Below are 109899 nucleotides of genomic sequence, written 5' to 3'. Positions count from 1 at the left end.
GAAGGCAGCTTAGAAATATATAGCATTGCTGTTTCCAATCACCCCAATATCTGGTTCCCAGTGATAATCTGTTCCATTGTTATGGGAGATATTTTCTGTGTGGACAAGTCTCCCAATACGCAAGAACATTTGGGGGGGGGGGGGGGATTGCTAGCAAACAAAAGGCAAAACGGATTCCAATACTGATACAAAAATAGGTCTCCAGTGCCAGCTCGGAAAGATTGTGTTGCAAGGTTTTTAAGGTTCAGTGCATTTGCAAAGTGAATTACCCTTCTACATACACAAATGGGTTTACATTTCATATCATATTTCTGACACTAGAAATAGGCCATCGTGTTGCTTTTAAGTGTCCTTAGTGACTGACAGGCCCATGACATGACTTGTACTAGAGAGATGAAACCAAAAGCTTCAGCAGGCAGTAATTTTAGCTTGGAGAGGAGCCAATAGAGTTTCATGGAAGATGAAACAGGATTCTGCTAACTCCTCAAGTTCTAAAGTTACACCTCCAGTTTCCAGAATCTGAACAAGTGCTGCTGGGAGCCTAGGGTGAGTGAGACACCCATTTTTCCTGGAGCTGGAAAGAATTTCATTTTCCATTTTGGCTGAGACTCAAAGGGCATTCCTTCCCTTTGGATGGAGTTTCCTAGAGCTTGCAGGCAGAGAGATCCACTGTGTTGCTCTTCATGGGATGGGGCTGCTCTTCCCCAACTCCACAAAGCCAACCATGAGGTTAGGCTGAGCAGGTGCTGCTCAGAGTCTAATTCCTTCTGGCTTGTGTCTCTGTCCCCTTTATAGTTTCTTGTATTCAAAGAAAATAGGGTGAAGCAGTAAATACAGTGACATCCATTCATGATAATTGAAAATTTAAGGATATCAGGTGCTCTCTTAAAGGTTACAAATTCCTTATGCATTTGTTTAAACATCCGTGAACTCAATCAAGTCTTGCAATTCGCTCTCTAAGGCTTATCTTTTACACTCCACGCCTTGAAATCACTTCACATCCATTCTCTTCCATTCTATTTTTATCAGTCTTGTGAGGTAAGCTATTGTTTAAAGAGTTTAGCCATGGTTTAACAATTGATGCCATGATTTTGATAATATAGTTGAGGGAGACCACCAATATGCTTGATTTTTTAAAAATACACTGCTATCTCAAGTGAGAGTAAAAATATTGCAGACAAGAGCAAAAATATAATTACTGGTTTCAAATTGTAAATTATATTGGAAGTAATCTTTCACAAATCTTTTGCATGCATGTGTTGTTGGAATGCCTACCTTTAGAGATGAACTTGCAGAGTGGCTTGTTAAAGAACAGGGTGACACATGTCACTGACAATTATGTATTTGGACTGTTTTATACTTTGAGATAGTCTGAGTCTTTTAAACTGTTTAGTGTTTACAGTGGACTGTTGGTATTTACTGGGATTTGGTTTCAGGATCCGCTATGGATACCAAAATCCATGGACACTCAAGACTCTATATATAATGGCATATAATTTATTTATTTTTTGTCGTGTCAGGAGCGACCTGAGAAACTGCAAGTTGCTTCTGGTGTGAGAGAATTGGCCGTCTGCAAGGACGTTGCCCAGGAGACGCCCAGATGATTTGATGTTTTTATCATCCTTGTGGAAGGCTTCTCTCATGTCCCTGCATGAGGAGCTGGAGCTGACAGAGGGAACTCATCCGGCTCTCTCCGGATTCGAACCTGCGACCCGTCAGTCTTCAGTCCTGCTGGCTCAGGGGTTTAACCCTCTGCGCCACCGGGGGCTCCGGCATATAAAATGGCAAAATTAAAATCTGCTTTTAGGATTTTTTTGGAGGAAGACTATTTTCCAGCCATGAGTACAGAGGGCTGACTGTATAAATAAAAAAGAGATGGAAGCAAATTACAGAAACATAAAAAAAAAACACCAGGTACTCTTTCCTGAACAACTTTGATGAAATCAAATTATACCCTAAACATTGTAAGGCTGTAATGATAAATGATGAAAAAGCCAGATGTCAAAGTTGTACAGCTGGTCTGCCACCTCATATTTGATAACTACAGAACTAGTATCAGATACATAGATGAGCAGCCTCATCTATGTAACTATCACAGGAACCCAACGCAGACATACACACAATGAGCCTGCGGGACACTTCCTGTGCACTGTCATCTCATCCTCAAAAATAAGATTAAGCCCTATAACTGCACAAGATAAATGAGCAGTTATGCAGAGATTACTACAGATTATGTAATACTGGAATTTGAGAGTAAAAGAATAGTGCCAAAGACCCAACGCCACCATCTGCTACAGCTATTGAACCATTTCAGTAAATTTGCAGGGGACAGCATGAACATGCACAGGGAAGGGGGGGGGATGTGACTTGGACAAAAAAGTGGAAGTTCTTTGGGAACTATGTTTTTTAGACACTGGATGCCAATTGGCTGCAACTTATCTTGACAAATGAACAGCTCTGTATGTAGAGGTATGGCAGATGTTTGGAAACACAACATTGAAGGCAACTGCAACAATTGGAAAGGGAAGGAAGAACTGGAAGGGGAGCCGAGACTTTGAAATTGCTGCAGACATACATGACAAACATGTACATTTGATGCTAATTCACCTAACGTGTGTTTTCAGAATAAATTGGTCTACGTAGGTTATAATAAAAGTCCCTGCTTATTTAGCATTTTGTAACACATCAACAGGAAAATAAAAACACAAGCCTCTTATAACTAACATAATGAACACATTTCTAAATACAATATGTGTAACAGTTGAATTCTATGCATGTCTACTCAAGAGGTGCTGTAGGCTGTATTTCAGAATAAGAAGCTGCTGAGCATTCCTTGCCTAAGGAAAGCTTATAAAGGTTTATGAGGGTTCAATCTACAGACATCTTGAAAACACGTGCACACATTTCTCAAATAAATATTTCTAGGAATTCCACTCCCATATAAGGAGCTGAAATGTTACACCCCCTGCATGAGTTAAATTAAATTGAGATTTTAAATCCTAAAATGTCAATAGGACGGATACAAGAATGTTCATATTTTCAAGGACTTCAACAGCCCCCCACAGGTATCACAATTCTCACTCCTGGCCTAGTTTAGTCTCAGCCAAGAGTTATCCCAAGAGCCTGAGCTGGAAGAATACAGAAACATTCTAGTGCTTGGACTTCTGGATAGCAACAAACTCATAGCCATGATTGCTTCAACGCCAATAGGACTGTAATTCTACTCTAGGTTTTGGTCCAAAGATTAAGTGAGCTAACTTCCTATTCCTACTTGGGGGATATAATTTAACACCATGGATAAATCCTTCAGCTGGTTGAAAAGGTGCACTGCACCCATAAGCCCCCCCCCCCCCCCCCCCCAAGATTACTTGATGAGATTTCTTAAAGGGGGCGGGTTGCTTTGTGTTCCCAGTGCACCTTGCCTAAGGTCACCAAGTGGATTTTTATAGCTGAACAGGGATTTGAAGCATCTTATAATAATTACATAGCACGTCAACGACTTAAATCTAGGAATCGTTTTCTAAGATCTACAGAGACACTCGCTGGAACACCTCAGCAAGCAAGAGTCCAAAGGTGGCAGTTGAGCCAGAACCTCAATCAATGGCTGATACCAAATGAGAGACTCCCCCCTGGGCACACAGAGGACTGGGCGACTTGGAAGGCGCTGAACAGACTGCGCTCTGGCACCATGAGATGCAGAGCCAACCTTCAGAAATGGGGCTACAAAGTCGAATCCTCGACATGCAAGTGTGGAGAGGAGCAAACCACTGACCACCTGCTGCAATGCAGCCTGAGCCCTGCCACATGCACAATGGAGGACCTTCTTGCAGCAACACCAGAAGCACTCCAAGTAGCCAGATACTGGTCAAAGGACATTTAATCAACTACCATACTCACAAATTTTGTATTTTGTCTGTTTGTTTGCTTTGTTCTTGTTAGAAATGTAATATAATTGACTGGTTGCCCTGACACGACAAATAAATAAATAATAATTACATCATGCATGACATCCCCAAAAAGCTGGAATGTGTCCAGAGAAGGGAAACTAAAATTACCAAAGATCTGGAGAACATGCCCTATGAGGAGCAGCTTAAAGAACTGGGGATGTTTAGCTTGCAGAAGAGAAGGCTGAGAGGAAACATGATAGCTATTAGGGCTGGGCGGTTTCATTTCGTTAATTCGTAATTCGTTAAAAATTCGTTATTTTTTTTGTTAACGAAGCGATAACGAACCATTCTGGAGCAACCTAAAAACGAAACGAATTTTTCAATTCGTTTCGTAAATGCTTCGTATTTCGTTATGTATTTGTTTCGTTATTGGTTTGAGGTCGTTTCGTTATTATTTCCGCATGTCTGGGGCAAGTTTTATAGTTGTTTTTTGTTTAATTAGTGAAAAAAAACAGTCAACAACAGAGGGAGAGGGAAGCTTCAGAAGTTCCCCCTGTCCCATTTGGAGGTTTTTTAGCGTATTGCGCGGTCACGTCTGCCATTAACGAATCGATTCGTTATTGTTTCATTATTGTTTTGTAATTTTTTTACCATTTACGAAATTTCGTAAATATCGAACTTTTTTTTTAAAAAAATCGGAATTCTTTTAAATATCGAAACGCAAAAAAACCCAAAAAACGAATCGATTTTAGAAACAAATTTTTCCGTTGTTACCCAGGCCTAATAGCTATGTATAAAATATGTGAGGGGAAGTTACAGGGAGGAGGGAGCAAGTTTGTTTTCTGCTGCACTGGAGATGAGGACGCAGAATAATGGCTTCAAACTACAGGAAAGTAGTTTGAATTTTAGGAAGAATTTCCTAACTGTAAGAGCTGTTCGGCAGTGGAGCTTTTTGCCCCGGAGTGTGGTGGAGGCTCCTTCTTTGGAGGCTGTTAAAAAGATGGGATGGCCATGTCGGGGGTGCTTTGAATATGATTTTCCTGCTTCTTAGCAAGGGCTTGGACTGGATGGCCCATGGTGTCCCTTCCAACTCTATGATTCTATGCTGAGGGCATTGCATTCCTTGCTTTAAAAGGAGAAAGTGTCATTCAGATGTGGCCCACAGTCCTTTCAGCCCGAAAGAACTAATTTCAGAGAACAAGACTTTTAGATCTAACTGGCATTTGTTAGGCCTCAGCCTAAACAGCAGCAGACAACAGAGTTCAATACAGAATCTCCTTCCATTGTCAACACACAGATGCTAACAGTTTAATAACTCAATGTGGCTTCCTGTGGGAGCACGCCTCTTACGTTTTGCTGCAGTACTGGGAGCAGACCTGGTCCAATGCATGAGTTCACAGACTCCCCCCTCCCCCCATTCCTCTAGATTGTTTTACTCCATAGTATATATGTAGCAGCCAGTGCTCATCACTGGCATATAATTAAAGCCATTGATCTGATGCACATCAGGGCTATGGAACCAGTATCTCCTTGCCCAGGGATTTTCAGGATAGTACTCCACACTCTATTTTTAGTGCCAAAGAAATCCAAGGATTGGCATGCTATTCTAAATGTGAAGCAGGTCAATCAGTTTGTCAAAAAGTCAGTTTCCAATGGAAACTGCATGTGATCTTAAGGTGTACTGCGGAAGGGGTTTATCTGTATCTCTTTGGGAAGGATATTTACACATTCCAATACAAGCGAGCCATAGGAAATAACTTGCGTTTTCCTACCAAGACACACATTATCAACACTGAGCTTTCTCATTTGGTCTCTATGCTTTGCCTCCAATGTTCATTAAAAGTTGTGCTACTTGTGCATCTGAGTGACAGCACGGTTCATGTGTTTCCATACCTTGAGCCGCCTTGAGTCCCTTTCAGGGTTGAGGAAGGCGGGATATAAATATAGTAAATAAATAAATGAAGACCTGCATTTATTCAGGGGAAAGGATGAAGTTTGGGCCTCCATGAAATACTTGAAACAATTCCATGGGTTCGTGGTCAACAGGAAAAAAGTTTGACCTTATTTATTTATTTACTCTTATTTGTATCCCGTTTTTCTCTACCCCGAAGGGGACTCAAGGCAGCTTTACAAATGGCAACTATTCAATGCCTTTGAACAACAAACAGTTAAAATTCTCGCAAACAAACTAGTCAAATATGGGCGAGGCAATGCTACTATTAGGTGGATGTGCAATTGGTTAAGCGACCGAACCCAAAGGGTGCTCACCAATGGTTTCTCTTCATCCTGGAAAGAAGTGACAAGTGGGGTGCTGCAGAGTTTGGTCCTGGGCCTAGTACTGTTCAACATCTAATGACTTGGATGAAGGTTTAGAGGGCATGCTTATCAAGTTTGCAGATGACACCAAATTAGAAGGGATAGCAAATACTCCAGAGGACAGGATCAGAACTCAAAATAAATTTAATGGAATAGAGAGCTGTGCCAAAATTAACAAAATGAATGTCAACAAGGACAAATGTAAGATACTACACTTAGGCAAAAAAAAAATGAAATGCAAACATACAGATTTGGTGATGTCTGGGCTCAACAACAGTTCATGTGATAAAGATCTTGGAGTCTTATGGACAACAAGCTGAACATGAACCAATAGTGTGATGCAGCAACTGAAAAAGCCAATGGGATGCTGGGCTGCATCAAAAGGAGTACAATGTCTAGATCACGAGAAGTCATGGTGCACCTGGATTACTGTGTCCAATTGTGGGCATCATAGTTAAAAAGAGATATTGAGAAGCTGGAAGGTGTCCAGAGAATGGCAAAGGTATGGAGACAATGACCTATGGGGAGCGTCTTAAAGAGCTAGGACTTTTTAGCCTAAAGAAGAGAAGAAGACATGATAGCAATGTATAAATATGTGAAAGGATGTCATAAGGAAGAGGGAGAAAACTTGTTTTCTGCTGCCCTGGAAACTAGAACACGGACCAATGGGTTCAAATTACAAGAAAGGAGATTCTACCTGAACATTAGGAAGAACTTCAAGACTGTAAGACATGTTCAGCAGTGGAACTTTCTGCCTCGGAGCCCAGTGAAGGCCTTCCTTAGAGGCTTTTAAAAAGAGGCTGGATGGCCATCTTTTGGGAGTGCTTTGATTGTGCTTTTCCTACATGGCCGGGGGTTGGACTAGATGGCTCATGTGGTCCCTTCCAACTCTATTACTCGAGCATTCTATCATTCTAAGTTTTCAACACTTGGGGATCATCATAGATATTAGGGAGGGCACTGTTGAACCATGGGTTCAAGACAGACATGTTTGTCAGGATGAAAAACATCTCAGTAAAAGCTCTCATAAACCAAAAAGGATGGACTTGGTCTCGGTCCATAATGAGGAAGGCCACATTAGTTTTACCTGTAGGAAGTCTTACCTCAGTTCACCAAAGGCCAAATATCTACAGGGCCAATTTAACTTTAGGTGAAATGGCTGAGCAGAGAACAATCCAGGAGAATGGAGTCTCAATTCTGTTGTTTTTCACAAAGTGATTCAAAGATCTGGCATCTCTTGAATGGATCCAGTTGCTTCATCAGAGAAGAACAAGCTACAAGGTTTATGTCAAGGTTTTGAATAAGGGGAGCTCTGGCCTCCAATGCTCTGACTACAGTGGGCTCAGGGTATTATGCTATGCCTTCCCACTGATATCCCTACTTGAAAGGCATATATTAAAATCTCTTTGGGAGCAAAACATGGTGTGGAGAAAGTTATCTACTGTATTAAGAAAAAAAATACTATTTTCTGGTGCTTTCAGGATTTGTATTTCTCCTTTTTCCCCTAGAAAAGGCATCAGCAGAGAGGAATCAGTAGAGGACCAAATAAATAGAGAGGATAATATGAAACAGAATACAAGATAGGGCAATCCAAGTGATTCCAGATTCCCACACCAGTTAAACCATTACATTTGATATACCATTTATCTTCAAAACATAGCCTTAAAATACCGTTATGTAAACAAAACTTTTGGAAGTTAAGAATTCTATTTTTACTCTTTACAGAAGGTTTAGATACCAGCATTACAGAGTAAGAATTAGAAATATTGACTCTTTCTCACCCAATCATACAAAGTGTTTCACAGGTGCAATCTGAGGGACAATTCATTATGTCTAAAAATTAGACATGTTTGAAAAAAATCCTTCCTCTCAAAATGAATAAATGATTCACATGAAGAATCACTGCGAGGAAAAATTCAGTGAAATTCAATTGAGATTGCGGTCTTGTTATTCATTAGACCTCCACTGAGACCAAGACTGCCTGCAACCTATTATGTGCAGCAATACAGAGAAAATGGCTCTGTGAGCACACTATTTCCCAACACAATGTTACATAGGTAAGTGCTTCATTATTTCCTTCTTTTTCCTGTTACACTTGCATAATGGTTAAAATTGGGTTTTTAAACAAGGATATTATGGCAGACTCATGCATTCCAAATGTACACAATAGAATGGTAAGCTGGAATTTAATTTATTTTATTAAAATAAGATAATCGGAAGAACCTGGGTTTACAATAAATGCTTTCTCTTAAGAGCAATAAAAACAAAATTAAAACCCAAATCAGCATCAGGAAAACCTGTATATGCCAAATTTCTTTATAGTGCATCTCAGGAGGAAAAAAACAAACTTTTTTTTTCTCCTGAGGAAAAAAAAAGCAGCTAAAGGCTGCTTTTTGCAGAAATATATTGACAGTTATTTTCCTCTTTTTCTCACACAGGCGCCGGAAGAAACAAGTCCAAAGTACCCAACAAGCTTCTTATGTTACTCTTAAGATGATTGTAGCAGGATTGTGCTAGCTTCCTTTGCTGAGCAGTACTAGTCAGAATATAGTTCTCATTATAAAATGAGTGTTTTCTTCCTATGTGCAAAACTATCTGTGTTGGTTAAACTTAAAACACCAATGTTAAAAGTCATCTTGAGAAATGCTTAGTAGGAGAAAGTTTCCACAACTTGCATTACCCACTTCCCTTAAGTTCTCTTTACAGATGACCTCTAGCCTGGATGGCACAAATGTCTTAGGAGACCAGAGGAACAGCACCGTCTTGCATTTACTTCTCTCAAATGCGAAGCCATTATTGTTGCTATAGAAAAATAACAGTTCATTCAGCAGAAGGCAATAGAGTTGAAACCAGCCAAAGTAATAATCCTTTCTTTTTTGTTTCTTTCTTCTGGGATTATTTTTTGCATGTGGGGAAAAATAAGGCTCAAGTGCATCTATAAAAAATAGCAATAGAACTTCTTGCATACAGTCTGTTACCTCGTTCAGATTGATACACTGTAGAAAAAGGCAACATGGAGCTTTGTCCCTGTAGGATTCTTGTGGTAGAAATTCATAGCAGCTCATTCTTAAAACCGATATCTAGGTGAATCCCATGTTAGATTTATAATCCCGTTGCAGACCGGAGCATTCAAAGCTCAATTGCTGTAACTGTTCTTGGGGAGAGCAGTGGACAACACAGAAGGATCTCCTAAAAAATAGGCAGCTTGGTGGATGTCAATGTGCATGCATTGATGTCCTGTGTGTGGGTTGCACGGTGCAGAGAAGGTTCGGAAGCACTTCGGTTGATTTTGGGTAAAGAATGTTGCAGCAATTCTATGGAAGACAGTATCTGGTGGGATTGAGGAAGACAGGAGAGGAAGGGGAAAGTAATACCATTTTAATAATTCCAAATCCAGAACCACTTGCCATCTTAAATATAATCTATGTCAATACACAAGTATAATTAGCATGTTATGAAGCAACATCAAAGATTTTTGGCCTAAATCTGGGACAGGAAAAGATGGACAGCCATTCACTGATAGAAATTATTGCATCTTTGGACTGAGTGGTCAATGACCTCCTCTTCCCATTGCAGCCCTCTGTGTGCCCCCAAAAAACTTGATCCAGAAGTTAGGCACGCATTCAGGACCTCTTTTTAGGTCCATTGAAGCTGCAATGGGTAAAGGAAAAAAGTCTGTCACACTCATATTGTATCACTCATGTGTTGCTGGATTAAGATCATAGATCCTAAGGATCTTAAAATTTAAACAGGGACAAGGGGACGGGGAGGAATGGAATGTGTAAGTGTCACACACATAAATGTGAGCAAATAGAGCAGGAATGGGCAAACTTTGAGCGTCCAGGTTTTTTGACTTCAGCTCCCACAATTCATAACAGCCTGGCCTGTATTAGGAATTGTGGAAGTTAAAGTCCAAAACATCTGGAGGGCAAAAGTTTGCCCATGCCTGTGATAGAGACTTAGTTTTAGCCGGTGACAGATAATGCACCAGATGTGTTAGCAATTTCCTTCTACAGAAACATTTAAAGGCTGTACTAACATCACAGATCAAATATATCAAAATTATCACAAACACATTACATTATATTAAACCTCACCACATTATGAAAAGGCAAAGTGAAGGAAGAAAATGCTACCTTAGATCATTTATAATAAGTTTTAAAAAAAATAGTTTTAGATGTGGTCTTCTACTGTATGTTTGCTAATTGTGGCAATGAAAGAAATGCTTTATACTATACATTACAAAATACTGCCCTTCAAAGGCATCCTTTATTCTCATGTGTCTTGCATACTATTTCAAGAAACCAGACAAAGGTGAGGAAGTAGGAGTTTACAGCTGGGGTAGTATTTGTCTAAAGGCTTTAAAAATACTGAATTTACCTGTGGGAAAAGCGGCCTTTCTTCCCTAACTTTCTTCACACAATCTGCAACCAGTCTCTTCATAGCTTTGGGACAGTTCTTGTATAGTTTACTGAGGTCTGGTGATGCATACCCACGGCCAACCATGAAAATAATCTAGGAAACGGGGGGGGGGGGGGGGGAGAGAGAGCTTTAGTAAACTGAACAGCAATGCAATGGAAAACAATATCTGGAGGGAAGATAAGAGAGGAAGGAGGAAATCAAATACTATTTGAATATGCTAAAATGGCTTTGACATAAACCTATACACTATTCTCATTGAAATACATAGAACAGTTCCATGTTTGTTTGTTGTTGTATTTTTTCTGGGAAAGAACCATAGAAAAATTCCAGATTCAATCCCTGGTATTTCCAAATAGAGCACGTTCAGAAAGAGCTACCTTTCTCTAGGGTGAGAAAAATTATCTGATATTCTTGAGAGCTGCTATAGCATAAAAATTAGACCACTGACTTGGTAGAAGACAATTTCTTAAAGGCCATTTCTGTTACTGCCAAACAGCAAAGTAAGTTCCCAGATTCACCCTGGTTCAGGAAGGAAGATACGCACATGGAAGCAGCTTGGCAGATGGAAGTCTCCTGCAGACTGGGAATGGATCTGCATTGTGACAAATAGGCCATTTTTTATCTGGTTTAGTACAAATTAAATCATGTGCAATTGTATCCTGTCAACATAAACTGAAACTGAGCCTGTGCACCCAGGTGTTGCTTCCCAATAGTTTTTAGACCCAACCAGAATGTAACATTTAGGCAAGAAAGTAGATGCGAGTTATTGGACCTGTCTAAAGTTGGCCACTGCCAATTGAGACAGCTGGGTATTCTAAAACAGAAGGGAAAATATAGGAAACAATGTTTTCTATTTCTCAGATCATCCCCACAAATCAAAGAGAAAAACAAAACAAACAAAATGTTTGTCTAAACTGAACCAGTTCAGGAGTCAGTACATAATGTGATATAATCTGCTGAAGCCTCTTCCTCCTTTCAAAGAAAGCTGCCATTGATCTGGAGGCTGATCCCAACACTTAACAGTAAAAATGTATTAACTCCCTTTCTGGATAAGACTAAAATTTGGAGATCTGTAAGTTTTGATTTCTCTCCTTAGCCAAATCAAAAATAAGGGTTGCGGGCTTCATTTCTCCTAGCACTTTCACGGAGGCGAATGTTTCTCCTCAAAAGCAAAGCAAGTCACATTTCCTAACTTTCCCACAAAAAAAGCTGATAGGAAACATTTCAGGTGCAGTTGATTCACAGCAGAGGGACTCAAGAGCTCCATCACCAAGCAAGCCTTGAGAAAGCTCACCACCATTAAGGAGTGTTATTACAAAGAAACAGCCAAGAAGCTCCCACCACCATTTCTACTCCTATCAGGAGAAAGTGGAAAGCAAGATAGTTTGGCTGTCACTCTATCCTGTGCTTTCACTAACTTGTGAGATGAGAAAGGCACAGAACATGATGCCGTTACAAAGATAATCTATGCCCACAACCACATCAAGTTGGTGTGTAGCACGCTTATCAGAGGGAATTGCCATATTTGTCAGACAAGTATAACTGCTGCTGGCGCTAAGAGCCCTAGCTAATAGATTAGTTAAAATCTCTGCGTTTTACTTTAGCATGTCCTCATAATTTATGTGAATTTCATTTAAGCATGGCCCATTCATTTGATGTAACAAGGGCTTGTCCAGCATAAACTGCTCCTTGTCTCTGCTTAGATGAATTTTAAGACAGAATGATGACAGGAAAGGACTGAATTCATAAGCATTCTGGGAAGATATAGCTAGAAAGCTGTGGACCACCAAAAGGTAGCTCAAGATTTCAAAACCTAAAGCGCATCAGTATTTAAAGTTGTTCATCAAGGGTCTTTAAATCTGGAGAGAAATGAGAAGTGGCTAAGTCCACATTGTCCTATTATAATATTTTTGTGGAGTTATTTTATAAATATTTAAAATGACAACAACAACGATAATAACACCTGAACACAGAACCATGGTCTAATACTACTGATGATGTTCATTAATTAATGAAAAGGCAATTACGGCATTTCCCATACAAATCTGACAGTATCAGGTTTAATGTCTGAAACTTGTATTCTGAGTTCAGATTGTGATGACACCAGAGAATGATTTTTCCCCATAAATATGTTATGAAAAGCATCAACATTTTCACAGTTCACTTTGATAATTCTGGAAAAACTGCTTCTGAGGAAAGAAATTTGGAAGGGATTGTTCCTCAAATTGCAAATTTATAGCACCATCCATGGACATTTCTATGAGCTTGTCTTCCTCTTGTGCTGTGACCTCTGCCCCAGTTCATACACATTAATTGAAAATGGATCTCTAATCTAGTTTCTGCTTCTGCCAGATACAGAAAACTATGGAAACGACACTGCAAATCTTTCAAATCTTGTGCTATAAGTGCTATGTCATATTGAAGCACCTCTTTATTTGTGGAACCAAGAAAATTTGTGAAGTCTGGAAACCTCATAGTTTTTGTTCAATGTGCAATGATACCACAGTTCCACCTTTTTCAATAATTTTAATAATCCACAACTGTCATTCTGAAGTCCACCTCAATGTTCACTCACACTAATTCCAACTCTCTCTTCCTGCCAACATTATACATGAATTTCTTCAAGAACATTCTTGACAGTCACAGAAGACGTTTCAAGAATGTGGTGGCACAATGTGGACAACACTAAAGATTAGTGCATCTACGAAGACAACTTCTGACTGTATATATGGTATTAAGAAATGTCAGGCGTTTTCTTTCAGTCATTCAGCATCAGTTACTTCTATGTTCTCACTGGGTTCCAAAGGATGCAAGTGCTGAGCCCCTCCCCTTTTTTGGTATCAAAAAGGTATTTTCATAACTTTGTGATCGTTTCATCCCTTGTAATGAAGCTCTATATAAGTGATGTCTATCACTGGCAAAGATTTTTGCATTTTAAAACTTGAAACATTTCTTCAATTCTTTGTGGATCAACCACAGAACTACTGTCCTAGAAAATGCAAGCATTAACTATCTGGCTTGGGGGCCAAAATCTGGATTATGCTTAACTACATGGGGTTGAACTGCTATTTTAAAGCAGCCTGTTGCTAACAGATACTGCATCTACAAATATTTATTTATCATGTGCAAAAGCTTTAACTCAAGATGCATTGTCCATCAAGCACACACAATCTACTTCTAAGGTTTGTCATCTTCATCACAGGTAGAAAGAACTGGAATTCCATAGTTCTTATCTCAACTACACGGTTGAGGAAATTGTGAAATAATGACAATAAGTTTTATTTTTAAAAATACAATGTATTAACAACAGACATACATTTCTCACCTGGTCTCTATTGTTAATATGGGAATAGGGTAGCTCTCCTGTCATCAATTCATATAACACTATTCCATATGAGTAGACATCTGACTGGAAACTGAATGGATTGCTGTCCTGCATTCGGATAACTTCTGGTGCCTTAATAATAAAAAACAACAACAAAGAACAAATTGTGCATTCCATCTAGACCACAGAAATATATAACAGGGCTTCACAATGTGATCTGAAAAGAATGCGGTAACCAGCTCAGGCAAAGGGCGAGGAAAGATTGTTCTGTGGGACACATCCTCTCAAGATTTTTTTGAAATCTTCTCCAGAAGAAAATACAGACAAATGTGCCAGTTCTTCCTTTCTCCATCTTGAATTAACCAAAAGCATTGAATTGTCACTCGAAGAAGGTCAGTTACTTCCCAGCACTCCACCCCACCCCAAACTATATGAATACAATAGAAATCCAAACCAGAAGTGATCTTTATTGTGGTTGATTGAGTGTGTTGTAGATTTTGGGGGCAAAAATTGTCCTTATGTGCTTACAGCAGGTTCAACCCTTGAATCAAAAGGAAGTGACTCCCTACTGAATGGAAGAAGGGTCTCCATAAGTCAGTGGGCTTTCAAACCACAGGCCCACCAAAAAGGCAACTACAGATTAGGTAAAGGTGAACCAAAGAACATATGAACACCAGTGTAATGTGTATTTTAAAAAGTATACAGAACTAACAAATTGGGATGGGTATTAACTAAATGAGGTTAAGGTAACAAAAAGAAAGTCCCTTGTGATGCTGCTACTGTCATGATTACTGAAAGGAACTGTGAAACAGCCACACCTCCTTGTGCTTATGATAAGGGTGGGGAAGCCATCAAAATTCCAGCCCAACTCTAGAAAGTTCTTAAATCATGCATGGGCTGTTTCAGAATCCATGTGTAAGTAAACACCGAAGACGGCAGACGTTTGACTATGTTATTTCAGCTAATCAGTTAGATAAAATTTTCTGCATTTCAATGTGACAAGAATCTGTGGTTAGCTCAGAAGCAGAACCCTTTCCCCTGCCTCTTCTGACTGGAGTCAGAGATGCAGACCTAGAAGGCCATTCCTGTAGTTTGATTGCATTTGAGGGTCATTTTGCAGCTCACATCTATCCCAAGCCCAACTAGGACTTTTTCCTCAGGAATTGGCTAGTACTAACCCCCAAACTAAGGCCTGTGGGCCAGATGTGGCCCTCCAAGGTAATTTACCTGCCCTCTGTCCTAAATTTTAGATTTAGAGTTGCCCTAAGTCTGAAACAACTTAGAATCATAGAATAATAGAATTGGAAGAGACCCACATGGACTTGAAAGGACTTAACAACAACATTCCTAATTAACTTGGCTATCTCATCAGCCAAAAGCAGACCCACACGTCCCATTGAAATACTTGTAAATTTATGTTGGTTAAAATGTTCTTCATTTTAAACACTTCATGTTTTTTGCACTACAAATAAGATACGTGCAGTGCGCTTGGGAATTAATTTTTTTCCAAACTATAGTCCAGCTCCACAACAGTGTGAAGGACCATGAACTGGCCCTCTATTTAAAAAGTTTGAGGATCCCTGGGCTAGTAAGTGTCAGTCACTCCCTCCTTTAAAAACGTTTTCTAGATCGTTAAAAGGTTGGGGAAGGGGGGAGAAGTTTTTCAATTGCAGCAAAGTAACTAGCAGTGCCTCTGAAAAGGCTGAAAATTAGCATTGGCCATTTAAGGGCAAGAACACTCCTGCTCTCCAAAATTCGGGGAATTGTTACAGAACAGGATTCAAGCAGCACAAAGCCTGCATATTCCTCAGTTTTGCTTTATTAAATGTCCTGGTTCTTGGTGATTAAATGTGATAAAAAACAAGAAAACTATTTTAAACCAAGCTGCTTGTTAAAAATACTAACATCATCAATGTCAGATCACTGCCCTATTAATTTTACCTGTTTTAAACATCCATCCCAGCTATCTTTCTATTTGCACACATAAAACACCTTACCATCCAGAGAACAGATCCGGTAGGCTGTTCCACCTGCTGTGAACCACTCCATCTGGATTTGACTGTCGCTAAACCAAAATCCCCTATCTTCACTGTGCGGTCTTCATGAAGAAATATATCTATGAAGTTGTTAAGGAACACATGCTAGCCATTGTTGGAGTCAAGAAACACTATCCTCTTGACATTAAGCACAGAAGTTTGCCCATATTATTTATTATTTATGTGAATCAAGTATTTTATGTATTTTATAAAATATCCAGTATTTATGAGAAGAACATAACCTATAACTTTCATTTTTGTTACCCCTCCAAAGAGAATGGTATTATGAGTGCCTCCATTCTGTGAGACTTGCCATAAGGTAGTCTGCTTATTCTCATTGTTTTCTTCCTCTACTTATGATAGAGCTAAGCAACTATTTCCCTTGACTTAGAAGAGCTGAAGCCACACTACTGCCCCCTCACAATATTTTGATTTGGGGGGGGGGGGGGGGCTTGTGTCCTTTAGTGACTGCGGAGCCAATTTCCTGTTTTTAGTGGCCTCTTAATCCTTTTTAAGCACATTTCAGGACTTTTCTTCATTTTGGAAAAAAGAACTTTGCATGGCTAGTCTAGTTCCTCCCCTAAAGTGTGACAATTGCCTCACAGAGGGCAGAGAACACAACTGGGGAAAAAGTAGAGCTTTCAAAGGGACCATAAAGCCCCCACTTTCTTCATGGAGTTATCAACAAAAAGCCCAGCAGCCCTCTATCCATTCTCTTTCTGCTGCTGGTTCTTTTTGATTTAGATGGGGCATCTACTGTTGGATCCATTAATATGAACTGGTGAATTGATTATTTAACATGAGCCTAATATTGACCTTACTGATATCAGATATTGCTGATGGACTAATATGTTTTATACAATGTTTAAAAACATTTTACACAATTGTTAAATTTTCCAAATTATATTGGAATGCATGCAAGTTTATGTATTATGGTTATTGTGATGTTACTGTATTTACATTTCTATGAAAATGTGGATACACAGAGTCTGTCAGAAATAAACAAGAATATCAGTACAGACCAACAGCACAGATGACAGCTTTCAACAGTCCATACATTATGTGATTGTCATTGAAAGTTAAGTTGTATGCCTTAAATTTAGAGATCTTGAAAGTATCAGCAGTTTCCAAAACAAAATTATAACCAATACAGAGGTATTTGTGAATTGTTCTATAACTTGAAGTCTAAATTTCACATAATTTCCACATCAAAATTTAAATACCAAATTTCTTTTCAATACTAAACAATTGAACATTGGAAAATGAAATTCCACCAAATAAGGAAAGGATACTATTTGATTTCATGTCTCTGTGTATTATATTCTTCGCATGCAAGTAGCTGTAAAGAGAATTCAGTAACTGTAATTCTGAATGTGTTTGAAATACAAAAAAACAAGTTACAGAGGAACCTCTTTAGTCACACAAAAGCCTATTATAATTTTATAAATTATGCAAAATCATATTTCATGTTTAAATTAAATTAATGTTCTAGCAAGAGATGAAATATTTTAATCATACAGAAGCAGACAAGTCTGTTTGTATATCTATAGTTTCCAACTTTCTATGGAAATTTGCCCCAAATATTGCTGCTTCATGTTTGATAAGCAAAAAGTATTCCTGGACACAAATACAATCTAATTTCCTTTACAACGATTTCTCTAATTTGGAGCTCTCAACACCACTTTCACGGCTACATTTCCATCATTTTGGAAGCAGCAACTTCTGCTACTCACTCCATTCCTTGTGCCGTCTGCCTCGCAATATCAATACGCTGCAACATCTGAAACTTGGTCTCCTGGACATGCAGGTGTTTATATAGACTGCTTCCTTCACACCACTGAGTGACTATGGCCAGATTATCTTTCGTCATATAACCCATGAAGAGCAAAATATTAACATGCCGGGTTTTCCTAGTAGAAACAAAGAAGAATTAACATTTTGAATTGACTACCTAAAGACCTTTAAATCCATTGTTTTGGTAACTATGAACCAGGAAAATGATAGAAAATGAAGAACAATTGCAAAATAGCTAATTAACATGGAGGATTAACCAGTAGTGATTACACTATGTAGCACGATTTTTGTTCTTGGGTTATAAATGTCATTTCCTGATTGCTTCTATCATAAAAACATGGAAAACATTCATTAAACTGCAAAAACTTTGTTTTCCAGGACACCCTGCAGCACATTTTGCTATAGTTTTCAATTAATATCTCATTGAGTCTCAACCAATTCAACATAGTTTGTAGCAGCCACAAAAATGAAGTTTCTGGAGTATAACAGCTACTTTCAGAGTAAGTACCGCACAATTAAACAGGAATAACACTTTCAAACCAGGAACAGGAAAAAGATTGTTACATAGTGTTATAGACACAATTATCATCTAAGATGCAGTCAATTTTTGTCTTCCATAATCAGAACCATACAGATGTTTGAGTTTACTATCTTCACAATAGTAAGGAATGCCGCAACAAACACAAGTTTGGATGTCAAGCCTCCAAGGAATGGAAGGGCTTCTTCTAATAGCAGTGGTCTTTTGTTCTTTGGAACTGGGAGGCAACTCCCTCACACTCAGGTTCCAGAAAAATGGAGAGCCCTCTGAAACATTTGAGTTGACAGATGAGGCAGTGACCTTTTTTTTCTATCAGCAGGAGCATTCTTAGCATAATTCTATTGTGGATTCTCCCCCAGTGCAATAAAAATCACTGTATTTTAAATAAAATTACTAGATGTATACTGAAAGGCACAGGTTTGGTTTACCTTAAAACAGCCACTTCATTTCGGAAGGCTTGAAATTGTTCTGGAGTTGGATCTACAACCTTCAAGATCTTTACAGCTACATCTCCTGTAGGTATAATTAAGCATCAACCAAGATGGTGCCGATAATCTTGCAATATCCTCACATACAAAACACAAGTATGTGTGTACAAATGATGCAGAGTAAAGCACCACAGACTCAGTAATTCATATTACGTGGAGAATACATCTAGTCTTAGTCCTCGGTGTCTCAAGTAGATCTATAGACAAGACTTAGTTTAGAATACCTAGATGTATTCTGCATTATAGATTCCTCATGGATCCAGTTTTCTGATAATTATCAACAGTGCAGAGATTGGCCAACGTAAAAAAAATCTGCAAACTTTCGGAAGTATAGGCTCTGATGCTTATATACACAGGGTAGTAAAACTGGGGATAGAGGATTTGTTCCTCCTTTCTTCTCCTCCTCAGTGTTTGGAGCAACACCTATGAAAATAGTATACATAATCTCCCCATGGAAAAAAAGTTATTATCTGAAGCTTATGTACCTCTATGACACTAGGACAGAACCACTTTGGTGTTAAATAAACAGCAATCTTCACTCTATATCACACAACAAAGCTTTGATAAAACCCATTTTGTGCTATGACCCAGGAGACGTTTCTATGGAAAAAGTAAAACTTCCCATAGATAACGAAGTAAAAAAAAACCACATGGAGGCAGCTAAGTAGCTCTTTGAACTGTAGCCACTGTTTTAAACATAGTGTTCCTGGAAATATTTCCAGCCTTCAAAGGCTCAAATACCAAAATTCTTTCCAGTAAAGGACACTTTTCTGTTATTTGAATAATGCAAAATATATTTTGAATTCTAATTTGATGCAAAAATGGTAATGTAAACAGGCTTCAAAAACTTTATCTTTCAGTTCTGCTAAAGTGGCACCAGTTCTGGCAAGTGCAATGAGCAGCCAGTCTTCATTCTAGCTCAGAAGCTCCAAATGTCAGTGTAGAGATACTGCAACAGTATTATGGTGAGCCCAACCATCTCGTCAGCATCAAGGCTGGGAAGAAATGCAGATGTAATGTGGCAAGTGCAGCTTTAACGTGACTTCAAGACTCTTATGAAGCAATTCAACATTGAATAGTGAAACAACTGATTTGGAGAAAAACACTGAACAATTCTTTGGAAAATCATTTCTGTATATAGGATATAAAGCTGACACATGGACCTAAATTTTGTCACAGTAATATTCAAATAAATGCTAGCATTTTGGAACAATCATGGCAGAAATACTTGATACTTACCATGCCACTTGCCCTTGTAAACTGTTCCAAAAGAACCTGATCCTACCCTGGAAGAAAGCATAACTTCACTTGCTTCTATTTCCCAATAATAACTTGAATCTCTCTGCCCACGAGGTCTCTGAAAAGCAAGCAGGTGTTTATAATACAAACATAGCAGAAACTGAGTTTTTATAGGCTTATATTAAAGCCTGCATCTATCCAGATATGTCTGGTTTGGATACACTCAACCTAGATTGAATCTTCAATATATTGTTTGCTTGTTTACAGCATCTATACCCATCCTTTAACCAAAATGGTTCCCAGGAAAGCTTACAAATCATTAATTTGACAATCCTTTGCATTTAGGCTTACAATCTAAATGAAAAATGAGGAAAAGAAAATGGCAGCGTGGGAGGGAATTTGGAATGCTGGGCCAAGGCATAATGGAGCATCACCTGGCTGCTCTTCTTGTCCTCAAGGGCCACAAAAGAGAAAATGGAACATGGAGGGAGCAGGTCTCACAAACTGCCTTGGTTAAAGTTATAGTGTAGACCTAAGTTGAGTAGAAGGACTGAATCGCCATTTTAGAGCTGAAAAGTCTGTTGTATAGTTGGCTATAGTTGGCTAGTTCTGTGTCGAGGAATATTTTGCTTCATCATAATAGTCAGGTTCCTACATATTTCCATTTATATTTTATTTTATGTCCATTCCAAGTTAGAAAAGTGCTGATCCAGCTATATCTAAATAAAGTAAGAATCCAAATAAAGTAGGAATCTAAAAAAAAAAAATCACTGTTGTTTTTTATCAACCCAACCAACAGTTCTAGTCCTGAATATAGATTTTTGCACAGAATTCCAGCATATTACTTTTCTAACTCCAACTATGCTTATTTATACACCACCTATGCTTTTCATCCACCATGCTAAAGTATTTTCTGCACATTTTAGTCAATTACTTTTTAGCTATTTACTATCTTGTGTACATTTTATTTCCTCAACATGCTCTGTAAGCCTCCCAAATATACAAAAACTAAAGGGGAAGCACCTTTCTTCTTGCAACATCTCCCAGATGCAAAAACAATTATTTTTTTCCCATCCCTAGCAAAAAGTCAGAAAGCATGAGGTTGTTTCAGAGATTACGAAGAGAAGGTTACACAGATGCTGGGCCCCATATTGGAAGAAATTTGAGATATAAATAAGATTAAATGAATGAATTAAAAAACAATTCATTTTTAGATTCAGAATGCCAATCAAGCAAAGTAATAATGGTGGAAGTGCTTAGCTTATTACAGAAGTACACATTCTGCTTATCTATGGCAAAAATTCACTAAGTACAAGGAACAGAAACATGTTTCCAAACAGTAAACAAATCAGTCACATATCGAGTTAGAAGCACTGTTCATGCTAAAAGCCTACATTGTAGCTCCTTTCAAGTGATGGTTCAAAATAAATGTTTAGATGCTTACAATTTTTTTCTCTTGTGCATTAGATCCGGAGGCTCTCTCTCTTTGAGCAGGGACTGGTGTTTTAGACTGAGACCACCCTGTTGGACTTGTATTGTTGGGGCTACCAGATACAGCTGGTGGTGATGCTACATTTAATTAAGAAGAAAAGAAATAGATGCTTAGTAATATTATAAAGCTCTTGGACAAGTGGCACATACATGGGGTAAATGACATGAAACTTACATCCAGATGATAATAATAGTAATAATAATAATAACTACTACTACTCCTCCTCTTATATCCCACCACCTTCTCCCCAAAGGGCCTCAGGCCGGCTTACAGACAGCACAAAGTGCCTAAAAACAAAACATAAGCATGAGCACAAAATAAAATACAATAAAACACGTGCACATATAAAAACATCAATTCAGTAAGAAATGGTGTATCTAAATATTTCAGTATAACACTCACCAGATTCACTGTGACTACGTATGGCATCCTGAAACAAAGAAAAAGATTGTCAGTACTTTAGCAAATGGGCTATGACAAAGAGATGGACCAGAACATTTCTCTAATGAGAAACTGACTCAGCAGCTTTTGACTCTTCATACCAAACCATTTTGGGATAGGGTATGTTATTTAAACACATACAATCCCAGTGTTTGTTTACAGACTTAAAGTATGCTCAGCTTTCAAAGTTTTAAATATGAGGTCCAATTAAGTTTTTGAGAGTTTTAAAGCAGCATTAAAGCTGAAGTCCATAACACATTGCCATTATCACAATTATGATATCTATGTTGTCAAACCAACTATTAATAACATGTATCTTACATATCCTACATTTAGCAAATGAATTTTCAATTGGGAAGATTACTTTTTTAAACATAAGAAGAATCTGAATCTGTAGTAAGTTTCAAATGAGTGGAGATCCACATTGCTTGCATTATACTGCTGCTGCAAGCTGAGCTGGTTTCTTCTCTCACTTCATGCCACACATGCTACTCTATGTAAACATGCACAGCTCTGACAAAAAGCACATTTGTATGTTATCCTATCTGTTTAATACCATTCAGTCTGGATAACTGACAGAAAGACACATGTTCAACATGTAACATAGGCCAAGGTCAAAACAAGCCGAGAGGATGGCTTGAAGGCAAGTGATGCTGTTCTTCTATTGAAGTTAAAGAGGTCTAATCCTGGGAACTTTGGAGGAAAAGCGGAATATAAGTATGATCAGTACAATTGAAGTCAATGAGGGTTCAAACTGATCACACCACATAAAACATTTAGGAGGATGAGATACTGCAGAAGAACCAGATATAGAAGGATAGCACTATGACAATTACACATTCCCTTTTGTTCTAAGGAGATGCATTTGGAGAAGAAGAACTGACATCCGTTTCAGGAGTCCAAGAATGGTACCAGCAAAAATACTTTCACACATTAAAAAGAAGGTTATGATGACTGCATCTTTTGCTTGCTTATACTTGAACTATATAATATTCTGTGCATATAGGGATCTGTAACCTTTAAAATCAGCTTTATGAAGGAAACATGAGAAGAAATCTGGGAAACTACTGGTGTACACAATGTATTCAGCATGGCTGGACCCCCCCCCCCCCAAACTAATGTTACAGGGGAAAATGCATTCAGGTTGCTATACTTAAAATAAGGCAAATTACTGCTGTATACATCAAGAGTAAGCAACTGCCAGAGAGTTGAGGGCCGCACTAATTCCCCAGAAGACCTTCAGGGAACACTCTGCCCACCCCCCCCCCCAACAAATAATCCAAACTTGGGGGTGGTGCAGTGACATATGCACTACTCCCCTCCCCTCCCCCTTTTTAGGCTTGGGGAATGATTTTTGTTCACTTCATGTTTTACAAACAGAAAGAAATTAATCTCTGGGAAGCTTTGAGGGCCACAAAAACAACACTGAGCCACGTGTACCCTGGAGGTAGCATTTTGACCATCTTCCTTCTTTGATACACAGTTGGGAGGGAAGGTTCTTAACTGTACAGACTTTCTCTCTGTTGGCCAGCCTGGCTGGGGCTGCTGGAAGCTGAGGTCCGACAGATCAAGAGGACCAAGGTTTGAGACAAATGCTCTTGGAACCGAGGTATCAAACATGTAGCCCTCCAGATGTTTCAGGCTGCAAACTCCCAGAAGCCATAGCCAGCTTGTCCAATAGCCAGTCCAAAACACCTGGATGACCACAAGTTCAAGAGAGCACCACAATTCAAGAGAGATATTGACAAGCTGGAATGTGTCCAGAGGAGAGCGACTAAAATGATCAAGGGTCTGGAGAACAAGCCCTATGAGGAGCGGCTTAGGGAACTGGGCATGTTTAGCCTGAAGAAGAGAAGGCTGAGAGGAGATATGATAGCCATGTATAAATATGTGAGAGGAAGCCACAGGGAGGAGGGAGCAAGCTTGTTTTCTGCTTCCTTGGAGACTAGGACGCGGAACAATGGCTTCAAACTACAAGAGAGGAGATTCCATTTGAACATTAGGAAGAACTTCCTGACTGTGAGAGCCGTTCAGCAGTGGAACTCTCTGCCCCGGAGTGTGGTGGAGGCTCCTTCTTTGGAAGCTTTTAAGCAGAGGCTGGATGGCCATTTGTCAGGGGTGATTTGAATGCAATATTCCTGCTTCTTGGCAAGGGGTTGGACTGGATGGCCCATGAGGTCTCTTCCAACTCTTTGATTTTATGATTCTAAGTTTGACACCACTACTCTAGAATGTATGGATTTTACTCTGACATAGTCCAATTTGAGACTATGAGACTACTTGATATCACCAACTCCAGTTTTAGTATTAAGATCAAGCCGACATGCCACATTGTTATTTCTAAATGAAATTGTTAAGATATGGTTTGTGTTAACTTACACTAATCTCACCAACTGTTTTAGCAATCCTGTTAACTAAAGAAAGCAAAGGCATCCAGACAATACCTACTCTTCCCCTTAAACAGAACCGTCTGCACCAGGACCTGGGAGAAGCATTCAGGCTGTTATTCTAGTTCAAAGCAATGAGAAATAAGAAGAGAACAGAAGGAGTAGTAAAAATAGTTTCCAGCTGCTAGAATGAAAGTAGCAAAGAAGACAATTCGATAGAAAGAGTTAAGAGTTAACACATTAATTAAGGGTATGTTATCTAGGAGTTTTGTAATTGATGCAAGAATGCCCAACCATACAGAAGTAGGCAGGCAAACACTGCATCAATCATTAAACATTCTCCAAGCAAGGGTTTTTTATTTTTAAAAATCCCCTATGTTCCCAAGGCTGTAGAGTATTTAAATTCTACTATAAAATGTATTGGTAATTAATACAGATCTATGAGAAAAGATCTGTCTTGTATAACAATTTGAATCTTGGACTAAAACTGGGAGACTGTATTTAAATCTCCATTGAGCTATGGAAATCCACTAAGTAACCTTGAGCAAGACACACTCTGACTAAATCTTGCAAAGAAAACCCTAGGATAGGGCCACTGTAAGTTATGATTAACTTGAAGACCACACAAGGGGGAAAATCCTTCAAGATCTAGGAACAGGATTCTGAACACTAACCCCTATAAATATGAGACAAGAGAAGAATCTGGGGACAGTGTATCATCCTAGACTCATGTGCTAACAAGCTTTCGGAGGGAGAGAAAAACAGTTAACTTATTTTATCTGACCATAAAAGAAACCAAAACTGGGATTGGAAGGAGAAAGTAAATGATTACAGACTTAATATAAACAAAGCTATGTTTTCTCTAGTGCTAAAAAGAAAAATCAGAGTTCTATATCAAGTCTATCAAGTGTGATAGATCCTTCTATCCATGCTGGTCCCCAAGCCCTAGAAATCCTGCTACTCAACATGCCCAATTATTCATCTGCTGGATTGGGTTGCTGGGCAAGAAAATGACCCCTTAAATCTGGACGTGTGACTGTGTTCTTTAGTTTTAGTGTGCATGTCCTGACTCTATTTCAGGACTGATAGCAAGCCATAGACAGTTTTAAAACAGCAGCAATATTGTTTACTGTGATATTGTTTACTGTGTTTAACAAATTTGTTAAACACAGTAAACAATATCTCACCCTGTAATGCTCTATTTCTTTTAGTTCCCTAAAAGTCATTCTGTCTTCTTCCTCAAACCGAAATCCTGTCTCTACCAGCTCAAAACTTGAAACACTGCCTTTTGAAACAATGCCTCTGCCTTTTGATGCATCCTGTCCTCCTGCCCCTTTCCTTCCCAGCCATCCTGAGTGGCCATTGGCTTAGTGCCTCCTTCACACCAAGTTTTAAGAATTGTTTATTCCACACAACAATAAACTTGTTATTTTATCATAGAAATAAACTTGTATTACACAAATTTACATGTATTTGACATATTTTTACAATTTCTTCTGCTATCAATGGGAAAAAAACAAGAACTACACTAAGCCAGAAAATACGTCATTTGCTCAGCTCTTCACTCTTCTAAGTTGGTCTCAAACTTTCAAATGTACAACCACAATCAACTTGTTGAATTCTGTGCTGATAGCAAATGAGTCCTCCCTTTGTAAAAATTTCAGCTGCAAGAGATTTTGCGAAGTGAAGAAAGCTAGCCAGCTAAGTCAGGAAACTATAGCGAACATTATCGTCAAAAGGAATGGATCTTTTTTTTTTTTTTTTGAAATATATAAATTTTATTTTCTCCACACTTTGATGGCATACTAGTATTCTCAAGTAAGTGCAGCTTACAATCCTACAATTATCAGCATTTTTATTTCAAAACTCAGCCATAGTATCAAATTTCAAAACTCTGCAAGCCCTTTAAAACTTCACTGCTCTTACAAAGTGTGGAATCACCTTTGTATCATATTTGGTCTGCCTCTTTCTTTTTTAATCTACTGTACATTAATTACTAGTTCTCACACATCCTGATACCTCAAGGAAGGCCCACCAGTTTGTGAAAAAGAAAGCAGAAGTAGAAAAAGCATCTCCAGGCCTCCCACATTTCTAATGACACTGGAGAGATGGAGTGTTAGCCCAGAATGGCAAAGAGCTCAGTTCACATCTGAATGCCAAGTGATCCAAAATTAAGGCATTTGAGAGAAATCAATAAAAATGTTATGTGACTGAGCATAACCACCACTACATCCAATACATGTACTTCTACAAGCCTGAAGACTCTCTTTCTAATGAAGTGTAACCTTGACTTCTGGATATTTTACTTAATTTTAACTTTCACTTAATCTAATAAAATAGCTTTTAAGACTCATATTGGCCATGTATCACCTTGGTATCTGATACTGGCAATAATAGAAAACTAAAAGCATGATAAAAATAAAAGCCTTACATACATATCATCAACAGAAAAAAAAACTGCACATAAATTTAAACCTCTTGGATCATGAACATAAAAAGAAGAATGTATTCAGTATTACATAACTCGCTATAAAACTGTTTTTAGGACTTTTTTATTCACTCAGCTTTTGAAGGCAGTTGTAGTGCAGAACATTTTATTTTGAAGCCCACTTATAAGGAAATATTATTAATAAGTTTGTACAGATTGATAAGTCAAAAGAATGAGATGTCACTAAATTTGTCTCCAATAGCTGCCAGCACCTTGTTCTCCAGACTTCCAAAACAATACATCAGTAACAAACCGATGTGCCAATTTGGACAACAACCAAGAACTGTGATTTGGCAAATGGAAAAGTCAGACACCTAAGAGAACAAAAGAGCTAATTTCTGCTCCTCTAAATTAAGGTTTGGAGAAATTAAAAATGAAGAAACAACCATCACGACTTGCAAAAAGAACTGAAAGACATATTTCCAATTAAAATTCTCTTTTAAAAACCTGGCAAAACACTAAGGAGCAGGAATACCTCAATTATCCGATTATCCACTGGCATAGTAGTGCTGACCATATGGACATTTGGGGTTGATGTGGATCTCTGTCTCTGAGAAAGGGAGCATTCAGGAGAAGGATTTGACGGGCTGAATGTGAAGGCATGAGGTGTAGAATATCTGTGCTGAGAACTAAAGGACAGAAAACAAAGTTAGCAAATTTCTGTGTTTACATTAGGAAATTGCCATTTATCATTGCTAATTTGAAAAGATACCCCAGAATCTCTAAAGTAGAAACTAATCTAATAAACTATTCCATATCAGACTGAGAAAAAGACACATGTCGACGTGACCCATCTCTATTAGCTTTGAAAAGTTTCCTTGTTCTTGAGATAGTTTTCCAAGACATCCAAACAAGAAAACTAGGATTTAACAGTTGTCTCCAAACCAGAATATCAGTAAATCATACAAGCTACCTCCCAATTATTAGCATTATATCTGATTTCTATATTCATGATCAAAGCTACAGCAGAGGGCAAGCTGTCATTTATGGAATCAACCAGCCAAATGGGTAAACCAGATATTGCAAATGGGTCCAAACTGTTGGGTCAATGCATTCCTTCCTCCCTTCATTCTATCCAATTCTTGCTCTCACTTGCTGGTAAAAGCTATCCTACTCCTTCTTTCCAAAAGAACATTTACAAGCAGGGATTGAGATTTTTTTCTAGTTCTAGGGCAACTCTTCTTATTTTGACACCAGGGATTTCAATACAAATTTAGAGTATGACTTACTTAACAGGTATTCGGGACACAGATTCCCGCATTCGCCGTGTTGTCAAAGGAGGTAGGGCCGGCATACCACTCTCACCAACATTTGAGTGTGGGAATAATCTGAAACCAAAAGCATGCAGCTGAGCATTAAAAATGCAAACATTTTACTAAACACAAGATATCTTCTATCTGACTCCTGCACAGATTATGTTGGGAAAAGAGCTGTGTGTCCCCAAGAAGACAGCAATCAAAATCAGGGTAAGATAACAGCTCCCTTTCAACGAGTAGGAATGCAATACATTACAGTCAGTTCTCCATAATTATCAGTTTGTCCTGTTGCAAATTTGATTATTTACAGATTTAATCAAAATGACATCTTTAAGAATTTCCAAGTCTTCCCATGTGACTCTATTGGCAACTTCTACTAGTAATTAATCAGAATTATGCTGGAAAATCTAGAGTTTCTTAGAAAGCACACCTCTCTAAGAATCTCTAAGTTCTCCAGTGCAACTTTATAGTAAACTTTCAGCAGACATTGACCCCAATCCTGTGCTGAAGAACCTAGAAACTTTTAAAGAGGTGTTCTTTCAGTTTTTAAAAACAGCACTTTTTATTTGTAGCATTTTCCTTATACTGAGGTTTTTTATACCCTTACTCCCAGGAAATGTGGAGGACTGAATACAGTTGAAAACATTCATTCAGTATCTACACCCTCTAATTCAGGGGTCCTCAAACCTTTTAAACAGAGGGCCAGGTGACAGTCCCTCAAACTGTTGGAGGGCCGGATTATAATTTGGGGGAAAAAAATGAATGAATCCCTATGCACACTGCACATATCTTATTTGTAGTGCAAAAAACACTTAAGAACAATACAATAATTAAAATGAAGAACAATTTTAACAAATATAAACGTATTAGTATTTCAATGGGAAGTGTGGGCCTGCTTTTGGCTGATACGATAGGATTATTGTTGTTGTTGTGCGCTGTCAAGTTGTTTCAGACTTAGTTTGACCCTGAGCGAGGGCCGGGTAAATGACCTTGTGAGGGCCGTATCCGGCCCCCGGGCCTTAGTTTGAGGACCCCTGCTCTAATTCATGTCCTGCTTTATTAACCTGGATGCTACAGTTTTCACTGTAGTTATTCAGGCAAAATGACATACAGATATGCCAAGAACACCAATTTTACACATAATGCAGAAAGTGGTTATTGCATCTCGCATGCTTTACACTGCAACAAGATTTATGCGCAAAGGTTGGAAATATTAACATCTACTACCTATCATTCAATGGTTAGAAAATCTTTTCCCTTTTTCCTTTTTGTGCCTTTCCTTTGTTTTCAACTTTAAAAGAAAACTGTACTGATGGAAAAACCAATTACTCAAAAGCAGTGAAAAATGGAAGAAAAATTCCACTGGATGGGAGAAAAATGGGTACTAATGCAGAAAGAGTAGAAAGTTATTAGAAACTAAAGAACAAGTTCAGAAATTAATTTTGTTTCAAATTCGGGTGAGTCTTTGATTAATAAATGTGCATATATTGATAAAACCTCACACCTGTAGTCAAAGCAGTCAATAGAAGAAAACATTACATACAGGCAAGAAAGAGGCACCAATAACTTACAACTACAAGTACTTTCTCCTTTTTTGGATATTATTTGCTGAAATATTTACAATCAGTAGTCCACATTTGCTAAGGTTAGGGATTCAGGATCTCTGCAAAGATAGATTTGAATTTTAAAGCTATTTTTGCAGGAGAAAACAGCTCTAAGAATTGATTCCTCAGCTCTTTACTAGAAAAATTGCTCACAACAATGAGTCTGTAAAATTTACTAGTAAAACAGTTCATAACAATGAGTCTGTGATATAAAATGAGCAGGAAAATGCAGTTTAGCTGGCCAAAGTTTTTGCACATTACAAGATTAACAGTACTTCAACAGTAGAAGAATTACTCCCAGGTAATTAGTTATTTTTGTTATGATTTTTTAAAAACTCTTACAACAGTTGCCGGATGTTGCTCCAGTCCACACACATTGTCGGTACTTTTGTGCTGCAGTGTTCATGGAATTTATAGCCACATGTTTGACACCGAAATCCATTTAGCAAGAACTTCTGACAGATGTCACAGTATGCAAGCTTTAGAAATGTCTTTCGTGCCTGGAAAATAAGTTTAATAATTTTATTACCATGGCATTTGCCAGCTAAACTTCAATCTATATATTTGATTGAATTAACATAGTCAGATTAGAAAGTTCCATAAATTCAAGTCAATGTTTACATAACATAGGGAAAAATCACAATTTTACTATTGTAAGGATTTACTTATTACAAATAACTATTTTGAATTTTTAAACGCTCCAATGAGAACACAGAATGTTGTAAGTAACCACGAACAAAAGTTATTGCCACCAAGAAGATCACTTAAAATGATGCCAAGAGTCAAAAAGTGATCTTCACTAATGGGACAACACAATGGAAACAGCCCATAGAGGAATGCAATGAGGAGCAGATATGAAAGAAACTTTTTCTCCAGCTGGTTAGCAAGCCCAAACAGGAGATAAATAAGAAGATAATGACACTGGATTCACTGTGAGGGTTTAAAATGACAGACCTGAGTTCTTCAGATGAAGCAGGAAAAAAAGTCCTGCAATGAAAATGGAAAACTGGAATACAAAGAACAGGAAACACACACATTTGTAAGATTTATGTGTAGATGATGTCCCAGAACAGTGCTATATAAAGTGATGATCAGTCAATTAGTGCCAGTATGGAAACTATTGGCTACTGGTGTGTAGCAAGCTTCCAAGGAAAAAAGAAATACTTGTAGTCAATGAGTACAAATCCAGAGCTGCTTCCTGGCACATGGGGAGAGGGGGAGGGGGATACTAATCTCCTTCAGACATTACACAGCTTATGAAGCACTGTCCTAGAAGATTTCAAAACGTCTGAAATTTCAAGCTGGTAAAAAGTCAATCTCCAGAGTGACTACTGCTAGTCACCAAGGCTGGCATGCCTAGTTTTGCCCTTTTCCTAAATGGAGTTTGGAACCTTCAACACAGAGAAGAACCAAAAATTCAACAGAAGGAGAGGTATTGAAAACTAAGGTTGTTGATCCCTTAATGGATTGACAAGATCTGACTGATCTTCTGTGACCATGGTGATTTCCTGAGTTATGAGGTAAAATGAAGGAAAGATATAAAGAAGTTTTGTCAACACATGAAGAAATATACTGCTTGCCTCTTTCCTGATTGGGTATAAAATAGTGAACATTTACTCTTAAACAAGTGATGTAAAGACTTTTATGAGAGGAATTCTCTATCTTTTTTACAAAAAGGAAGAACACACAGTAAGTCAGACCATGCTACAAGATGCCAACTATTGATATAGAAGTAGTAAGGGTAGAATGACATGCCATGGATCTCAAAACAACAAATCACAACAGAGTCAGCCAAGTAGTACATATTAACTTCAAAATCAGCTGTATGCATAAAGTTTACACAAAGTACTTTAATTAGCATAACTAACTTAAATGAACAAGCCCAGAATTATTGCTGGTATGATAATGGATCCCTCTGTAAATCTTGCTGTTATTAAGGTGATGGAAGAAGCCCAGTGTAATTCCTTGTGACCGAACTCAAAGATGTTCCTACATTTGTTCCAAGCATTGCACGTAATTTAATTGCCAGTTGCCCACAGTTAAAGGCAACACCTTGAACTGGAATAAATTGTGTTCGAATGCATCTGCAATGTCTAGACCAAATATCAGAATATCTCTGAGGTATATCATAAGGAATTAGTTGCCTTGACAAAGTAATAGCATGTTTGAAGCCAGGGCAACTTCAGTGTTTGTTCTGCGTAGTTTTATCTTCTGTCCTTGGCATCTCTTTCCAAATGGCCAAAGGTGAAGCTGCCTGTTTCAGAGCACTTGTTTTATAAAGTCTTTCCAAACAGAACAGGCCTGGATCCTGCGGCCTGGTCTAAACAAAAAGGTATTTAGTTAGTACATGAGGACAATCATCCTGTAGCATGAACTGTTGAGTTTAAACATGGCCTTAGAATCCCCAAATGCTTTGGACTGAATCTATCATAGACATCATATTTCTGAATCTTGAAGACTAATTTAAAAAGTGTGATGGCAATCAGAAAAATAAAAATGAGGACCACTCCATACTAATGTGTAGGACAAAAATAAGAAAACATTCCTCTCTCTCTGCTGCCAGCATAGCAAAACTGAGGACAAAGTGCCAATGCCTATGCTATAACATTTGGGGAAGGGGCTTCACCAAATTCTACTTATGTCTGGAATGTTCTAATTGTAGCTCTGGACAATACCTGTGAGTCACAGAATCTACAAAGTAGTACATCTTTGCCAGAGGAATATTCCTCAAAACACTTCCACACAACTTGGAGTGAGGGAGAAACTTAATGACTTGCATGGGCAACGTAACCATAACACATCTCTTTTCTATAATAGGGATTTAGATATCAATTTTTATTTCACCAGTCCATCTATAAAGCATTTTCATATCTGCTTCATACAAAAATATACACATTGGAAAATCAACTTACAAAGTTGTGTGTTGTGAGTGGAACATGATCAAGGAAGTCTACTTGCAATTCTTCTCCAATCAAGGAGGCAGCATCTGTATTCCAATCCAGTCGTGCTTTCTTGCTGTAAGAGTGGGAGGGGAAATGTATAAATATACTACATACTCTTAATTCTATATCAGAATGTCTAGTGGATTTTAAATTATCTCAAGGGGCTACTTGTTCTGAACAGAAATGATCTAGGTACTACATTTTGTTCTCCCCACCTCAGGAAGTCACTTTGGATTTTAAACCACCTCTGAACCTAAATCGGTGTCAAAGAGAAGAATCAACCATTTTTGAGGGGGAAACGGGGAGGGGGGTGGAATTGGGAATCTAAGGGTACTCTGACCTCTATTGGCCCAATCTGGTTTAAAGTCTCTAGCAACAGAAGCACATAAAAAGGTATGCATGGTCATGCAGGCATTTATTATTATAGTTTATGGAATTCAAAAGAAACAAGTGCCCTATATAATAAAATTCTTCCTGCAAACTGCATGATATAGAAGCTATATGATGGACATGAGCCCAGACTTCATGGGCAGAAATGTGTTCTATATGTGTTCTATAACTGTGATTTATGCCTTGAAACTGTAAAATAAGTTACCCTTCTCCCTGAGCTTATTAAAGAACCATTTAGTATTTGACACAGCACACTTGGGTCTATAAAAAGCAGAGAATTATACTAAACTTGCTGATAGTATATAAATGTTTACTCTAAATCTAGAGAGAATATAAACAGTGAAATAAAAATACATAACATTACTATTTATGAAGTTAATAACATTAAATATATACATTTATATCACCTCCAATTTCAGAATAAGCAGATCAAATTGGTTTTTTACTCATGTATGCTCTTTGCCTATCCACCAATTTGAACAGAATCAGTTTATCATATGCTTAATTCAATGAGGTAGATAAATAAATGTGAAGACTGAACTGCTTAATTTTGTCTGATGGCTTTTCTCATTTTGTAATACTTGGCTGTTGAATACTGCAGTCAATGGTATTTGATTGACAAGGAATGTTTGAATTTAAAAAGCAGGAAATGAGATTGAGAGGAATTTGTTGAAACAATTTTGCACAATTTGATATTTTAATTCTTACCCTTTGTGTTCATTAAGCAATCTAAAAACAGCACAGCATTCTGGTTGCAGTCCTCTAACTTTCAGTGCTTTCATAAGGCAATCGTGCAGGGTCATTCCATTGCGCACATTCACCTGTTAAATAAAAAATCCAGCATATTCAATGTCAAAAACCATTTTGACACATCTTCATATTTCATCTTTGGAACTAATGTTTACAATATTTGTACTGAAAGGGTGGATGGTTACAACTGATTATACAATAATGATAGAAACCATTCATTGTAGAATTATTGTAACACTGACAATCTCAAAGGGATTGGGATTATCCTACTTTTCTACAGTAATTTATTGATTGCTTACTTAAAGATATAATCTCATTTACACCACCTCTGATATCAAAACGTTAGTTTAAAACAGTTAAAACATAATAACGACAAAAATATAGCACAACCCAATTAAAAGATCTACCACAAAAATTGTATAATTGTCAAAGGGTTTAGCAAGCTAAAGTATCTCTGCTTGCCAGCAGAAAGAAAGATGTGAACCCAGCATCTGGTGGAAGGAAATGCCTTAACTTGGTAGCAGTCACTGAGAAGCTTTCTCCTGTGTACCCATAAAATGCCCGGGATAGAAAAAAGGTTTGAGCAGTGGTGACGAACCTTTTAAGAGACCGAGTGCCCCAACCGAAACCCAAAACCCACTTTTTTATTGCAAAGTGCCAACACGGTAATTTAGCCTGGATATTATTATATCATTGTGTTGTTATGATGATTATTATATCATTTTATTATATGATCATTTTACGATCAATTCCTGACTCCCTTCAGTGCTCAGCCCAAGATAGGTTCACCACCACTGGTCTAGAGAAAGCCCTCTACGAAGGATCTTCAGATAAGCTCATACCAGGAGCTAGGGTCTTTCAGATAATCTGGATATTCTCCCAAATCACAGTGTGTTTGTTAGTTGCAAACTACAAGAAGTGGACTTTCTATAGTCTGCAAACCTGCCTCATATTTATGCACTTGCTTGGCAATTATGAACAAGAAGAAGCTGCTAGCAAATGCATGAAGTGGGTAGGCAGACTGGACAAAAGAATGAGACATCTTCCCCCATCTACACACAACACAAAAAGCAAGGAATAATGAAACAGGACTATGTCACCTCCTCCATTTACAGCACAAAATGGAGTGCAAAAAAGCAGTAACTTTTGTGTATTTACCAAGCTGCTATAAAAGAAGCTCAGCAGTGAAAAAAGAGAATCAAATGATGAAGTTATGAAACACTTATCAACAAAATCTATTCTAGACACATTTCAAAATCAGTGCAATTTGCACCGTATATCTTAACAACGTACATGTCAGCATTTTTATGCTGAAATAACTTTTCAAGCCTTTAGGATACACACATAAGTCACTTTCAGGAAAGAGGCAAAACACAAGATGGATTCTCTGGTTAACACTATCTTATTATCCAAAAAGCATCCATCAGCCAAGTCCATTCATAAGGGACAGGGCCACATATTCAGTGAAGTGATATTAGGCTAACTGCTTTCCTCAAAGCTATGCATGTGTATATTCAGTCAGTACACTGAACAAAACATCACTGTATCCACCTTGAAGTTTCTACATTTAAACATTATTAGACTACTGGGACACTGGAATGTTTATACACGGGGAAGGCAAGAGGGACAGCCCGTCTTTCATCTTGCACAAAACAAGAAACAGACTTACCACTGTGCGTTGCTTGTTTGGCAAAAAAACACGAATGGTATTACTTGTCTTGGAAGAATCTGAAAGTTTCCCATCATCAGACGCTCTGCGCTGATAGCCGAACTGCTGGACAATAGTAGGTGAAATACAGCTGGATCCATTGAAGACAGAATCCTTTAATCCAATTCCATCAGTAAGAGCCTTCCAAGCTCCATGAATGTGGTCCATTGAAGCAGTCTAAATAATCCAACCTTTTAAAAAAGACAAACATATTCTGAAAACAAGTACACTTAAGGGTAAAAATAAACAGTTTTTGATTGTTGTGTTACAAATAGAAAATATCTGCAAGAATGAGGTACAAAGTGGATAAATATAATTAATATCACTGAGACCAGAATAACTTAATAACAACAACAACAACAACAACAACAACAACAACAACTTTATTTTTGTATCCCACCACCGTCTCCTCAAAGGGACTCGGGGCAGCTTACAAAAGGCAACAGGTGCCTAAAACAAAACATGACATAAAACACAATATAAAATACAATTGAATAAAACAAACATCCAACAACAACATAAACCTCAGAATAAAACACTGCACATCCAACAATGGCTATAGCTAATGTAAACATGACCAGACTGTAAATAATAGGGCCAGGGAATGGGAAAAGTACAGAGCTGTAACAATGGAACAAGGGCATGGGATAAAGTGTGTGGCTGCATAAAAAATTATTGAATAACTAGGAAAATGGCATCCTCAAAAGTTTGCTTGAATAGCTAGGTCTTCAGGTCCCTATGAAAGGACGACAGTATGGGGGCTTGCCTAATCTCCCTGGGGAGGCCATTCCAGAGCCGGGGTTCACTACCGAGAAGACCCTCTCCTTCGTCCCCAACCACGCTTGTGACTTTGGCAGAACCACGAGGAGGGCCTTCCCCAGCAGATCTTACACCCCGTGCCAGTTCAAAGGGGGGAATGCAGTCACAAAAACAGACAGGATCCAAACTGTTTAGAAACCCATATTAGCTGTTTTTACAAATTCGTGGGTGTTTTACATACAGATGCACATGTATTTCTGCTGTTAGCTGGGAGCAAGAGATAGTTCTCTAGCCTGGCACAGCAGCAAACTGAAAAGATACAGTAGAGCCTCAGTTATCTGACCTCCACTTATCCAACATTCCGTATTATCAGACGCATGAGCGAGGGAGGGCAGGTGGCAAAGGCAGCGGTGGCGGCCGAAGCAAGAGCCTGCCCTTCCCTTCCTGCCTCCTTCATGTCCCGGCTCCCTACCTGTTTGTACCAGCAGCAAAGGCAGTGACAGCAGCCCTCCCTCGCTCGATCGCTCACTCACTGGGCCGAGTCTTGGTTTTGCTGCCAAGACCCAGGCCAGTGAGTGAGCGAGCAAGGGAGGGTGGCAGCGGACAGACAGGCTCCTGCTTCTGCAGCTGCCACCGCCTTTGCCACCCTTCTTGCTTACTCACCCCCTCTCGCTCACTGGTAGGAGTCCTGGTTCTGCTACCGGAACCCAGCCTGGTGAATGAGCAAGTATGGGAGGGCAGCAAGGGCAGCAGTGGTGGCAGAAGCAAGAGCCTGGCTGTCTCTTCTAGGCTCCTGCTTCTTCCACCTTCCCTCGCTTTTCACCAGGCCAAGTCCTGGTTCTGCTGCTGGGACTCAGCCTGGTGAGTAGTGTGCGAGAGAGGGTGAGTAAGTGTGTGAGCGAGCGAGGGACAGTGGGCGGCGAAGGTGGCAAAGGCAGCAGCGGTGGCGACAGAAGCAGGAGCCTGGAAGAGGCGGCCAAGCTCCTGCTTCTGCCGCCGCCGCCCTTGTTGCCCTCCCTCGCTCGCTCACTCACTCAGCTGTCCTCCCTCACTTGCTCACTCACCGGGCTGGATCACAGCAGCAGAACAAGGACTTGGCCCGGTGAGTAGCGTGCGGGGGGGGGGGGTTAGTGAGTGAGCGAGAAGGGTGGCAAAGGCGGCAGTAGCTGCAGAAGCAGGAGCCTGGCCGCCTCTTACAGTAGAGTCATTTTCGTTTATCCGACATTCTGCCAGCCCATTTATGTTGGATAACAGAGACTCCACTGTACCTAGAATTGTATACAGAGAATCCCATTAATGTATTTTGTTTTAACCAAATACAAAATTCCCCCCTCCAGAAATTGAAATTTAACATAATCTAAAAATGAAGAGATTCATTAACAGTGCAGTCATTAATTAATCCTAATGATAACCCTTGGTATGGGTTATTTGCACAAAGGGACACTCACATTAACCACAGACAGATTAATTGTACTGCTAGACCCGCCCTGAGGTTCTATTGTTTTTACTCAATTCCATTTCTGATAACTACGTGTTAGTCATGGGTGTCTGAAGAGAGAAAGGTATTGCACATGGACAGCCATACCTACCACATAGATGCATGGAAAGGAAAGCCCTCTGGGGCAGGGCTGCAGCTACACTGTTCCTTGGCTCTTTACATGAGTTTCATATGCAGAAGGTTTAATAATATATTCAAGGTTTTATTGCCCTCAATTTCTTTTAGACTAAACAAATTCACTATGAAACAACCCGCAGTGCATACAGCAGAAATTAATTCTGAGTAAACATGCATAGGATTGTTCTGCCAGTTAACAAAGAATCGTGTAATCATCTGACCAACTTAAATAAAGACTGGTGTATTAGGAACAAAGCTGAAAAACAGGTTTCCCATCTTTAGGGTCTAGGTGCTGCTCTTCCCATCCCAAAACATTATAGCAAAGCACACAATTTCCAAGGAACCAAAGTGGAAGTCAACAGAAGTCTAGGTTTTGCAAAAATAAAAAAACAACTAAAAACAATTTAAAAACCTGTGACTTTTTAAAATTGCTCTTTTTGTCACTTATTAATTACTAATTTTTGCAGGAAGAGGAAGCTCTATGAATAGGGAGAGCTGTAAAAAGAGGTTAGGCCATATGCAACCCATGGAACTTCTGTTGCCTACGCTAACACAGGGAGATCCATTCCTCTTCCACTAGGATGGCCTCTCATCAACAAGAAAGTCTATTTACTTGCCTTTAAATACTAGATAGCTGCTAAAAATTATAAAGACACTTTATTACAGTACAGAACTGTAATGAATGCTAAATTTCATTTAACTTTCTCACCCAAGACCACCAACTAAACCAGGCCGGCACAAGCTGTGGCCCTCCAGGTGTTTGGGACTTCAGCTCCCAGAAGTCCTAGCCAGTTTGTCCAATGGTCAGGAATTCTGGGAGCTGAAGTTCAAGACACCTGGATGGCAATAGGTTGTGCAGACCTGCATTAGACTGTATGATTGATCCAGGATCTGAAAGTGGATGCCTTAGGTCCAGAAAATAGTCTGTTCATTGCACTGTAACTGCTCTGTACCTGAAGTTTTAAATAAAAACAAAACATTAGCAATTTTGAACATTGAGCAACATTTCAACATTTATGAGTTTTGCAAACAAAATAGGTAATACAAATTAAAAGTATACTAAATTGAGAAAATTTAAACAATGACAATTATGCACAGACAGACATTAAACTAGGGACGAGAAATAAGGTACCAATATCACAGTGAAAAAGAAATGCCTTTTCCCATTGCTCAAAACGTTTGTTTGGTTCCTTCCTGCTTCCTGCATCTTTATGTATAAGCCATTTGGTACCCTGAATTTAATATACATTAATGACTTACATTTAATGTCTGTGGCCTATTAAGACACAATGAGCCACAAAGGGTAATCAGTGAAAAGCCTGACCAGACTGGCTTCTCCATGAGAGCAAGGCATATTCAGTAATATAGGCCATGACATTCTTGCCAAACTGAGAAAAAGGCAGAGATAAAGCAACTGTATATCAGCAAAGTATCTTTTTAAAAAAAGGAAAGTGTCAGTTTTCTGGGGAGGGAATGTTTGTAGAGAAAGCAGATGACAATAGCAATCTGGGAGCTGTTGGGCAATTACCACTGACTGTAGATTGTCACGTCCTATACATAAAATGTCAGTGACATGAATGCTGAGAAGTATCTGCTCAGACACTGCCATCATTTAATAATGTGGAACAAGATCATCCACTTTTTTTAATCCACATAAGATCCCAGAACTGAACTACCACAGATCCAGAGGCCCCACTGTATTTCTCTCAGACATTTAATCCATGAATGAAATGGCCTTGCCAGGCTGGAGCTCTGATTCAAGTACCATTAGCATTTCTAATATAAAAACTATTTTATCTGTACTTTCATTTTCTACTTCTAAATGAACTAATGTGTTTCACTTAAAGAAGAAACTAGATCCAGACAACGACTGAAGTCCTTTTTCAAAAACGGGGAATACTTGTTTGCAATTCTCAACAATTTAAGGGGCAGGCCAAAATTTAACCTGATGGCATCATATAACCTGATAAGAGCCTAAAATAAATGTCTGGAGCACCCTTCTCCCTCATTTCATCCTACGATTCAGGGGACTCTCTCATTTCCATGTCATTCACTCTTTTGCTCCCAAGAGAAGAACAGCATTGCTGTACCTTCTGCAAATCAGGTTGCAAAAACTTGAAATCATCAGTCCTTTTCAGTCTAAGTGTCATACTGTAGAGGCAAAGAAAAATAGAGAGCTAGAACTTTGATGACCAGTATGAAAAAGTAGCATGTAAACACTATATGAATGAGACATTCACAGTTGTAATTTTCTGCTGAAAATGATTATTTCTAAAACTATATCATTTTATTACACTAATCATAATGAATAAATACAACACAAGCCAGGACAGGGATTTTCAAAAACATCATTTGTTGAGGTGATCGTTCCTAAAAAGCATACATACATACATACCAAATACAAATGCAAAGTTAAAATATATCTAATGCAAATGGTAAAATAAAAATATGAATCATTTAATTCCTTCTTATGTTCATTATCTCTTAATCTCCCCATCAAGTATTAAATGTTTATGACTCTTCAAGAAAAATAAGCATACCGGTACAGTGTGTAAAATTAATATAACAGGCTTTTAAAGAGTTGGTACATGCTTACATGGGATTAGGTGCAACTGAACTCAAAGACTTAACTCTAAGCAAAAATACTTATGATTGGTTCAATAAAGTTGTAAACCTATGCTTACTTGTGTTGAAATAAGTCTCACTAAACTCACTTACTTCTGAGTAGAAGAAACATGATTGCATATAGCTGTACTAAGCATTCTACATCAAATTCCAATTGCTTTTCATTGGCAAGTTTCAGAAGAGAAAACGCATTCAAATTCAAGAAAATCCATATCACTACCTTGAATCTAAAAATTTCTGAAGAGTCACAATAGCATCATTTGACTATTAATAGCCATCCTGAATACTCATCCTTTGTAAAAACAACTCTCAGAAGTATTTACAGGCATTTTCTTCATGATGTATTAAATTATAAATTGCCTACTGCATTAAAAACCTGGTCAGTGCATGTGCACTCTCCCCCAGTGTCAATATTCATAAAGGTTAGTAAAGGCAACACTAAACAGCAGTACTTTGTGCAGTATATTCTGGCTATTTATCTTATCAGTAGTAGTAAGCAAAGGAGAATGTTAACAATACTCATATGTTGATGTTTGGATTGTAGAGTGTGTGAACAATTCCAGGCAACATGTCACCTTTATTTGCCTATTACTTTAGTCACTTATCTTATTTGCCTGGTACATTTATAAAGCACTTTTTTCCCAAGGAGCTGAAGGTAGTTCTCCCAATTTTATTTTCACAATCATAACTTTGGGGAGATTAGACAGAGACATTGGTTGTTTCAGAGTCACTCAGTGAACTTTAAGGCTGAGTAGGTATTTAAATCAAAATCTTTTTTACTTCTAAACTGACTCTCTAACAATAAATTGGATGTGAGCAAACTAAGGCTTCAGATGTTGGCACCGACAGTCATAGTCATCACTAGTGAGCAGTGCTGGATGTTGCAGTTCAATGCTTCGAGTGTCACATTTTGCCCAGCCCTTCTTTTAACCAGAGCAATTCAGTAAAATATGTAAATTGCAACAGCTCTGTGGGAGATTCAAATTTAAGAAAATACGGCGATGTTGTCTCCCTACTTCAGATACAAAAGTCATTACATTTAGCAACACTTTCTTGATGACATCGACTTTGAATCCTTGAAAAAAATGGAAGCCTGTACTTGGCAAAATGTAGAAAGAGAAATATCGCCATTTTGCATCTGCATACATATGCAGATGCACACCGATATAAATACAGAAAAAGAAGGAAGACAGGGATGGGTGGAAAAGGAATGTATCAGCATCTTTAGGACTAACTGGTTTAACACAAGCTTTCATGGATATACATCCATTTCTCCAAATGCAGTATGGAATATTAAAATCTCAAAAGTTTTCAAAGGACTGGATAAGGTGATACATTTGATACACTTAAAAATTTAGAATAGGGAGCATGATTTGCATTTTTCTGATTTCTATTACAGTATATCCCATCTGCAACAACTGTATATACAGTAGAGCCTTGCTTATCCAACATAAATGGGCTGGCAGAACATTGGATAAGCGAAAATGTTGGCCGGGAGGGCCTTTGCACAATGAAAACTGGTGCGCCAGCTGCAACCATACCTCGCGAAACCTGACTTGACCACGGTGATCCACGCCTTAGTTACCTCTAGATTGGACTATTGCAATGCACTCTACATAGGGCTTCCCTTGAAGATGGCCCGGAAACTTCCACTAGTCCAACGCTCGGCAGCCAGACTTCTAACCGGGGCGAATTACAGGGAGGTGTCAACCCCCGTTTAAGGAGCTACATTGGTTGCCGTTCATCTTCCGGTCCCAATTCAAGGTGCAGGTGATTACCTACAAAGCCCTGAACAGTGTGGGACCCACCTACCTTTGTGACCGCATCTCCTACCACAAACCTCCTTGATCTCTTCAATCCTCTGGAGAGGCCCTTCTCTCACCCCTTCCTCTATCACAGACTCGACTTGTGGGAACAAGGGAGACGCCCTTCTCTGCTGTGGCCCCCTGTTTTTGGAACTCGCTACCTACGGAGATCAGGCAAGCCCCTACCCTAGCTACCTTTAAGAAAGATTTAAAAACTTGGCTCTTCCGTTGTGCCTTCGGAGAGTGACCACTCAACCCATCTAGTTGTTTTCATCCACAGCTGCCCTCAGAATAAAGCACCTTCCCCTCTCCCCTACAAAGGCCAAATCTCATTGCTCCTCCCTGTTGGGCTCCTCTCTTATAAATGTACTTTTATCCCTATCTCGCCCAGGGTTTTAACTTTTTAACTTTTTACCTCATACATTTGGCCCACCCTCTGTGTCTTGATTTTATGTTATTTTATATTGATTTCATTTGTTATTTCATATTTGTGTTATGATGTATTTTTTGTTATTTTGTGTTTTAACTATGCTGTATTATTTTGGGCTTGGCCTCATGTTGGCTGCCCCAAGTCCCCTTTGGGGAGATGGTGGTGGGTTATAAATAAAGATTATTATTATTATTATTATTATTATTATTATTATTACTACTACTACTACTACTACTACTATTAAGAGGGATTAAGGAAAAGCCTATTAAACATCAAATGACACTATGACTTTACACATTAAGGACCAAAATATCATGTTTTACAACAAATTGACAGAAAAAAAAACAGTTCAATACACAGTAACGTTATGTAGTAATTCCTGTATTTACCAATTTAGCACCAAAACACTGCAATGTATTGAAACAGCTGTGGATCCGGGTGGAGGCACTGAACGTTGGATGAGCGAAGGCTGGATAAGCGAGACTCTACTGTAATAAACTAAGACAGAATTTGTACAAAGCAGGTTTTGTTTGTGTCCTCCTCTGAAGCTGAAAATGTCATCCAGTAGATTTCTATGGTTAAGTAAGGGATTCAAACCCTGGTTTTACAGTGTCCTAATCCAACACTCAGTTCAACAAATTGAAAAGGGTTTAAAATTTAGTTCACTCTTTTGAAAGGACAGAAGATTGAGTGGGGGAGGGTAAAGGATGGAGCTAGTTAAATGGCACTCAGTGGGGGGAAACCTCTGAGAGTGGAGTACCAACGTAGTTTTACTTTGTAAAGCGGTTTAATATGTGTTTTATCTGATTATACATTATTTTATATTATAAATTGCTTTACATTGTTGAAATTGATTCTATTTGTATGTTGCCTTGAAATTATATGCTAGTGTGCTATTAATCCTTTCAGTGGACATTGATTTATAGCAACCTTCTCTTAGGGTTTTCTTGAGTGAATCAAAGAAGCATGGCCACTCCTTTCCTCTAAGACTGAGAGAGTGTTACTTTCCTTAGGTCAGTGGTTCTCAACCTGGGGTCCCCAGATGTTTTTGGCCTACAACTCCCAAAAATTCCAGCCAGTTTACCACCTGTTAGGATTTCTGGGAGTTGAAGGCCAAAAACATCTGGGGACCCCAGGTTGAGAACCACTGCCTTAGGTCATCCAGTGGGTTTTTGTAGCTGAATGGTTTATTCCAAGCCTGGCCTCTTAGAATCTCTTAAACATTAAAAAGAAATTCTAGAGTTGTTTAGCAGTGAAATAAACTACCCCAAAAGATAAAAAGTTCCTTAGACCCTTTAAACAAGTTTGTTGGGCCTTATCTTAGAGAATGTTAACTGTGCCTTCCCACATGGAAGAAATAGATTAGATTAGATGACCCACAAAATCCCTTTCAACTCTAATTCTACAAGATTATAACTTGATCTTTCATACAGTAAAGGTATTTATTATTTTTGTTTGCTTTCCCCCCAATACGTATACCGGAGCCCATTAAAACACCTCCTATCGTTTCACCAACATGTAAAATAAACAGAAATTCAAACAAAATTTGGGGGAACTATGTAAATTGAGAAAAACATGACTTTGACTAAGCAGGAAAAACTACAAGCAACTCCCACAAGTGCAATAAAATACAGTATTGGCACCTTTGCATTTTTCTTCTATTGCTCCTTTACCATGCACAAAGGAGAAAATATTTTAACAATCTAGCTCTAGAACATGCCAAAATATATAGATACAGTAAAATGTATAAAGAGAAGCAGGTATAGGGGGTCACTGTATTAGATATTAAATACTACATACTATGTAAACAGAGAACAAACTGTACACATATGTATACAGTATGTATGACAATAGTTTACAGTCTGAAAAGCCTTCTCAATCATTACACTAGAAACCCCAAATCAGAAAACTACTAACAAAAAAGCTCATCATTCCCCCAAAAAGGGTGAAGGAGCTACCAATTCATGGTTGTATTCCATTTACAATATCATGCAATCTTTCATTTTTAGCTATTCCTGTAGTATCCACTAGATAAATTAAAAGGTTTTCAAACAGAATTTTTGTATGTTTCACTGAGATCACAAAAATCCCACAATTCTATACTTTAAAAAATAAGATAAATGTTTTCCAGATGGAAATCCTTTTATCAATGTTAGCTTCTTACAAATACTTTGAAGTTTTCAAATTGGAAGTAGTTAACCAACAAAATATTAAAACTAATAGGCTTGGATATGAATTATAACATAATGAAACTCTAGGATATTATTTTAGAATTTGGAATGTTTACATTCACAAAATACAAGTCAATATATGTATGCACACATACATATATTTTTCTTCAATGTAGAGACATAAAACACAGACTATAGTATAAACTGAGTATCCCTTATCCAGAAATCCAAAATGTTCCAAAATCTGAAATAGTCGACATGGGTGGCTGAGATAGTGACACCTTTGCTCTTTCATGTACAAAACTTGGTTTCATGCACAAAATAATTAGAAATTTTGTATATAAAATTACCTTCAGACTATTATATACAGTGTTAATGAAACATACATGAATTTCATGTTTAGACTTAGGTTCTATCCCCAAAACATCTCACTTAGAATATGCAATTGAAAAAATCCAAAAATATAATACTATTTTAGTCCCAAGCATGTCAGATAAGGGATACTCAACATGTATTTCTTTCATGGGCTGCCTCAAATGTTCCATAATTGATACAGCAAGGGCTGGAGTACACGTAACATTTTGCCATAAGGATGCTGCTATATTGGTCATAACGTACAGAAGTACTTACTGCGTGGAGCTCGCCGATCATGTTATGAAAATCCATACTCCTGTTTTCAACTGCATCGCCACCATGGCGAATGTAGTAATGTGCTCCAGCCCTAAGAATACCAAACGCAATATGTTCATCATAACTAGCTCACTCCAGATTCATTAAATTATACCATGTACTGTATAATCTACTCAAAATATACAACCTGGCCATGCTCTTCAACATATTATAATTTTCTGCTGCTCTTCTTGGCAGCCAATTTTCCTGCTGTGGAGCCATACTAAGACTAAACCCATCTCCTGACTAATCAGCAAGTTCATTTTTATACAGGTACGATCTGAAACTTCATTCATCTCACAAAGTGAAAATCGCCCAGTTCTCCACATTGAAACAATCCAGTTTCTAATTTTCAGGAAATTGGTTTTAATTTTAAGTCTTAGGCTTCAATAAGATTTTAGACCAAAAAGCTTGAGAAAAATCTGTTCAACTTTCTAGATGTAAGAAGTACATACTTTTACATCTACAAAAGAAAGCTAGCTGAAGTGATCCCTGAAAGTTCCAAAATTAAAAATTAGCTTTTTCTGCTTCACTCTCATGAGAAAATTTAAGGCCAATTGCATAATGTTGGACTTAATTCCTTTGGGCTGATTCAAAGTCACTGCTTATAGTTAAATGTTTGTTCCAGGAACTGTATCAGCCTTATATATCTTACCGTAACCCTTTGGGGAAAATTAGATTAACTTTATAACTGCTGACTGAAGTAGGGAAGGATACTAAAGGAGGAGTACTTTTTGTTAAGAATGTATCTGCTATCATCTGTACAAGTCCACTTATTTAACTTATTGACCACTGTGCACACAAAAACATACTTGAGAACAAAAACTACTCAAAAACAGCACTGAGGAAAAATTACCCACTCTCCATTGCCTCTAAATAGTAATCTTGACTTCTAAGAATGGAAGGAAAGAACCCTTCAGTTTGTGGGAAAGCCATTTAGGGTCTATGGTCCCATTTAAACTGACCATTTAATGCCTTTTGAAGTGTCGGCTACACAACAAATTCCCATAAAACCATACAGACTAAAGCTTTTAATGTGTATCAATGCTCTGTGGTTTGTGTAATCATCATCTGGGCCTGAAACTGGTTCCAGGGTTTTCTATGTATTCATCTAGAATAGACAATGAAAGCACTTTCTTTAATAACAGTCTGAAATTACATTAAATAGTCAGTGTAGATGGTGTCCAAGTCACAATATATTAGAACAGACACAAGTGGCAGCTTTTTATAGCAAATATCCTTTAAGTCAGGCATTCTCAAATTGCAACCCTCCAGCTGTTTAGGCCTCCAACTCCCAGAAGCCCTAACCAGCTTGTTCAATGCTCTGGAATTCTGGGAGTTGGAGGCCAAAACAGCTGGAAGGCTACAGTTTGAGGATGCCTGCTTTAAGTCATTGACAAGAGACAGTCTTAAAATTCTGATCATTACTTCTATGCAGTTTTAGCCACCTTAATTAGGGATGGTAACATATCGTTTCAATTTTAACAAATTTCTTATTCTACTAATAGCAAAAATAGCTAGGAGAAGGTACTCATTTCCTTAATCAGAAATTAGTTTGGACAAATCTCTCATTCTCCTATGCACTCATTTATAAATCATAGTGATGCCAAAAAAATGGATTTTGACATTATTTGCGGATAAATCAAGGGTCATTCTTCAGAGAGGGGAAAGCAACAATGACAGCTTGGGCATAACCACTATCATCTACCTTCCCAGGCTTTCAAAAAGGCCCAAAACAGTGCCAGAGGTTCAGTGCTTCTTTTAAGTTCTCAAAAGGTGAACTGCGCTCTTGTTTTTCATCACAAAAAATGGATGGTTCTTTTTTTGGAAAACATTAAGGTACAGTACTCACATTAACCTGTGGGGAAGTTAACACAGGTTTTTGGGTTGATTTTTACTAAAATTTCTACACTACATATGAGTATAAAGGGTAACTGTGTTTGCACCAATTTACCAATATGGCAAAATCTGTTCAAAAAGGATCAGAACAAAAACAACACACACATTTCAGTGCATTTATCCTAATATTATGGTAATAAAAGCATTTTCTAGAATTTCCTCCCTAATATAATGCACATTTGTATACAATTTACACATATATTTACATAAACAATCTATGGTTTAAAAAACCCCTGCAGATTTCTAAAAAGTGCAGATTTTGGCACACAGGTGAACTGCAATTCACTAACTGATTTGTATGAAAATTTGGACCCAATAATTTTTCCTGCATCACTAGTAACAGCCAACATTTACGAACGTCAGCATTAACATTTAGTCAGGCAAGCTTAGGCTTTTAGCTATTGAAAAACATCATCACTGCCAAAATAATGACAACAGATACATATGTTAATTTTGACACAATTTGTAGCCTTTCAAACCATTTAGAAAGATGCATAAATTACTTGCTCTAGGAGAAATCTGAAAGGCAGACACAAAAACCCTTTTCAATCACATTTTGGTTTCATACCAAGTACTATATAAAAAAATACAAACTCTATTTTTTCCCCTGGCAGCCATAATTTTGATCTGAGCAAACATATTTCAATATAATTCAGAAATATTATCACAGTAGAAAGGAATATTCTTAAAAGTACACTTTTAAGAATATTCCAACACTGTGCTGAACAGCCTAATATTATCAGATGTATTGCAACCGTAGAATATGCTACAAATTAGTAAACTATTAACACAGTTTTACTATATATGGTGTCCACTTCTGGACAATTGAAGGGAGATGTTGACAAGCTGGAATGTGTCCAGAGGAGGGGGACTAAAATGATCAAGAATCCAGAGAACAAGCCCTATGAGGAGTGGCTGAAAGAGCTGGGCATGTTTAGCCTGCATAAGCGAAGGCTGAGAGGAGACATGATGAGGGTCATGTAGAAATATGTGGGGGAAGTCATAAGGAGGAGGGAGAAAGCTTGTTTTCTGTTGGCCTAGAGACTAGGACACAATGGAGCAATGGTTCAAACCACAGGAACATTTGAAAGAATTTCCTAACTGTGAGAGCTGTTCAGTAGAGGAACTCTCTGCCCCAGAGTGTGGTGGAGGCTCCTTCTTTGGAGGCTTTTAAACAGAGGCTGGATGGCCATCTGTCAGGGGTGCTTTGAATGTGATTGTCCTGCTTCTTGGCAGAGGGTTCGGCTGGATGGCTCACAAAGTCCCTTCCAGCTCTATGATTCTATGATTCTATATCTGCAAAACAGAGATTTCAGTTTCATGGACCAAAACACCCTTTTTAAAGCAAGTCTCGCTGGCATTTAATAGGATGGGATTGCACTTATGGATAGATATGGACAAGAATAATATAAAGAAAGTCGATTTGGAATAGTCTCAGTCAGCATTGATGGAGAGACTATATAGTGGGGGGAACGTATTTAGGCAGATACCAATTGTACAAGTTCTCCCACTTAAAAAGATGAGAGAGGCCTGTAATTCACATCGTAAGTAGACCTCAGCTATGAGAGATAGCATGAGAAAACACATCCAGAAAAGCACCGGTTCAGGACCTGAACAGCCTCCTTAGTAGCAGGTGGAAAGGAGTAATAGAGCTAAACATCTGCATACATCCAACCTCAAAACTCTGATCTCTCCCAATGTCTTCATGTAGATGTTAAACAACATGGGGGACAATACTGAGCCCTGCGGGACTCCACAAGACAATGGCTGCAGGGCCGAGCAGGTGTCCCCTAACAACGCCTTCTAGGAATGGCCCTCCAGGAAGGAATGGAGCCACTGTAAACCTGTGCCCCCAAGGCACATTCCCACAAGGCATCCCAGAAGGATACCGTGGTTTATGGTATCAAGGCCACTGAGAGGTCAGGAGAACCAACAGGGACACACTCCTGCTATCAAGTTCCCTACATAGATCATCCACTAAGGCAACCAAAGTTGTTTCAGATCCATATCCTGACCTAAAGCCAGACTGTGTTGGATCCAGATAAGTAGCTTCCTCCAAGAACACCTTGAGTTGCGAAGCCACCACACATTTTCATGATTTTGCCCAAAAAGGGGAGATTGGAAACTGGCTGAAAGTTGTTCAATTGAGTGGGGTCCAGTGATGGTTTTTTCAACCATCACTGGACCCTACATTATATTCCAACCATATAATGCTTCTCCATCCCCTCTCCTGTTTAGTCTATTTCTCTGAAATACGTTATACCCCTCCATTGCTACATTCCAATTACAGAACTCACCCCACCAGGTTTCAGTTATGCAGAGTATATCATAACTGTTTTATCTTGCTAAGAGTTCCAGCTCATCTTGTTTGTTTCCTGTGTTCTGGGCATTAGTGTAAAGACATCTAAGCCCATGGGACATTCCCCTTAGCTCTTTGTTTGAGATTATTGTCCCCTCACTGCTTGGTACTTATTGAAGCATTTTAGCATTCAAGCACATCTCTCTAGATCAGAATGAAAGATTTATAAAATGAAAATGTGCAAATGCCCTGAATCTGTTTTTCCTCTGTCGTGCCTTAAAAGCATTATAAACATTATGATTGTATTTCATAAGAATCAGAAGTAATAACAATAAGCAGCAAAGCATTTAATTGTAAATAATTCATGGAATGATCTTTGCTGATTTGAAATAGACCCACATCTCTCAGATGACTGAAGAAAGTGGATTTCCCCTGACAATATTTCAATTAGAACCCTTCTTACTACCCAACCTATTACCAATACTTGTAAATGACAGAAATTAGAGTTTTAAACAGACAACCTTGAAAACACAATGAGCATTCCTCCACCGCCACAAGTAATTATTTCAATAATAATAAATAAGAGGTCTTAGAAATAGAGGTAATCTTGCCAACTGTAGTTCACTGCATTCTTAATTCGAGAGGCATAAGACCCCTGGTTCCCAACATGGGGCAGTTAAAGATCAGAATGTACACGGCAATCAGCTGGTGACAATGGAGAGGAGGAAAGCCTACTAATAGAGAGGAGTGCTGAAAACACAGAGTTAATTAGAGAGTGCATGAGTACAGAAAACTGTGGCAACTTCCATTCCAACACCTCACTCCTCTCAGTGTTCTTTTAACATTACAAGCTATACAAAATATATAAAATGTCGTTTTGTTCTGTATAGCAAGAAATCCTAACCAGAAAAAAAAATTCCGTTGGGACCACAGAAAAGGATGACTCTGGAGATTGGGAGCACAATGGAAAAAAAATAGAAGAAATAAATATATGAATTATACAGATTGTATTTTGTAATTAAATGGAATGGATACATAATAAAATTATTAAATTAAAAAAATAAATATGTGACTTTAAAAAGTTGATCACCCACAAGAAAATTAACATCAGGTGATAGGATATTCTGGCATAGTCTAATTACTTAAGAAGCATGAAATGTTTTCATTAGCAAAAACCAGTATTGCCAGATTCAAGGACTTCTCTCTCTCTCTCTTTGGAAAAAAAACACTTTGAATAGATAATAAGCATAGAAAGAACGTGCATCGACACATCATTAACCATCAACAAATTACATCAACCGTTATGTCAGAAAACCTGCAAGCTGATGTTTTGGACCTAGCTGTGAGCTGTCACAGAGAGGTGGGGGAAGGATTTTAGAGATGCTTAGGTGGGGCATGGTCAAAATAAGGTTGGGAACCACTGCATTAGGCTCTATGGATCTATTCCTAAAGCTCAAGAACATAACACATTTCACCGTGCTCAAACATTTCATTGTGCAAGCAAATGTTACACAAAACAGTCAATGGCTTAAGATTTGGTACTGCACTAATTTACTACATACAGAAATATGTCTCCCAATTTTCGTGTTTGTCACGAAAATCTAAATGAGAGGTGGGCAGTACACCTGGCATGGAAGCCATTTATCATGTCCACACAAGGTCACATCGAGCCTTTGTGAAGTAATTTTCTGTTCAACATAAAAGTGGATGTCTATTTTGTACTCTTTCACCAATGAGAAGGGGTAGTTTTTGCACAGCTATATAGAAAATAAACTGTTGATACCATTTTGTGGTGTCAAAAAAAAAAAAGCCTGAAAAAGAATTTGAGGATACAGAAGCTTTGGAAAAGACAGACCAAGTGGAGGGGAGTGGGGGGAGAATCTGAGAAGGCACACAAAAAAAACTCTGGGGTTCATTTGGCACACAGACCACACTGCTTCATTTTACAAATTTAGTTATGTGAGAAGCAATTTATTTCATTATATTGATAAGTCAAAAAGTGCTTTTTGTCTGCAAAATATAAAAGTTATCTTCCAAAGGTGTAAGAATTCATTACCGTAATTTTTCTCAACAAAGCACATGAAACTTAATAGTTCTGGGTTAGGTGTTCCATTTTAATTATATTTGAATACTGCCCTGCTATATGGCTGAGAGATGACTTTAAAATGCTTAAAATGCCAGCACCTTTTAGTTTACTACACAGCCATACAGAGTCTTTTCCAATCTGGAGCCCTTGCAAAGCAACTGGTAGAGTTGATGGAACCATCACTTCCAAGATGCTGCAAGGTATAATTATTATTATTTCTTTCTTAAGAGACCCAAAGAATTTAACAGTGCCAAAAACAATACAATACAATGTACAAATTAAATCCTAAAAAGTATGAACACTAAAACAGAATTAAACATAGGAATATTAAAAATAATAAGAAGGTTTGACCGATCACTGGAAAGGCAACAGGGAGGGGGTCATTCTGGCTTCCCTGGGCAGCCAGTTCCAGAATCGAAGGGAAGCTACTGAGAAGGCCCCCTCTCTCTCATTGCTTCCAACTGAGCTTGTGATGGTGCTGGCATCTAGAGAAGGGCCTCTTCTGAGGATCTCACAGCCCAGGCAGGTTTGTAGGGCTTTAAAGGTCATAACCAGCACTTTGAAAAGTGACTGGAAACAAACTAGCAGCCAGTGGAGCTGCTGCAACAGGAGGTGTTATCTGCTCCCTGTAGCCAATCCCTAGTTAGCAACCTGGATATAGCTCTTTAGACCAGCTGAAGTTTCCGAATACTTTTCAAAGGATGCCCCAGAGAGAGCACATTACAGTAATCCAAATGGGTTGTAACTATGGCATGTATCACCTTGGCCAGAGCCAGCATCTCAAGGAGTGGGTGCAAGTGGCACACACATTTTAATTGTGCAATGGCCCTCCTAGCCACTGCAGATACATGGAAGTCCAGGTGCAGGGCTGAGTCCAGTAAAACTCCAAAAATTCAGGACTATGTCTTCAGGGAGAGTGTATAACCCCATGTAACATGGGCTGGAAGTTTATTCCTGATCTGCCTTCCATCTGACCAGAAGCATCTTTTGACTGGATTACATTTGTCTGGCCTGGATTAATAGTTTCCCACAAGACAGGAGTAAAGCAGGAGAATTATTCTTTATCCCCTGGTATGGGAAGACAGATTTCTTCAAAGGCTAGGTACAAAATTGTAGTTCTATACTTCAATCAGCTGTTTTAATCTAAAAGGTATGAGAAAGCAATCCAGTTCAGGCTGATGCTGTAATCTATAAACACAGTAAATGAACAAAATCAGTACAAAAGCAGGATGCAGCAATCTAATGTTAGGAAATGTTGTGTGAAGACTATAAAATATATTAACCTAAACATAGATCATGCAATTATGCCCTACTATTTTACATAAGTTAATAAGTCCTGTTTGAATGGAATACTACCTGGAGAAAAAATAAATGCATCTGTTCTGTTTTGGAGGAAAATTGTATACTTGTGAAGTACAAGTTAACAAATTTAGATAAAGATTTCTTTAAGCAATAATTTGGCAAATTCAAAAGCAGTTTGTTCAAGAGGGTTTATGTTAAATGATTCCATGTGTGAATAACACAACTTAGGAGCAGGTGTTTTTCCCCTGAATTACAGTAGCTTTAACTGGCAGATTTTGAAGAATTGAAATCAATTTATACGTATTTTAAAACAAACACAGCTAAATAGCTTCTCTCTTTTTTTTTTAATACCGCAGGTTGTTTACTGACAGTACTGCAATATTTATATTGTACTTACAATAACCACACAATAAAGGCCTCTCATAATTTCCTATCCCAGAAAATTGAATTTGAACATCAGACTACCTATGTCCAAGGATCAATAAATAATCAACCTCTTCTTTTAAGAAGGCTAATTTTAAATTTATTTTAAAGTGCTAACCATAAAGGCACCTAGAATTCAATATAGGATTAAGATTTACAGAAGCAGAAAATACTGTATTTTCCGGTCATGCTATTTAATTCTTCTACTTAGTATGAACCTGGAAAGTGTCGAACAAAATCATCTAAGTCAACCATGTAAGTGACAGGTTATGTCTCTTTGGCCTAAAGCATAAAGCATAGCTCTCTCTTTTTCAGAACACAACAGAGCTCGAAAGATCAAAATATTGATTAAACATTTCCATTTCTCAGTACAATAGAATAGATTCAGCCAATAAAGGTTCATTCTGCTGAGAACTCCAGTTTTAATTCCCAAGGTACACAAATATCAAGGGGAACAAGGCAGGAATTTTATCAAAGCTGCACTACATACAAATAATAGAAAAAATGAAAGCAACAAATTATCAATTAACAAAAGACGAACCGTTGAGGTAATAGTCCAGGAATTCTTTCCTTAAAGTTATATTTTATAAGCCTAGTCTACCTTATTGCTATAAACCATGGGTGAAGATTGTTGAAGAAGTAGGTTTATCTACTAATAAAAAACATCATCATCCAATGTCAGTAGTCACAATATCACTCACATGTATTGATAAACAAGGAACACTAGCTTAATAAATTTCAATGTGAATGAGGTATAAAATGTCAAGAAGCCTAGTTTCAACCCATTAGGCCCACAAACAACATGGTAAATAGGTAAGGGCACTGGTAGATGTTGTCTATTTGCATCTACCTCTTCAGAACAAACCAGAACAGGGAAGCTTTATGAGCCAGCCAAATATTATAGTATAATGGTTAAAAGTACCCAAAGAAGCCAGCAACATTAAGCATACTTTAAAGCACATGTTGTTTTCAGTTTACAAGTCATGTTTGGGTGCATTCAACAATAAACCATTTAACAGACAAACAGAGCTACTCTGTCAATGCAGAACAGCCTCAAATGTCCAACCAGCCTGTTTCACCATTCACAAGAACCATATTGTCTGGTAGTTACTTATGAGTACAACATGAAAATTCTTTAACAAAATGAACAAAACCTCCTAAGTCCATAAAAAGATAGGTATCAACCAACTAGAGGTCCTAATATCCTAACGGCACCATATCCTGTCTGATCTTGGAAATTAACCAGTCAGCCTCTGGTGAATTCTTTGATGGTAAAGACTGTCAATTAATACCAGATTCTGTGGGCTATATTTAACATCAGAGTATTCCTTGTCTAAGAAAATTCCATAAAATGAATGTGGTCGCCATAAGTCTGGAGGCAATTTGAAAGCATGTGCACATACACATCAACCAACTATGGCAATCTATGAGACTCTGTAATGGAAGTTGGCCATCAACACTTATATGGTTTAATTGAGCTGTTTGAACGGCAACCTTCCTGCAGTTCTCACTTAAGAGTAGGGCTTAGTCAACAAAAACATCGAGCATATGCTTATACTTTGTAGATTTTTGGCTGTTCTACTCATATAGCAGCACACAATGTGAACATATGGGAAGAATGTTCATTTCCCTTTAGAGCCAAAGAGGATTTTCTTGGAACTGTTGGTCTTATTAGAGCTTCTGTAAGAGTCTAAAAAACAGGTATCTATCACTCAAGTAAATGCATAGCTCACACCAGATTATAATAAAACAGAGAACGATTCCAAATACTTATAGATATTATGTAGGAGCTTTCAATTTTTCTCTACACTATTTCATTTTTGGTGCCAACATGAAAATCTGGCAAGATACGTGATATGTACAATATCTCAAAGTATTTGAAGTTATGTGACATTGAGAAAATTATAAAACACTCAAGAATGTTTTCCTTTTTTGAGGAACACATGCCATGGCACTTGACTCAGCTACTCATTTGTATCCTGAGAACTATGGAGCTATGTATAGTATAAATATGGTTGAAATATGAATTCACATTTTACACAGAAAATTCAAGTTGATTTTGTATTCAAACATCAAAGATACCACATTTCAGTAAAAATGACTGGACAACGCCACCAAGTCTCAAGTTAGTATGAAATTACAGTAGTTCAAAGCTTAAGAAGAAAGTTTTCCACAACAGATAGCCCTACCATGCTAACAATCACATGCCACAAAACTGGTCTGAAATTGGTCTTTAGCGTCATAGCCTACATCTCTTACTACTTCTGCAAATGTCACGTTCTAGAGCCAATTTACATAACATACATTGAAATTCTCATGATTCTTGTCACATTTTTCCAATACCTGCAATATAGTCGCCAGATTCATGGATAAATATGTATATAACTGGAAACATTCACATACCTATAAAAGCGTGAACACTGATCTTTAATGGACGCACTAAATTATGGTTATAAGGACCATTAATAACTAACTACTAAAGAAACACTCTAAAGGAATTCCAGGAAGGTATTGTTGATATTCCCACATTTCTATGAAAACTTTTACCTGGCAAGAAGAACACAACTTGCATGTACAAAAACCCACACTGGAAAGAGGACATACGATATCTATACTCTAACCTCCATGAAACAATAAAAAAGAAAAGAGAGTAAGGACATTAAATGCAAAATCAGTTGGGCACAAATGTAACTGCCACCATTAACGTAACTTAAAGACAATCCGAATCCAAAACAATGCAAATGCAAAGATTTTCCCATGCGGAATTGCACTTTCACAGGCACTAATTAATGCCATCTTTTTATTCAATGGAGTGCACAATATAAAGTTCCTTGAGATCAACCCAATTGCTTTACTATCACAATAAGGTTAGGTGGTGAAATACAGTGGCTACAAGCATGAAACAGGAAGCCCAGATTCGAATCTCATATCTGTAGAATCGCCTTGGAAAAATCTATAATGATTGCTCCAATCTCAATGTCTCAGTTGTACCTCCACAACCAATATACATGGGCACACACACACATCTACAGTATGACTAATAATGCTCTCTCCATCACAGAAGTTGTAAAATTGAAATAGTGTATACAAAATACTTTAACAACTCTGAAGAAAATGTATATAATACTAAACAAATCTTATAATTATACTAAAAATGTTTCTATTAAAAGACAGATTTCAAGAGCAAACAGCAAAACAGGTTAACAGACAACTATACTTAAAAATGCAAGGGAAATGTTATGTACAATTTGTAATACTAATACTAAAATAATAAATAATTTAAAAAAAATAAATACTAATTAATATTTTAAATCATGTATTATTTTACTCTTGAATAATTCTCAGAAATATGAAAAAAGATTTGCAATATCCACATTTTCCCTTTATTTGGCTATAGGCTACAATACAAAATAAAACTAATTTCAGTTCTGTCTCTTAGCTTAAAATCACAAGGAGATATATACTAGAAATGTTTAAAATTAGCACTACTGAAGTTGAGGAGGGAGGCTTTCCACTATCTGGCCAGTGTCCTGGCATCACTTGCTTTCCTTTTATGCTATTTTGGCTACATATATACACACTGCAGCTAACACTACCAATGATGAAGTTTAAAAGACTAGGAAAAGGGACATCACTTCCTCACTTTGCTTTCTATATTTCCTTAGAATGCAGACCGTTTCTACAGGCATCTGTTTTTGCCATCTCAGCAAACAAATATTCATCTAAAACAGTACAACACTGGCTCTCCTGTTTTTTCTTCAATTGTGTGTGTGTTTCCAAGTCACCTGCAACTTAGGCATACAACAGTGAATATTTTTCCAGTTCTGAGGGTGAAAGTCCCTTGTCCATACACACAAACAAGTGCTGCACAAATTATAACCATTGTAACAAAATGCAATTCACCAGCTACACAATACATCTTCTAGATCTACTGCATTACAGTAACTACAATATTACAATTATGAACCAACTGGTAGGTATAATACAAGACTGTTGGAGTGAAATTTAGTTTGGTGAGTCATAGGTTGTAGGCACTAGAAAGAGAAACATCTTACTTATTCTCAAGCAAAAGAACAATATGAAGAATCGCAACTGAACGTTTGGCAAGAAATCTCAAACCTTCTCTGCACCTACTTCTTAAACAATGTTTCCTATGGGGACGTGGCGGGGTGTGTGTGTGTGTGTGTGTGTGAGGATTTCCCCCATCTAAATAAACACCTTTACATCAGGAAGAATCTGGATCATAACAAATCACATTTCTCAAGAGCTACTCAATCTACTAGGAGGACAGATTCACTTTCCTTAGTTACAAATACAATAATGAGGAGTTTCAACATTTAATGATTACAACATAGCAGAAAACCAAGATGGAATTAATAAGTTTAAGGTAAAAAAAAATCTGTCAAAAAAAAGCCATTGCTCTCCTACAGTCAATTGCCAAAGTCATTGCCAGGGCCAGGAATCAAAACAATTACACAAGCTAAATAAGCCATAGTAATTAAGCAGCTTCAACAGTTATGATTGCTGGCAAAGCTTGAACTCATTTACTACAATCCAATACTAGAGATAAAAACTTTATTTTAGGGGAATACGGATCATAAATCAGGAGTGTGCAGAAAGAGAGAGCCAGTTCAGGTTCCTTCTGACCCTGTGTAGGCTGCATGCATACCAATTTCCAAAACACAGATGTCACATTATGCCAATGTAAGATTATTTTAATAATCCAGATTTGCTAAGCAAATTTAAAGATGTTAGCTCTCTTCCCAAAATTATGAAGTAGAAAAACCACACTGTGGTCCCATCAGGTCTAAAATCTTACAAAAGTTAACATATTTTAATACAATACCCATTTAGCAAGTCAGTGAATTCATCTCAAATCAATTCACAAATTAAAAAGTATACAGATCTTTTATGTGATGCATGTAGAGAATAGAGTACACTGCTAACTGTTTATGTTTGGGCATTTTACTACCAGAATTAAACCAATTTTAGTTATACTAAAGCTGTATTGAAAAACATAGGGCAGTAAATGTCATACAGAAGGAGAATTTTAGCTGCACAAAAGTGTTTAACATGCATCATCAAATAGAACATTTTAAAATACTGAGATAAAATGGAAATGCTAAAAAGTCAAGAAGACAAACTTTAGTAACGAAAACCTGTCAATTCATTTTATTTTGATTATGTTGATTTTCCTTTTCTATATGTACAATAGTCAAGCTTCTCCTACAATAAAAACAAGGGGAAAACACAGCTCCACCTACAACCTTGGGAGTCTCTTTTATTACTGCCACAAATATTTCTAAGCCAAAACAATCAAAATAGTATTCAAGTTCTCCGCAATAGCTAAACACTGGCTACAGTTTTTAAGAAATACATGAGGCTAATATAAAATAGACCAGCAACCAGTTCGTTGAGTTGAAGAATAATTTACTATCAATCATCATCTAAAACCTACAACATTTTTAACAGTCAGAAAATCTGACTTCATGTAAAGTCATCCTAGGGATCATGCCAATCAAATGAGAAAATGATGTCCTTAATCTAACTGTTAGTACCAAACAAAATTATACCAACTGAATAACGGAAAATTTGATAAACATCCAATAATTACATCTATTTAAGAGTGATAACTGGACTGAAGTTACAGTGTTTGTTAATAGAGCCAGTACCTCTCTGGCTGAGCATTTTTAAGGCATTTCCGCTAAATTACAAGCCCCAGAATTCTGCAGGAGACAACCACAGGATTTCAGATGAGATACACACTCTTTGCCTATTCTTTCAGCTCTAGTGTGATGCCAGCAGAAGTCTGCTTTTCTTCAGAATAATCTTTCCCAAACCTTCACCCTCCAGCTATGTTAAGGCTACAGCTCTTATCATCCCCAGCCAGAAGATCAAGGATAAGCTAGTACTAGAAAGAATGTATCGTTACCTATGTCACATTATTTATTGTTAAGGTAACAGACAACAAAAACACAATAAAGCCAACTGAAACGAAAGAACAATTATGGAACACTTAAATCTCTTCATTAAAATTTCCAGGGGAGAATGGCAAGGTTAACTACCCAGAAAATACCTGTGCAAACAAATTCATTTTCAGTTGATAGTAGAAACACATGGGAATCTGTCAACATATAACAGAGATATAAGGCTCTCCTCTGTATGGCGATCAAATGAATGTCACTAGGCTGTGATAGACGAAGAGCCAACGCCCCCAGCAATAATGGAAAGACCAGGGTAATACATACAAAAGAAGGGAATCTTTCAAACAACCTGCCGCTAAACCAAAGCCAATACCTTAAAAACGGCACATGAATTATGTATATTCAACAGCAGCACTCTGCCACCATCAAATTCTGCACTAGCCCAAAAGGTAGCTTCATATAAAATATATCATTATAGCTGAAGCTTAAGGTTAGTGATGTCCAAAACACTGTGAATAGGCAATCCTTGCCATTGAGGCCAGCATGATCTCTAGTGACAGAAATGAGTCCGAGGTCATTCCAGATTTCGAGGGAGTTTGCATCCCTCCAAATCTGGTATGCAAACTCCTTGTCCCAGGAACCACCTCTCCACTCACTCACTGACTGCCCTTCTTTCAAAGAAAGTGTTAGATTTTGTTATAGAAAGAAACACTGTTCTTCCCAACCCCCATTCTGCTTCTTTGTTTTTAATTGAGTTTTTTTAATTCAATGAAAATAAACACAGTCGCCAACACTGCAGTACTATCTGCTTCAAGTAATTGCCAATGTAGCTAAACTAATAATTACCACTGTAATAGAGAAAAGCCAGCACTAGTCCATCATCACTCTCTGCAATACAGTTGGCCCTTCACACTGACACATTCAATAATCACAGTTTGAAACTATTCCCCCCCAAAAAAGAATATAAAAAGCAAATCTTTATGTTGCTATTATTTATAAGGAATGCCATTTTTACACCATTGTACATAATGGGATAAGTATCTATGGGTGTTGGTATCCAGTGGATACAAAGGGGCCACTGTACAGTTTTATATGTGAACAAGACTCCACTTTTCAGGATCTTAACTTCAGATGTTGCTAGCTTTGAGATATGTGTGTTGTAGTACATCTCATGCTTGCGCTGAAAAACAGAAATATAAAACTGCCTCACACAGACATTGACATTTGCTTTTTCTAATCCAGTATTCTCTATTTTGGCATCACATCGACCAAAGCCTCTGAGGAGACATTTTAAAGCCCTGCTACCAAAGATCCTTTCGGTAGAGGCCACAGTGGTTGGGCTTAAAGGTTTTATACATGCACAGCAGCCATGAGTTTTCACTCCAGAATATATAACACATTCAAAAACAACTGCTTCGCTAGCATTACACCTTCTTTTATATTTCAAACAGGGACTTCAATAAGTCTGTGAGTAGTGGGTCATTGTGAGTTTTCCAGGCTCTATGGCATGTTCCAGAAGCATTCTCTCCTGACATTTCACCCATATCTATGGCAGGCATCCTCAGAGGCTGTGAGGTTTGTTGGAAACTAAGCAAGTGAGTTTTATATATCTGCGGAATGTCCAAGGTGGGAGAAAGAGCTCTTGTCTGCTGGAGGCAAGTGTGAATGTTGCACCTGGCCACCTTGATTAGTATTGAATGATCTTGCAGCTTCAAAGCCTGGCTGCTTCCTGCCTGGGGGACTCCTTTGTTGGGAGGTAACATCTAACCCTGATTGTTTAAACGTATAAACATTTTCAGGCAATTATAGATTTATATTAATTAAATCAAATCAAAATAAGTTTCAATGTGTTGTCGAAGGTTTTCATGGCCAGAATCACTGGGTTGCTGTGAATTTTCTGGGCTGTATGGCCATGTTCCAGAAGCATTCTCTCCTGACATTTCACCTGCATCTATGCCAGGCATTCTCAGAGGTTGTGATGTTTGTTGGAAACTAGGCAGGTTAGGTCTATATGCCCAGGGTGGGAGTTTTAGTACTTCTATCCAGAGGTTTTCTCTCACACACAGAGATTCGCCCTCATTTTTGCAATGGCTGGTGTCAATATACTGTGGCGCAGCTAAATTCCCACCGATATCCACACTTCTTAATACTTCTGAATTTCCAAGCTGAGGCAGGAAGTACATGCTGAGCATCTCTTATCCCCAATTTCGGAGCCCCTGGTGGCACAGTGGGTTAAACTCTTGTGCTGGCAGGACTGAAGACTGACAGGTCGCAGGTTCGAATCCGGGGAGAGGCGGATGAGCTCTCTCTATCAGCTCCAGCTCCTCATACGGGGACATGAGAGAAGCCTCTCACAAGGATGATAAAAACATCAAATCATCTGAGCTTCCCCTGGGCAACGTCCTTGCAGACGGCCAATTCTCTCACACCAGAAGCGACTTGCAGTTTCTCACGTTGCTCCTGACACACACAACCTCCCCGGTGGCGCAGTGGGTTAAAGCCCTGTACCGGCAGGACTGAAGACCAACAGGTCGCAGGTTTGAATCCGGGGAGAGGTGGATGAGCTCTCTCTATCAGCTCCAGCTCCTCATACAGGGACATGAGAGAAGCCTCCCACAAGGATGATTAAAAACATCAAATCACCTGGGCATCCTTCCAGACGGCCAATTCTCTCACACCAGAAGCGACTTGCAGTTTCTCAAGTTGCTCCTGACACGACAAAAAAAAATCCCCCATTTTCAAAACCAAAAAGTGCTCAAAAATCCCAAACTGTGGAAGATGCAGGATGAAGACGCAGTTTAGCACCACTTTGTGGAAAATGCAGTGGAACAGATGCAGTTTGGCACCACTTTAAACTGCCATGGCTCAATGCTTTGGGATCACATGAGTTCTAGTTTTACAAGGTATATGTTGACACTTGGGTCCCATCCCCAAGACAGTGTAGAGCAGCATGGGCCGACTAGGGCCTTCCCTCCAGGTGTTTTGGACTCCAACTCCCAGCATTCCTTCGGGTCCTGAGGCAGGCTGTTAGGAATGCTGGGAGTTAGAGTCCAAACTGGCTGTTAGGAATGCTGGGAGTTAGAGTCCAAAACACCTGGAGGGAAGGCCCAAGTCGGCCCATGCCTAATATAGAGTGTGCAGCCCCAACAAGCCGGATCCTGAGAGAAGATAAAGAAGGCGAGGAGAAGTTGGAAAGGCCCGGGCCAAAGGAGGGAGAGAAGGCAGGGAAGAGAAAGAAAGAGGCTCCCGTGGAGCAGAGCAAGGGAGGCCTGCTCCAGGCCTCTTACTTCCCGGCCGAGGCCCACCCTCCCCGGTCTCCCGGTCTCCCGCTCTCCTTACCTGCCCTCCTCCTCCTCCTCCTCCTCCTCAGAGCGCGGCTCCTTCTCCTTCCAAAATGGCGGCGCAACTAAAAGCGAGACATTTATTCCCGGCCCGTCACCGAGGCCCTCGCGCCCCTGGGAGGAGCTAGGCGCGCGCGCGGCCCCGCCTCCTTCCCCCCACCCTCACCCTTTCTTGGCCCCGCCCCCTTCTTTAGCCCTCCTGCCGCCGCCATTTGGAGCAGAGCGCGCGCCCGTCCGTGCGCCTCTCCCCCCCCCCTTTTTTTTCTTTCCGAGGCGCCCCGCAGCTTCTTCGGCCCTGTCTAGACTGGGATTAAAGTGTCCAGATGTCCCTCTCGTGCGTTGGCAGGGATGCCTCCGCCTCCTCCTCCTCCTCCTCCCCCTCGCTGCACTTTAATAGCACCTGAAAAAGAGGCGCTGACTGTAATTCCCCCCCTTGGGAACGGAGACTGAATAGAGGAGCATAACATTGTGAAAATAAATGGAGAAGGAAGGAGAAAAGGCTGCAGGACTTAGAAATGGAGCCCCCTTTGAAGTCGGCCTGCAAGAGCAACTTAAGAACTGGGTTGTAGGTTTTTTCGGGCTATATGGCCATGTTCTAGACAGAGCAAGGGTCCTCAAACTTTTTAAACAGGGCCAGGTCACAGTCCCTCAAACTGTTGGAGGGCCGGATTATAATTTGAAAAATACATGAATGAATTCCTATGCACAGTGCACATATCTCATTTGTAGTGCAAAATCCACTTAAAAACAATACAATTAAAATGAAGAACAATTTTAACAAATATAAATTCATTACTATTTCAAAGGGAAGCGTGAGCCTGTTTTGGCTGATGAGGCAGGATTGTTGTTGTGTACTTTCAAGTTGTTACAGACTTAGGTTGACCCTAAGCGAGGGCCGGGTAAATGACCTTGGAGGGCCGCATTCGACCCCCAGGCCTTAGTTTGAGGACCCCTGTTCTAGAGGCATTTCTCCTGACGTTTCGCCTGCATCTATGGCAAGCATCTGCAGAGGTAGTGAGGTCTATTGGAACTAGGAAAATTGGTTTATATATCTGTGGAATGACCAGGGCGGGACAATGGACTCTTGTCTGCTGGAGCTAGGTGTGAATGTTTCAACTGACCACCTTAATTAGCATTTGATGGCTTGGCAGTGCCTGGGGGAATCTTTTGTTGAGAGGGTTAAGAATTCGAGAGAATGTTTTAGTAGCAAAGTGATGCCTGCCTGCTTACATTTTAATAGTTCCAAATGCAACAAAAACAGAATCCCCTGCTCATCCTTTAAAGAGTGCATCTACACTGCAAGATTAATGCAGTTTGATACCACTTCAACAGCACTGGCTCAATGCTATGGAATCTTGGGAGCTGTAGTTCGATGAGGCACCGCACCCTTCTTTGGCAGAAAAGGCTAAAGACTGCAAAACTACAGTTCCCCTGATTCCATAGCATGAGGCCCTAGCAATTAAACTTAAAGAATGCATCTACACTGCGGAATTAATGCTGTTTGGCACAACTTCTGCCCAAATGCTATGGAATTCTGGGAGCTGTAGTTTGGTAAGGCATCACAGCCTTCTTTGTCAGAGAAGGCTAAGGACTTTGCAAGACTACAAGTTCCCATGATTCCATAGAATTGAGCCCTGGCAATTAAAGTAGTGTCAACAGACGTAAAGAGTACATCTACACTGCAGAATTAATGCAGTTTGGCACCACTTCTGCCCAAATGCTATGGAATTCTGTAACTAGTGTCTGGGTATTGCTTCTGCAAATGACTTATGCTGCTGAAAAGATGGATGAAGTGCAGCCCTTACTTACAGTAATGATTTTTTAAAAGTTCATTAAGCACCCTAGTAAAATAAAGAGTAGCTCGGTTAAAAGTTTCCCGCACATTTAACAAGGAAATAGAGAATTCTAAGTTGACATCCTTGATTAACATAGTCAGAAGGTATTATACAGTCCACGGGTGTATAATAATTTTATTTATGTGTTGCTTAACACATTTTAATTTGATGGCTAGCTTAATTATATAAAATTCACATTTTGCATTGTTTTGTTTTTATCTGAGCGCCATTGGACTATGACCCTGGAGATCAGGGTTTGAATCCTCACTCAGCCATGAAAACCCATTGGTTTACTTGGAGCCAGGCATGTAGCCGGGAGGGGAGTGGGCCTGAGGGGCTTTAGCCCCCCTCCTGAAATTCTCAGGGTGGTCTGTGAGAAGGCCTTTCTGGTATATTATTTAAGCTGTTATGTGCATTCATATCATTATCTGATCACCATGATCAGTATATCCTATATGCATAGGGGTAGTGGGATAACAATACAAAAATTTGCTAGGGTAGATCCTCACCCCCCCCCCCCCGGAATCAAACTCAGCCCCTCCCCCCTCCCCCCAGATCAAAATCCTGGCTACAGGCCTGCTTAGAGCAAGTCACATTCTCTCAAATGAAGACCAAAGCAAGTCCTCTGTACAAATATGACCAATGAAAACCTGCCATAAGGTTCACTTTTGAGTTACCATAAGCTGGAAACAACCCATTTTATTTAGCTATGTCTCTTAGGTGTTGTAAGTGCCTTCCGTCCCAAAGCAGTGAAAAGGTAGGATGGTAACAATGGCGAGCATAATATTAATAATAAAACAACAAAGGGTAATCGTTTTTAAAATCCCTGAAAATAAATTGTGAGGTCATTTCTACCACGAATAAATTAAAAACCAGACAAAATTTAGTAATGGGAAAATAATAAATATATTTCCACATCAAATATTTTTTCACAAGAAAAAGTCAAAAATTGGCAAAAATAAATAATAGTGATTACATGGGGGAAATAGCCCGTATTGAAGGAAGTCCAATATATGCTTTGTAACTCTGAAATGCACTGACCAAAATGCCCGTATTTCGGCAAAAAGCTTTTTTCTTTGATGCTGCAACAAAGAGTAATCTGTTTTAAAATATTTTAGTTTTGCATTATTTTAAATATTTCTACCTGCTGTGTGTTGCCTCAGGGGCCTTGGTGGACTGGGAGGTGTTCTAGAAATAACTTTAAATAAATAAATATCCATGATTAGTATTCCTGCACTGGGAAGAAGATGATGATGTGCCTAATCTTCAATTTTAAAGGTGTTTCTCTAAGAGTAATGCAAATTATAATCATGGCTAGACTCACAAGGATTCCTCCAGGAGTGTTGATGGGTGGTTTTATTTTGGCTCTCACTGGTAATTTATTTACATTTGTTAGTTAAATTTAGAGGTTGGCAGATGACAACAAAAGGAGTCCTGTTGCTGGCTTTTGCAGGATGTGAATTGGCCAACAAGGAGTAAACTGTCCTTAATAGCCAGGAGGCTGGGAGACACTGGATGAGCCCACCCTGAAAGAAATCTGGTTCAGTTTGATTTGGTGTTTGACATCTTTTTCAGATGTGTTGGGGAGACCACACATTCTATTAGGTAAAGGTAAAGATTTCTCCCTGACATTAAGTCCAGTCATATCCAATTCTGGGAGTTGGTGCTCATCTCCATTTCTAATCCAAAGAGCCAGCGTTCTCCATAGACACCTCCAAGGTAATGTGGCCGGCATGACTTCATGGAACATCTTTACCTTCCCGCTGGAGTGGTGCCTATTGATCTACTCACATTTGCATGTTTTCAACTGCCAGGTTGGCAGAAGCTGGGGCTAACAGTGGGAGCTCACGCCGCTCCTGGGATTCGGACCGCCAACCTTTTGGTCAGCAAGTTTAGCAGCTCAGGGGTTTAACCCACTGCGCCACTGAGGGCTCCACATTCTATTATAGGTATCATTTTTAAAATGTAGCATCTTTGTATACTTTTGAAAAAATTACATAGTTACATGGGCCACACCCTCACATACATCAAGAGCAGAGTCTTTTTTCAGCTACCGATACATATGTATCAAAAATGACACCATCTACACACAAGAGAGAATTGAAAAAGTATCTTTAGACTTCAAGAAAACTTCATGGATTGCAGAATTAGCATCTCCCCCTCAAAAAGATCCTTCAGAAATAATGGAGGAGAAACCTAAACAGTTCAATAAAGAAGAGCATTCTCAATTAACACAAGGATGTTCACTGTTTTTTGGGAAAGAAACACTGAAAATCAAGGTGGTTGGGAGGGAATGGCCAATTCATTAGAATTATGAACTTTTTGCATGGCCATATTTATTGCAAAAAATTCCCATTTTGATGATTTCAAAAACAGGAGTAAGTTGCAATTGCAATCCTGGCTTGCTTTCTTTTTTTCACAGCAGAGGGAAAGTGAGCTTCATATATTCTCTGTGGACTCCTGTACCACTATAGAAGTGTACAAACAGTTAATCTTCTGGGTTGCTGTGAGTTTTCCAGGCTGCATAAAGCTAGTCTAAATCCTTTGAATCATTGAGACTCAGTCAACATTTCTTTATGGCTCATACAGTTAATAGATCTGCTCTGGTTGGAACAAACAATTGGATGCAGCCTCCAAGTTTGCTCTTGCATTTAAATAAACAATCTTAAAACCCTGTTCATTCATTCACATATTTACATAAATTATAATTTAGTGTGAAGGCAGTATTCTTCTAAGATTCAGAGCTTACGTAATTGCTGAAATCTAGTTGGTTTTAACTAGAGTTCAGCAACAGCAAGCTGAGTGTCCTGGGATATATTTCTGAGGTCACTCAACTTGTTGCAAAAGACATGAAGTGGGTTCTGAATTATCTTGTGAGGAGAGATGTTGAAATTATGACTTTTGGGAACATGGTATGATCTATAATCTGAACAGTCATTCCAGTTATATTTATACCACCAAACACAGCAGTTCATAGCTTCTTTCTTTCTTTCTTTCTTTCTTTCTTTCTTTCTTTAGGCGATCCCTCATAGCTCGAGGATGATTATCTTCCAGATGTGGTGTCTTGGTGGTGGGTTCGTAGGTGGCTTGTGGAGACCGATTCTTGATCCACATGTTCTCCCGCAGGTTTCCAGACAGAAGGCGGTTCCGGTCAGGGTTGGCTTGAAGTGCCTTCCTCTTGGCACATTTCTCCCTTTCTCCCTCCATTCATGCTTCTTTGAATTCTGCAGAACTACTGGTCACAGCTGACCTCCAGTTAGAGCGCTCAAGGGCCAGGGCTTCCCAGTTCTCTGTGTCTATGCCACAGTTTTTGAGGTTGACTTTAAGCAGGCCTATAATGTTATAATGAAATCCAGTGTGCACAATATTTGGAGTAACAGCCTTGCATATGGGAGATCCAATCTTCCCATATGCCCTCCTCTTTCTCACTGACTAAGCTACTTCACAGACTTGTTATGAAGGCAGTGGAAAATTGGAGATCCGGGTATGGTAGATTTTTGCTTACTGTGGGAATTGCATAATGTAAATTCTGTAATAAAATGTATGTACTCTTAAGAAAACAGCAATCACAGGGACATATGTGAACAACATGAAATCTTACTGAACAACAGAACATTCAGTTCTGTATGTAGACTTTTAGAATGAAAGCCACCCCAGAGCTAAGGAAATCATAGAAACAGAAAAATATCAGCTTTGCTCTCTTAGTACCTCTACAATTTTTTAAAAAGGTATATATTAGTTAATATATCCTGAAGAATGAATGGCTTCAAAACAAGTGAGACAAAGAAGCACATGCTAGACCAGAAAAAATGTATTATGCAGGGCTATACAGACCAAACAAGGATAAAGTCACTCATATTAATTAAAAGGAGGGAGAGAATAGCTGATAAAAATATAGGTCAACCTTATACTCAGGCTACAGTTACTGAGGCACTAGGGTTTCACAAAAAACAGTGTTTCTTGACAATATGCCCTTTCAGAGCACATCAGTGATATTCTGGTTCGTCATTATGAAAATCAGCTTGACCAAAGGGGTGAGAATGTGGGTGCAGGACAGGGAATTGAGGATACATACTATATCTTTAAGACCTCATTACCAGCCCCATTGCTAATGTGATACTACACCATTGGAGAGATTGGGTAGGTTAATAATACTCCTACAGAGAATCTCTTCTGTCACCCCTTTGTCATCAACAGCAAAATGATGGCCACCTTCTAGTTTTATATACCCAGAGCACTATGGCATAGTTACATGAATGGAGCCTGCCAGATGTTTGAGTTGAACTAAGCCATATTTGCAGGAGAATAGCTGTTAAGTTGACCGTTCTGCTCCATATATAGTATGACGTGTCTCACTATCATCTTCTAGTTATCAATCACTTGAGCAGTAGTTCTCAACCTGTGGGTCCCCAGATGTTTTGGCCTTCAACTGCTAGAAATCCTAAAAGCTGGTAAACCCACAGGATGAGACCCACTGAACTAGAGGATCAGGACACATTTATATTCATTAGTTACATGCAGGGTATGTGTCACATTTTGATCATTAGGATTATTGTATTAACAAAGGTTATAGATTATTTACTACGGCAAGAGATGCAGATTTTCTCTATAAATATATAACAAACTTCTTACAGGCTATTTATTTATTTATAGCATTTGTACCCTGTCCTTCTCACCCTGACTCAGGCAACCATTAGATGCCGAACATCAAATTAAACAATCATAATTAAACAACAGTTAAAACAGTTATAAACATTAAAAAAAATAACTTTTTAAATTTCACCAGTTTAAAATCATGATCCAGAATCAGTCCATTGCCGGTCTCATAGGTCATTCTCATTCAAATCACTATATCTATTGCTCAAAACAGCGCTCCATGCAGTCATGCCGGCCATATGACCTTGGAGGTGTCTACGGACAACGCTGGCTCTTCGGCTTAGAAATGGAGATGAGCACCACACCCCAGAGTCAGACATGACTGGGCTTAATGTCAGGGGACTACCTTTACCTTTTTTTACTATTGCTCAAAAGCTTGATCCCAAAGCCAGGTTTTAAGTTTTTTCCCCAAAAGGTTAGGAAGGAGGGGGCAGATCTGATATCATTTGGGAGGGAGTTCCACAGCCAAGAAGCCACCACTGAGAAGGTCCTGTCTCTTGTCCCTACCAGTCGAGCTTGAGAGGATGCTGGGACCGAGAGCAGGGCCTCCCCCAATGATTTTGATGGTTCATAGAAGGAGATACATTCCGACAGGTAAACTGGGTCAATCAATAACTAGCATCATTCTGAAATACCCAGAAATTGTCAACATGAGTGACATCTTTGCTTTTTGATGGTTCAACACACACTTTGTTTCATGCACAAAATTATTTAAAATATTATATCAAATTATCTTCAGGCTATGTGTATCAGATAGATGTGAAGCATAAATAAATTGCATGTTTAGACCTGGGTACCATCTCTCTGAGATATCTCATTATGTACATATATGTAAATACAGGTATTTCCAAATCTGAAATTCAAAGCACGTTTGGTTCCAAGATAAGGGATGTTTAACCTATATATGTACAGTAATTTATTCCTTTAAATTATTTACATACTATTTTCTCAAGCTGTATTTTGTTTTGTCCACTCTGGATGAGAAAATACTGAAGATTTTTATTTTAAAAATCAGTTTACAGATATTATTATTATTATTATTATTATTATTATTGACAAATATATCTATGTAAAGTCTAGGGAATGCAAATAATGTTCCTACGATACCGGTAGTCAGCAATTACTGAACTTGTATCTGATTCACAGGGCACTGTAACAGCATTGATTTTGCAGCATTCTAGGCCACTTCCATTGCAACTAGTTTAAATTGAAAACACTCCACTTTTTGTCTGTCTCCTCCTACATACAAAATTTCGAACACTGTCCTTTCACATGGAGACCCTCCCATGTCAGTCCCATCCTCTAACTCTGGTAAACTGTATCCCTCCGAATGTTGTTGAAACCTAATTGCCTAACCACTATACCTATGGTGAAAAATCCTAGATATTGCAGTTCAGAGCCATCTGGGGGAAGACACACTTTGTTCACCCCTGTTCCCGCTGGATAACTTTACAAAATATATGTTATTTGAGCCAAGCCCCAAGCTAAATTGCAGAAATAACAACCAATCATTCTTGATATCTAGCAATCACTCAGGTTCAAAAGAAGTAATTTTCCAGATAAAGTACGATCTTTAGAACTGGGTCATAAATTGTGTCCCAAATGTAAAATGGGAAACTAGAGCCTACTGTCTTCTGTCTTTGGAAAAATGGCAAGACTCAAACACAACTGACAGCAATAATTCACGTGATAGTTAATATGAAGACTATCACGGAGCATGTACAATTAGGAATAACAATTTGGTGTAATATACATGGCTATTCAAAAAAGCTTTTTGTGCAACAGTCACGCAGGCTTGCACTTTATCCCATGCCCTCTCCCCATTGCTACAGCTCTGCACGATCCCATTCCCTTGTCCTTTGTTTACAGCCTGGCTATGTTTACAGCAGCTTACCGCCAATGGTTGATGAACACATTTTTACTGAGTTTTAGTTGATATTTTATATGCGTATGCATTTTATTTATATTGTACTGTGTTTATGTTATGTTTTGTTCTTAGCACCTTGTGCCGTGTGTATGCCGCCCCAAGTTCCTTTGGGAAGATGGTGGCAGGATACAAGGATAAAGTTGTTGTTGTTGTTATCATAGAGACTATCCCAAGAAAACACATGCATACAATATTTGAACTTATAATCACAAAACTCTACGAACTATACATCAACTTCCTAATATTTTAGACTCAGGTCCAAAGATTTCTCACATGTTATCTGAAGCTAATGAGAACTGCAGTGCCAAACATTTGATTGATGGCATCTGTTCCAAAATAAGTCTATATAGGATTGCAAATTCATTCTATAATCCATTACACACCCTCATAGCAGACAGTCCATTTGAATCTTCTGGGTCTTACCTCTTAATAAGCATTAATAGGATCAAGATGCAGATCAAGCAAATGTGTTCTGTTCCATTGGCATATGGTAAGTATAACACCTCTAAACTCCCAAATGTTAGACTAGGATTACAATTTGTATACTTAAGTTGCTGAATTCAAAACTTTCTGTTATATATTGTCCTAATTCATGTCTGGATGTAGCGTTCCAATAAACCTGCTCTGGTGTAAGGCAACACATTCAACATCTTCAGAACTCTGAAGCTGTTGTGGGGGAACATTATTTACAAAAGATAATATAAATTCTATGCAAGGATTTTTATCACTACCAAAGCATTATTTCAGTCCTTGCCTGTGCAAGGCCTCCCAAACTGTGTGAGAGTTCCCATGGACCTGTGCCAAGCTGCTCCACGAAGCTCCAGCCTGCCACATCAGCTCATCTCTCCATCTGGCTCATGGCCATCCAAGTGTTTCGCTTCCAGCTCTCTCAGATCTTCCCCTCCACAGTATTGACTTTTCTATCTAAGTATGAAGTTTGTCTGCTCCACAGAGTCTGCTTCAGTCACTGTGCCTTTTTCTTTGCTCTATGAATATCTGCCTAGAATAAGTTTTAATCGCTACCTTCAGCCACACTTTTGTTAGTTTTATGTTATCCATTCACTCCGTAACATAGCTCTCATGAGACTCTCTGGATCAGTACTAGCATTTGGGGCTGGGGTTGGAACACTTTACAGTTTACATTTAAAATATTTTCCTTGCTGAAAATGTCCACTACTTTGCCTCATGAGTGTTTATATAACTAGATTCTTCCAGGAAGGCTAGGCTATTTGTAATCCTATTAACTGACAGACTGTGCAACAATATTGTGTTTTTCTTTGTTCTAAAAAGCACATGACACAGATAAGTCATCATCATCCAGAATTTGTATTCCCTATATTATTTGATCCTGTATTGATTAGTAACTTTGAAATTTTATTTCCCCCCCTTTAAATTGATAAATGACATGCACCTTTTTAGCTTATGCCAAGTACTTTTATATACTGGCAAGCTGACCCAGTCAATGTTAATACTTTATCTATTGTACACATGTATTTACCTTATTTATACCCTGCCTTTCTCAACCCCAGAGGGGGACGCAAGGCAGGTTACACATGGCACCTAGACAGTGCCTTAAGACATCCACCTCAACAGAATTTATGTATACAAACATGCAAAGGACTTGCACAGAGTTTTGTGGAATAGAGAGCTGCTTCATGGTAAAGCTTGATAAAGTCACATTTCTGGAGCTGTAGTCTGAGAAAAAAAGGTTTCCAAGCTTTGCCAAAGATATGCATCCAAGATTAATCTCATGTTCCTCTGTAATTCTTCCCTCTGCAAGTTGTACAAAGACACAAACACACACAAACATGCAGTGGGCTTCCTCACCAAAGGACCCTGGTGTTCTTTTATCTTAGCTCTTCTTGGAGGGTCTATTACAGTTTTCTTATGGAAAGATCTCTTATGAGAGTGCCTGAAATATTCTCTTGAATATAGTAGCAACACAGTAGTTCATGCTCATAGCTCGGGGGCTTTTTCCTTAACTTTAAACTAGGGCGCCATTCCTTGGCGCTGCAGCAATTAAGGGTAATTAAATTTAGAAATCAGGCTCCCTTTTCCCTTGCAAACCACCCTGTTTACCTGGAAGGCCTTTGGAACCCATATATATCTACAAAGTATACAAAGTATTTGGACAGGAAAATATTGTTCATTCTCCTTGATACTCAGCAATTTTTCTGCCCTACTCTACACAGTGGTAAGCCATGAGGCCGGTGTATTTCATGCTGCCAAGTCCCTGTGTCTGTCCAACTGTGTCTGTTCCAGAGGGCACATTTTCCAGACAGCTCATGTGTGTGGTCCAACAAACATATGCACAACTTTCACACAGTGTACATGCAAGACTTGTGACAGCCAGCATGGTATAGTGGTCAAAGTGTTGACAAGGATTCTGGGAGACCAGGGTTCAAATCCCAGCTCTGCCATGGAAACTCACAGGGTGAGCTTGAGCAAGTCACACTCACACAGCCTAGTAGGAAGACAATGACAAACCCCCTCTGAATAAATCTTGCCAAGAAAACCACATGATATGATCTTCCTCAGTCAGAAAGGACTTAAAGGCACATAATAACAAATTCAAGTTTTCTCACAGCAAACCTTTATGGTGGGAAAAAGCAAGAAGCTCCTACAGCACCATTAAAGGCTGCTTGTTGTTGCTTTCTGACCATACCTGTTCAACTTGTATAATTTTCTACACAAACATGTAGCACGTGTGAAAGGTACTAGGGTTGTTGCTTCAGTTCCCTGTTGAAGGAGATGACAGATAGATTTGAAGCAATTTGTAAGCTGTCTGTTTATTTCATACCCTCCAACAATTCATAGATGAAAATTGGGACACAAATAGCTGAACTACTTCAGTGTGAAGTCTAAAAAATGTGCTGGCGCAAAAAGGGGGCAAATAAGAAATCCATAACACTAACACTTTTAGCAGGGAAAAAATGAATTTATTACCTGAGTTCAGGAAAATCTGGAAAGTGGGGGTGGGTCTTAATATGTCTACTGGGAAGGCAAGAGTTTCTCTCCTCCTCTCACTACCAAATGAGTTGAAAATATATTTGCAGCCTGGACTCAGTTTACAGCAGTTAGAGGAAGCTGGGGACAAAGAAAAATGTGGGAGGGAAGGAGAAAATGGGACATTGGTAAAGTAGGACAGCAGAGGATGAACAAGGATTGTCCTTCCTAAACTGGTACTTTGCTTAAAAAGACTCCTGAATTAGAGTGTATCTTATTTACAAATATACACACATTAAGTATTAGTGTCTAAAAGAGAGCCAAAATACACTGGTCTCATGATAGATCTCCAAGAAGACAGTGGTCGGCCAAAGATGCAGTTTAGATTTTCAGAGCCCCAAAATTCAACTATGTTGCTCTGGGGGATTCTACGTGGCTAGCTCAGGCCCCTTCTACACTGCCATATAATCCAGATTATCAAAGCAGATAATCCACATTATCTTCTTTAAATCAGATTATGTAAGTCTACACTGTCATATCATCCAGTTCAAAGCAGATAATCTGGATTTTATATGGAAGTGTAGAAGGGGCCTCATACTGTTGATAAGACTCCTATTCCAGCTTAATAGATTTGTTTTGTCGTTCCTCCCCTGCATACCCCTCAAAATGAAAAAATGAAAGATGTAAGTGAGGAAAATGAAGTGGGGTAAAAAACAAGTCACGTTGATGCCTGGACCCTCTCCAAACAAAGATATGTGAAAACAATTATACAATAAGAATCTGATCTGGAAGCACCCTCTGATCTAACTGCAATCTTCTTGCACATTCTTCTTTTGGGCCAAAACACTTCTAATTTGCCCCACCCTGATCTCCATCATGTACCATAGACACGGGAGCAGGAAACATCTAGTCTCGGTCCTCAATCTGGTCAACCAATGATAGAGATCCTAGAGAGGATTTACATTCAATATTCACACGGTAGAAGGGTACATGGCATCACATCCCCCAAACTGGGCCCAATTCCAACTGCAATTCCAACTGATTTTTTTTTGGCTGATTTTTTTTCCAAGTCAGGAGGAACTTGAGAAACTGCAAGTGGCTTCTGGTGAGAGAATTGGCCATCTGCAAGGATGTTGCTCAGGGGATGCCCATATGTTTTACCATTCTGTGGGAGGCTTCTCTTATGTCCCTACATGAGAAGCTGGAGCTGACAGACAGGAGCTCACCCCGCTCCCTGGATTCAATCCACTAACATTTCCGTCAGCAGTCCTGCTGGCACAAGGGTTTAATCCATTGCTCCACTGGGTTGTCCATTTGGCTGATCATATATCCTTATATTAGCTGGCCTGGAGTCTGAGATCTACAAGAGAGGCTGCTCCCTCAGTCCCCCCACCATCATACTTTTAACTTGAAATGTGAAATACTTTAATGCTGTAAATAATTATATATTAATGTTCACTTTTGGTATGTTTTAATCATATTGGTTCTGTTAAATAGTGAACCATTTGAGTCCACATTTTAGAGGGTGAGATGAGAAAGCATATATAAGGATAGTATATAGTACATATATAAGGATATAAATAAATAAAGGAAGTAGCAGCAGCAGCTGTTCCCCTCTGATGCCAAGGAGGACAGAAGGGTATCATCCATTTTCCCAGCCCACACAAAAATAGTTCCTAACCTGTGACCTGAGCCATTTTTGGCCATCTTAATGCCCTTGGTAATAGTGCACCAGATTATTTATCTAACAAAAGTATAGGCCTGATTAGGACTATAAAAGTCCTCTCCTATCCCAGTTTCAAAATCACAGAGGTGGGAGTGACACCAAAAGTTGTCTCCAGTACAAACATTAGAACACTGGAACATTCCCTCTGATAATACATTTAATAGTTTGATTTGTTAGAAATTGGAAGAGTAATTCGCTACAATAGAGACCAGTTACTGTTGGTTAAAAAATCATAAAGGGCATGAAAAGTGATGGCACTGGGTAACATGCCTACATTTTATATCAGACATTGTTTCGGCTCTTGTTCAGTTAGTCTCTGGAGGGATCTCAGTGAAACCAAACAACACTCATTTTTGGCCATTTGTCACCCATCTGTCTCTCTTTTATTTCACACACGCACACACCGATTATCTATATATCTCCCTCTGCAAATGTATTTCCTGTTAAAGGCTGATAAGGAATTAATTTACTTCTGTTAGAGGGCTATAAAATATGTAAGTGAAATGCAGAAAATTCTTAGTTTGAAATTTTCTAGAGTCTCTTAGCATATGCAGAACATTTTGCAGCATCCTTTCTGCCAGTCCATTACTAATTAAGACATGTGATCTGCAAAGATTAGTGGCAGAACACATGTTTTGCATGTAGGACCCAGAATTCAGTTTGTGGCATCTTTATTCAGGGGTTTAACAATCTTTTTGTTTTCTGTATTCATTTTACATTAAATATATAATGAAAAGGGGACGGATAACAAGAAAGAGAAGAAATCAGTAAGTGACCTACAGAATGGGGACCCTACCACACAGCCAGGACCATAGGCAGAAATTTTTTTTGGAAGGGGGGTGTGTGAAATTTTTTTAGCGAATCATGAGAAGTAGTTCCATACCACAAAATAATTTAAATAGTATGATTCATTCTATTTTTATATAGACTTAATTAATTCAATTTTCTGGTCTCCTTCATGGGGGGCTTCAAATCCCTCCCATGCCTTAGCTTTGCCTACCAGTTGTGTGTGGGCCAACTTGGTTGCTTCCACTATATCAGCTATAGTGGAATATAGTGAATAAATTGTCAAAATTTGGTTGAGATCGTGCTTGCAGCTCTGAAGGGATTTGTTTATTTTTTGCTTCTTATAGACTTAGCAGACTTGGCTAACCAGTTAAAATCCATGAGTAAACTAGATTTTTTAAACCTGAAAATGGGGGGGAGGTTTGAACCCCTACCCCCCCCCCCCCCCCCCGGCTACAGCCCTGCACACAGCCACATAACCCTGAATATCAAGGCAGAAAATCACACAATATCTGCTTTGAACTGGGTTATCTGAGTCCACACTGCCATATAATCCAGTTCAAAGCAGACAATGTGGGATTTTATTCAGCTGTGTGGAAGGGTGGAGTGGGAAAAAAGAGAGTGAAGAAAAGAGAAAAAGAAATGAGAAATACATTTGAAGAAAGGTTGTCACCTTTCTTGTAATTATCCAAGTGCCTAGTACTGTGCAAACAAAATTACAAAGGAATTCACTGTGAGTGCACCACAGATAATACTATATGTTATACAATAATATCCAGTAGAATCCAGTCAAGACTGTAGTCAGGAAAGGGAGTTACAAAGGATATCCATCATGCTTCAAACCTCTTCGCTCCATATAGGAAGCCCAGGGAATTCTGCCTTTCAGTCCTAAAATGCCTGGTGTTCTGAAAGGACCTTGACTGCTTGAAGCCCTTGGTCTCCTAAGAAAAGAAATAATTCCCCCAATTCCATTCCAAGACTTTTTCTTCTTTTGCCTTCCTCTTTTTTCCCTCTTTGCCTAACACAGCTCTTCTTTTGGTCCACAAACCCAACTCTTGTGCTCTGACCTGGGCTCAGAAAGTTTCCTCTCTCCTCCCTGCAGCTGTCCTGCCCAAAGAAATCAAACATATTAGCTTGCATAACAACAAAGCCAGCTAATACATTTCCTCGAGTTCCAATATTTCTTCTCCTCAAACAGAACACTTGCTTCTTTTTTTGAATGTGACCAATGGAGACCTACCTCAATGAATTCTTGCAACCTAGTTCACTAACTTATACTCTCAACTTCAACATTAATTGAATAATCTACTGAACTGAAATAACTAGTGAGTTAATTACTGAAAGAGTTAATTAGTTAAAGACAATGCCAATCTACATTTTTTTAAAAAACCAGTAGTCTTGGAAATGCGAGAATAAGCTCTGTACAAATGAAAATTGATTTAAATATTAAATGACCCAGGTTAGTAGCACAATATTCCAGAAACACGCTGTGCTCTTCTGCAGCACACAGACCTTAGGCAATACACCCACAGCAATAAACTAATATTCCTGGTGACCTTTCATACGTTTGTGTAATGTGGAACAGCTGCATATTAGCCCTCACCAAAAATATGTATTCGGATTAGTTGTGGGAAAGTCATTGGAGATGAATGATAACCTATTTTTAAACCTAAATGGCTGTAAATTATGTAAACTAAATTTAAGTAGGCTCAGTTGAGAAAGAAAAGATTGATACATTGTAGTCCTAGGTGGATGGGTTCCAAGCATGGTGGCATCTTAGTGGGAGGCTTGTAATTATCTAAGGTAGCATCAAGGGGCCATAATGAAGGGGAAAGAGGTGTCACACAGAGCTTGCTGAAGTTCAACTCAAGGTCTTACCTACAGATTAACCACAAATGAAACAACCCACTGCTTCATAGAACTATGCAGAAATTACACAAAACAAAGAATTACCAATTGATCCTCCCCTGTGCAACCAGTTGCCTTTCCTTCTGAAAACAGGAAAACTGATGTGTCTACTGCAGAGACAGTGAATAATAATAATAATAATAATAATACTTTATTTGTACTCCACCACCATCTCCCCAAGGGGACTCGGGGCAGCTTACATGAGGCCAAGCCCAACAATTACATCAAAGCAAATATACAATATAAAACAATACATCAATATAATTGTGCTGGTACAGCTGTACCAGAAGCTCCAACTTTATTTGCTTTGTATTAAGTGTTTGCTTGCAGCCCAAGGTTTGGGATTCTGCAACAGGGTGGCTTCCTGTTAAAGTTTGCAGTTATAGGGCAGGCCACCTATCCATCATCATTAGGTTCTCTAGTCCCGCCCCCTTTTGGATTTAGAGAAGGGAAGGGAGCCATTTTTCAGTCGGTATCAGCAAGGAAAGTCAATGTGCAGGACGTGTACAGACTTTCTCCTGTACAAAGGCTTCAACCCTTAAGACCTCCCGGGGGAGAACAGTCTTAAGAGCAAAAGGATTCCCAAAGGTTCCCAGGGAAACAGCCTTACAGCCCCGAGGAATTTCGGAGGGAATAACAGCTTTAAACATCAAGAACTCCAGCTAAGTGACTACAGGCCTACTGGTAGGTCCACTCAGTGCTTTGAGATGCAGATCAGCCCGGTAGTGGAGCCCACATCAGTTAGATTTAGGATCACAGTTAGCCTGGGGGAAGTTTGGAAGGGGATTTTCCTTTAGAGTAAAAGTAACAGTTAGAAGCCACCAGTTGCACAAAAGCCTGGAAGCATTTGTTTAACCTTTTGAGGACAAAAGAAGTTTCTATTGATTGTTCACCAATAAAAGACTTTGTTATATTTTACAAGCCCTCTAGAGACTGTTTATGGTGAAAATCCTTAAGAATTTCTCTCCGGGCCCCCTGGCTTCCCGCTGGGCTAAAGTTGCATGTCCTGTTTTAAAGGCAGTTTGTTTCAAGTCCAGCGTGCAACAGAACAATAATATAATAAAGATAAAAAATAAAATAAAAAGTGATAAGCACACAATGCAAAATAAAATCAGAATAGTCCATCACAATAGGCAGGGACAGTTGCAAAGATTAAAATGTTTAAAAACTCTAGGTGAGATAAGCAGTGTAATGTATCCAGGAGGTTCAGGTGGGATGAAACAATAGGGTTTAATTGCAGTAGAGGGTGAGATAAAGTGCATCTTAGGCTCTTCCTGAAGACTGCCAAAGTGGGCGCTCCCCTAATTTCTCCGTGGAGTGAGTTCCAGAGCCGAGGGGACCTTCCACTCCGTGGAGTGAGTTCCAGAGCCGATGGCCTTCCAGAGAAGGCCATCTCCCTCGTCCCCACAAGTCACACTTGCAATGGGGGCGGGAGTGAGAGAAGGGCCTCTCCGGAAGATTGAAGGGATCGTGTAGGTTTGTAGAAGGAAATGCGGTCACGAAGGTAGGCAGGTCCCAAACCATTCCGGGCTTTGTAGGTAAGAACCTGCACCTTGAATTGGGACCGGAAAATGCATGGCAGCCAATGGAGCTCCTTAAACAGGGGGTAGGCTTCACCTGTAATTTTTTCCAGTTAGTAGTCTGGCTGCTGATCGTTGGACCAATTGAAGTTTCTGGGCTGTCTTCAAGGGCAGCCCCACGTAGAGTAAATTGCAATAGTCCAATCTAGAGGTAACTAAGGCATGGATCACCATTGCCAAGTCAGACTTCACAAGCTACGGTCACAGCAAAGGCCCTCCCAGCCACTGGCGACACCTGAGCATCAAGCGTTAGCGCTGAGTCTAAGAGGAATACCTGGTCATCTAGATGCCACTGAACAGCTGATCCCAAAAGGCTTCACTAGCATAGTAGACAGTGATTAAAGATCCTCAAAGTGTTATCCAACATCTGGCAAGCTACTCATTGTCTATTTCTGGTCTGTAGGGATGATCTTTTCCTCTTTGTGTGCTTTCATCCCATCACTTCTCCTATCAGCAGTTTCTTCTCAGGTTACAAGAGTTCTTCTCAATTGCCATGGCTTATGTTTATCCCCAACCTATAGTCTTCATCTCCTTCAATTTATCATCTGCCTATTAAATCATGCTTTGTATTGACCAAGCCAGAATCTACTATTTACACTTTGAACATTGTAGGTCTAAAAATGTGAGTCATTCTGCCACTGCTTGGTCCTCTGACCTTGATTCTGGTATTACATCTCTACTTGTTGACTTTGCATCCCAATGTGGATGAAGCTCTGTTATAGGTAATCTTGCTCCTGCCCAGTTGCCTATGCACTCCTTCACTCATAGAGAGTGCAAAGCAGAAGGTTGGAGTTCATCTGGTAATACTGGAAGATGGCACTTCATCCCACTACCCCAAAAGATGGTAATCACCATATAGGAGACAGTCTCAGATATCAGCTCAAGACATTTGCTGACTAAAGCAAAGCATCAAACTTTGACCCCCATGAGCCTACCTTAGGCAGCATTTGAAAACCTTGTACTGTACCATTCAGACATTAAAATTCCTGTCTTTATTTATCTCCTAAAACCTGCTGCCTGGTAGGGCTTTCCCTATATCATAAATGGTATGGTAATATGCATCCCACGAACAGACATCATTTCAGTCATAAAATATGTATATTCCTTCTGTCTGAATTGCCGATGTCACCACACCCTTCTTTCTTATGTACACCAAAGGTATTTAGTTGCTGGGTTTACTGCTGCACTGAACTGCTATTTGAGAGGCCATATGAAAACGAACCCAGGAAGAAAAAAATGAAATTGTAGCAGAGTCCATGTATCAGAATAAAGAAATAACAGTGGAAACACAGAAGCATATTTTCAGCAAAGTCCATCTAATTGCCCTACAAATCCACCCTCAAGCTGTTTTATTCTGAGATGTGTTACAAGGCTTATGTATTACTCTCTCTTTTTGGCACAGTTCTGGTATGCCAGAGGCCTGGAATCTAGTCTCGCTGTGATGTAATCATTCTGGAAGCTTATAAATAACACGAGGTAGGAGTACATTGTATTCTATTGTTGTTGTCTCTGGGGTTTTGTATGATTTAGTGTCCAAAGCAAAGATCCTTAATCATGAAGAAACTGTGTGTTTTCAGAGATCTTCTACCACGATAATGCTTTAAAATGGCATGTAGGTGTCTGGCCAACCCAACCTCTCCAGAAAGACATCAAGGGCCAGACACTGAAAGTTTAATAGAAAAGGAATGCTAACCAATTATGAAAGCACACATTCCGATGTCCTTTATTTTTTAAAAAAATAATAATAAGTAGACATAATTTCTTTTGAGCAATAAGGATAGGTTCAATAACACCACTGTGTCAGAATCTATGCTATAGTGGAGCTTTATCCAGGATTTTTTAAAAATAGAGATAATACTGTCGAAGGCTTTCATGGCCGGAATCACTCAGTTCTTGTGGGTTTTTTCGGGCTATATGGCCATGTTCTAGAGGCATTTCTCCTGACGTTTCGCCTGCATCTATGGCAGGCGACCTCTGAGGAAGCCTGCCATAGATGCAGGCGAAACGTCAGGAGAAATGCCTCTAGAACATGGCCATATAGCCCAAAAAAACCCACAAGAACTGAGAGATAATACTCATTGTATCAGTCCTACAACTTAGGAACATGCATGGCCTGAAATTGCCATTTTGATTTAATAAAGATATAAGTAGTAACTGTTTCTGCTTCACTGATTTTATAAAGAATGATTCCATGCAGATAGCAAAATTAGTCTGTATCAAGGCTTGAAAAAAATAATTTTTGGACTACAGCTTCCAGAATCTCAGCACGCCTAGTCACCGTCTCCCACAAGTAATTTTTCCAATTTCTATTCATAGTGATCACTTTCACCAGAGACAGCCCTTCTATGAGATGAAGAGAGACAAAGTCTTCAGGCAGAAGATTGACAAAGATATCACATTTCCCACTCCCACTCCTATAAATATATGAGAGGAAGTCATAGGGAGGAGGGAGCAAGCTTGTTTTTTGCTGCCCTGGAGACTAGGATGAGGAACAATGGCTTCAAACTAGAAGAAAGGAGATTCCACCTGAACATTAGGAAGAATTTCCTGACTCTGAGAGCTGTTCAGCAGTGGAACTCTCTGCCCCGGAGTGTGGTAGAGTCTCCTTCTTTGGAAACTTTTAAACAGAGGCTGTCGATGGTGCTTTGAGTGCAATTTCCCTGCTTCTTGGCAGGGGTTAGACTGGATGGCTCATGAGGTCTCTTCCAACTCTATGATTCTATGATTCCCTTTGAGAGAGCCCTTGTCCTTGTCCTCAGTGGTCCCTATACAGCTGGGTGTCCTCAGTAGCCTTATATAGCTAGCTGTCCTCAGAGCAGCCACTATATAGCTGGTTGTCCTCAGAGTGGTCACCATATAGCTAGTTGTCCTCAGAGTGATCATTATACAGCTGCCTGTCCTCAGCATAGTCACTTAGAGGTAACCTGGACCACAGTGCATGCCTGTGAGGACTCCTAAGAGCCATACATTTAGAAAACAGCTGGCTTGGTGTAAAGATGTGCCATTTACTTTTGTGGAGGTAGCTCAACACACAATTCTTTTAAAATCTGTCATGTGGGCTGAGGAGCAGTGTTTGGTCTCCTACCTCAAAAGATATTTACCCTTCAATAGTTTAATTGACACAGACCCTGCAAGTCAGATAACTTTACCACAGATTCCATGTAGTAAAATTGTCATCTCCGAACAGCCAAGGCTATTTAAACAGTCAAGCCCTAAGAATTCTGTTCATGCAACTTCTTTACTTTCATGAAGAAAGGCAGATGGTTGCAAAAGTGCACAGAACACTAAGGACTTTATCACACAAAGCCGGTATAGTACAAGTGCAGTCAATTAATAGCATTCTATCATTGTGGCACACCTTTTCATTAACAGGGAAAACTCATCAATTGCTTCCAATATCACTGCTTTTCCACTACTACCCCTGATGTAATAGGTTCTTTCCATTGCAGTTCAGATATTGCAGCATCCACATGTTCTTAGTGGGCGTTACTTCTCCCAACCTGCACTACTTCAGGCAACATTAATAGATTAAAAAAAAAATCTTGGCACACTTGAAAATAACCTTCCATTGTGCTCCATTCACAGACCCTGCAAGTCAGATAACTTCACTGGTATATTTTAAGTAGGTAAAAGTAAAGGTCCCTGACATTGAGTCCAGTCATGTCCGACTCTGGAGGTAGGTGCTCATCTTCATTTCTAAGCCGAAGAGCCAGCATTTCCGTAGACACCTCCAAGGTTGTTTAGCCGGCATGACTGTATGGAGCACCGTTACCTTTTCGAACTGCTAGGTTGGTAGAAGCTGAGGCTAACAGCAGGAACTCATGCCGCTCCCCAGATTCGAACCTGCAACCTTTCGTAAGCAAGTTCAGCAGCTCAGCGGTTTAACCCACTGCGCCACCGGTACGGCATATAAATATTTAAAATATTAAAATACAGAGTGGATAATTCATGCAACAACAGAAAAGCCCTGTAATTACACAATTATATTAAAAGGTGCATACGTTGGGAAAAACAAATAGGGGTACGAAGGAGTGATCAATGATACAATGCCGAAGTTTCATAACCAAAGCGGCAGTACAGTGCTATTACAGAGAGGGTGCAAAAGAAAGAAATGCCCTGCCAGTATATTTCCATTTGCATTAAGTAAATTATTGCTATACTAAAAGAGCTTGGTGTGATAAATTCCTATGGATGCCTTTACAAAAATAGTGGGTGCCATTAGATCTGATTAACTTTTATGATTTTAAACTAATTTATTAACTAATTAGTTCTCTGTTAATCCAATTGATGCTTTCAAAGACTTAAGGGGATTTGCTTAAGACTTAGGATGTCCTTCAGTGGCACATTGTAAGTAATCTGTTTTTATTAAGCTTTAAAACCGACAAGTTAAAACAGACCAGTATTTTGTGTGGCCCAATAATTTAAAAGCAATTCCTCATATGATAAATTGCTTCACATATATCAATGGCCTAAAGATGACTATACATTACTGGTTCAGAGACAAAACAAAATAATTACACAACAACTCTCAAATACAAAGAGTTCTTTTTTTTCTTTAAAAAAAGCTCTTTGTTATATATGCAAATATATTTATCGTCATTCCAACTATGGGAGTCTTATGGATCAAGTCCTGTGGATACTGCAAAACTGTGAAGTAAGAATGTTCCAAATCAAGTGGCTGCCATCTGCTTCCGGGAAAGGAATATCGTAATATTTGGGTCCTATAGATCTATATAGCGTAAATACCCTGAAAGCACTAGATCCTAACTGCTCTCAAAATATAAGCAGAGTCAGGGCTGGTTAGCACTTTAAAGGGAGACCACCTGGGAATACGAGGTGCTATAGGCTATATTCAAGGGAAGCAGCAGAAAACCAGTTCTAAATAAATCTTGCCAATAAAATGCTATGATAGGGATTGAGTAAAGTCATCTGGAAAGCATATTAGGACAACAATAACAATTGAATATATATAAATTCAGTATCCCTTAGAAAATTATATGTGGGTTATATATTTTCATACCTAACATTGCTCAAATTAATGAAATCTTACTTGTACTGATGTTGGGACTATAACTGTATTCACCTTGTTATGTCTGGCTGTATTCATCATTGTTGTTGGGTGCTTTCAAGCCATTTCTGACTTATGATGACCCTAAGGACACTTCCAGATTGGGGTTAAACCCACAACGAAGCGGGTTTAAGAAACCCGCTTCGCCATAGGTTTAAACCCCCACGCCTGAACAAAAACCCAGGCATTTCCCAACTCCGCCCCCTCAGACCCTAAAATCAATAAAATCCTTAGCGGGTCGCCATGATGCTGCTCCAGCAGCCCTCCTGGCATGTAAAAATGATGTGACGGGGGCAGAGCTGTGCCATGGCAACCCAGTATGGATTTTTTTAAGTTAATGCTTTTTGGGGGGAAGGGGGTGGGGACCATCTTGCATCTTTGGGCTCCAGAAACCCAAAAGGTGCAAGATGGGTATGGGGATTAATCCCTGGGAGTACCAGGGGTAAGTCGCCACAGGCCCAATACCCCATTAGACCCAGGGCTTTCAGGAAGGCCTGGATTTAATGGGGTATCTAATTAATGTGGGGAAAAAGCAGGGCTTGCTTGCTTTGTCCCTAATGAATTCTCTTTCACTGGAGGCATTGTTTGGACACCTCCGGTAAAAGTCCAAAAGGGTCCGCATTTTGGGCCCTGTCTGGAAGGGTCCTAAGACAAAACTATAACAGGGTTTTCTTGGCAAGTTTCATTCGGAGGAAGTTTGCCTTTGCCTTACTCTGAGGCTGAGAGAGTGTGGCTTGCCCAAAATCACCCAGTGGGTTTCCATGGCCAAGGAGGAATTTATGCCATGGTATCCAGAGTTACAGCCCAATGCTCAAATCATTACACCACGTTTGCTGTCTTTGCTCACAGTAATATACTGTACTCTTAGCATATGGTGATAAAAAACTTTCAAAGTTTCTATTTCTCAGCTTTTTAAAACATAAGCTCAATCCTTCCTGATTAAAGCCCACATTGCTAACTACAGACATAACTGCCCCCGCCCCCCAATATTTCCCACTACACATTTTTGTTTTCCTTTTGCACATTAGGAAATATCTGAATCCAGCCTTGTGCTCAACTGACCAAACCTCTTGAGAGAAAGAGGATGTGCATCCCACAGAAAACTTCTCTACTGCAGAAAGCCTGGAACTCATGGAAAGCCTGGAATTCCATGACATAGTACCTCACCTAGGTCTTCCAGTCACCCAAGGCTATCATGATAAGCTTTGCATTGTTCCCAACAATCCTCCTTCTCAACTGCAATGCTCCAGAACACATACATATGCTAACAAATCCAGTTAGAGATTCAGAGTCCTCGGTGCTAAGAACCTTCTCATGCCTACATTCAGTGGTTGATATTGTGCATATCCCTGTAAGAAACATAGGTTTAAGCATAGCATGTGTTCGTGTATCTTGTTGGTTGGCTTTAGGCACATCCTGTTCTTCTTGCATGTTAGTCCTTTGTTTTGTGGTCTGCAGTTCTACCTCCTTGCTGATTATTTGAAGAGCACATGTTACTCAGTTTCTCACCATGAGATGGTGTGATCTATAGTATTTCTAAGTAAATATATTAGCAATGGTTTTACTAAAGAGGACTAAGCTTGCTTTATGTCTGTGCTAGACCTTGTGTGTGAGTGTTAGTAGTGTTTGCTCATTTCTGCATGTCAATGCAGATTATACTGCTTGTGAAATACACTACTGTTTTTAACAATGTTCAACACAGAATACCTACTTACTCTACTTTTACTCAGAGACAGCTCAAAAGGATATAGTTAGGAAGAGGAGAAAGACCTGAATGTATACAGTAAAGGATCAGCTTCAACTATAACTACAAGTTACTGAACGAAGAAGCTAGTAGCTGATATATAAGCTTCTCCAGACCATGCTGAGTTATTATGTTCCAAGCAAGAGATTTTTTTCCTTCTGTTTGATTTAGATTACATCATAGAAACTCGCAAAGGGTGGCAGTGCTTTCCCTTCTAACAATGGAATCAGCCACTTATCAGGTTGAAGATAAGGAGTGAATTTTCCTTTACTTTGTGAATGGAAAACTTACATGTGTGGATTTTGTTTAAAAAATCCAAAGAAGCTACTTTACTTTCTATGTGGAATGTTGTTGGGGTTTTTTTTTTAGGAAGTTAAGAACCCTTTAAAGAAAAAGTTTGTTTTGTATAATGGCTATGGGAAGAATTTTAAACGAAGTCCAGCTATGCTACTGCTGAGAACTGACATGGAACAATAAATATGAAGGGTCAAAAAGCCACCAATAATTGTACATTGGTAATCTTGATGATTGTCAACTAACAAAGCATTACTGTAATCTTAGGTTTGTAAACCTTCGGCAATCCTGTTAACAGCAGCTCGAAGAAAGCTGTTACAGCACAATTAACCAACTGTTGCTATCTGGCTCAGGCTTTATAGTCCTAAGTGTTATCATTCTATAGTGTCATAAAATACGGTGCCCATACATTACCTTTACATAAAGTCACTCTGCACACTTTATACAAAATCAAGTCCTAGACCGAAGGGTTACAATTCTAGACCAAACCATTTCAGACTTCAGGAGGAGTATGAATCAGACATGTAGCCAGGGGTAGGGGGGCTTGAGGGGCTTCAGCCCCCCCCCCCAAATTCTCAGGGTGGTCCGCGAGAAGGCCTTACTGGTACATTATTTAAACTGTTATGTTTATTCATATCATGATCTGATCACCATGCTCAATATATCCCACATGCATGGGGGTATTGGGATAACGATACAAAAGATTTGCTAGGGTAGATCCTCAGCCCCCCCCCCCTTTGAATCAAACTCACCCCCCCCCCCCCAAATCAAACTCAGCACCCCCCGAATCAAAATCCTGGCTACCGGCCTGGTATGAATGTTACTCTTATTATAAAGATAATAATAAAACTTTATTTATATATATCTCTATCTCCCCAAGGAGACTCAGAGCAGTTTCCATGTAACATCATCATACATACAGAGTAAATAACATAACCATAAGACTAACAAAACAATATAAGCATTAAATTGTCACCATCCTGGATGAATGCAATATGTGAAAGGGTTGTGTTAAACCTCTTTCCTCCATATGCCAGTTATCCCATAAGCAACCACAGAATGTAAACTTTAAAACCAACGTCCTTGCAGATGGCCAATTCTCTCACACCAGAAGCGACGTTCAGTTTCTCAAGTCACTCCTCACACACACACACACACACACACACACACACACACAATTAGGACTTACTCAAACATCACAAAACAGTGAGGAAGTTTTGGGGCTCTCTGAAACATTTCGTCAGATTAAGTAAAGTAGAAGTGGTAAACATTTTTATTTTAAAATTTGACTGGAATTCCACTAATATAATTCAAAGTCAACCATCCATAGTAGTGGGTGGTACTTTTCACCTTTCACAGTCTTTTCTAAATTTCTACTATGGGTTTCTACATTGTATTGCCTACATGCACAAAATCAAAACTTGTCTGGAACAAGCCTGAAACATTTATCACTAAATGACCTTGCACTTATCTTTTAAATTTGGTAGTTAATTCTGCACCATTTGTGAAATGAGTGGTCTTATGTTGAGCAACTGCACTTGGTGAGATTTACAATGGCTCATCGTTGGATGTTAGTTGGATTATTATTTTTCTTTCCTTCACTTAATCAGTCATGTTTATTGACTGGGTTTAAATTCCCTGAAGCAGTTTGCTTTTCCAGTAAGAACCACATAGATTCTGGTTCCACGTGACTATTAACAAACATTGTGTCCAAGGCCAAGTCAAGCTACAAAGAAAGGAATCTATGGGTCATTTTTTCTGCAAGTGTGGTTTTAGCGACAAACATGCCAAAATCATTTAAATGTCATTAACACAGAAGTACAGTATGATGAAAGTGCAAAACGAAGGAATTTCACCAGCTGGATTACAAATTACACAATCAGCCTCACTTCACAAATCCTCGGAATAGGTGTTTCCTTGCCTTCGTTGCCATTAAACCTGGTGGTTCAGCCTAAAAAAGTTTCACAATGGTGAATGTGTCTTAAATTGATCTGTGTTGTTTCTTGTAAGCTGCACTGAGCCCAAAATGGGGGAATGGGGGAGGGAGGAGGAGGAGGAGAAACAACACTAGTAAAAGTCTAGGTGTCACATCTTTATATGAAAAGATAAACAATTTTTATATCACTTTGCACACAAAATGCCATTCCAAAATAATGCAAAATGCAAGCCACATTATAAATACACTTTATAATGGGGCTGAAAACAGAATAAAGAAATTAATACAGCTACCTTTTTAAAAAGTAGAAGATCAGGATCACACCTTGTACTTATAAAATGCCAGACAACAACCAAGTATTTCTCCTGGGGAAGGACTTCTAAAAATCAGGTGACAATAAAGGAAACATTCAGTTCCAAGTATCCACCAACCTGACCTCTTTTAAAGGCAAAAACTGGCTGCTGTTGTTCTCTTCACCACATAAGAGCAGTTCCTAGCATAGACATTGGGACATGCTGAAGAACGTAAGAGTGTGGCCAGAAGGGTGTGGCTAAGCAAAAAGAGGACAAAAGGTATGAATGAGGAAGAACATGCCAAATGACAATTCTGACATAACCTCCAGATACCCCAATTTGGCAGGGATCGTCCTGATTAGCTCTTCATCATTCCACTTTTTCACCTGCTTTTAAATGTCCCAGCTTCTCTATTCTCCTCACACTTTTCCTCTTTGTGCTCAGCACAATCGTTATATGGAGCAAAAATATGGGGACAGGGTAACACAAAGCTGATTGAACGTATCCAGAATAAATTTGTAAGAGCTCTTTTAGCCCTTCCCCCTGGGACACCATCTGCCTTATTAAGGCTTGAATTGGATCTTCCCTCACTTAAGGCTAGAATTGATAAGCTTAACATTTCATATGGGAAGAGACTTCTGGAAATGGAAGATGAGGGTGTAACAAAGCAATGCTTGATGGAGCAATATAAGCGGGGAGGTTGAGCTCAACACCAGTTAGCTCTGCTCCATCAGTATTTTGATGGGTCAACAACAACCCTAATGCAGTTGAACAAGAAGGCGATTAGAGACAAAATCTTTGAGATGGATGCAATTGACAACTTGCAAACTAGTAAACAGCAGGGTGTCACCACTTGGTATCCTCTAATAAAGATTGACCAACACTGTCAAAATAGGTTCTTGTGGGTTTTTTCGGGCTATATGGCCATGTTCTAGAGGCATTTTTCCTGACGTTTCGCCTGCATCTATGGCAAGCATCCTCAGAGGTAGTGAGCGTTGTTTGGAAGTGCAGGGCAGTAAATGCTTTTCTAAGGGCTACAGACGTTAAGTCTTGAAGATATTTTGACAGTGTATTGTCGAAGGCTTTCATGGCTGGAATCACTAGGTTCTTGTGGGTTTTTAGCATTTGAAGGCCTGGCTGAGCCTGGGAAAATGTTTTGTTGAGAGGTGTTAAGATGTGCCTGGTGGAAAGGAAGAGAGGAAACAACCAGGCACATCTTAACACCTCTCAACAAAACATTTTCCCAGGCTCAGCCAGGCCTTCAAATGCTAATGAAGGTGGTCAGCTGAAACATTCACACCTAGCTTCAGCAGAGAAGAGCTCTGTGCCCCACCCCAGTCATTCCACAGATATATAAACCCATTTTCCTATTTCCAACAGACCTCACTACCTCTGAGGATGCTTGCCATAGATGCAGGCGAAACGTCAGGAAAAATGCCTCTAGAGCATGGCCATATAGCCCGAAAAAAACCCACAAGAACCTAGTGATTCCAGCCATGAAAGCCTTCGACAATACACTGTCAAAATATCTCCAAGACTTAACGTCTGTAGCCCTTAGAAAAGCATTTACTGCCCTGCACTTCCAAACAACGCCATCAGGCTGGTTAGAAGGAAGATATAGAGGGATCCCTCATGCTCAACATCTTTGTATTTGTGGGTCCGGGGAAAGAGTGGATTTAATACACTATCTGTTACATTGCCCTTTGTATAATGACCCTCAAAACAATATTCTGGGAGCCCTTTGGGAAGAAAGGGCAGCATGGCAACAGTTAGTAGTTATCTGTGACTTGTTAGCAGATCATTCCAAAAATATAACATTAAAGGTAGCCACATTTGCAGTCACAGCCCAAAAAATCCGAGCTAAATTAGTAAAGTCCACAGCAGAGGCTAGAAATGGAAATGGAGATAGTTTGGGATGATACAAATAAGACATTTGTGATTGTTCTCATGTCACTGCTACTATAATTTTAAAGAGACAGTATATGGAATAAGTTCTAATGTTTATATTGGAAAGTGCTTATTGTACTTTTAAAGGTTGTATATTATGTCATGTCATGGCCTATGGCTGGTACAATAAACAATTCATTCAGTTCCTTTGTGCTCAGCCTACTTCAGTTGATGCAAAGTGTATTCAACGTGCAAAACCAGATTGAGCTCAACTCAGGAAAGGGGAGAGACCAGGCAAAACCTTCCTTACAGGTTCGGCCAAAAGCAAAGTGCTTCAGCTTCTCCCACTTTGCATGTTCTTCTGATTATTAAGGACCTCATCAGAAAGCCCTGGCAAACCTTCCCACTTCACCGGGCTTTTGCAAGGAAAGAGGAAGCAGTGGGGCGAATCTGTCACCCCGCGCACAGCTCCCTCTCAGTGAAGATTTCCCCATCACATGGAGAAGGAGTCACCATTGCTGGGAGACCTCATGCTGGCTCCACTGGAATCAGTACAACACGGGAAGCCTCCCATGTTGGGCTGGAAACATCCGGCAACATTTTCACCCTGGGGTTGGGGTGTGGACTATGCTGAATGTCATACAATATCATGTGATGTGCATTGTCAGTCTCTGTCCCTCAGACACCATGAAAGCATCCTGGGATGCTAAAATCACCCAGTCTGATGAGGCTGCAACATTTGCCATCTTGACTACACTCTGATGTTGCTTGGGTACATATGTCCCAGTATTATCTATGAAATACTCCATAGTATATGATGTCCTAAGCTGGTCCCATAGAGAGAGGCCTTGAGTTAACTCTCAAAAAGTATTATCTAGGGCCGCTGGATGAAGTCTCTACCTTTCATACAGTCTCTACCAACTCAGGGAGGGAAGCTATTGGGTCATGGGGATTAATATTATATCAGGAAGGTACTCATCACCTGGTGATTGTCTACCAAGACACTTAGAATCTATGTGATCTTACAATAGATCTGAGCCTGTCTCCATATTGTTTTGAAAATTGAGGAAATATATACCTATTCTTTCCATTTTCAAAATAATATGGAACAGACACCAATATATACTAAGATCACATAGATTCTATCTAAGTGTCCTGAACACAGGATTATAATTGTGCATGTAGGAATAAGAAGGCCATAAAATGGTTATGTGCATGAAACAGGCAGGTGCATTGCAGAGTTTAAAGCATTCAAAACAATCTTTGTATATCAACTCTTAACATCTTTCAGTTGTTCAAGCTATGGATTGTTAGATCGGTGGGCATCATAAAGATATGTGTATCACTGTCAGAACAGCAAGTAAACTGGTATTCTGTCATGTGCCATAGTAACAAAACAAATACAGACTATTTCTTCTCCCTAAGTTAGGTCACTGCCTCAAATAAGAACTATTTGTTTTCAGTTCAGCCAGGTCACTCCCTTTCATACATGATACAAAAACAAAGTGGTGTGTGTGTGTGTGTTGAAGGCATTTTTCCTATCATGTTCACTAAAGTAATTTTGGTGCTGTTTCTCTCAGGCTACGAAAGTTTCCAACATTTGTTCTGGCATGTGTGGGCAATTGAGCAATAGAATAAGTACGAAAAGATCTCTCTCTTACTGAAGCTAAAAGACTCCTGCAATCAAGGACAAGGTTGTATTGACCTTATTTTGAACAATCACAGACCCTTCCCTGATATAATTGTAATGCTGATTTCACTGGTTTTACCTTATGATTTGCACTTTTGTATAGATATCCATTGAATGGCAATTGCACAGGCACATCCCTAAATTAATCTACATGCAACCTTATGTCTAATCCCTAGTTTTTTGTTGTGTCAAGAGTGACTTGAGAAACTGCAAGTCATTTCTGGTATGAGAGAATTGGCTATTTGCAAGGATGTTGCCCAGGGGACGCCTGGATGTTTTGATGTTTGACCATCCTTGTGGGAGGCTTCTCTCATGTCCCTGCATGGGGAGCTGGAGCTGACAAAGGGAGCTCATCCACGCTCTCCCCGGATTCGAACCTGCAACCTGTAAGTCTTCAGACCTGCGGGGACAAGGGTTTAACCCATTGTGCCACCGGCGGATTCAATCTCTAGGTAAACTGAACATTAATATTTGCCATGTGAGCTTCTTGCCATCTAGAGGTCTTCTAAAACCTATGTAACGGAACATGTGAAATGACCACCAGTAAAACTTTCTGCCCCAGAGTGTGGTGGAGGCTCCTTCTTTGGAGGCTTTTAAACAGAGGCTGGATGGCCAGGAGGTTGGAGTGGGTGGCCATGAGGTCTCTTCCAACCAAAGAGCTTTCTAACCCATCGCTCTTATTTCACAATCTAGGTTTTTTTTCTGGTGATGTAAAGCCTGCTAATAATAATAATAATAATAATAATAATAATATTTATATTCCACCCTCTCTCACCGAGTGACTTAAATATAAATTCATTTTCATAACTTTGACAGATATACTGCCATACTGAGCATGCTATCTTTTCCTGACTGGTAGATATTACAGATATTTAACAGGACTTCACAATGTCTCGATAGCACTGAGAAAGATGAAAACCACAACTACAGGGAATTAGCTGCTCTGAACAGCAAGCGTGCCACTTCCTTATCTCTTTGGCTTTCCCCATATCACAGGATGTTGCATGGAGTGGGAGATGCATTTCTTTTTGCCTTGTATTATTTTAATGAGAGGAGGGGGAACAACTATGGGTAAGTAAATCTGTAGGTATCCTTAATAAAACAAAGAAGGAAACTTCACGAACTATTATTAATTTAGAAAGCCAGACAATTTGTTAGTCATTATCGGTGGCATCATAGTCATAAATCAAGATATCTTTGCAGCAGATACACAGGCATTTCTTAGAACAGTGATGACTATGTTACAAGGAACGATTTTCAGAATTTTTCCCCTTTTGGGTTTTACTTAAAGGAATGGCTTCTAAATTGTTTTGTGTGTCTCTTCCCTTCCACCATGGGACAGGGAAGGATAATACAGAATTAACTTATAGAGGGAGCAAACTGAAAACTTGCAAGGAAGTGTAACCAGGAAGAACTCGGTTTTGTCCCAAGCCAAGGTGTTTTGGTTTGGTGGAATGATCCCTAGCAGAGTACTCTAGATAAATGCATATTGAGCCAGATGTGGGAAACCAGAAGGGTTCACCCCCCCCCCCCCCTTTTACAGGGGTTATGAACCATCACCATATTTGTGCTCATTGGCTACAGCTGCTATTTTTCCTGGACACTTGCCATGTGCTGGCAGACAATGCCTCCTGGGTCAGCACTAGTCCATGAACCACTACTGGTCCAAGTGACTGGTGTTGAATCTGGGGCAGTTGGCAACATTCTCCTAGCCCATACCAATGACCTTAATCCAGATACCCGCCCTGCTGCTCTGTAGGAGGGACAATTTGCTCAGGTATTTTAGGAGAAGTGGCAAAGAGCATCTACCCCTCAGATCCCTCTGATATACCCTGAAAAAATAGTCAGCAAAAGAAGTCAGTTTCTGCTTGTGGAAGCCACTAGGAGTGGCAGTTTTGTGATAAAATGGTGTGCAGAGCTCCTTCCTCCCCAAAATAAAATAAGTAGACCCCTGACCAATTTCGTTAATTTTGTTTTGTTTTGTTTTTGGTCATTTGGGGAGTATTGCAGTCTCTTCCAGTTTAGCATAATATCCAAGGTTTTTAACTGCAGCCCTTTGTTAATGCCACAGATCTTCAGCTAGAACTGTACATGAGAACATCTACATGCTGTCTTGTGGTAGAGCTGATGGTTGGTGTGTCAAGAGTGACTTGAGAAACTGCAAGTCATTTCTGGTATGAGAGAAACAAAGTAAATCAATTCAGACACAAAGTAAATCAATTCAGAAGGGCATCTTTAAGAAGCTATATAAAGACACATTCATCTGAGACTCTAGTTAGATAAGAGACATATTTACAATGTATTGTCAAAGGTTTTCATGGCTGGACTCACTGGGTTGTTGTAGGTTTTTTGGGCTATTTGGCCATGTTCTAGAAGCATTCTCTCCTGACGTTTTACCTGCATCTAGGCAAGCATCCTCAGAGGTTGTGAGGTCTGTCCCGCTCAAAGTGTCACTACAAGAGAGGAGATTCCATCTGAACATTAGGAAGAACTTCCTGACTGTGAGAGCCGTTCAGCAGTGGAACTCTCTGCCCCGGAGTGTGGTGGAGGCTCCTTCTTTGGAAGCTTTTAAGCAGAGGCTGGATGGCCATTTGTCAGGGGTGATTTGAATGCAATATTCCTGCTTCTTGGCAGGGGGTTGGACTGGATGGCCCATGAGGTCTCTTCCAACTCTTTGATTCTATGATTCTAAGAGCACTACACAACCTTCTTTTCCCAGTAATTGAACCAGTTCTGTGCACTTGACCTCCCTGGACATTAGTTCCATCAGCATAGCTTTGGTTCGCTTGGGGAGAAGAGATGACTGCAGTATGAAGGCTTTTCTATAATATTCAAGATTTTAAGATATAAAAATTAAGTATAGGTGGAGCCACCCAGTTTAAGATTCACAATCCATTGCCCAATATGAGATTATGGGCAGGCCAAGAATAAGATGAGCCTTTAGGCTCAAATGTCCTAAGTGCACCAGATCCCATCTGATCCTAGAAACTAAGTAGGATCAAGTCTACCACTTGCATGGGAGATTTCTGATGAATTTCAGAGGAAGGAACTGATAAAGCCACCTCTGAGAACTCCTTGCCTAAGAAAACTCTATGAAATCCATAGAGTCAACATATGTTGACAGAAAACTTGAAGACCTGTGCCTTTACCAGTATCCTATCCTGTCTTTACCAGTATCCTGTCTCCTCAGTGACCTATCCATTTCTTACAAGCTGGGCATGAGGAAAACAGCTTTTTCTCACTGTTAGTCCTCAATGACTGGTGTTCAGTGGAATGCTACTGCTCCACCAGGAAGTACTTTGCAGCCAGCATACAGGTATATAGGGCAGTGTAGGTCTAGCCTTAGTGTATTGTAATTTCTTCCTTATGAGCCATACTGTAGGGTCTGTCATATTTTCTTCCTTTTTAATTTTTTCACTATTTTTTTGCACTTTTTGCATACTGAATCAACATCTTCATTGAGCTACGAACCGTGATCTCAGATGGAAAGTTACCATCACCGCCTCAGACCCTATCAGCATATAGGTGAAGTTAGGGGTTTTTTTGTCCCAGAGTCAGTATGATGCAGCAGTTTGAGTGCTGGAATCCAGGAGACCAGGGTTCAAATCACCACTCAGTCATGGAAACTACTAAATGACCTGGAGCAAGTCATGCTCAGCAATGTTAAACCCTTTCTGAACAAACTTTACCAAGAAAACAAGGCAGAGAGAGTTCCCCTCAGTCTCTACCTGAATCCTGTGTCATATGAGAATGTCTTCTTTGTTCCTTTCTATACACACACATACATACACACCACTGGATTACATCATCCTTGTTCAGAAGCCACACAGAACATTGTGCTATTTTCTGGCTATTGAGAAAACATCCATTAGTCGGGTTCAGCCCATCAGCCAAGCCATTTGCCTGACAAAGGATCAGGCCATTGCACATCACCACTGTCCATTAAGACAGCAAGGCAATAATTTCGGACCCCATTAACCCCCCACTTTTTTGTTCAACCCAGACTCCCTCAGAGCAATCAGATAGTAATTCTGTAATAAGTGTTGCTAGGAAAAATAACCCTTTCCTCTATTGGCAAAGCTGTTCTGATTTGAAACACAGTCCTGGATGGTAAATGGATGAATATTAATGGGACACAATCTGAGTCCCCTTTGGAGTGAGAAGGGTGGCATAAAAATGTCAATCATAAATAAATAAATAAATAGCCCGTCAATGACTAATGGCACAACTGTCCTACTGTGTTCTATTATGATGCAATCTCAGTGCCAGCATTTAAGTATACCAGCAAGAGTTGCTTGTGACTAGGTTTAAGGCCATGTTGTTCCTACAGTCACAACAGAAGGACATGATCATTATTGTTGTTGTTATCACTATTAATAATATTCCACCATCTCCACTGTTTAGATCTGAAAGGACCTTCAATAGTTAGAGTAGATACAGTTATTATGGTTGCTGCTGCTGTTGTTTACTTATATATCACCATCAAATGTACATTGCACTTTACAGTAAAGCAGGCAAAAACAACTGGTCCTGCCAGGCATAGTCTAATATGTGAGTGTGTAGACATACCGTATCAAAATCTGTAAAGTATTTCTTAAGCCTCTGCAGCTACATTTTAAAGTTAGCGAGACCCTTTCTTCCAATTACTCCAGGATGAAAGTGCTTAGAGAAATACTGATTTGCAGCCTATGCTGTACAATACACAAATGAGCAGGCATTCTTAACCGTCCATATTCTCCTATGACCTGAATAGCCTTGTTTAACCTAAATATGAAACCTCGTCTCAGCCTCTGGTCCTCGTTTTAGATGATGTCAGCTCCCCAATCTAGTCTACAGTGGTAGGTTAGGAATTCTTTGGGTGTATCAGTCACTTCATTTAGCTTTGGGCATATGAGATGAAGAATTATAGGTTAGTTAAGGAGTTCAAAAGGGAAAGAAATGCAGCATAATTGGATTAGAACACTATGATCAGAGGCAGCGAAACCAGCTGAACAGCATTCTGGGAACTTCGGCTCTGTTCCAAATTCCAAGGGAAGCAATAGGAGGGGCGGTGAGAACTGGAAACGCGTTCGTGGCAAGGTTTTGGTTTTGAAATGGCAGAAAACAATTCTTTATTCAAATGAGAAGACGGACTAGGAGTTGCTCCTGCAACTACGCAAGGGAAAATGCAGTTCAGCTTTGCTCTCTCTCTCTTTTTTTCCTTGAGTCAGCATAATAAACTAGGCTACATTTGAAAAACAGCTATAAGATTGAGAAATGTCACATTAGGAGGTGGCCCGACATGACTTGTAGTGGCAAAACTTTTACAGCCACTACAGGTTTTCTGGAATGTGCCTGTGGTTTCTTTGTAAAGCTGTGGTATGTGCAGGTCTCTCTATCTGAGAATGGTTATGCATACTACCTCTTACAGGGCAAACAATCTATTTTATATTTAATTAATGCAGCAGCATGACAGAAAGATGGCCATTTAGGTTATATGAGCCCAGATTTTTTCTTCTTCCAGCTCTGTGCAGTATACTCTGCAAAACTGTTTTTGATTAAGTGTATTCTAAGTTTCCTGCTGTATAATTGTTAAAAATATTCCCAGAAGTACAACAGAACCAACATAAGTATGTTCAGACACAAGCAAATATATATAATATAAACATATAAAAATAACAGCCTGATTAAATGTATCATTGAAGAAGGTGATGGAGAAAAGGCTGTACATGTTAGAAGTCTCTGCTTTAAACTTCTGCTTTAAAAACATAGACAAAAACACATGTGCAGAGCCAAACAAAATTAGCAATTTTACTTAATAGTTGTTCTATGAACTATGAAAGCAAGTTAATATAATGAGGATATTTAAGAGGTCCTTAAACTTAACACTGACAAGATTCTCTTTCTCAGTAACAATTCATTGGTGCTGACATTTTATACTGAGGTTAAGAGCAGAGGACTCCCTTAAAAGTGAAAAACCATTAATAAAGAAATTACTAATTTTTTTTGATTTCTCAACAATATGTCTTTCAGTTTATAGGTCCTCCAGGTCTGTTGTAAACACAGCACTGAAGGACCTGGATCAGTGGTTCCCAAGTTGCGGTCCATGGACCACCAGTGGTTCATAAGAACGAAAATATACCCCACAGCTTCACCATTACTACACTGTTGCCTCGAAAGCACATGAGAACGAGAGTGACTGGTTTCATAAAACCCTCTTATAGTGCCGAGGGAATGGGGATGTTGGGAGGAGAGAAGCTGATTACCCATGAAAGATTACTACTACCACATCAGCTCTAGATTATTAAATAAGGTTTTCTGTGGGATAACAAATGGCGACTACTGGATGGCATATGTTCTGTATCAGAAACTAGAGCTGATATGAGCTATCCAATGCAATTTTCTAAATCAGCACCCCAAATAACTAAACCGAATCTAAAGTTGATCGAAAACCAATTAGTAACCCTTTTGGCACTAATGTTGGAGGGTGGTCCCTGCTCAAAGTGGCCCCTGGTCAAGTGGTTCTTGGTCAAAAAAAGGTGGAAACCACTGACCTACATATTCCTAAAGTGAACATTTTACTCAAATCCTCAGATGTCAAACTATCAAATGGGTAGGGCTAAATGTAATCCTGATATTATATCTGTCTGAATAATCTGAACTCTTCACATTCACTACTTTGCACAGTCTAGGTTTGTTGACTACTTAAAAGTCAACAACAGTCATACTACCATGCATTTAATAGTTGTCTGACCTGTATAAATCAGCTGCCAAAACTCACAATATGAAGAAAATATTATCAGATGCCTGTATCTACAGATTGAACAGCTTTTAAAGGAACCATTGATAATTGCGCAATTGAAAACCCTGCAATAATGCCAGTTTTTGCATGATCCCAACTCAGCCTGTCTCACATTGCTCTGCTCATATTGTAGCAAAGAAAGTATCCTAATTAATGATAACTGGAGTAAAAAAAACCTGGATTCTCCAACAACAAAATAAGTCTGCATGCTTATTGCTGAAAAACAAAAACAAACACGGATCCAGTAACACTTAAGCTATATATTACTCATAAAGATCTGTCTTCTAACTCCAGCTGCTATTACCTTTGAGAAACAATTAGGTTCATCTGAGGACAGTGTTCACCGAGGAGCAACGCTTAACCTTTACGTCACCTGCTGCTTTGTCATCACAACTCTCACCCCAGTTGTTGGCATTCATGGACTTTTCAGATGCAAGTTTATTTCTTGCAGTCATGTGTTCTCCCATGTGCGAGAGAGACCGATGGGAAAGAACTGCAGTGAAAAAGCAGTAGACAAGGAAGGGCTAGGTAGCATCTCATTTGCTTTTATATACCAAATTGGACAACCTTTTCCCTTTTCCCCAGTAACAAAAAAGGCTTGTTAGGTTATGAAAAGCATTTCTCAGGAGCATCTCAACAAATTTCTTTTCACATACTAATGACCTCATCACATGGATGTTTCCCTAAAAAAATTTTCTCAGTTTTCTCATGCTGGCAAAACAGAGTCCCAAGGAGGCCATACTATGATGGAAATCTATCTTGCCAGCATTCTGCAAGGGAGAGAAGACTCCGTTACAGCTTTACAGAGCATACTGCTCAGAGCTGGAACATGTTTACATGTTCAGTTGACTCTCCACATCCACATCCACTATCCATAATATTCAACATCCAAAATATTCCACAATAAAAAAATCAAATAATCAAACCTTAACTTTGCCATATATCTGTATATATAAAAATGTTCTGTGCATAATGAGTACCCTAAAAACAAAACAACCATGAACGAAATCACACCAAATTTGGCAACAAAACGTCTCACAACACAAGGAGTGACCATCACTAAAAATTATTATTTTGTCATTTGGGAGTTGTAGTTGCTGGGATTTAAAGTTCACCCACCATCAATGGAATTGAACCAAACTTGGCACACAGTTCTCCCATGACCAACAGAAAATACTAGAAATGTTTGGTGGGCGGTGTCCTTTGGTTTTGGAGTTGTAGTTTACCTACATCCAGAGAGCAGTGTGGATTCAAACAATGATGGATCTGGACCAAACTCTACATGAATACTCAATATGCCTAAATGTGAACACTGGTAGAGTTTGGGGAAAATAGAATCTTGACATTTGGGAGTTGTAGTTGCTGGGATTTATAGTTCACCTACAATCACAGAGCATTCTGAATCCACCCAACGATAGAATTGGGCCAAACCACCCACACAGAACCCCCATGTGAGCCACAGCAACGCGTGGCAGGGGACAGCTAGTTTTATATAAGGGACTCCATTTTACTATACAATTGTATATAACACTATTTAACAAAAAAAAAATTAAAATGTGTTCCTGAAAGTGTTATTTCCTATTTAATTGTGTGGTACTTGCTTTGAAAGTAGTGGTTATGCTCCAGAAACTTTGTGTGTGTGTGTGTGTGTGTGTGTGGCTGCCACAAACTATGATGAATTGGGTGACAGACTATGAGATATTCATTGAAAAACTATAGCATAGGAGACAAGGATTTGAATCCCTACTCATCCATGGAAATCCATTGATTCTAGGAAGTCACATTCTCTCAGCCTAACAAGGCAATGTCAAGCCCATCTGAATAAATCTTGCCAGAAGTTGGAATCAACTTGAAAACACATAATCAACAAGAGATGTTTAGTGAAAATTCATGAGAAGTAGCTGGAGGCAGGGTGAATGATGTATGCGTTGAAAATAATCTGCCCCACATGTTTACTCTTGTCTGCTCTCCATCCACAGAAAACGTGTTCTGCATTGTATTTTTTTTCATGCTAGTGGATTTTCAGTGGAAAATAATATGCAAACTAATGCACAGTTTTTATGCGGCATGCTAATGCAATGTCACTGAAACACATTTACATTTGGAAAATTAGCTTCTTTCTTTTTTATATTTGCATCTCTTTCATCCTCATCCATCACTTCCAAAAGTAATAAAATATTTTCCACAGACCTATAAGTAAATATCTCCATAAGTTTTAGTAATATTTATTTAAGTTTCAAGTTTCAAATATGGACAAATAACAGAAAGGGAAAAAGAAATAATATGCAAACAAGATCAGGATGTAGAGAAGTCACAAGAAACACTTAACAAACTGTTCCATTAAACAGTGTTGGGTGTTACTGGTCAAGATGAGCACATAATTCTCTAAAAGTGGTCCGGTTTTCAAAGACAACTTTCCATAGACTATGAATGCCTCCATACATTTTGAAGCATTCATGGGCAGATCCTTCCCACACAGCCACAGAATCCATTGAGACAAATCAGTCTGCTGTCCCTTCGGAACAGGAAAAAATTACTACCAGAAAAACCCACTATTGGCTGTGTTTGTGGCATCTCAAAGCATAATAAATGGCTTTCGGGAGCCTGATTCCCAAAGTATATGCAGTTTAAATTAAGATGCAGTTGAATGTGAACGTATGATTTAATTGGATGGGAAAATAAATTTAATATACCAAAGACCTTGGGCAGTGAAATTCAGGATAGCAATATGGGAATTGGGAGGAGGGGACGGTTTACACCCTGCCACTGCTTTTATCTTGCTTAAATGTGTGTAAACTACTTTTGTACTTTGAATTCAGTTTGCAGCAATAGAAAGAAGCTGGGGAAAGGGGGGGGGGGGAAGAGAAGATAATTCTGACATTTTAAAAGTAGTTGTAAACATGGGACTGTCCCTGCCAAACTTGTAGTTTTCTTGCAAGGAACCAGGCAAATATCGCCTATATATACTGGCCCTAAAGCTGGGGTTGTGAAGGCAGAGTTTGGAAGCATTCTCCTTTTTGGAAGACAACTTCCAGAATCTCCCAGCTTGTGTGGCTGCTGTTTGCTGCTAACTCAGAATCACATATCCTTGAAGGCCAGAAGCTCAATCGTCAATTTGAGAGGCCCCTAGAGAGCCCCCTGCTTTTTCCCCATTTGTACGGAACAATGTGGTTCATGTGAAAGATCTTGATGAAATTAATTCAAATTTGTTTTTGAATTTTTGTCACAACTACATAAATCAAAGTCTGTTGGTCTGTCTCCCTCGTCATAGGGTTTTCTTACAAGGTGCATAATGCATTAGGCATCAGTCATTATTGTACAGGATGGAAATTTTAAAAATCCAACAAATGGGAGAAATGTGCATGCACACACATCTTTCAAGGCAACACTCTCACCTTGAGAGTCTTCCTACTAACCCTGTGGATCAGAGAAGAGGGCCCAAACCTTGAAACTTTGTAACTCTAACTGAGGCAGACACAATGTGTGGAGCTCTTGAGAACCCAAAGAGATAGTTGTTCGCTTTCCAAAGCAGTTTAAACTGAAAAATCATGCATTAGAGCTAAGGAGTCTCCCAAGCTCCTGATTACTGCAGCCAGAGTATGAGTGAATCTGTTCCAATCTTGTCTTGACTGCAAATGTAATGCAGGTACTCCAGCATACATATGTCTGAGAGGCCACCTATGGGTGTTGATTGTAAATCTCGCATTACAATTGTATGCATTACAATGCAGACAAGCCTTGAAAGAGTGTCATGAGACCTGGAGCTTAGGTGAAATGATTAAATGCAGACATGATCCAGTCTTAAAACTTTCTCCAGAATTGGCCGATTAATGTTCAGGCATGTTAATGCTGCATTTTGCAAGATCTATTGTGATGATATAAGGCAGCATTTTAAGGACGAGGCCAGCCAGTTCTGTTTTCTGCCAAGGTCCTCATTTTCTTAATAGGAATGCAAAAAACAAAATGCAGAAATCCCCTAGTATTAGCTTCCCAGCTTCCCACATCTTTATAACTGCAGGTTTGGAAATGCTTTGCCTGATGAATTTGCACTCCTTGTGGAGCTCTTCACAATTCTAGAATCATGGCAGAAAAATAACTGATACTCTATTAGGTCTAAAACATCCAAAGACTAATCATTACAATTGCTTAAGACTGGGCTGCCTAGCACTGAAGCTGAACAGACGCAAGACATTTTGGTGTTTCAGGTGTTTTGAACTGAAACTCCTGTGATGCATCAGTTGCATTGGGCAGATAAAATAGGTCTTCTGGCAAGTGTAGTTCAAAGATTTAGTAGTCCAAAGTTATGCTTTCTGACACAACAGAAGTATAATGTTAACTGTTTGTTCTGTAGGAAGGATAATTCCCACCTGCTGATTTAAAGGATCAGTGCCTCTTTTGTGCCATGCTCCAAGCAGTAGCGAAAACAGATTTTCAATTTCTATTTATGTTACACAGAGTGTCATTGCAAAATGCAGAGGAACACTCACATGAAATTAATATTTCTCAACATAAACAGTTAATCCAAAGAGATATATGTTGTGCCTCTAATCTATGTATCTTTTTGTTTGTTTGCAAACTAATTTCTATGTCTAAAGCAAAAGCAGAAATCATGCAGACTTCAAGTGTTGTTATTATTCCAACATTTCTCCACTGGCTAGGACTGCTGTAATCCAACATCATCTCAAACTACATGATTTCCACCTCAGTCTAGAATTAGTTTAGTGCAAAGCCATAGGAGGACCTTGGCTGAGATAAACCAAGAGAGGCCTCTTGTTTAAAGTGTTACTTCAGCTAAAATCAGCATCCCTTCACGATGTATTATTTCGTCAACCCTTTCTGCTCATCTGCAATATGGAGATGATAGTAATTTTGGACTGGTATCAGAACATAAGATGATTATTTATTTTATTTATTTATATTCTGCCAAAAGGGACTCGAGACTAACAAGATATTTTAAACAACACAAGCTATGTTATAGTGCACCAGACCCTTGCTTCATGTAACCAAAACCCATCCATTTTGAGTGGCAGCTGCTCTCCAGAATTTTATGCAGATTTTCCCCTAGTTCTACTTGGTGTTGCGAGAGAAGGAAACTTGGAGCTCCTGAATACAAAACATCAATTACTAAGTTGTAACTCTGTGCATTAGAAAACACCGGGGGACCTGTGGACCTCTATAGCTTTCTAGACTCGCATTCCCATCAGCCACAGTCAGCCTGACATGAATTGAACTATGACGGAAGCAGTCGTTGATTAAGTACTGGAAACTCCCAAGTTCCTCATTCTAGCTGTAAAGTTTTGTTATAAGGATTCATTAGATGTATGTGAAATGTATGTGAAATATGTGAAAATCTCACATATATTTGGGAGATCAGTATTTGAATTCCAACTCAGTGATAGAATCCCACTACGAAGCACTGAAGTCTGTGCTGAGTTGTGGCCTTTGTAAGGGTCATTGATCACATCTGGGGTTTGGTTCCAGAGCCACTTGTAGAGACTGGTCACCAAAATCTGTAGATGCTCAAGTTCCGTTACATACAATGGTGTAGTGAAATGGCATCATTTATATAAAATGTCAAAATCAATTTGTGGAAACTGGGAGGTAACTGTACTGTTTACAGAAATGCAACTTCCAGGTACTAAATGCAAAGTAACAACAAAGACTAATATGGTGGTCTCTTGAGCTGTAGAAAGCATCTGCCATGAACTTCAATTTAAATAAGAAAATATGAATCTGTTGTATACCGAGAACCAATTTCAGGATAGATGGGATTATGGTAGATCCAGAAATTGAAACCCCTGTTTATCCCAAACACCTTGAATTCATGCTAAGGTTCGAGATAGTCATGGGGATTATGATTATGGAATGGTCCCACTTTGTCATCTTTCTGCTCCAGCTCAGGTCCATGACTCAACACTTGGCCAGATGACAGAAAATCACTTTGTGGAAAGATGGCAATGAAGGAGCTACATCTCACATCCACAAAGAGTCCGTGTCTCATGTTTGTTCTTCAAGTTAGATTCTCTGTGTTTAAATGGGCATCACCTATTTAGCATAGAGTTTGGAACACTATCTTTAAAAAAATTAAGTAAAACTAATCCATTAAAAGTAATGGTGTTTCAAATCCTTTCATTTGTCCTGGACACACCAGCAAGACTGGCCACCTGAAAAAGAGGACAATAGTTGTATGGAAGAATGAGTTTTGTCAAGTGGTATCTACTGAAATGGTATCTTCCACATAACATGGGGCATTTTTTTTAATGTGGCTACCGTGACTCTATTTCATAGTTTTAGAGCCCCCCCCTCCCCCCCAAAGCTTATGCACTTTGTATATGGTCAGGTAAACTCAGTACTGCTAAGCTTGACCACATGTGACAAAGGGCAATTTTGGCACAGAGCAAGTGATATCTAGGGCTGTTTTTAGTCTGCTTTTTATAAAATAGCATTTTAATGTGTTTTTAAGCATTTTATCCTTGCATTGTTTTAATTGATTTTATTCACCCCTTGTAAGCTGGGAGGTGATACAGAAATACTTGTTTAATAGATGAATATGTTTCTAGGTTCTCATACTCTTTGCAAAAGTAATTTCTAGAGACGTATTGTAACTCCAGCCTCTTTCCCCTCAGTTTAATGTACTGGCCTAAAAATTAAATTTGATGCCTCAATTACAAATACAGGCATTACATGTAAACACTGTCTAATTACCATGTGTGAAAATGATTACTTCTCTCTATAGACAGCTCTGGGATTTTCTCAGACAGAAGCCAAGTCTCCCAGACTTAATTAGATTTTTTTTTAAAAAAACTTCAATAAAAATATGTCAGTGACAAAATAAGTTACTCCAATGAAGAGCAAATACCAGTTTTAATAATTATAGTAATCTAAAGGCATAATTGGGGAACACAATGTAAAGATCCACAACCACTTAATATGTACTAATTTCTTCTCAGGAATGAATCAGATCAATAAATAATCACAAAACATATTACAATCACCACAAAGTTGTAATTCCTTGCCGGTTTGAGAACTCATTATTTATCTAGTAGAGACTTTTTGCCTTTTGCTCTGACAAAGTGTAAACAGAGCTATCATCCCACTTTCAAGACTTAACAAGAAAATATACCCCAGACTGGAAAGACTGTGAGAATTATTGTTTACTACACAGTAGTCTTCAGCCAAATTTTCACTTACCTATTGAAGTTTTGAAAGCATGAACTTTTCAAAGGCCGATTAAAAGTTAATTGGAAAGGCTGCATACAGGGCCATCCAGTTTGCTTCAAGGATTAATAAGCAGCAAAAGAGCCTAGGCAGAACCGAAAAGAAGGTGCAGTGGATGTTGACTCCAAGGAGGCAGATGGGAGGAAGAGCCCGATTGAGATGGACAGCTCAGTTTCCCACCCCCAGATTCCCATGCAGATTAGCCAGGCACTCTGGTAGATCACATGGCTGCAACAGCCTAAAAAAAGACCACCCACCTACCCCCCAACAGCCAAATAACCTCCAGTCTATTCACGTTTTCTTTGGAGGAGCTACATGCCACAGAGCCCTCCCTTGAAACACTCCCTTCTCTTGTCCCCTCTCTGGCTCCATTTTAATAGCATGTTTTGCTTGCTTTGGCTTTCTGCTTTTCTCACTCTTTTATTTTTAGATTGTCAATATAATACAGTGGCTTTCAGAGGTTGCATGACACCATCCATGTAACAGGATCTCAGGCTTCTGAGTGCCAGGAATTACGGGCCTCCATCAGCATACTGCTGAGGGCATCAGCTTTACTATGCTGGGTGAAACAAAAGTATCTGAAAACTCCACTTGAAATGAAGACTTAAAGAAGGGAATAGTAATTCAGTCAATGGCACTATAGCACTCTAGCTATTTGATATTTCTCCATTAACTGCAAATCCCAAGATTCCAGAAGATAGAGCCATGAAAAATTAAAGTACAATCATGGTGCTATATTTGTACTGAGCGAAGGGGCCATGGAGAAATAAATTGTGACTATGTGGTTCATTGGTGCAAGGGAGAGCAAGAGTTCCAGTAAAGCAGTTTTCCGAAACTTGGCATGAATTGGACCACAATTCATATCATCCTCTTCCTGTGAATGAGATTAGGTAGGACCGGGCTGCTGCAATACAGCAATATGCAGTCAGGAAAGTAAGTGTTGAAGTGTGGACACAGCATGGCATAGGGTGCTATCCCACTGAAGAGGCCAGAATAGCCATCCTGTCTCATTCAGTGTTAATATCATTCTGTAATCAGATGCTTGGATTACTCACACATTCACACTTGTCCATTCCTTCCCCGTCTGTAAATTACTAGCACATGTTTCCCAGTATCGCACAGTCCATCACTGTACTATATGTTTCCAATGGCCATGTCCCCTTGCTGCCATCCCCCTTTTTTCCCTTTTGCTGCAAGTTGTGCAAGAGCAAAACGGTGGGTTTTTGAATTTTATGAATGATCCCATTATTATTAATTATTATTAAGTTTATTTACACTCTACTTGCTCTCTTCACAAAGAACACTCAGGACCTCATCACACTAGAGAATGAATCCACTTTAAATCCGGTTTCTGCCTCCTGCAGAATTCTAGGGTTTGTAGTTTTGGGAGAAGCCTCACAAAACTACAAATTCCAAAATTTTGCATGAGGCAGAAACTGGATTTAAAGTGGATTCATTTTCCAGTGTGATGAGGACTCAAAGTGGCTAGAATGTAGGATACACATTGGTCTTTGGATGTGGGTGTATTACAACTTCCATCATCTGCCCTCAGTTCCCCCAAACCCCTACCAGTATTTTAAGATGTCCATAATGGGTATGAGGCAACTTTGGTCCAGATGCATAGTTGCTGTGTTTCACAGGGTTCCTTATTTATTTATTTATTTATTTATTTACTATATTTATATACTGCCCCTCTCAGCCCAGAGGTGACTCAGGGCGGTTTACAGTCAGTACTAAAATCATAAAATGCAATTAAAAACATCCAGATAGCATAACGCCATAGAAAAGTTAACAAAAGCATGTGTCATTGGAGTCTCCTAGTTAAAAACATTATCCAATCACATCATCCAGTCATTCATTTTCCTATGTCTGTTACACTGTGTTTGCAAATGCTTGCTCAAAAAGCCACGTCTTGACTTTTTTCTGGAATGTTAAAAGGGAAGGGGCCGATCTGATCTCGCTAGGGAGGGTGTTCCATAGCCGAGGGGTCACCACTGAGAAGGCCCTGTCTCTCGTCCCCGCCAGCCGCACTTGTGACGAATGCAGGATCAAGAGCAGGGCATCCCCAGACAATCTTAAAGTCCTGGAAGGTTTGTAAGGGGAGATGCGTCCGGACAGGTAAGTTGGGCCAGAACCGTGGTGGATTGTGGTGGACTACAACTCCTGACATCATATGTTATATCCCCCCCCCCCCCAAACCCTGCCAGTATTTTAAAATGGTTACAATGATGGCTTTGTGTGCCAGCTTTGGTCCTAATCCATCACTGGCATGCTTCACAGGGCTCCCTGGATGTGAAAGCCATCATAGAAAATACATACAAACATTCATCCATACAAGCATACATATATACGAAAACATGTCAGCTTCTACTCCTAACAGACTATCAGCTGGAAGTTTGGTCCGCCCATGACACGCCTCCACAGACATCATTGGCTAAAGGGACGAATTGAAGACGAGAGAAACGAATAGAACCCGTCACAATACAAAGGAGGACGGTTTGGGTGCAGTCCATAGCAATAAAGCCAATTGCAGCAGATGAGTTTCAAACAGGATCAGACGGGGTGCCTACAAGAAAGGAGCCAATGCTACCATATGATTCCATGTGAAAGAACCCAAATTAGTACTTTTTAAAGCCACTGGATAATATACATACTGATATGTCCTTCTATCCCAACCCACCAGGAAGAGTCCAAAAATGCAGCTCTATTAATCCGCACCAACAAAAGTATTTTAAAATATATATCTTGATCAGTACTATTGAAGCAAAACAAA

At 39.2% G+C, this 109899-nt stretch overlaps 1 protein-coding gene across 13 annotated transcripts; it reads right to left on the bottom strand.

The window, feature by feature from the left end:
* Positions 1–8383: 8383 nt before the first annotated feature.
* On the bottom strand, positions 8384–107262 carry RAF1 (Raf-1 proto-oncogene, serine/threonine kinase). Of its 13 annotated transcripts, none has more exons than XM_060765950.2 (20): positions 107100–107262; positions 45539–45629; positions 35465–35694; positions 33754–33866; positions 32626–32728; positions 30056–30213; positions 28083–28181; positions 27329–27482; positions 24427–24486; positions 21940–21967; positions 21490–21614; positions 20046–20163; positions 18747–18831; positions 17720–17896; positions 17279–17325; positions 15948–16066; positions 13942–14082; positions 11170–11217; positions 10584–10718; positions 8384–9533 (listed from the first exon to the last, which is right to left on the bottom strand). In XM_060765950.2, the coding sequence occupies exons 3-20, from the start codon at positions 35669–35671 to the stop codon at positions 9393–9395; spliced, it is 2058 nt and encodes a 685-aa protein (XP_060621933.1). In that variant the 5' UTR covers positions 35672–35694; positions 45539–45629; positions 107100–107262; the 3' UTR covers positions 8384–9392. The 13 variants fall into 13 exon arrangements, with proteins under 13 accessions (XP_060621933.1, XP_067319665.1, XP_067319664.1 ...); XM_067463564.1 differs by lacking the exon at positions 107100–107262 and adding an exon at positions 62850–62987 and having other exon boundaries at positions 45527–45629; XM_067463563.1 differs by lacking the exon at positions 107100–107262 and adding an exon at positions 62850–62987.
* Positions 107263–109899: the final 2637 nt, after the last annotated feature.

The sequence above is a fragment of the Anolis sagrei genome, chromosome 2 (assembly GCF_037176765.1).
Source record: "Anolis sagrei isolate rAnoSag1 chromosome 2, rAnoSag1.mat, whole genome shotgun sequence".
In the NCBI taxonomy this organism is placed as follows: domain Eukaryota; kingdom Metazoa; phylum Chordata; class Lepidosauria; order Squamata; family Dactyloidae; genus Anolis; species Anolis sagrei.
Note: the sequence above shows the minus strand (reverse complement) of the source record. Positions and strands in the feature narration are given on the sequence as shown.

Bases quoted from the DNA above. Each gene is read 5' to 3' on its own strand.
- RAF1 (XM_060765950.2), bottom strand. From the start codon at position 35,671: ATGGACCACATTCATGGAGCTTGGAAGGCTCTTACTGATGGAATTGGA. The intron at 28,182-30,055 runs GTAAGAGTTTTT...TTTTGGTTTCAG, and splicing joins AGCAACATCCGGCAACTGTT to ATTATTCCCACACTCAAATG. The intron at 11,218-13,941 runs GTATGTCTGTTG...GTCACAATGCAG, and splicing joins ATAGAGACCAGGTGAGAAAT to ATCCATTCCCAGTCTGCAGG.